The sequence below is a fragment of the Astatotilapia calliptera genome, chromosome 3 (genome assembly GCF_964374335.1).
Source record: "Astatotilapia calliptera chromosome 3, fAstCal68.1, whole genome shotgun sequence".
Classification (NCBI taxonomy): Eukaryota; Metazoa; Chordata; class Actinopteri; order Cichliformes; family Cichlidae; genus Astatotilapia; species Astatotilapia calliptera.
This window is the reverse complement of record NC_137424.1, coordinates 45,968,361-46,070,802: the sequence shown is the minus strand read 5'-3', so window position 1 is coordinate 46,070,802 and position 102,442 is coordinate 45,968,361. Positions and strand designations below refer to the sequence as shown.

At 39.8% G+C, this 102,442-nt stretch overlaps 3 protein-coding genes, 2 long non-coding RNA genes and 1 other non-coding gene across 6 annotated transcripts; 3 read left to right on the top strand and 3 right to left on the bottom strand.

Moving 5' to 3' along the window:
- Nucleotides 1-4,385: 4,385 nt before the first annotated feature.
- LOC113018950 (Fc receptor-like protein 5) lies at nt 4,386-24,343 on the bottom strand. The gene is made up of 13 exons (XM_080295386.1): nt 24,328-24,343; nt 23,987-24,226; nt 21,909-22,175; nt 20,629-20,901; nt 16,699-16,965; nt 10,874-11,140; nt 9,217-9,516; nt 8,572-8,829; nt 8,078-8,326; nt 7,811-7,930; nt 7,638-7,703; nt 7,428-7,478; nt 4,386-6,296 (listed from the first exon to the last, which is right to left on the bottom strand). Exons 1-13 carry the CDS (start codon nt 24,341-24,343, stop codon nt 6,214-6,216), a joined length of 2,457 nt encoding a protein of 818 aa, XP_080151512.1. The 3' UTR covers nt 4,386-6,213.
- Nucleotides 4,386-80,386, bottom strand: LOC113018964 (obscurin-like). Its single transcript, XM_080295383.1, has 24 exons — nt 80,260-80,386; nt 63,327-63,533; nt 62,534-62,800; nt 62,133-62,411; nt 60,461-60,760; nt 59,958-60,218; nt 59,458-59,706; nt 59,126-59,242; nt 58,953-59,003; nt 58,790-58,855; nt 58,587-58,658; nt 46,068-46,274; nt 45,286-45,552; nt 44,154-44,426; nt 43,690-43,956; nt 42,537-42,812; nt 42,035-42,334; nt 41,635-41,892; nt 41,165-41,413; nt 40,898-41,017; nt 40,725-40,790; nt 40,515-40,565; nt 39,165-39,388; nt 4,386-6,073 (listed from the first exon to the last, which is right to left on the bottom strand). Exons 1-23 carry the CDS (start codon nt 80,384-80,386, stop codon nt 39,306-39,308), a joined length of 4,413 nt encoding a protein of 1,470 aa, XP_080151509.1. The 3' UTR covers nt 4,386-6,073; nt 39,165-39,305.
- On the top strand, nt 51,872-53,302 carry LOC145425413 (uncharacterized). The gene is made up of 2 exons (XR_013906098.1): nt 51,872-52,264; nt 52,343-53,302. It is a non-coding gene; the product is annotated as an uncharacterized LOC145425413 (long non-coding RNA).
- Nucleotides 80,387-84,674: 4,288 nt separating the features above from the next.
- Nucleotides 84,675-85,629, top strand: LOC113017901 (uncharacterized). The gene is made up of 3 exons (XR_003271617.2): nt 84,675-85,041; nt 85,209-85,385; nt 85,575-85,629. It is a non-coding gene; the product is annotated as an uncharacterized LOC113017901 (long non-coding RNA).
- Nucleotides 85,630-91,171: 5,542 nt separating this feature from the next.
- On the bottom strand, nt 91,172-93,419 carry LOC145425411 (E3 SUMO-protein ligase ZBED1-like). The gene is made up of 2 exons (XM_080298437.1): nt 92,335-93,419; nt 91,172-92,139 (listed from the first exon to the last, which is right to left on the bottom strand). Exons 1-2 carry the CDS (start codon nt 93,405-93,407, stop codon nt 91,488-91,490), a joined length of 1,725 nt encoding a protein of 574 aa, XP_080154563.1. The 5' UTR covers nt 93,408-93,419; the 3' UTR covers nt 91,172-91,487.
- A 1,219-nt stretch (nt 93,420-94,638) lies between these two features.
- On the top strand, nt 94,639-94,712 carry trnan-guu (transfer RNA asparagine (anticodon GUU)). Its single transcript has one exon. It is a non-coding gene; the product is annotated as a tRNA-Asn (tRNA).
- Nucleotides 94,713-102,442: the final 7,730 nt, after the last annotated feature.

Genomic DNA, 102,442 nt, shown 5'->3' with positions numbered 1-102,442 from the left:
CATGCGGTGCGGTTGCGTTACTTTTTGTCAACAGACGGTTGAAGCTGTGTTCAGCTTACCACATCCTATATCAGTTGCACAGAAGTAGCTGTCTACGTAAGTCATCTGGGTGCTACGGCTTTAAGTAACTGCGCGTGCTCCTGCGGACGGCAATCACTTTCTGGAAGACGACCACTTTTTGGCACAACACCTGGAGCTAAGGGGGCAAAACAATCGCATGAGTGCTGCTGTTCGACTGAGGAAGAATAAAGTAGTCGTGGTAAGCCAATCACACGACTACTTCAAGATGACAAAGCAACAGGGTGATATATAACAGTTTTTAAATTGTGTTTATAGGCCAGAGTCATGATAAACAATATGTATGTGTGTTTTTTCCTGAATAGTTTCGTCACGTTTACTGTCTAAAAACAACACTAGCAAACAGTTTCAGACTGACACCCAGTGACTTACAAATAGAAGGACTGGTCCCCCATTTCCTCCCATGAGTCCTGGATCTGGTTCTTCAGTGCTGTGCTTTTGAGATGCTGGAGGTTGCTGAACTGCAATGTCTGTCCCTGAAAACCACTTTTTTTTGCTGGCCATAAAATCTGCCAGGTGGATTAATGAGCTCTGTCGGTACACAGGCAATGCTGCTGCTGGTTGCTGGACTGGAAAGTGGTGATCCTCCGGCCCAACAGTTACGAACATCTCCCACTCGGGACCTGGACAAGGTTGCAGGCCTGGTTGCCCTGTGCCATCTCTGTGCTTTGTCACAGCATGTCTTGCAAATCTGGTCGTTCAGGAAGACAGACCAGCTTTTTGTGAGCTTCCACTGTGGAATTCTGGGCAGACCCCTGTCTAAGTCACAATTGTTCCATAGGGTTGTGGAGGCCATTCAGCAGGCATATGCCTCTTCAGATGCTGATCTTGGTTCTTTGGACACAGTTACACCTACATTTACAACACACAGAGATTTATTTTTCTTCTGCAACATGTTGTGATGTAAATAATAGACTCTGAAGTCAAAGTCTTTTTCCTTTATCATCACAACTCTGGGAAATATTTAACACTCAGACAAGCAGACTAATGCATTGCAATAAAAAATAACTGAATTGCGCCCTCTGTTGAGTACCAGCTCTAAACACAACCCAGTGTTTATATTGGAGAGGTGTTTTTGTATGAGAAAGGGGGAGAATGACAAGGATCTGACTGTCTGAAGTTACACAAAGAAAAATATATTCAGATCTGGTTTTGTGGGTAGAGAGAGTGACAGATTCTCTTGAGATTTAATGCAAATATACATACACTGTTGCAGTGAAATGCTGCAAAGAGAATACACTCAGAGAATACACATATAACCAGGGACAGGGACCCTAGAAACAGTACAACAGTAAATTGTTGCATTTTTCTTTTTAACAGAAATTATTAACCTATGCCCATAAATGTAAAAGAGAGATCTATATGTGCATGCAGCTAAATTTGTGCAGGTCCACCACGACAAACAGTCACATGTTAGAAAGCACAGCAGTGAGAACCTTGTGCGCTGTCCATGGTGCTGAAATTTTAAGGTAAATAAATTTAATATTTCACTATTTCTAGACGTGTGTAATAATGCAAGATTTGATATTAATCTGATTTCAAGTAAAATACAAGACTGATACCAGTGCCAATACTTTTTAATAATTAAGCTCCATCATCAGATTGCTAATTCTGACTGAATTTTCATGACCTTTAAGTGTTTTCTTTTGTCCTTTGGATTATTAATTAGTTCAAACCTGGGACAGAAATAAAAACAATAATCTAGCACATCTAATAGTATTTTAACTACAGTAATCAGACAGTATCTTTTTCACATTTAGCACAACAGGGTAATTATATTGAATCAAATCTGAGTCATACTATGTTTGGTATATTTGTTTCAATTCCTGTAATTGTTTTCATTTAAATGTTTCAGTTAGATAAATGTATTATATCAAGGTTTTAGCATAATTGAGACTTTAGGAGTTGGCTAAAGTAAGAATGAGCCATTTCCACTATAAATTAAAGTAATAGAACTGAATTATCACTATTTTCACAGTTATCTACATAGATATTCTTTACTTACTGGGTTGCTGGATGGTCCTGGTTAGCTGAGCACGTTTGCTTACTTGTTTTACTGGCACTGCTGAGTCAGGTGACAGTAAAACATAAAACACAAGAGAGGAGAAGCAAACTGTGGCTGCTCTGTGACACCTGAAAGCAGCAGCATTTACACAGACAGCCAGGTTGCCTCTTTGATGAAACTGCAGCGGTGCACACAGGAGAACAGAAACTGAAGTATCAAGCTCATTACACTCGTATTGATCAACATTGATACAAATGCTGGTATCAAAATTATCAATATTTGAATCAATCTGCACATGATTACTATTTATTTGAGTCCAATAAAACTTTATTAATGAAACTGTATTTTTAAAGTTTGTTAATGTAAATGCTTTGATCACTATGACATCCATCCAGGGCCTGATTATTTCATGATAGGGTCCAAAGTCAATATCATCATTCCTCTGTTCTCTCTGTTCTTCAGTCATATCAACATCTTCTCATTCCTTACAATAAATTATAAATGGATTAATGTCTCCCTCTATTGGCCACCAGCTGTAAGCACAGTCCAGTGATTGGACTTGGAAGCTGTGTTCAGAGTTTGACATGGGAAATATGGGACAAGGAGCTATAACTTTATATCCACACTGACACTTAAAGCCCGTCACAGGACCGACCTTGAACACTGATGTCTCTCTGATGTGGAGAATAGATGACTTCAAATGTTCTATTAGAAAGATTTCGGGGAGCAATGAAGTGAAAACAGAATAACTAAATGAACATATGATAAATAATGATAAGAACAGCTAAGATAAGATAAGATAAGATAAGATAGAACTTTATTAATCCCTCGGGTGGGTTCCTCTGGGAAATTCGGTTTCCAAAAGCACAGCACCGACAGAAGTTACAGTTACAGAATATTATATATATAAACACACACACACATATAAACACAAAGACATATATAAATAAAATATACGAAGGGGATAAATAGAATAAATAGGAATAAAAATAAAAATACAAGTGAATTGCACATTTCAAGTATTGAGGTCTATTGCACCATTGACTATTAACAAAAGTATTGCACAAAAGGTATTGCACAGTGAGGTGAAGAGGCACTACAGCTTAATTGTTCCCCCCTCCTTTGTCCTCCTGTTTCCCCTCCCTCTCCCCTCCAGAGAGGAGTTAAACAGTCTGATGGCGTGTGGGACAAAGGAGTTTTTAAGTCTGTTAGTTCTTGTCTTGGGGAGAAGCAACCTGTCACTGAACAGACTCTTCTGGTTGTTAATGGCCGTGTGCAGAGGATGCCCAGCATTGTTCATAATGTCCAGCAGTTTTTTTAGTGTCCTTTTCTCTGCCACTGACACCAGAGTGTCCAGCTTCATGCCGACCACAGAGCCAGCCTTCCTGATCAGTTTCTCCAGCCTGGATGAGCTGTTAGGAAGCTGGAGTTCATGGAGGAAACCCACACAGATGCAAACTCCACACAGAATCACCTACACCTGTGATTCAAGAACAGTACAGCACATATGGAGCACACACAGAAAATGATATCATTAATATGAAAATGAATTTGCCTCTAAAAAGTAAAATATGAGAACTTAAATTAAACAATAAATTTGATGGTTCTTTCATAATAAATGAGCAGATCATAAATCAACAATCAGGAAAACAATTGCTCATGAAATTCCCGCTGTGCTCCTTGTCTGAACTCCTTGTTTCCTCTCTGCTGTGTGAAGTTTGATGAGAACATGAATCAATCATAAATCTGCTGAAAGGAAGACTTGTGGCTCAAACCACAGGCTGTGTTTCCTCTTCTCTATGTGGCTCCTTTAATTTCAGTGCATAAAAAAAATCATGAAGCAGAAGAGAAAGTTAGAAACTATATTTTAAGTAGTTTAAAAGCAATTTGATTTTTACCAGCTCACTTTATTAAACAGATAATAAAGAATCTACAGTGTAATAACATAGATAAAATAGAAATAGAAAATCAAGATTTATATGTCATACACAGAGTTTTCATGGCTTTGGTGAACATGAGACTGACACTGTCAAAATAAATTGGTAGTACATGAAAGTACGGGCCAGACCTCCCAGAGAAAACTGGAAAAACTGCTACACAGTAAAAAGGCTGCTGAGCATAACGTCACAGCAGTTGTTACTTCCCATCATGTTTATAGCTTTAGTTCATTTTGGAGGGTTTGAAGCTGTTTTAAATGACAATGAGTGCCTTTAAATAAAAGCTCTCTTTCAGTGGATTCATGCACAACACTGAACAGCTGTAACATGTACTCTCAGTCTGACACACAACAACAACAACACACTTTATTTATGTCACACTTTTATTAACAAAGTTGCAAAGTGCTTCACAGAAAGACATTTATAATATATTACAAATACAAGAAACAATTAAAAAGACAAAAACAGATCTGCAGTACATTAAAGTCCATTAAAGTTACTATCTAATGGGAGAGAAACAAGTGAAACACACTGAGCGAAGTGAGGAAATATAAACTCAGGCTATCAGGATCATTGCTTTGAATTCAAAACCTTCTCCTTGTCACTCAAAGCGACTTCAAGTATTTAAGAGACTTTAAACAGAAACAGAAAAAACAGCTAAAGAGCTGCTGTTAAGACTTTAGAGCTGTGGCTGAATTTGGATTTTGTCACAATCTGTAGCTGCAGACTCTTTGGCTCTTTGTAAGGACCCAAATGCAGACAAAATCAAAATTTTAACAAAAAAACGTTTTTCATGGCTGGAAACAAACATGAAGCAAATCAGGTTAACCAAAAATAAACAAAGAACTGACTGAGAAAAAACAAACAAACTGGGAAAGCTGAAACTTAAAGTAACAGGAAACCTGGAACACTGGGAATACCTTTGAAGGATTGAGAGAACATGGAGACATAAGGATTAGCAGATGCACTGACAACAGACACTATGGCTGTATCCCAGTTCAGGGTCTGCAGCCTTAAAGTACGCAGCCTCAACGATCCTCAAGGGCCGTGTACTCAAAGACCGCTAAGGCCGGAAGTGCGAGGCTTGTGTAATGGGACGTTCTAGCCTCCGTTGCGCTGATACTGTTGTTTGTCAATAAAGTTTAAAAAAAAAAAGCCTCCGTTGCGCTGCCCAGGTTGCCTAGCAACCACGATACTAACCACTGGAAACGTGTCACAGCTTTGTTTGACAGAAATGAAGGAGAAAATCTTTTGTTCATTTGTTTGTTTCTACATGAGCTTTGATCATTCTCTGTAAGATTAAGCTCAGCTATTGAACGGCGTATATTTTAAAGTAAAGGCTTTGAAACCAAGTTAGTACAAACGTCACTAATGTCACATAACTTTGCCGACATGTGGCCAACAGTAATGTTTAATGTTCTTCGTTATTAAACATTTGCAAATAAATAAGTGACATAATATTCAGTACTTAAAGTGTACTCTTCGGCCGCCCCTCATCCGCCGTTTTTTTCTGCAAATTTATCCACACCCATCACGCGCTATGCATTCTGGGATATGTTGGGCCACAAAGTCTACACTGCCACAGCCTTAAAATTCAGGGAAATGAAGGACGCATTTCAGGGCCGCATTTCGAGCAGCCTTTGAATTGGGACAGCCTTCGGCGCGCCGCTGTGACGTAATCGGCCTTGAAATGCGTACTTTAAGGCTGCAGACCCTGAATTGGGATACAGCCAATATATACACAAGAGGGTGATCAGTGGAAACACATTGGGAAAACAGCTCTGATGAATTAAATATAACGAGACAGGGAAGCCAAACCAAACACACTGAACACGGGATGAAATGCTGTCAAAATAAAACAGGAAGGACATGAACACATGAGCTTGATGCAGAAACAGGGATAAACAAACAGAGAGACAAAAGACGAAACACAAGGAGAAGACAAAACACATTGACACAACTAAGACACACGGAGGGCGAGTGAGCAGAGACATGGATGACACGACAGACTCTCACAAGCGACACAGGGATGAGACAAACACACAAGTGGAACCTCACAGACAACAAACCATAAACTGGAAATCAAGAAAACTCAGAAACATAGAAAGAACTAAACTCCTGCTTAAACTGTATAAACTTAAACTTAGACCATCTTCACACTTTCACAGAGAGACTCACAAAAGCAAAATAGCCTCAGAATCTTTGGTCAACGACCCAGCACCCTGACAGATTGACATTATTGTAGTCAGAGCTCTCCTCTGCGTCACCACGTTGCCCTGTTGAGGTGATCAAATGAAAGCATTTCAAAACAAACACCTTCTGTTCTCTGCTTAAATGCATTTATTATCAGTGAGAATAATTACCAATGTACATTTTGCATTTAAAATCTCACATTTTGTGCACTCACTTGTCTTGTTAATGACTTTGAGCTGAATCACAGATGCGACATTGGCAGCAATGAAATAATAATCTTACTGATGTTAATGTTCCCTTCCGTGAATCTCAACATTATTATGTTGGAGGGGTTTGTGTGTCCCATGGATCCCAGGGGCTGTGTTGTTGTTGGAGGGGGGGCCTCCTGGTAGGGTCTCCCATGGCAAATTTTATCCGGTCCCTCACCCAGGACCAGACAAAGAATAATAAAAAAAAAAAACCTGAATGAAAGGAACAGTTCACTCTGCCCTTGAAAGGGTTAATGGGGTCCCGCCATGAAGCAACGTCTGGGGAGGGTGCCTAAGAGCAAGCACCTGGTGGCCAGGCATTGGTCCATGGGGCCCAGCTGGGCATAGCCCAAAAAAAGGACATGGGTCCACCCTCCTATAGGCCCACCACTCGCAGGAGGAGAGGGGAGTAGATTGGTGCTACGTCCACTGTACCGGTACGTCAAGATGAAGAGAGAACTGACCGTAAAAGTGAAGCTCTCAGTTTACATCTCTACCCTCACTTATGGTCACAAGCTCTGGGTTAGTGACCCCAAAGAACGAGATCGTGGATATAAGCAGTGGAAATAAGCTTACTTCAAAGTTTGGCTTGCTTCTCCTTTAGAGATAGCATTAGGTGTTTGGCCATGTGGGAGGGGCTCAGAGTAGAACCACATTTGAGGTGGTTCAGGCATCTGACAAGGATGCCTCATGTGTGATGTTTTTCAGGCATGTCCCACTGTGAGGAGACCCTGGGGCAAAAAGAGGAAATGCTGAAGAGATTATATCTCTCGGCTGGTGTGGGGAAGCCTTGGTGTTCCCCCAGACAAGCTGGAGGATGTGGCCTCTCTGTTTAGGATGCTGCCCCCACGACCTGGTCCCAAGTGTAAGAAAATAGTTGGACGCATGGACTTCAATGTTAAACAAAGTTATTATATAATCATCCAGCGTCCACAAGCTCAATATTAATGAAAGTTTATACTTTACCATTTTCAGAGTTTTCAGACCTTCTGATTATCTCATAGCCACAATGATCACCTGCAGGTCAGAGAAAATCAGTCACCTCATGTCTGTGATGCTATTTTAAAAAACAAATATTATTGAAAATAATATTTATATTAAAAGCTGCAGCAGATTTAATAAGTACAGTCTTGTTGCAAACAGCAGCAAAATATTATAACTGGATGAAAAACTAACCAGCAAGAAGAGAGGAGTACACTTGCTGCTGATGGTGTTGATTAAACATCTGCTCATTAACAGCACCTTTATTAAAAATGTAGAATAAGACTTTTGCTTTTAAATGAACCTCATGATGGATTTGCGTCTTTGAAGGATAAAGAGTTTGTGTTAAGTAAAGGAAAAGGTCTCACTGTTGGTTGTTGTGCAGCGATACAACAAGAGCAGGAGAATAATAATGAGAGAGACTCCACAAACCAGTCGAACAATCAACCACACAGGAGATGAAGAGCTGTCAGCTCCTGACACAGTTACTGTGACAACAAACAATAAAGTTTAATTATACTTTATAATTCATAAAATCATTTTAGGAAAGTTCTCAGAAAATAAAGCGAGGTGACTTCAAGCCTTAAAACAAAACTCATTTATAAAAATCCATCAAATGTTTTGATCCTGCTCACCTTTAACTGACATCCAGCTCTGTGCTGACTCTCTTCCTGAGTACTGACACTTGTAGAAACCTTCATCAGACTTTGACACTGCAGAGATCTTCAGCTCCCCTCGGGGATCATTTTCAATAAGTTTGTCATTGTGATAGAAAAACACATTGGAAAGTATTTTTTGTGTTCTCAAACTGCAGCTCAGACTAACAGAAGCTCCCTCAGTCACAGGATGAACAGGACTCACCAGGATAGGACCATTACCATCATCTGTGACACAATCACACACAATTGTTTCAGTCACATCAGCTGGTGCACACTTTGAGAAAGAGCTGTCAAACAATAATAAGAACAGATTGTACAAATGTTCATCATGAAGATCTGATCTTGTGCACTTAAAAACTACGGTACAAATACTGTATGCCACAAAAAAAATAATGGGAGAAATACACATACACACATACATTTGATGTCTAAATGATTCAAATCCAAGAAGTAAATGTATAATAACATACTCTGTACAGTGATGTTGACTGCACTGCTGAACTCTCCTGATCCAGACTCACACCAGTACACTGCAGTATCTGACTCTGATGTGTTGATGTCACATGTGGATCCAGTCATTCTCCTACAGTCAGAGAGTCGGCCGTCCTCAGAGAACTTCCTCACTCTCCACTCAGTGAAGTTTCCCTCACAGGTCAGTGAGACAGAGTCAGAGGTGAAGTGTTGCACTCTGTCAGGACTCACTGTGAGAGACGCTGCTGAATGAACATCTGGAAACAACAAAGCTCACAGATGTTAGCATTCAAAATATCACAGTGAAAATATTCTTTGTTTATCAAAATCTTATGTAAAAAAATAACAAGCATAAATAATAAAATGAGTTTAAACATCCAAATTAAAAATACTTATTGCAAAGAGAAAACATTTAAAATGTAATATGCGCTGTTTTCATATTGTCACATTATGAAAGTGCAAAAATAATAAAAAGAAACAAAGAATTTCAGTTTGATCATAGAGAGATTTGGAAATATTCAATATACACAAACATTTAATTGTCATTATTGAATTTCAATGAGCTGAATTTTGGTGAAAAATTGGTGAACAAAAGTTAAGAAATAAAATTGGTTTATTGAGAGGATAAACCGAATCAAACTGACCTGCAGACCAGACAAACTTTGGTCGACTGTGATCAGTGTGATACTCTGGGTCTCCTCTTCCAGCTCTGCACACATATCCTGCTGTGTGTGTCTGTCCATGAATGATGTAGGAGTCCTGTGCAGTCCCACTGCCATCAGGTAGCAGCTCATAACTGGAGGATTTCTCTGATAGATCAGGAACAGCTTTATACCAGTAGAAGCTCCATCCTGCAGACGGATGTTCAACCTCACAGTTCAGAGTTACTGAGGCTCCAGGACTCAGCCATGATGGAGACACAGTGAGGACAGGACGGGGTTCATCTGTTCAACAAAGATTTTCTCTCAATCTTTCGTCTCTTAACTCTGAATTCAATGTCACTAAAATGTTGACTCACAAATATTTATGATGAACTTTCAGAGTGAGACTATCTAAACATGTCAAATATCTCAACATGTACTAATAAAAACATATTTTTACAAACTGTTTCTATTTCCAGGTTAAATGAACTATGACTCTACTTACTGTCAGAAACTGTCAGTGTGACTGAATCACTCCACTCTGTTGTTTCATGCTGTGAACTTTTCATTCTGCCCTTACAGCGATAGTTTCCACTGTTGGATGATGAAGCAGATCTAATCCTGTATTCATTTTGATTTGGAGCTTTTATCCTGCTGTTTGTTTCCCACTCATAATCCCACTCAGTGTCTCCTCCGTGGATCTCACATCTGACAGTGATCGTCTCTCCTCTGTATATCTCAGACCAGTTTGGATACAGAGTCACAACAGGCCAGTTTGAGGCTGTTACTGTTCAAGAAAGTACAATAAAAACACGTGAATGTCAAAAATGTTGAAGTTTTTTTTTTCTTCATCTTCCTCCTTAATCAGGAATTTATCTGACCTCATGTTAAACTGACCAGTTTTCCCAATCCTGACTGACTGGCTGTCCTCTGTGTAGTAAACTGGGTTTCCTCTTCCTCCTCTGCACCTGTAGAGTCCTTCCTGTGAGACACTGATTTGTCCATTTGAGTGGAAAACTGCATCTTGTGTGGTCAGGGCTTCAGAGGATTTCTCATCTCTGTACCAGTAGTATTTCCATCCAGATGATGATGATGGGCTCACAGAGCAGGTCAGGGTCACACTGCCCCCTACTGGAACAGCTGTGTTATCAGCTCTTAGTTTGGCCTTTGGTTTATCTGCAGTTCAGTTTAGAAAAAAGAACAAAAGTCAATGACTGAATCAAACCAGTTGAAATAACTTGGTGGAAATATGGAAATAATAAATATCACATAACTTTAATGGTGAAGCTGCAACAAACTGTACAACTGTCACACAAACACAACAGTAATCTTTCATATTTAATTTGCTGCATTTCTAAGTTAAAAACACACATGAGGAACAATCAGTGGATTTAATGTTTCTTAGTGGATGTGGTGGAGCAGCTGAGACAGATCCAGCATTTGTTCTGCATTTCATCTTTCATGTATTAGAGCTGCACAGCAGAGAAGTTACTCTCATATGTTTTGTTCTCTTCACTGTGAATAAAAAGCTGCTGTTCAGGTTTTTGTTGTTGGAATAAAAACTAAACATTTTACTGACCAACATGAAAGACAGTTATAAAGCTGTAAGAAAGAAGAAGTGCTTTTTCCTTATTTAGATACTCTGGATGAAAGATCTTACATGATACAGTCAGTGTGATGATATCACTCCACTCTGAGAAGAAATAGTCCCTTCTGCCCCGGCAGCTGTATCCTCCACTGTCAGACTCAGTAGCTCTGATGATTCTGTATTCATTGGATGTTGGAGGTGTGTTTAACTTGGCTGCTCTCCATTCATACGTCCACTGAGCTCCTTCACCTCCCTGAATCTCACATCTGACAGTGACTGTCTCACCGCTGTATATCTGAGTCCAGGATGGCTGCAGGGTCACAGTGGGCTTACTGGGAACTGTTCACAGGAAAATATCCAGTTAGAGACAAATAGAAACATAAAAATTCTGCTGTTTAAAACATGAGAGTAACGTGAGTGAAAAAAATAAACCTCCAACAGGCTACAGGGTTAAACCACACCTCGGGCCAGTCTGACCACTGATAACTGTTTTTGATCACGGCCACATCCCACTTTGTAAAATTGCTACAATCAGCACAAAGACAGTCAAAACCAGGCCACAGGCAGGACGGCTTCATCAGGATGCACTGAGATATTTTCAAACACCCTGACCTGTAGCTGGTTTTTGATAGCATACTGTGCTACATGAAGAACTGTATAGCACAGCTGCACAGTAGCACAGAGGAAATAGCTCCACAGGGTTATACAGGTCACCCAGAGGATAGTCGGCCATCCTTTGCCCTCACTTGAAGAACTGCACAGCTCCCGCAGTCTCAGGAACACGAAGAAAACCCTTCAGGATCCATCTCACCCAGGTCATGCACTGTGTGAACGTCTACCTTCAGGCAGACATTTCAGAGCCATAAAGACAAGAACTAACAAACTAAGGAACAGCTTTGATCCCTCAGCCATCACCATGCTGAACGCTGAACAATCAGATCCAACACAACTCTCATATACAGTGTTTACATTGTTACAGCACAGTCTCATGTTTACACCTGCAGGTACGGCTGGTATTTACATCAACACTGTAACACAGAAACATTTGTTTTGTTGTCTGTTATTAAAACAAAATCTGAAACTTTTCATTGCAAGGTCTCATTTTTCTTTGGAATTTGAACTTGTGTAGCTAAAACACATTTTTTAAAGGTCTGAATCGTTTTGTTGATGTTTTTTTGGAGAACACATTCTCTGTGAGGGTGAGTCCTTAGTCTCACAATTTTGGACTTAAATCAAGAACAAAACTAAATAAATGTTTCTATTTTCCCACATTTCCAAGTAATCTTAATGAACAGAAAATTCATCTAAGGGTTAATAAACTCACAGCTATATGACCTCTTAGTCTGGTAGAAATAAAATAATTAAACTCACGAGTTTCTGTAACTGTGACGTCACTGCTGTCCTCTGTGTAGTAAACTGGATCTCCTCTCCCTCCTCTGCAGTGGTACAGACCTCCTTGTGAGACACTAATAACTCTGTTTGCTTCATTTCCTCTCATGAGCTGAGCTTTAAAAGAGACTGAATCACGTCTGAACCAGTCAAACTTCCAGCCAGCAGAGCCCTCCACAGAGCAGCTCAGTGTCACACTGCCCCCTGCTGGTATGACTGAACTTTGTGCTCTCAGTGTGGCTCTGGGTTTATTTGCTGTTGAAGAAACAAAACCACAAAATTAAATCATCATAAAGAATACATTTCTTACAGCACTAATCACACTTTAAAGATTCACAGAGTAATTTATCTACAAACACAAAGATTAATTAGTTTCCCTGCATGTGACACATTAGACTGTTTAGTCCACTTGCTTATTAATCCTGTTTATTGGTTCTTGCACTCTCGCTACGATCAGCTGATTCCTGTTTGTGTCAAAGGAGTAAAATGGTGGTGCAGAAATTACTTTTATTGTTACTGCACAAAGGATGGGAACGATGGTAAAGTGGACACTGCTGCAGGACAGAAACAACTGCATTAACGTGATCAACTGTTAACACAACTTCAGCTCTTCACAGTACCTGCACGGACAGTACGCTAACACTAAGCTAGCCAATAACCCAGAGTGATGAATTTCAACAGGTAAGAAACTGATGAGCAGTCAGGCTGCAGCTCCGTTTCTACCTGTTCATGCCTCTACAGTAGAATCACCATGACGACCAATTTAAAGTCTCTTTGTGCTGGTTTTGTGTAAGAACTTTTTTGCTTTACTTTTTTTGAGAAATGATCCCAACACTGATTCCAACAAAGAGGGGAAATACCTCCAACATGCAAACATTTGACCTCACAGCCTCTAATTAATCTGCATGAATGTCTTTGATATTCTGCTTAGAGATGGTGGCGACTCTCAAACTGGAGCCAATGAGAATCAATAAATTCTTATCCATTCCCATCCCTACCTGCATGTGACACATTAGACTGTTTAACAAACTAAAGATTTCACTGATTTATCATTCTCTTATCAAACTGTCATCTCTGTACATTCCTCTTTAAATTGCTGATAATTTAAGAGCCTCCATGGTGTCTCTCCTTTCTGTTTGCACAGTGAGAAAAACTGTTGTCCTGAGCTGCCTGCAGACAGCTGGATCATTGTTGGAGTTTTCCTGTTAAGACAGATATAAACATGAAAACATTAAATGTCAGCATGAATCATGGTCCAACTCACATGAAACTGTCAGTCTGAAGGCATCACTCCATCCTGTTAAGAGATAGTCACTGCTACCCCGACATCTGTAGTCTCCACTGTGGGACACTGAAACTCTGCTGATCCTGTATTCACTGGATGTTGGAGGGCTGTTTGTGTTGGGTGCTGTCCATTCATATTTCCACACCTTTCCTTCACCTCCCTGAATCTCACATCTGAGAGTGATTGTGTCACCAGTGAATATCTGAGACCAGCTGTGCTGCAGTTTCACAGCAGCCCAAACTTTCCCTAACAAACAAATAAACACAAATATTAAACTGAAAAAAAAATCAACAAGGAATAAAAACAAAATCATATTTATAATGTGTTACTTTCATATAATCATTAATTTGTGTTATCTCACAACAAAATTTCACCCTCACCTTGTTCCTGAATTGTAACTGCAGCACTGTCCTCTGTGGAGAAAACTGGATCTCCTCTCCCTCCTCTGCAGTAATAGACGCCTCCTTCTGAAATACTGATCGTGTGCTCTGATGTTCCAGCTCCTATTTTCTGAGCTCCAGAAAACTCTGAATCACGTCTGAACCAGTCAAACTTCCAGCCAGCAGAGCCCTCCACAGAGCAGCTCAGTGTCACACTGCCCCCTGCTGGTATGACTGAACTTTGTGCTGTCAGTGTGGCTCTGGGTTTACTTGCTGTTGCGTTTACAGGAAAAAGTTTATCAGATTGTCACTTGCTTCAGGAAGAACTTTGTTATAGAAATGATCAGACTTTACACATTCACTCAGTCATTTAGCTTCTAGCACCAAACAAAAAGTATTTGCCTGCATGTGACACATTAGACCAGGGGTCGGCAACATGCGCCTCTTTAGTCTTACAGTGTGGCTCCGCGTGGTTTGGGAAAATAAATTAGAAGTATTTAGCTGAAGTGTAATTTATTTATTTAGTTCTTTTTTAACTTGTAGTTCTAAATTGGAAGATTATTGTGATCTTAAAATATAAAAATACAATTCTATTCTATTATTTTTTCATCGCTCAAAATAAGCGTCATACCCGCTGAAACGACATGCATTTATCGAGACTTTCAACCCCAGGTAGGCCAATTATGGATCTTCGGATCCACATTATGTCAGCAGCTGTTCTCCTCCGTGAACTATGTTAAAAACAAACACCGCTCACGCCTCACAGATGACAGCTTACAGTCCTGCGTAAAGATGAAAGTGACTTCGTACAGCCCCGATCTGCAGACGCTGTGCGCAGAGGTTCAGGAGCAGAAGTCCCATTGTAAACATACCACGGCAGACCCGACGATGTTTCCATGAACACGCTTTTCAGCATCTCTTTATTGACCACTTTTCACACACGGTTGCTGTACGCATACAGCCGGCTGTAGCTTTTCAGCTCACAGCCCGACACACACCAACAACAGCATAGAGAGCACAGACGTTAAGACTGCGAGGCGTGATTGCGGGTGCCGCTCAGGTGCGTCCGCCTCCCCTGCAGCAGCGCTTCAGACCACGCCCCGTCACACAGATTAACCAGGTAAAATACATATTTAGGCAGAATTTTGCAAATATCTATTTTTCATCTTTTAGCAGCAAAGTGCTTTTTTTCCAATTATTTTTTAAAAGTCAGGTCAAGGCTCCAAAAGCCCAAAGGTGATATAAGGCTGGCGGCTCACCACAGTTTCTGTTTGCTACACGGATCATTTTAGTTCAGCTGGGTGTCTTTCCTTTTGTTATATTTCTTTAAGAGTTCAAAATGTGTTCATTACATAAATAACATGTAAGTTTCTCTGTAGCACTTCATGGATTTCATAAGCAACACACCTTAGTTGTTCACACAAAGCATAAAGGTAAAAAAACAATATATACAGTGTTATCTTCATTTTAGATGTCAAAAAGTATTTGCGGCTCCCAGTGTTTTCTTTTTGCGTGGAAATTGCGTCCAAATGGCTCTTTGGGTGTAAAAGGTTGCTGACCCTGCATTAGACTGAGTGTCTTCATACAAAACTGCACTACAGCTTCACTATTCAAAGACGAATGCTGCACAAACAAATTACTTTTAGATGTTTTTTGTGCTCTCTGCATTTTCCTTTAATAACAGTCAAAAGTGACACTAAACTGAATGGTGTCTGTTATTGTGAGAGCACCGTGACCATCAGTCATCACTGACATGGTTCAAGTTTAGGTAGTTTTCTATAATCCTATAATTTAATTTCCAATGATGTAAACAACTGATCGACATAGAAAAACTAAAAAATCAGAGAGGCTGACAGACTCCAATAAAATGAGACCACGTGGGAGTCTGTTGAGTTTTATTCAACTAAAAAAAAAGATGGAGTCCAAATGTCAGTTTTGGAGGATCTTGTTTAGCGCTGCCTCTTGTCTAACATCTGATTGGTTACCATGCACAGTAAGTCAGGACAGATCGATATTAGAAAATCGCTGCTATGAACTGATGGTACTGTGGACGTGGGGCAGCCAGGTATCCCAGCATGAATTTCAACTCACAAGCAGCAATGTTAGTGCTCTACACTGTAAGTAAAGTTTTAAAATACCTTGTTTTTCTGTCTCCAAGTACGGAATTTTTTGGACTGTAAGGCACACTTAAAATCCTTTAATTTTCTCAAAAATCGACAGTGCACCTTATAATCCGGTGCGCTTTATTTATGAATTGTAGTTGTGCTTACTGACCTCGAACCGGTTTTATGTGGTACGTGGTGCTCATCAGTCAAAAAATGTTTTAGTACAACTTTTGTAAAAGCTACACCGCTTGATGGATTGTCGGAGCATCACGGCTACCACAGTCAGAATCCTCAGTAATCTGGATTAAAACTCAGCTTCAGGTCCCAAATTCAAAAGAACACATGTGGCATCACTGAGAGTTAAAAATGGTCTAAATTCTTTCATCCTTAATAAAATGATCAGTGTTGATGCTTTGCTTGCTGTTGCTGGCCAGCTAGCTTTGCTAATTGTTAGCGGAAGGAATGTTCTGAGCTCACGATGCTACAAAGTATCCAGTCAGACAGTTAAACATGCTGTTCGTGGACACTGAAGACTGCAGCCTGTCCACAAATGGTTAAATGATCAGTTTTGAAATATAAACAAAAACTGTCTGTTATCATGTTTGAAAGTCTACTAGAATAAAAAATAATTAACATCTGATTTGTGATTTTATTTAATAAGCAGACGACTGATTGTCCCAATTAAAGGTTAGATTAACACAATAAGTAATTTGAAATAATCTGGATGAAAGATCTTACATGATACAGTCAGTGTGATGATATCACTCCACTCTGAGAAGAAATAGTCCCTCCTGCCCCGGCAGCTGTATCCTCCACTGTCAGACTCAGTAGCTCTGATGATTCTGTATTCATTGGATGTTGGAGGTGTGTTTAACTTGGCTGCTCTCCATTCATACGTCCACTGAGCTCCTTCACCTCCCTGAATCTCACATCTGACAGTGACTGTCTCACCGCTGTATATCTGAGTCAAGGATGGCTGCAGGGTCACAGTGGGCTTACTGGGAACTGTTCACAGAAAAATATCCAGTTAGACACAAATAGAAACATGAAGTCATTTTGAAGCCTGATTTTGTTTTTGCTGTTGTTCAGAGGAGAAAGATTTACTGCATCCTGGTGACATTTTGACTGTAACTGAAGTTGGATTTAAAAATCAGTGTTTACGTTTATTTACCGTGTGGTACACGTGTGTGGTGGCCCACCGGTGTATCTGACTCACACAGCCTGTTCTCCACACACTCCACATTTATAAAGTGATCTACAAATCCTAACATTACAGCTAACAGCTGCATTTTCCCTTTGAAGAACCACTTACAGCTACAGAGACAGGGAGTGAAGGTGGACAGTATATCCTTGTTTTTATGGCAACAAATTTACCTTGAAAGTGGTGCAACTGTGTATAATATGATTCACAAGCAGAAAGTAAGATTTACAGATGTGTGCAGTGATTTGTGTGCAACTTTTCAGGTCTCCAGTTCACACAAACTATTGTACAAATGTGTCGACACAAACCTGAGTAACTGCTGATCATTGAGGCACAAATTTTAACGTCCAGATTGTTTTTCAGATTTCTTTCTTTAAAATTCATCGTCCATAATTCAGAGATGATAATAAATATACTTAATACAATACAAGATGTCTTAATAATAAGAAGAGCTTTTTTACCTTTTAAGAACTTTTTAAAGAGGAGAAAAACAGCACAGGCCTGTGCAGGCCTACTTTAAATAAAGCATCATTCTGCAGGTCTGTTTGAGTTCAGAATAAGTAAATAAAATGTAGCTGTGGTCCAATAATTGTAAAATAAGAAGAATAATCATGAAAACTATTTGTATATAATTATGTCTTCAGTCCGTTTCAATGAGCGATCATCTTCTGTTGTTTTCATGCAGCCACGGGCAGCCCTGAGTATAAAATACATCAGCTCAGGGTCGAAAACATAAAGATATTTATTGCACAATAACAGCATATCTGGTGATAATACACAGCTCACAACAGCTTAAATACATGTGGACGAATCACCTGACACGCACAGATCACGTCTCGTGCCCACGTGGGGTTTTGAGTCTAATTTAACTGCCAGCTTCACACAGATCTACAAATGTGAGCTGCTTTCAAGTCCCAGTGTGAAACAAATGTGTACAAATCATTGCTTGTTGATCATGTCGTGCACATTTGTAACACTTTCAAGAGATATTTGTTTCCTTGTGGAAAGCAGACTTTGTCGTGTTGACGTGAGTGTCAGAACGGCAGGTTTATCTCCAAATCCACGGCTCTGACCCACGGAGACCTCTGGCTGATGCTCAGTGTTCTGAGTTTGGCTCGTAGCTGCTAACTAGCTTTCTGCTCTGGGTCAACTTATGGCAAAGTGCAGAGATGGAGAGAGGCGTGGGAAGGTTACAGCAGCACACTTTCTTCCTCTGGAGGCGGTGAACACAGTGAACAGCTGGATACTAACATGTGGCTCACAGCTGGGCCTGTCAGACTCTCTCTGGCTGCAGTAGCTGCTGCTATAAACACACTTTTTTTTTTCTCACTCTGTAAACTTCCTCCTGCAGATGTTACTCTCACTCGCTGCTTCGCACATACGCAGAGAGAGGTGGTCCCTGTCTTCACCACAACATTCAACTAGGGGTGCAACGATACTCGTATCGATATTGAACCGTTCGATACAGTGCTTTCGGTTCGGTACGCATATGTATCGAACAATACAAAATTTTTAATTTATTTTATCAACTTTCCTTCTGACGATGCTGTCTGTGTTGAGCTTAGCTTCTGTCTTGCTAGCTTGCACTGCGCTCAGTGGATCTGCGCTCGACAGTGCAGCCTAGGCGGAGCAGTCGAACGCAGATTCACTGAGCGCAGGGCAAGCTAGCGAGACAGAAGTTAAGCGCTCGTTGCAACATGGCAAATTGAACCTCCCCCACCCTCATTCAGATCTGGCGTTTGGAACTATTTTGGTTTTCATGTGACGTATGACCCTGAAGGTAAGCGCGTCATGGACAAAAGTAAAACAGTATGTTGGATATGCCACGCAATGCTCAATTACATGGGTGGGAACTACTGCGTTAGCGCAGTTTGCTTGTTAACATGTTGGCCATCCAGCCCCACGCACGGGGCGATCCGCAGTGGCTCGTTAACGGAGATTTGCCGTGTTGTGGCGTTAACGTCATTTCAACGAGATTAACGCTGACAGCACTAGTGGGAACACAACGAATATGACTGCACATTTACTCCGACATCATCCTAGTGCAAAGACAAGTGGAAGCAGACAAAAACAACAAGCACGCATGCTACAAACTTTACCCGAGTCATTTAGACAGCCGTTAGCACATGATTCTCCTTATGGGGACCTGATATGTTTAATATGCTGCTGAGAATATAGCCCAGAAGAAGCGTATAGTATAGCTTTTATTTTGGAAAGAGCCATTTCTCTGTAATAAACTCTCTTTTCCAAAGATGAGTGATTCCTCAATCAGATATAGATATATATATATTTTTTGATTACTTTGTTGTTTCAGCAACATTAAATTTTAAATCTGTACTTCTGAGTTAAAATATATATTTATAATTTTAATAAATGACAAATTAAAAAGGCATGAACATTTTTTTGTATCGAAAAAATATCAAACCGTGAAACCAAAGTATCGAACCGAACCGTGAATTTTGTGTATCGTTGCACCCCTACATTCAACCTGTGGCACGGAATACACGGAATACATGACCCATCAGGCCACTTTCTTAAAGCAAGGTTGGACTTTTATTTTTATTTTTCATTTTTTCACCCAAAGCTTGTTTTTATGGCTCTGTGGCTTAATATTATGGACTGTATATTGAGAATGAGAAGTGAGAAACTGAGGTACACCTTATTCTCATATGGAGGGGATTAGCCAATCACAAAGTTACCACACCTTAAAGCATTCACTGCTCTGCTGTCCTTTTGGACTCTAATGTGGGTGGAGCCTATAGTAGCTTTCATTGTGTAAAAGATCACCTAGACAGGTTATGGAGAGACAGACAACCATTCATGTTCACATTCACACCTGCAGGCAATCATTGGAATCACCAGTTAACATAATAATATATGACTTTGGACTCTGGGGAGAAGTCAGATAAGTAGAGGGAGAAGATGCAAACTTCACACAAACAGTCCAGCTGGTGGATTCAAACCAACAACTTTCTTCTTGTGAGGCAACAGTATGAACCACAGTCATCCAGCTCATGGTGGTCTAAGAAGTTTGGAAGGAAAGTGACTAAACTTCTTTAACTTTCTTGAAGACGTGTCACCTCTCATCTAAGAGGCTCTTTGACTTCTAAAAATAAAACAGTAAAGAGTCTCAGGTATTTTAACCTCAGTGAGGGTTTTACATCTCTAACTGGAAGGTTGCCGGTTCGATCCCTGGGCTCTCTGTCCTGGTTGTTGTGTCCCTGGGCAAGACACTTTACCCTACCGCATAGGGGCCGATGGCAAGATATGACAGCCTCACTTCTGTCAGTCTGCCCCAGGGCAGCTGTGGCTACGACTGTAGCTTTCCTCCACCAGTGTGTGAGAGTGAATGAATATTGGAATTTTAAAGCGCTTTGGGTTCCTTGAAAAGCGCTATATAAATGCAATCTATTATTATTATTATGAAACACATGAGAAACTTAAATAACAGAAAGTTTAAAACTCACAAGTCTCCACAACAGTGACGTCACTGCTGTCCTCTGTGTAGTAAACTGGATCTCCTCTCCCTCCTCTGCAGTGGTACAGACCTCCTTGTGAGACACTAATAACTCTGTTTGCTTCATTTCCTCTCATGAGCTGAGCTTCAGAAGAGACTGAATCACGTCTGAACCAGTCAAACTTCCAGCCAGCAGAGCCCTCCACAGAGCAGCTCAGTGTCACACTGCCCCCTGCTGGTAGGATTGAACTTTGTGCTGTCAGTGTGGCTCTGGGTTTACTTGCTGTTGAAGAAACAAAACCATTGAAAAAATTAAATCATCATCAAGAATACATTTCTTACAGCACTAATCACACTTTAAACATTCACAGAGTAATTTATCTACAAACACAAAGATTAATTAGTTTCCCTGCATGTGACACATTAGACTGTTTAGTCCACTTGCTTATTAATCCTGTTTATTGGTTCTTGCACTGTCGCTACGATCAGCTGATTCCTGTTTGTATCAAAGGAGGAAAATGGTGGTTCAGAAATTACTTTTATTGTTACTGCACAAAGGATGGGAACGATGGTAAAGTGGAGACTGCTGCAGGACAGAAACAACAACGTGATCAACTGTTAACACAACTTCAGCTCTTCAAAGTACCTGCACAGACAGTACGCTAACACTAAGCTAGCCAATAACCCAGAGTGATGAATTTCAACAGGTAAGAAACTGATGAGCAGTCAGGCTGCAGCTCCGTTTCTACCTGTTCATGCCTCTACAGTAGAATCACCATGACGACCGATTTAAAGTCTCTTTGTGCTGGTTTTGTGTAAGAACTTTTTTGCTTTACTTTTTTTGAGAAATGATCCCAACACTGATTCCAACAAAGAGGGGAAATACCTCCAACATGCAAACATTTGACCTCACAGCCTCTAATTAATCTGCATGAATGTCTTTGATATTCTGCTTAGAGATGGTGGCGACTCTCAAAGTGGAGCCAATGAGAATCAATAAATTCTTATCCATTCCCATCCCTACCTGTATGTGACACATTAGACTGTTTAACAAACTAAAGATTTCACTGATTTATCATTCTCTTATCAAACTGTCATCTCTGTACATTCCTCTTTACATTGCTGATAATTTAAGAGCCTCCATGGTGTCTCTCCTTTCTGTTTGCACAGTGAGAAAAACTGTTGTCCTGAGCTGCCTGCAGACAGCTGGATCATTGTTGGAGTTTTCCTGTTAAGACAGATGTAAACATGAAAACATGAAATGTCAGCATGAATCATGGTCCAACTCACATGAAACTGTCAGTCTGAAGGCATCACTCCATCCTGTTAAGAGATAGTCACTGCTACCCCGACATCTGTAGTCTCCACTGTGGGACACTGAAACTCTGCTGATCCTGTATTCACTGGATGTTGGAGGGCTGTTTGTGTTGGGTGCTGTCCATTCATATTTCCACACCTTTCCTTCACCTCCCTGAATCTCACATCTGAGAGTGATTGTGTCACCAGTGAATATCTGAGACCAGCTGTGCTGCAGTTTCACAGCAGCCCAAACTTTCCCTAACAAACAAATAAACACAAATATTAAACTGAAAAAAAAATCAACAAGGAATAAGAAAAAAATCATATTTATAATGTGTTACTTTCATTTAATCATTAATTTGTGTTATCTCACCACAAAACTTAGCCCTCACCTTGTTTCTGAATTGTAACTGCAGCACTGTCCTCTGTGGAGAAAACTGGATCTCCTCTCCCTCCTCTGCAGTAATAGATGCCTCCTTCTGAAATACTGATCGTGTGCTCTGATGTTCCAGCTCCTATTTTCTGAGCTCCAGAAAACTGTGAATCACGTCTGAACCAGTCAAACTTCCAGCCAGCAGAGCCCTCCACAGAGCAGCTCAGTGTCACACTGCCCCCTGCTGGTATGACTGAACTTTGTGCTGTCAGTGTGGCTCTGGGTTTACTTGCTGTTGATGTTACAGGAAAGACAAACATCAGACTGTCAGTTGCTTCAGGAAAAACTTTGTTATATAACAAATAAAGATTTCAACATAAAAACTCAATAGTAATTTTAAAAAAAATCCAATTTATTTTTATTAATTTACAATTTATGTATTTTTTTAATTCAGTAAGTGCTTAATAGGTCACGACCCTGGATGATGGGTTAAGAAGGTGGATGGAGTTCAATAATAGATCTCAGGTTTCTCAGGTAGGTCGGTCCCTGATCTCAGTGTGATCATCACACTTGATGCAAACAGGCACCAACAGCACAAGAACAAAAAAGTGTCTTCAAAGCAAATTTGATGAGAATCAACAACTGGCAGCAGCACACATGAGGACAGCACAGGTATCTCAGCTAACTGTTAGCCAGCCAGAGAGCCAGGAGCTAACACTGGATGTATATAACATGATGAAAACTTTATCAGAGTGAATCAAGAATCAGGTGAGACTGTTTTTATGCTCAGCCATCAAATTGTACTCCTAAATGCAGAGACAGGTGAACTATACACTGTTAGCTGATCTGAGGCCAGTTGATTGTGGTCGCTCTTATTATCAGATTTTTTAATCTGTTTTTTATTTAAATGTTTGTTTTAAGGATCATGATCACATAAATATATATGCATAAAGATGCATAACCAGTGCACAGTCAGCAGCATTTATCAGTCATAATTTACACAGATGTTTTTCATACTGTAAATGGTAAATGGCCTGCATTTGTATAGCGCTTTTCTAGTCCATAGGACCCCAAAGCGCTTTACACTACAGTCAGTCATTCACCCATGCACACACACATTCACACACTGGTGATGACAAGCTACATTGTAGCCACAGCTGCCCTGGGGCGCACTGACAGAGGCGAGGCTGCCAGACACAGGCGCCACCGGGCCCTCTGACCACCACCAGTAGGCAAACACGGGGTTAGTATCTTGCCCAAGGATATTTGGCATGCAGCCAGGATGCAGCCTGGGATCGAACCACCGACTTTCTGATTAGTGGCTGACCTGCTCTGCCACCTGAGCTACAGCCACCCCTATATGCTATCCCCGACCCCAACCAGGGCTGTGATGTGATAACAGAACTCTTCTCTGTTGATGATCAGCCTTTTCTTTTTTCAGCATCTGTATTTCCATCGTCAGACAGCAGCTCTGCTCATTCTGTATTTATTGATCATGTTTGATCCACAACTTCAAATAAATTATAAAAACAAAATAATTGTGTCATAATTCTGAGCTGCAGTGGTGGAAACTACACATGTACTGAAGAAACTGAGATCATCACATCTGTGTTTAATGTTTGTCACGATTTTGTCTGATTTTGTTACTAAACTAAAACAAAGAACAATATGACTCAATGAAATGTGTCCAACTTACATGATACAGTCAGTGTGATGATGTCACTGCAGACTGAAAGACTCACGGTGCAGCAGCTGTATCCTCCACTGTCAGACTCAGTAGCTCTGCTGATTCTGTATTCAGATGTTCGAGGTCTGATTAACTTGTCTTCTCTCCATACAAACAGCGACTGACTTCCTTCACATCTGACAGTGACTGTCTCACTGCTGTGTATCTGAGGCCAGGATGGTTCGAGGATCACGGTGGGCTTATTGGGAACTGTTCACATAAACACATCAAGTTAGAGATTGATGGAAGCATAAAGTCATTTTGAAGCTGAGCTGATTTTTATTGCTGCTGTTAAGAGTCAAAAGATTTACTGCATCCTGGTGACATTTGGACTTGAAAATAATAAGATGTGTTTTCATGAAACAAATTAAAGCAGTTAATTAATATTCTGAGTAAAACCACAGAGTGACTGCACAGATCTGCAGGATTTAACTCACTCACTGTTTATAAACCCATTTAGTATCTTAAATAAAACGATGCACAAACAGAGGAACAGAATGTGATTTAAAATGGTGCATGAAATATCAGATTAAAATTATACATATTATATAAATGTGAAGAAAAGAAAATGAACCATTTCTCACCTTCAGCATTAACGTAGAAGAGAGAACCAAGCACTAAAGTAAAGATTAAACATCATCAGGATCAAACTGACAGAAAATCAAAATCAAAATGAACAAAAGTGTTTTTTAAAGATAAGTTTTCACATGACGCAGTTACTGCTCATCAAAATATTTCTGTGCATAAAACACTATTAATATATGAACTTGTACACAGCAATGAGTCAAGTGCAACAAGCAGCGATGTATCCAACACGATACTCAGACTAAACTGAACCAAGGAACCAGCCAACATTTGTCTGTAACTTTCATAAACATCACAAATATGCTTTGTTCAAACTCTCACATAAACACTTCAAACCAGTGATACACTCTAATTCTCACACATGAGAAACACTTTCATTAATCAGTGCCATTCAAACAATGTCACAAATGTACTTACACAATAACCCCGTCATGCAGAGCAAAGAGTGCCCCATCCTCACATCCAGCCCTGCTGCACTCTGATCCTCAGCTGATCTCAAACACTTTGACTTTACATCAATAATAAAAAGAGAAGCTGCATTTAATACAGATAAGACCAGAGTGTTTCTTCTGACTGTGGCCTCTCTGTGCTTCCTTTCCTTTTATACAAACCTCAAACAGCTCCTGTAGCTTTGACCACAGCAGTTGTGTGACGTGTTCACATTTCCTGTCCACTGCAAACATGCAGGCTTGCTTCTTGTGTTTGCTTCTTACCTCCTGTTGTTTCAGGTCAGGTGACATATTTTACCAGCTCATAATTATGTTTTATTCTCAGAGACTTTTATGTGATGTGTGCAGTGTGCTGTGGATCATCATAATGTTGGAATATTTTATCTTGAGTCATCTTATCAGCAAATGTTTCTGAACATCCACAGACATTTATTGTGCAATACATAAATGCTGTCTTCCCAAAATGTGTTGTTCTCAGTTTCTGGCCACCCCACTCACTCACTCTCCAGGATTATGCACAGACAATGATCTTAAAATAGTTATTTGGTTTCTTCTGTTCCAAATATCACTCATTTAAAGGTGCCAGTGTTCACATTTTGAACAGACAAGTATGATGGTTTGAAAGAGGCCGTCTCTACTGTGAATGACCATCATTAACCAGAGGTGGTGCCTTATGGCGTCAGCTGTCAGCCAACTACAATCCTGTTTTGAGATCTCTTCCCAGGCACATCAACCCCCACTAGTATCTTTCTTCAGGTGACCTCAATACATCACATGATGGGGTGAGGCAACCTCTCACAGCATTCTCACCCAAAATCTCCGGTGATAATTTCTGAACAAGCCAGAAGTTGGAATTGTTTTTTTTTTTTTGTGGAACACAACTCACATTTACCGCTTGGAAAGTCTGAGCAGACACACAGACTGTGAGTTAGCAATCCAAGATGGCAGCACTGAACCTAAAACAACAGTCAAACTGTAAACTTTTATTTGTACTGCCACTCTTTTGTATTTTTGACTCACTAAATATGTCATACATAGAGCACTGATTAGCTTTGATTCATTAATGTGTTTTTAAGTACAAAAAGCTCCATAACGGCTCGCACTTTTTGCCTGTCCCATTTGGATCTTTAGCCATCAGACTTGTTGTCTTAAGGCCAAGAAAGGTTTACTTTACCAAGTGGATCATCATGGCCTTGCCATATTGGTCCATTTGATTGACCTTTATTATAATTATGTATTTATTTTATTTTCGGTTGTTACAGACAGGACAGACATGATTAGGGGATAGGACAGGGAGAAAGAATGAAAGAAAGAGAGGGAGAGAAAGAAAAATAGAGGGGAGAAGAGACGGTGAGAAAGGGGGGAAGAAAGAAAAACAAAACACCTGGATCAACTATGTGGAGAAAAAAAAACAGAAGAGAAAACAAACAAAAAAGAGCAACATAATAAATACAACACCATCACACTGAACTAGGTAGCAGTAGATAATAAATAATAAATGTTATTGTGCAGCACGCAAGATCGACAGCGCACAATGTGCTTTGAGGTAGCAGCCAAGAAAGTTGTACAGGGAGTGCAGAATTATTAGGCAAATGAGTATTTTGTCCACATCATCCTCTTCATGCATGTTGTCTGACTCCAAGCTGTATAGGCTCGAAAGCCTACTACCAATTAAGCATATTAGGTGATGTGCATCTCTGTAATGAGAAGGGGTGTGGTCTAATGACATCAACACCCTATATCAGGTGTGCATAATTATTAGGCAACGTCCTTTCCTTTGGCAAAATGGGTCAAAAGAAGGACTTGACAGGCTCAGAAAAGTCAAAAATAGTGAGATATCTTGCAGAGGGATGCAGCAGTCTCAAAATTGCAAAGCTTCTGAAGCGTGATCATCGAACAATCAAGCGTTTCATTCAAAATAGTCAACAGGGTCGCAAGAAGCGTGTGGAAAAACCAAGGAGCAAAATAACTGCCCATGAACTGAGAAAAGTCAAGCGTGCAGCTGCCAAGATGCCACTTGCCACCAGTTTGGCCATATTTCAGAGCTGCAACATCACTGGAGTGCCCAAAAGCACAAGGTGTGCAATACTCAGAGACATGGCCAAGGTAAGAAAGGCTGAAAGACGACCACCACTGAACAAGACACACAAGCTGAAACGTCAAGACCGGGCCAAGAAATATCTCAAGACTGGTTTTTCTAAGGTTTTATGGACTGATGAAATGAGAGTGAGTCTTGATGGGCCAGATGGATGGGCCCGTGGCTGGATTGGTAAAGGGCAGAGAGCTCCAGTCCGACTCAGACGCCAGCAAGGTGGAGGTGGAGTACTGGTTTGGGCTGGTATCATCAAAGGTGAGCTTGTGGGGCCTTTTCGGGTTGAGGATGGAGTCAAGCTCAACTCCCAGTCCTACTGCCAGTTTCTGGAAGACACCTTCTTCAAGCAGTGGTACAGGAAGAAGTCTGCATCCTTCAAGAAAGACATGATTTTCATGCAGGACAATGCTCCTTCACACGCGTCCAAGTACTCCACAGCGTGGCTGGCAAGAAAGGGTATAAAAGAAGAAAAACTAATGACATGGCCTCCTTGTTCACCTGATCTGGACCCCATTGAGAACCTGTGGTCCATCATCAAATGTGAGATTTACAAGGAGGGAAAACAGTACACCTCTCTGAACAGTGTCTGGGAGGCTGTGGTTGCTGCTGCACGCAATGTTGATGGTGAACAGATCAAAACACTGACAGAATCCATGGATGGCAGGCTTTTGAGTGTCCTTGCAAAGAAAGGTGGCTATATTGGTCGCTGATTTGTTTTTGAATGTCAGAAATGTATATTTGTGAATGTGGAGATGTTATATTGGTTTCACTGGTAAAAAAAATATATAATTGAAATGGGTATAAATATATGTTTTTTGTTAAGTTGCCTAATAATTATGCACAGTAATAGTCACCTGCACACACAGATATCCCCCTAAAATAGCTCAAACTAAAAACAAACTAAAGACTACTTCCACAAACATTCAGCTTTGATATTAATGAGATTTTTGGTTCATTGAGAACATGGTTGTTGTTCAATAATGAAATTATTCCTCAAAAATACAACTTGCCTAATAATTCTGCACTCCCTGTAGTTTGTGTCTGTGCACACCTGTGTGGATCAGCACACTTGTATTCCAAAGGTTTCTCCATGTAACAATCTGCTAGGGAGTGTGGGGAGCCACAGCCCCGTCCCCCAGGGCATGAAGCAGGTATGGAGGAGATCCAGGCCCCAGACATCCAGAGGCCCCAGAGTACGAGGACCCAAGGAGGACCACCAAAGGGGGGCAACCTTCCCACCCTCCGGGGAAGAGCTGAGTAGAGTAGAGCCCCAAACAAGAGGTCACCCAGCAGCTACGGAGCAGAGGCCAGAGGGGGTTGCAGTGGCGTGCCCGTGGGCTCTGCCAGCAGCCAGCTGTGCCAGAGAGGACCGAGCCTCAGGCCCAGAGGCCAGAGGCCTGAGGGCACCCCACCCCCCGGAAGGGGCTCAGCCGGGCCACAGGCGCCAGGCCCCGCCAATCGGCCACCAGGAGTGAGCCGGTACATACATGAGCGCCCAGCCCCAGTCGACAAGAACCACCAACACACCAACGTCTGAGCCACTGGCAGGGAGTGTGGTGAGGGGAGATAGGCCTCCATACTTTGGAGGGCCTGAGATGAGAGGGAGGCAGCTGAGGAAAGGGAGGGGAAAGCGGCCCCTCCCCGGGGTCAGCTCCCCCGCTGACCCCAGTAGCCACCCCCACACTCTGGAACCCACCAGGGCAAGGGGGCCCAGGCCCATCCGGACGGGGGCTGTAAGGAAGAGGACTCCCTTACTGCATTTATTTATATTGTATTGTCTGTATAGCACTTTAGAGCACACCTTTCACTTTATTAAAAGCACCTTATCAAGCAATTTATGAGCATTGCACTTTAAGCATGGATTTGCACACAAGAAGTTTAAATATTTATTGACTATTTATTGGGAATTTTAAAATCAGTTGGTGGCCTTATTTCAGATCCTGCACAGCTGCTCCTCGTCAAGGAATGTGGTGGTTGTCTGTCAGGAGAGAAGAATGGTGATTGAGATTAAGGTTTACCAATAAGGAAAACTAATGCAAATGTGTGTGTGAAATCAAGGGATAAAAGTGGTGCAAATAAGTGTTTGTAAGTTAATGATTACTCACCTTTCTTGCTTGTGTCCTCTTCAAGGTGTTTGGGCAAATGTTTCCCCGGGGGTCCAGACACCATTTAAAGGTTCCGGGAGAGACCATGGGTAAAGAGTGTGGTGAATCTTTTTGTGCTTGGGTTTCTGGGTTTTTATAATATTGGGTTTGGTGTAACATTAAAGTGTGAAATATTTATTAATATGTAAATGTGAAAATGTATTTATGTATTTATTTATTCTTATTGATATATTGTATACTGTGGTGGAAGGTTGGGATTTAAGAATTTACCTGAGAGTGGAATAATGGTTAAGTCTGTGACAGCTGAACATATTTAAGGCTGCCAGTTGTCATTAGAGGGTGGATTTTTTTTGTGCTGTGAAGAAGCGCGACCATTTAATTGTTGTAAGGAGAGCCATATAGCAAATAAATACTTTGTTCCACTACACTTGCCTTGGTCTGTCTCACTGTGTTTCCAGCCGCTAAGGGCTGCCCTGTTACAGGGGCCCACAGCAGCAGCACCGCCCAGCCCCACAGAGTCCGGGGCAGCCCACCCGACCCAACCGCAGAGAAAACTGCACCCACCCCATCATCCAATCATCTCCCAAACGACACAAGACAATAGACACCCAGGTTGAGTTCATTCTCTACCTCTCCTATATCTCTCCCCCACCTGCAGAGTGAGCTGACAAACATGTTGATATCGAAGTGTTTTAGATTGTTGAACAGCAGGTGTGTTTTTCCTTCCCTCCACTTTTCTGTGGGAAAGGAAAAATACATTAAGATGTTACTTCATGTTTTTATGTTATTTACAGCTTATGTTAAGTAAGTGCAAAAATTTCAGTACATATCAATATGTCATGAGGTTGTAATGCCTCCAGACATGAAGTCTGAAAAGGCCTAAAAACTTGGGGACTCTGTGATGCTGCAGAGTCCAGCAGACAGTTTGGAGTCAAACACTGACGTCATCATCACAGGTGTAGGAACCATTTCTGTAACAGCAGCCAAACAGACACATTAGTATCAGTAGGTATAGATGATTTACTGGCTCCTCTGCTGGTTACAAAGCAGTGATTATACTTTGGAGTTTTGTGTTATACTGTGAGGAACTGACATGTTTGGAAGTTGCAGTAAGAAGAAAAACATACAGTGAGGAACATAAGTATTTGAACACCCTGCGACTTTGCAAGTTCTCCCACTTAGAAATCATGGAGGGGTCTGAAATTCACAATGTAGCTGCATTCCCACTGTGAGAGACAGGATTTTGAAAACAATTCAGGAAATCACATTGCATGATTTTTAAATGATTTATTTGTATCACTGTATCTGTATATGATGTTGTGGACAGAGAGAGTGATGGATGATTTTATTTATTTCAGAGATAAATGAACATTTACAGCACGTCCATGCAGAGACTCTTAAAGACATGAGCGTGAGAAACAAGCTTTTCACCGTTTCTCTTGATGCCCACATGCTTTATTTATCCTTTAGTCCAGCATGTGTCATCACCACAATAAAGCTACTTTTAACCTGTTTTCACACATTGTCATACCTGCACATTTCCACTGTGCTGTGTTGACTTTAAAGAAGACAAACGTTAGACTTCAGGCTGAAACCACAGGCTGCATTTCCTCTTTTCTTGGAGGCCCAGACAGAAATTTTGTGGTGTCTGATTTTCAGCAGATAAAAATAAACCAAACCTACAACAGTCTTTTCCACACATGCAGTCATCACAGTCTGCTCAGAGAAACAAAGAACAAGCAGGGAGGGGGTGACATGCACCACTAGACTCATATGTACTATCATCTACAGGTTGAGGAATCTGCAGTACTCTGAAACTTCCTTAATCCCACCCCAAACCCCTGATTTTTTTTTGATGAAACTGATAACTCTGTAGGATGAACAAGGATTGCATAAAAATGTGAGAAACTGAAGCATGTTTTAACACAGTCCCAACAGTGGTGGTCTCACAGGGGCTCGAGCTCTCCATCGGTGGAGGGTACTCAACCAGCCTGTTATTTTGCTTTCAAATAGTCCAGCTACACTCTGCTCATGATTCTAAATAAGTAGCACCTGTTTGAGGTCGTTAGCTGTCATAAAGACACCTGTGTCATCCTGGCACCAGCCAAGTCTAAGTAGCAACATAGGCAAAACCAAAGAGCTGTCAAAAGACGCAAGAGACAAAACTGTAGACCTCGCTGGAAAGGGCTACGGGTGCCACCTCTCTGGGGACATCTCAGGCCCTCAAAGGTTTGGAGGCCTATCTCCACCCACCACCACTTCCCCTGCCAGTGGCGGACTCCCTCAGGTGTCGGTGCGTTGGTGGTTCTTTGTGTCTGGGGGTGGGCGTCCGGGTACACACCGGCTCACTCCTTGGCGGCCGCTTATCGGGTCCTGGAGCCTGGGGCTCGCTCGGGCCACTTCGGAGGTGGGGTCCCCCCGGCCTCTCGGCCTGGGGCTCGGTCACTCAGGCACAGCTGGCTGCCGGCGGAGCTCACGGGCGCGTCACTGCAACTCCCCCTGGCTTCTGCTCCGCGGCTGCTGAATGACCCCTCATCTGGGACTCTCCTTAGCTCTTACTGGGACAGTGGCACGGCTGCCCCTCTGTTGGTCTTCCTTGGTCTCTTGTGTTCTGGGGGCATCTGGATGTCTGGAGTTTTGATCTCCTCCATACCTGCTTCATACCCTGGAGGACGGGGCTGTGGCTCCCCACACTCCCTAGCAGATCATTACATGGAGAAACCTTTGGAATGCAAGCATGCTGATCCACACAGGTATGCACACAAGTGTACACACGGGTGTTCACAGACGCGGACTACAGCTTTCTTGGCTGCTGCCTCAAAGCACATTGTGCGGTGTCTATCTTGCGTGCTGCACAATATCGTTTATTATTTAGTATCTACTGTTATCTACTGCTAGCTAGTTCATTGTGATGGTGCTTTTTATTTTTATTATGTTGCTCTTTGTTGTTTGCTTTCTCTTCTGTTTTTTTTCTCCATACAGGTGACCCAGGTGTTTTTTTGTTTTTTTTTCTTCCCCCCCTTCTCACCGTCTCTTCTCCCCTTTGGTTTTCTTTCTCTCCCTCTCTTTCTTTCATTCTTTCTCCCTGCCCTATCCCCAAGTCATGTCTGTCCCGTTTGTAGCAACTGAAAATAAAATAAATTCATAATTATAATAAAGGTCAATCAAATGGACCAATATGGCAAGGCCATGATGATCCACTTGGTAAAATAAATCCGCTTGGCATCTTTCTTGGCCTTAAGACAACAATTCTGATGGCTATAGATCCAAACGGGACACAAAAAAAAAAAAAGGAAAGGGCTACGGGGCAATTGCTAAGCAGCTTGGTGAAAAAAGAACAACTGTTGGAGCAATTGTCAGGAAATGGAAGAGGCTAACGATGACTGTCAATGTCCGTCGGCCCCACGGAAGATCTCTCCTCGTGGGGTTTCAGTGATGCCAAGAATGGTGAAGAATCAGCCCAGAACTACACGGGAGGAGCTGGTCGTTTCCAAGGCTACTATCAGTAATACACTAAGACATCATGGTTTAAAATCTTGCATCGCACAGAAGATTCTCCTGCTTAAGTCAGCCCATGTCCAGGCCTGTCTGAAGTTTGCCAGGGATCATCTGGATGATCCAGAGGAGTCATGGGAGGAAGTCCTGTGGTCAGATGAGCCCAAAGTAGAACTTTTTGGTCTTAACTCCATTCACCGTGTTTGGAGGGAGAAGAATGATGAGTATCATCCCAATAATACCATACGTACAGTGAAGCATGGGGCTGGAAGCATCATGCTCTGGGGGTGTTTTTCTGCATAGGGGACGACTGCACTGTATTAATGAGAGGATGAACGGGCCATGTATTGTGACATATTAGGCAAAAACCTCCTTCCCTCAGTTAGAGCATTAAAGATGGGTCGTGGCTGTGTCTTCCAACATGACAATGACCTAAAGCCCACAGCCAGGAAAACCAAGGAGTGGCTCCGTAAGGAGCATATTAAGGTTCTGGAGTGGCCTAGCCAGTCTCCAGACCTAAATCCAATAGAAAATCTTTGGCGGGAGCTGAAACTGTGTTGCTCAGCGACAACCCCGAAACCTGACAGATGTAGAGAAGATCTGTATGGAGGAGTGGGCCAAAATCCCTCCTGCAGTGTGTGCAAACCTGGTGAAGAACTACAGGAACCGTTTGACCTCTGTAATTGTTAACAAAGGCGTCTGTACCAAATATTAACATTTTTTGACTCAAGTTTGACTTATTTGACACAGTAATTCACAAATAAATTGTTCGAAAATCATACAATGTGATTTCTGGATTTTTCCTTTTAGATTCTGTCTCTCACTGTGTGAATGCACCTATGCTGAAAATTGTAGACCCCTTCATGATTTCTAAGTAAGAGAAAAAAAATCACAGGGTGATCAAATACTTACTGACCTCACTGTAAATGCTGGAGCTGCAAGCTGTCGTCCTGGCACTCAAGTAAGTTCTTTTGTGTCTGCAGGGGCACCTTGTCATTGTCATAACAGACAGGGCAGAAGACAACCTTTTTCTTTTTTTCCAGGGAGTCAACATTTTTCCATCTGTTTGTCTCCCTGCAGAACGATGTCCCTCCCCTTGTGTGTGACAACCTGGCAAACCCTTTTGCCTTCCCTCCATACTCCCTCCTCCAGTCATTCCTTTGCCAGGTCCAGACCAAAGAGGTGGGGTTGATCCTGGTGGCCCCGCTTTGGCCCCACATGGCCTGGTTTCCAACTGTCCCACCACTCAGAAAGGGACACCCTTTTCTGAAGGTCCTCCTGTCCCAGGTGAAGGGGGTCACTGTTCCACCTTTTCCCAGTCGGGCTCAGGCTGGCAGCCTGTTGTTAGGTGTAGCTATGGGTGGACTCAAGAGCAGAAAACACGGAAGTTCGGGGGTTGCAGTGAAGGAAGTTTATTTACAGTGAAAGGCTATATACAGGGAAGGAACGTATTTACAAGACAGGACTTGTATGGAAACACAGAGCCAGGACGTGCAGGGTGAACATGCACTGGTGGCGCTTATGATCTCAGGGGGGAGGGATAATAGTGTTAGTGGTGTTTTGCCGTAAACCGAAAAGAACACAAACGGGAAAATAAACGAGAACTGGAGAGCTTACTTGATCCAGTCTGACATATAGACACTGGGGAAGTTATTAGAAGCCAGACTTAAGAGGCACGGAGGGAGACTGAGAGGTGAGGTGCTGGGACATGAACTGAATCTCCGTATAGACTCGGAGAAGATGATCTCCACAAGCTCCGGTAGGCGGGCGAACAGTTACACAGACACCCCTGAAAAGGACAATACTCTGACACTAGACGACCATCGTGCAGCTCCTTAGGAACGCTTCTGATGAAAGCGTCTGACGAGTAGCAGGTGTGCCAGAGGCTCAGTGAATTGGTGCCCTGCCTACCTGTGCCATAAAAAAGGAGACAAAAAAAACAAAACAAAACACACAAAAATAATCCAGCTCCACAGTTGACATTATCCTGCAGTTTCTGTAGTCCCTGATCCAGCCTGATCCAGAAGTGAGAACACTACAGGAGTCTTTTACACCACCCACCAGGACTACTAATCCTTCTGCTGGTGGCTGTTGGCCTCCTGGTGTGGTCCACCAGCTGGACCCCCACAGTTGACATGATCCTGCAGTTTCTGCAGTCCCAGCTGGAGGTGATAAATGTGCAGTTACCCTGCGAGGCATGGTGGCAGCAATCAAGGCTGTTCTCTTGGGTCATTTAGCACTTAATGAGGCCGACTCCTCCTTAATTTCCCAGTTTCAGATGGACACCCAGTGACTTACAAGTAGAAGGACTGGAATATTTAACAGTCAGCCAAGCAGACTAATTCATTGCAATAAATAACTAAATTGCGCCCTCTGTTGAATACCAGCTCTAAACACAACCCAGTGTTTATATTGGAGAGGTGTTTTTGCATGAGAAAGGTGGAGAATGACAAGGATCTGACTGTCTGAAGTTACACAAAGATCTGGTTTTGTGGGCAGAGAGAGTGACAGATTCTCTTGAGATTTCTTATTTCAAATATAATTACACTGTTGCAGTGACATGATGTAACCCAGGGACAGGGACCCTAGAAACAGTACAACAGTAAATTATTTCATTTTTCTTTTTAATGAAAATTATTAACCTATGCCCATAAATGTGAAAGAGAGATCTATATGTGCATGCAGCTAAATTTGTGCAGGTCCACCACGACAAACAGTCACGTGTTAGAGAGCACAGATCATGCAGTGAGAACCTTGTGCGCTGTCCATGGTGCTGAAATTGTAACAGTTTAATAAATTTAATATTTCACTATTTCTGGACGTGTGCAATAAGATGTGTGTGCAAGATTTGATATTAATCTGATACCAAGTAAAATACAAGGCCTGTCTCACTGATACTGATACCAGTACCAATACTTTTTAATTATTAACTACATCATCAGATTGCTAATTCTGAATGAAGGAGTTTTCATGACCATTAAGTTTTTTCTTTTGTCCTTTGGATTATTAATTAGTTAAAACCTGGGACCGAAATAAAAACAATAATCTAGCACATCTAATTGTATTTTAACTACAGTAATCATACAGTATCCTTTTCAGATTTAGCACAACAGGGTAATTATATTGAATTAAATCTGAGTCATACTATGTTTGGTATATTTGTTTCAATTCCTGTAATTGTTTTCATTTAAATGTTTCAGTCAGATAAATGTATTATATCAATGTTTTAGCATAAATGACACTTTATGAGTAAGAATCAGTCAGTTCCACTTTGAAAATTAAAGTAATATAACTGAAATATTACTATTACCACAGTTATCTACATAGATATTCTCTGCTTACTGCGTTGCTGGATGGTCCTGGTTAGCTGAGCACGTTTGCTTACTTGTTTGCCTGGCACTGCTGAGTCAGTGACAGTAAAACATAAAACACAAGAGAGGAGAAGCAAACTGTGGCTGCTCTGTGACACCTGAAAGCAGCAGCATTTACACAGACAGCCAGGTTGCCTCTTTGATGAAACTGCAGCGGTGCACACAGGAGAACAGAAACTGAAGCATCAAGCTCATTACACTCGTATTGATCAACATTGATACAAATGCTGGTATCAAAATTATCAATATTTGGATCGATCCGCCCATGATTACTATTTATTTGAGTCCAATAAAACTTTATTAATGAAACTGTATTTTTAAAGTGTATTAATGTAAATGCTTTGATCACTATGACATCCATCCAGGGCCTGATTATTTTCATGATAGGGTCCAAAGTCAATATCATTCCTCTGTTCTGTCTGTTCTTCAGTCATATCAACTCTTCTCACTCCTTACAATAAATTATAAATGGATTAATGTCTCCCTCTATTGGCCACCAGCTGTAAGCACAGTCCAGTGATTGGACTTGGAAGCTGTGTTCAGAGTTTGACATGGGAAATATGGGACAAGGAGCTATAACTTTATATCCACACTGACACTTAAAGCCCATCACAGGACCGACCTTGAACACTGATGTCTCTCTGATGTGGAGAATAGATGACTTCAAATGTTCTGTTCCCAAGATTTTGGGTAGCAATGAAGTGAAAACAGAATAACTAAATGAACATATCATAAATAATGATAAGAACAGCTGTTAGGAAGCTGGAGTTCATGGAGGAAACCCACACAGATGCAAACTAAAATGAATGTGCATCTAAAAAGTAAAATATGAGAACTTACATTAAACAACGACTTGATGGTTCTTTGATAATAAATAAATAGCTTCAAATGTTCGAGTAACACATGTAGCAGTAAAGTGAACACAGAGGCACTAAATAAACAGATGAAACAGCTGCTCATGAAATTCCCGCTGTGCTCTTTGTCTGAACTCCTTGTTTCCTCTCTGCTGTGTGAAGTTTGATGAGAACATGAATCAATCATAAATCTGCTGAAAGGAAGACTTGTGGCTCAAACCACAGGCTGTGTTTCCTCTTCTCTATGTGGCTCAGTCAGAAATCATGAGCTCCTTTAATTTCAGTGCATAAAAAAGTCATGAAGCAGAAGAGAAAGTTAGAAACTATATTGTAAGTAGTTTAAAAGCGATTTGATTTTGATTTATGTGTCACACACAGAGTTATCATGGTCTTGCTGAACATGTGATTGACACTGTCAAAATGAATCTGTATTACATGAAAGTACAGGCCGGACCACCTCGAGAAAACTGGAAAAACTGCTACACAGTAAAAAGGCTGCTGAGCATCATCAGAGCAGTTGTTACTTCCCATCATGTTGATAGCTTTAGTTCATTTTGGAGGGTTTGAAGCTGTTTTAAATGACAATGAGTGCCTTTAAATAAAAGCTCTCTTTCAGTGGATTCATGCACAACACTGAACAGCTGTAACATGTACTCTCAGTCTGACACACAACAACAACACACTTTATTTATATCACACTTTTATTAACAAAGTTGTAAAGTGCTTCACAGAAAGACATTTATAATATATTACAAATAAAATAAATAATTAAAAAGATTTAAAAAAAGATCTACAGTACATTAAAGTAAATAAAAATTATTATCTAAGGGGAGAGAAACAAGTGAAACACACTAAACGATTCTTTCTGAAGGAAATATAAACTCAGGCATCAGGATCATTGCTTTGAATTCAAAACCTTCTTCTTTTCACTCAAAGTGACTTAAAGTATTTAAGAGACTTTAAAGAGAAAAAAACAGCTAAAGAGCTGCTGTTAAGACTTTAGAGCTGTGGCTGAATTTGGATTTTGTCACAATCTGTGGCTGCAGACTCTGTGGCTCTTTGTAAGGATCCAAATGCAGACAATGAGAGACAAAATCAAGATTTTAACAAAAAAACGTTTTTCATGGCCAACAAACATGAACCAAATCAGGTTAACCAAAAATAAATAAAGAAAAAAAAAACTAAGCTGGGAAAGCTAAAACTTAAACTAACAGAAAATGTGGAACACTGGGAATACCTTGAAACACCTTGGAAGGATTGAGAGATGATCAGTGAAGTGGAAACACATTGGAAAACAGCTCTGATGAATTGAATATAACGAGACAGGGAAGCCAAACCAAACACACTGAACACAGGATGAAATGCTGTCAAACTAAAACAGGAAGTGTCATGGTCCTGAGTCTGAGGACTCAGTGGTTTGTGTTTCCTTATGCTTTTGTTCATTCTGAGTATGTATTCTGTTGTGATTTTGCCATTTGTTGGGTTTCTGTTCTTTGCCTGCCTGCTCCCACTTCTCTGTGTTCCCTCTGTCTGTCCATGGTGTTATTGTGTCTACTTATGAGTCCGCCTGTCAAGTTCAGTGTCCTGTCTGGTTCTCTGTCTGTTAGTTTCCTGTTTTATTGTGAAGGTCTCTGTCTGATGTGAGTTTGTTCAGTTTACGTTTCCCCTGTCCCATCAGCTCTGATTCCTCCCAGCCGTGTTGCCCTCCTGTCTCTCATCCCCTGATTACTGGTGTGTGTATTTAAGCCCTGTGTGTTCTCCTGCCTGTTGCTGGTTCGTTTGTGTTACGCCGTGTCAGTCTGCGGTACCCTGTGGTCGGCGGTGTCCTGTTCCTCGTCTGTGGCGCATCCCGTTGTCGTATGCTCCCAGGTCTGTTATTTTTTAGTTCTTCCTGTTTAGGTGTCTTCAGTTATTTGTCATGCCCCACTGCTTGTTTGCCACTACAACTTTGTAAATAAACCTCACTAGCATTTCATCCACTGCCTGCATCTTGGGTCCTTCTTCCAAATCCACACTGCTTGCCTCGGCAGCCGTGACAGTAAGGACACGAACGCACGAGCTTGAAGCAGAAACGGGGATAAACAAACAGAGAGACAAAAGACGAAACACAAGGAGAAGACAAAACACACGGACACTACTAAGACACACGGAGGGCGAGTGAGCAGAGACATGGATGAGACAAACACACAAGTGGAACCTCGCAGACAACAAACCATAAACTGGAAATACAAGAAAACTCAGAAACATAGAAAGAAATAAACTACTGCTTAAACTGTATAAACTTAAACTTAAACCGTCTTCACACTTTCACAGAGAGACTCACAAAAGCAAAATAACCTCAGAATCTTTGGTCAACGACCCAGCACCCTGACAGATTGACATTATTGTAGTCAGAGCTCTCCTCTGCGTCACCACGTTGCCCTGTTGAGGTGATCAAATGAAAGCATTTCAAAACAAACACCTTCTGTTCTCTGCTTAAATGCATTTATTATCAGTGAGAATAATTACCAATGTACATTTTGCATTTCAAATCTCACATTTTGTGCACTCACTTGTCTTGTTAATGACTTTGAGCTGAATCACAGATGCGACATTGGCAGCAATGAAATAATAATCTTACTGATGTTAATGTTCCCTTCCGTGAATCTCTAAATTATTATCTTGGAGGGGTTTGTGTGTCCCATGGATCCCAGGGGCTGTGTTGTTGTTGGAGGGGGGGCCTCCTGGTAGGGTCTCCCATGGCAAATTTTATCCGGTCCCTCACCCAGGACCAGACAAAGAATAATAAAAAAAAAAACCTGAATGAAAGGAACAGTTCACTCTGCCCTTGAAAGGGTTAATGGGGTCCCATGAAGCAAGGCCTGGGGAGGGTGCCTAAGAGCAAGCACCTGGTGGCCAGGCATTGGTCCATGGGGCCCGGCTGGGCATAGCCCAAAAAAAGGACATGGGTCCACCCTCCTATAGGCCCACCACTCGCAGGAGGAGAGGGGAGTAGATTGGCGCTACGTCCACTGTACCGGTACGTCAAGATGAAGAGAGAACTGACCGTAAATGTGAAGCTCTCAGTTTACATCTCTACCCTCACTTATGGTCACAAGCTCTGGGTTAGTGACCCCAAAGAACGAGATCGTGGATATAAGCAGTGGAAATAAGCTTACTTCAAAGTTTGGCTTGCTTCTTCTTTAGAGATAGCGTTAGGTGTTTGGCCATGTGGGAGGGGCTCAGAGTAGAACCACATTTGAGGTGGTTCAGGCATCTGACAAGGATGCCTCATGTGTGATGTTTTTCAGGCATGTCCCACTGTGAGGAGACCCTGGGGCAAAACAAGGAAATGCTGAAGAGATTATATCTCTCGGCTGGTGTGGGAAGCCTTGGTGTTCCCCCAGACAAGCTGGAGGATGTGGCCTCTCTGTTTAGGATGCTGCCCCCACGACCTGGTCCCAAGTGTAAGAAAATAGTTGGACGCATGGACTTCAATGTTAAACACAGTTATTATATAATCATCCAGCGTCCACAAGCTCAATATTAATGAAAGTTTATACTTTACCATTTTCAGAGTTTTCAGACCTTCTGATTATCTCATAGCCACAATGATCACCTGCAGGTCAGAGAAAATCAGTCACCTCATGTCTGTGATGTTATTTTAAAAAACAAATATTATTGAAAATAATATTTATATTAAAAGCTGCAGCAGATGTAATAAGTACAGTCTTGTTGCAAACAGCAGCATAATATTATAACTAGATGAAAAACTAACCAGCAAGAAGAGAGGAGTACACTTGCTGCTGATGGTGTTGATTAAACGTCTGCTCATTAACAGCACCTTTATTAAAAATGTAGAATAAGACTTTTGCTTTTAAATGAACCTCATGATGCATTTGTGTCTTTGAAGGATAAAGAGTTTGTGTTAAGTAAAGGAAAAGGTCTCACTGTTGGTTGTTGTGCAGCGATACAACAAGAGCAGGAGAATAATAATGAGAGAGACTCCACAAACCAGTCGAACAATCAACCACACAGGAGACGAAGAGCTGTCAGCTCCTGACACAGTTACTGTGACAACAAACAATAAAGTTTAATTATACTTTATAATTCATAAAATCATTTTAGGAAACTTCTCAGAAAATAAAGCGAGGTGACTTCAAGCCTTAAAACAAAACTCATTTATAAAACTCGATCAAATGTTTTGATCCTGCTCACCTTTAACTGACATCCAGCTCTGTGCTGACTCTCTTCCTGAGTACTGACACTTGTAGAAACCTTCATCAGACTTTGACACTGCAGAGATCTTCAGCTCCCCTCGGGGATCATTTTCAATAAGTTTGTCATTGTGATAGAAAAACACATTGGAAAGTATTTTTTGTGTTCTCAAACTGCAGCTCAGACTAACAGAAGCTCCCTCAGTCACAGGATGAACAGGACTCACCAGGATAGGACCATCACCATCATCTGTGACACAATCACACACAATTGTTTCAGTCACATCAGCTGCTGCACACTTTGAGAAAAAGCTGACAAACAATAACAAGAACAAATTGTACAAATGTTCATCATGAAGATCTGATCTTGTATATTCAAACCTGTGTGTTTTTACCACATAATTACTGGGACAAATGTTCATGTGACGTCTAAATCATTAACATCCAAGTAGTAAATGTATAATAACATACTCTGTACAGTGATGTTGACTGCACTGCTGAACTCTCCTGATCCAGACTCACACCAGTACACTGCAGTATCTGACTCTGATGTGTTGATGTCACATGTGGATCCAGTCATTCTGCTACAGTCAGAGAGTCGGCCGTCCTCAGAGAACTTCCTCACTCTCCACTCAGTGAAGTTTCCCTCACAGGTCAGTGAGACAGAGTCAGAGGTGAAGTGTTGCACTCTGTCAGGACTCACTGTGAGAGACGCTGCTGAATGAACATCTGGAAACGACATGCAGTGAAGAGACAAAGCTCACAGATGTTAGGATTCAAAATATCAAATTAATATTAGAAAAAAAAATGATGAGCTGAATCTTGGTGGTTTACAGTGATGACACAACTTATTAAACAGAAACAAACTGACCTGCAGACCAGACAAACTTTGGTTGACTGTGATCAGTGTGATACTCTGGGTCTCCTCTTCCAGCTCTGCACACATATCCTGCTGTGTGTGTCTGTCCATGAATGATGTAGGAGTCCTGTGCAGTCCCACTGCCATCAGGTAGCAGCTCATAACTGGAGGATTTCTCTGATAGATCAGGAACAGCTTTAAACCAGTAGAAGCTCCATCCTGCAGACGGATGTTCAACCTCACAGTTCAGAGTTACTGAGGCTCCAGGACTCAGCCATGATGGAGACACAGTGAGGACAGGACGGGGTTCATCTGTTCAACAAAGATTTTCTCTCAATCTTTCGTCTCTTAACTCTGAATTCAATGTCACTAAAATGTTGACTCACAAATATTTATGATGAACTTTAAGAGTGAGACTATCTAAACATGTCAAATATCTCAACATGTACTAATAAAAACACATTTTTACAAACTGTTTCTATTTCCAGGTTAAATGAACTATGACTCTACTTACTGTCAGAAACTGTCAGTGTGACTGAATCACTCCACTCTGTTGTTTCATGCTGTGAACTTTTCATTCTGCCCTTACAGCGATAGTTTCCACTGTTGGATGATGAAGCAGATCTAATCCTGTATTCATTTTGATTTGGAGCTTTTATCATGCTGTTTGTTTCCCACTCATAATCCCACTCAGTGTCTCCTCCATGGATCTCACATCTGACAGTGATCGTCTCTCCTCTGTGTATCTCAGACCAGTTTGGATACAGAGTCACAACAGGCCTGTTTGAGGCTGTTACTGTTCAAGAAAGTACAATAAAAACACATGAATGTCAAAAATGTTAATGCCTTTTGTTCTTCATCTTCCTCCTTAATCAGGAATTTATCTGACTTCATGTTAAACTGACCAGTTTTCCCAATCCTGACTGACTGGCTGTCCTCTGTGTAGTAAACTGGGTTTCCTCTTCCTCCTCTGCACCTGTAGAGTCCTTCCTGTGAGACACTGATTTGTCCATTTGAGTGGAAAACTGCATCTTGTGTGGTCAGGGCTTCAGAGGATTTCTCATCTCTGTACCAGTAGTATTTCCATCCAGATGATGATGATGGGTTCACAGAGCAGGTCAGGGTCACACTGCCCCCTACTGGAACAGTTGTGTTATCAGCTCTCAGTTTGGCCTTTGGTTTATCTGCAGTTCAGTTTAGAAAAAGAACAAAAGTCAATGACTGAATCAAACCAGTTGAAATAACTTGGTGGAAATATGGAAATAATAAATATCACATAACTTTAATGGTGAAGCTGCAACAAACTGTACAACTATCACACAAACACAACAGTAATCTTTCATATTTAATTTGCTGCATTTCTAAGTTAAAAACACACATGAGGAACAATCAGTGGATTTAATGTTTCTTAGTGGATGTGGTGGAGCAGCTGAGACAGATTCAGCATTTGTTCTGCATTTCATCTTTCATGTATTAGAGCTGCACAGCAGAGAAGTTACTCTCATATGTTTTGTTCTCTTCACTGTGAATAAAAAGCTGCTGTTCAGGTTTTTGTTGTTGGAATAAAAACTAAACATTTTACTGACCAACATGAAAGACAGTTATAAAGCTGTAAGAAAGAAGAAGTGCTTTTTCCTTATTTAGATACTCTGGATGAAAGATCTTACATGATACAGTCAGTGTGATGATATCACTCCACTCTGAGAAGAAATAGTCCCTTCTGCCCCGGCAGCTGTATCCTCCACTGTCAGACTCAGTAGCTCTGATGATTCTGTATTCATTGGATGTTGGAGGTGTGTTTAACTTGGCTGCTCTCCATTCATACGTCCACTGAGCTCCTTCACCTCCCTGAATCTCACATCTGACAGTGACTGTCTCACCGCTGTATATCTGAGTCCAGGATGGCTGCAGGGTCACAGTGGGCTTACTGGGAACTGTTCACAGAAAAATATCCAGTTAGACACAAATAGAAACATGAAGATAAAAAAATAAGACGGAATAAATTCTTCTATTTGTCAGGAGGTGTCTCTCATTTCAGGGTTAATAAACTCACAGTTGTTGAATGAAATTGTTAGCACAGAACACAAAATGACATCTCTCAGTTTGGCAGAAATACAATTATTAAACTCACGAGTTTCTATAACTGTGACGTCACTGCTGTCCTCTGTGTAGTAAACTGGATCTCCTCTCCCTCCTCTGCAGTGGTACAGACCTCCTTGTGAGACACTAATAACTCTGTTTGCTTCATTTCCTCTCATGAGCTGAGCTTTAGAAGAGACTGAATCACGTCTGAACCAGTCAAACTTCCAGCCAGCAGAGCCCTCCACAGAGCAGCTCAGTGTCACACTGCCCCCTGCTGGTATGACTGAACTTTGTGCTGTCATTGTGGCTCTGGGTTTACTTGCTGTATAAGATACAGAAAAAGTTAATCATTAAATTGTTGGTTGTCTAAGAAGGAAATTTCTTACAGCACTGATTATGTGTTAAACATTGACCAATTTAGGAAACAACGTGTAATTTTTCTGCATGTGAGACTTCGACTGCCTAGAAAAGTTTTTTGTTTTTTTTTCAAATCAAAAATAGTTTGAATGCCTCATCTCTGTTTTCTGTTCATTACTGCTTTAATAGTTACAGTGCCGTGAACAACTTCTTTACTTTCTGTCGGAGTGGGAGGAGAGTGTTTGAAAGAGAAGTATGTGTGTGTTTTTAAAGTCGTCTTACTACAAATATTATTAAAAAGTTATTTGAAAAAATCAAGTTCACACACAAAAGCTGACTGGAAGTTATTTTCTATCATTTAACATTTCATTTTAAATGTTGTACACAGCTACTACAACAGCAAAACAAAATGTTAAGCTGATGTTCATCACTTTCATGTATTTGTACAATTTTTAAAATTATAACACATTATTTGTTTTAATTCTTTTAATTATGCAGAGATGGGTGAACTGTTAGCTGTTAGTGATCTGAGCCCAGCAGTAAAACTGGGACATCTGAGCTTCTGTTGTTTACCTGTGTTTGTTTGTTTTGTTTTGTTTTTAAATAAAGCGAGTGTAAAACAGCTGAATCACAATCAGAAACTTATTTTTTAAGAATCAACATAAACACACTTTTCTCCACAAAGTCGTTATCTGTACAAATGAGACTTTTTCAGGAAGAAGTTGGAATGAGTCTGATTTGCTTTCATAAAATCACTTTGAGGCTAACATGCAAATCAATGAGTTCAATAGAAATAAAATCAAAAACCTTTCTATCAAACCCACAGGTTATCTCAATGGTGACATCATCACTTCTGTAAGTGTAGTAAACTGGGTTTCCTCTTGTTCCTATGCAGCTGTAGATTCCTCCTTGAGATACTCTGATATCTCTGTTTTGTTGATCTCTGATTTGACCTTCATATGTTCTTTGGGTTCCTCTGAACCACTCATATTTCCATCCATCAGAGCTCTGCACAGAGCAGGTCAGTGTCACACTGCCCCCTACTGGTATGATTGTTGTTCCTGCTGTCAGTGTGGCCCTGGGTTTATCTGCTGTTATGAAAAAGAAGAGAACAAAATGCACACCTGATACAATATAAATGTAGAAAAGGTTTAAAAAAAATCCTTTTTTTAAATCGCCCCCAATGAAATCTACAAATGTCTTCATTATATATATTTTTTCCTACAGTTTAAGTCACTTTAAATTTCTCTGATTTCTGTCTCAACATGGTGACAGAGCTGCAATAATTCAGGTTGTAGATCTCTAAATAAGCACAGTATGAATGTTTGTCCATTCTCAGGCCTGAAGAAGTCACACTGAATGTAAACTAATGCAGTTCACTGTTGAAGGAAACCCAAAGTTAGGTAAAATGCAAGGATCTTTGCTAAAGTTCCAACACATAAGAAATACAATACTTTCAATGAAACATTTATTAAACACACATTTTTTATAATTCAGATGAGTATTTTAACAGGAATCATCACAGCATTAATCACTGAGGACTTACCTAATACAGTTATAAAGACAGTATTACTGTTCTTTGTATAACGTGACCCCTTCCAATTACCAGAGCACTGATATTCACCACTGTGGCCTGTCGAGCTAATTTTGAATGTGTAGTCTTTGTGTGAACTGTAGGGGACATAGTCTCGACCATCCTTGTTGATTGTGTAATACCAGTCAGTGTCTCTTCCGTCATTCATGTCACACTTGAAGGTAACAGACTCTCCAATGAAATAACTGGACCAGTTGGGTTCAATAGTTAGCACAGCACCTAGAATCCAACACAAACAGACAATCAGACAACAGACAATCTGAAACACTTTATGCTCAATGTTGATTGATTATTAATACTTTATTTATGTAGAGTCATACAGGTTGAGAATAATCTTTGCTAAATAAAAAGGAAGAAATAGAAAAAGTGAAAACTGTTCAGTCACCTTGAGCGTGTCCACTGCAGACGAGCGTACAGAGCACTACAATAAAGACAGAAACTTCAGACATTATCAAACTAAAGACACTCAAATCATGTGAGTGTTTTGTTGATGTTAGATTTGAAATGTAACATAAATAAAACACTGTTGGTAATGATGTGTCTCATTTCTTGATCAATGGTGAGTTAATGACCTTCTTAAGGAACAATCCCACCAGGGTTTAAAGTGCAGTCGCTTTCTTACCAAGCGCCTTAAAACACTTGGAGATTTACATCTACTATGATCTGAGTCAGTGCACTAAAATAGAATCCAGTCTACAAACAAACATGGTGATAACAAAACATTAGTGTCCTAAAAATGGTACAGTCCATCCTCTTTGGGCAACAGATGAACGACTGGCTTCCAACAGGGAAATGATCTCCCCAGTATTTCCTTTATGTATTTGACTTTTCAGTACTTATCTCAAAATGTATTTTTGAGATCAATGACATCTCAAAAATTGATATCATTGACAAATTGCAATGGGTCACTTCTCTCAACAAGAATTTCTCTAGAAGGTGATATATAATATAAGGTGGACATAATTCACTTGTCTTCAACAGCAAACACCATTAAGCTGAAGTTAAACCTGCCTACTGGGAGTTTAAAAAAAATCTCTATTTATGGCTGGATGAGCTCTAATCTTCCTTTAGGAAGCAAGTTTCATTTAGTAAGGAGTAGGGTCAGTGTAGTACTCTTTTATACCTTGACTAAGGAAGCAGTTTACTGTTAGTCTGCATTAAAAGGCTGTTTAAATCTAGCACTGGCTTTAATCACTGCTGTTATATGTTTAATCAGTGTCTTCTATGATTGGTTACATTTTATATTAGGATGTCAAAAGCATCAAATTATCACTGATGGAGAAACAAACCTTTGTTAGATAAACTAAAGCAGCTCCACTCTGATCTGAGTCAGTGCACTAAAATCTAATCCAGGCTACAAACAACCATGTTGGTAACAAACATGAGAGTCCTCTGATCACATGACCTGCAATGGTACAAATGACTGATGCTCTGTTCTTCTTGCTAAAACATGTTTATGGATCAGTATGAATCAAACAATAGGAGTCAGTGATGTACTCACAGAATAGGCCCAGCTCACAGAGCAAAGTGGCTCCCATCCTCACATCCAGCAGTGACACGACTGAAAACTTCTACAACTTTCTGTAAAGAGAGAGAGTGAAGCAGCAGCACAGCAGATACCAAAGAGCTGAGAAGGAAACAAAGAGGTTTTAAAACTTCTCTCTGCTTCCTTCCTTTTACACAGAAATAACAACTTAACAAGATCTGACCCGATTTTTATGAAAAAGGCCTTTAATAAAAAGACTAAACTGACCAATAACAGACAGATTCTGTATATTTTCATATATTTTATTTTATTATTTTTTACTATTTAATTTGTAAAAATGTGTATACACACACACACACACACACACACACACACACACACACACTATTATATATTGTACATATATTTATTAGTTTCAGGTTGGCCATTCTTGTATTTTGCTCGTTTGTGTTGTTGTGTTTTGCACATCTCTGTTGCTTGTGGGGCTCGCACACAAGAATTTCACTCACATGTGCTGTGCCAGTGTGCCTGCACATGTGATGTGACAATAAAAGTGATTTGATTTGATTTGAGACAGTAAGTTTCATTTCACATATGTGAGCTGACTGAAGGTTAAAGAGGAAATGAGGAGAACACAAGTCCAAGACTTGTTTTAAGTGTGAAAAACATTTATTTTATTTAAATATTGTTAACATAAAATAATAATACTAATAATTCTCATAATTTTTTTTCAGTGAGAACATCTGCAGTAAAAACAGATGATAATAACTCATTTGGAAGGTTAAATATTTGGATACAGCACAGCCACAAACACAGCAGTTATATGAATGTTGTAAGTGGTGAAACAGGAAGAATGTAGTTTTAACATTTGTGCTTTAAACCATGTTTAGTTTAGTTTAGTTTAGTTTAGTTTAGTTTAGTTTAGTTTAGTTTAGTTTAGTTTAGTTTAGTTTAGTTTAGTTTAGTTTAGTTTAGTTTCCTGATCTATGTCTGTTTTAAGATTTAACACTGCAGCAAAGTTTTACAGAGAATAGTCACAAGAGAAAATAACCAGTGAGCAGCAGTTCACTGGGTGAAAATAACTCAATGTTAGAGGAGAATGGCCAGACCGCTCATTGCAACCGAGATATGCAGAACAGTGTCTTTGAATGCACAACATGAAGTAAATGTCATATAGCAGCAGATGACCACACCAGCTGCCATGCCTGTCAGCTAAGAACAGGAAACTGAGGCTATAATTCAAAACCAAAACCTGACAACATGAGTTTGTAAAAACATTGTCTGATCTGATGAGTCTCAGTTTTTGCTGCAACATTCAGATGGTAGGGTGAGAATTTGGCATAACATCATGAAAGCATGGATCCATTGTATCACAAATTAGGCTGACTGATACTAAGTGTCTTTTACAGAGAACAGATGCAAGAGTGTCTGATCATGTAAATCAAATTTATTTCACTTTCATCTGCAAATAAAGTTATGTTCATGTTTCCTTGTTTAGGCTGTGGGACTGTAACCTTTAAAGTTTAAATTGATCCAGTTTAAAGTTTCAGAGCCTCAGAAATCAACAGCTGCACTGAGAGCGCACTCAACAATAAAACAATTAATGGGAATAAAAATGTTTCATTCATCGCTCTGTGCTCTACATCTTCAGGTTAATGAGTTTCTACAGCATTCATATCTTATGTTTGATATCATTTACAGATTTTTAACCACTATTTAACAATATCTCTGCAGCAGGTGGCACTATGTGTCCCTCCAAACTATCAAAGCGCAGCTGATTCACAGAAGCAGGATTCAGCTTCGAGAGCAGAGTCCTGCAAATGTGTCGACTGTGTAGACTTTTCATTGGGACAGAGAGGGGGAGGGACTTTCACCCACCCAACACATGCTTCGTGCATCCTCTAAGGTCCTGACTGCACACTGTTTGAAGTTGATGATGTCAGCGTCTGCTGAATGTTCATTGGTTGGCAAGTGTAGCGAAATACAGCAGGAAAGGAAGAAGCACAAAAAACACTTCAAAGGTCAACAATGCACACATGAGATAGCGTAAATCTGACATGCGATGTGCCTCAGCTGGAGGAAGCCAAGACAACACTATGGATATCAACACTGATGCAAATGAGTATCTTCATTCTGTTTTAGTAATGATTAACAACACAGGGTAGATATCTAACCCTACTCTAGACTCTAGTCTCTATGATAATAAAACTACTCTGATATTTTCTGTCTCTGACATTTCACTGCAGATGTTTGAATTTCTAAAATCTGATTGTCTTTTGTTAACATTAAAAAGTAAAAATAAAAGTCTAATTATTTATTGAGCATCAAAAAGGAGAGAAAAATAACCATGTCTCAGCATCAGCATTAACGTAGAAGAGAGTAATGAAGTAAAGATCAAACATCATTAGGATCAAACTGACAGAAAATCAAACAAAACAAACTAAATTAGGAGATTAGTTTTAAGAGTTTAAGAGTATTTTTCTGTCTCTGTGCATAAAAAGTATGTTTGAGACATGAGAAAACATTTTTAAACTTATAGTTATAAAAGTTTAATTTAAAATGTATTAATATATGACCTTAAAGACAATAGCAATGAGTCAAGTGCAACAAGCAGCGATGTATCCAACACGATACTCAGACTAAACTGAACCAAGGAACCAGCCAACATTTGTCTGTAACTTTCATAAACATCACAAATATGCTTTGTTCAAACTCTCACATAAACACTTCAAACCAGTGATACACTCTAATTCTCACACATGAGAAACACTTTCATTAATCAGTGCCATTCAAACAATGTCACAAATGTACTTACACAATAACCCCGTCATGCAGAGCAAAGAGTGCCCCATCCTCACATCCAGCCCTGCTGCACTCTGATCCTCAGCTGATCTCAAACACTTTGACTTTACATCAATAATAAAAAGAGAAGCTGCATTTAATACAGATAAGACCAGAGTGTTTCTTCTGACTGTGGCCTCTCTGTGCTTCCTTTCCTTTTATACAAACCTCAAACAGCTCCTGTAGCTTTGACCACAGCAGTTGTGTGACGTGTTCACATTTCCTGTCCACTGCAAACATGCAGGCTTGCTTCTTGTGTTTGCTTCTTACCTTCTGTTGTTTCAGGTCAGGTGACATATTTTACCAGCTCATAATTATGCTTTATTCTCAGAGACTTTTATGTGATTTGTGCAGTGTCCTGTCATATGTACATGCAGTGAGGTGTTGGACCTCTACACTTCATAAACACACTAAATAACACAGAAGATCTCTCTGTCCCTCGCTCTGCATCCTGTTATGTCATTTTTTCCCAAACTCCCGTTTCTGCTTCCATGTCTGTTTCTTCCCTGGTCTGAGTCTCAGGTCTGTGTTTCTTAGTCTGCACGTTTCCTGTTTTATTTTGACAGTATCACGTTCTGTGTTTAGTTTTGCTTCCAGCTGTGTTTCCACTTCCCTCGTCACCCTCGTGTGGTGTGAGTTTTCATTTGTTCATTGGCAGGTCATCTTTTCACCGTGGGCCATGTTTCTGTTCATCACGAGTCACATCTCAGGCATTCATGTCATTCATGTTGGTGACATTTAAGTTTCATGTTCACTGTCTCTAGTGTTAGTTCTCTCCAGTTTAATTTACTGTTAACATCGTTCTAGTTTCCTTGCGTTCTTCATTTATATTGTTGGTCCAACCTAAAGTAAACGTCTCAGTTTTTGTTCATTCCTGTCTCGAACATCTGCTCTTGCTCTTACACCACGCACCGGCCACCTGACAAAAAACTTTACACTGTTGTGTATTTTTAACTCCTTGAATGAGCCATGATTATGTTTGAACACTGATTAGTCACAACAACAAGCATCATACTGCACTACTATCATACCTGCATTGCTCTAACTTGCCAAGAACCAACACAAATCCTGTGTTTCCTGTCTTTTTCTGCAACTCGGGAGTGATGCCACGCCCGATTTCCAACTTCCAAGTTCGGAGGTATCTGGAATGCAGCACAATGACCCACTTTTCACACCTTGTCTCATGTCATGACACACATAATTAATAGTGGATTCATGACCTTCTTAAGGGACAACTCCAACTCTGGTTGTCTGTCTGGGTTCTCTCCGGGTACTCTGGCTTCCTCTCACAGTCCAAAGTCATATATTATTATGTTAACTGGTGATTCAGGTTGTTGCCTGCAGGTGTGAATGTGAACATGAATGGTTGTCTGTCTCTCCATAACCTGTTATCTTTCATATTATGACAGCTACTATAGGCTCCACCCACATTGAGTCCAAAAGGACAGAACAGTGAATACTTTAAAGTGCGGTTACGTTGTGATTGGTAGGGATGGGTATCGAAAACCGGTTCTTGTTGAGAACCGGTTCCCACTGTTTCAATTCCTTGGAATCGTTTGCCATTTTTGCAAACGATTCCCTTATCGATTCCAGTCGCCCCGAATGACGTCACCACGTTGCGGAGCGTCATTTACCTGGCAGGAAACATGGCGCCTAAGCGGCTCAAACGCTCAAAAGTTTGATTATACTTTATGAGAACCGATGACAACAGGGCAACTTGCAAAGTAGATATTTCATTTAAGGGAGGAAACACTACGAATATGCAAAAGCATTTGCTCACAAAACACGCGATGACACGCGTTTTTAATTCCGCTCCGGACTCGTGACTCTCAACCCAGCAGCAGCGCTAACGTTTGCACGTCCTCTCCCGTTAATGCGGCAGGTAAATAATCAACTAACAGTGCATATTATGTTAGCGCAATCTGCCTTATTACAAGACCTGCCATTACTGTACATGTAGGTGACCATGATGAGAGAGACAGACAGAGTCTGGCTGGCGCTCGCTGGCAGTTCTCGCTGCAGTCTACCGGTAGCGTCTCCTTTCAGGCCAGGATAGACTAATGTCACCGAGCAGTGTCTAAGTTTGTGGTCAAAGGCTTGCACCCATTTGCCACAGCAGATGCCCCCGATTTTTGGTAAGTGAATGTGTTTAATTGTAGGCAGGGACATTACTGGATATTCTTGTGTAATTGCCACAGAACAATTTATGTTATACTTTGTTATTGCTACAGAAGAATGTTGCAGCTTTAAGGCAGGGATGACTCCTGGAGTTGCTTTCTCACTGCATATGCTTTATTTCACAATCAGATCGATTCGATAACAAAAACATACAGCAGCTCCTCTCCTACTCCTAGCCCTTCGCTGCGGTGGAAAAAAGAACGACTTCAATCCCCTTCAAGGAACATACGTACAAAATAGTTTTCCTGATACACCAATGGGGCGTTCAATGCCATCTTGTAAATATGAGTACTCTGGCAGAGTAACAGTTCAAATGAAAAATACACCAGAACAAACAAGCAAACAAAAAAAGAAGTGTGGGGTACCTTTGAACCAATGAACAAAGTATAACAATTTATACTTTTTAACATAACCCGACCCCGTCAATATGTGATATGTCTCACAAGAATATTTATTTTATTATTTTACATTTACAATTTTTTTTTTTCCTGGGGACCCTGTGACACCCCATTGAAGAGCCGTAGGCTGGATCTCTCAAGATCTCACTGTTGGGTTTGTAAGGCCATGTTACTCCTAAATTTCTATCTTGTTCAAAGAGAAGATATAAAACAAAGCTCTGAGCTAATCGACCTTAGTGTTCTCCTTTTTAAAAAAAAAAAAAAGAATCGATAAGAGAATCGATAAAGAATCGAATCGTTAAACAGAATCGAAAATGGAATCGGAATCGTTAAAATCTTATCAATACCCATCCCTAGTGATTGGCTAGTCCCTCCACACGAGCATGTAGTGTGTCTCAGTTTGTCACTCAGGCTATTGTATTAATCATAGTAAAAGCATGAAAACTCAGCCACCATCCTTCATTCTTTCAAACACTTTCTTACAAAGGTTATGATTAAGGTTTGTTGCAGTATCATCTACACAAACTCACCAACATGTTCATGACCAAGTCTTTTAGATTCTTTCACAGCAGGTGTGTTTTTTTCATCCCACCACTTTTCTTTTAGAAAGATAAAATATATTAAGATGTAACTTCCTGTTTTTAGCTTATTTTCAGGTTATATGTAAAAGTTAAGTGCAGAAGTTTCAGTACTTATCAATATTTTAATATTGTAATGCTTCAAGATATAAAGTCTAAAAAGGCCTAAAAACGTGTGGACTCTGTGATACTGCAGAGTCCAGCAGACAGTTTGGAGTCAAACACTGACGTCATCATCACAGGTGTAGGAACCATTTCTGTAACAGCAGCCAAACAGACACATTAGTATCAGTAAGTATAGATGATTTACTGGCTCCTCTGCTGGTTACAAAGCAGTGATTATACTTTGGAGTTTTGTGTTATACTGTGAGGAACTGGCCTGTTTGGAAGTTGCAGTAAGAAGAAAACATGTCTGTATATGATGTTGTGGACAGAGAGAGTGATGGATGATTTTATTTATTTCAGAGATAAATGAACATTTACAGCACGTCCATGCAGAGACTCTTAAAGACATGAGCGTGAGAAATAAGCTTTTCACCGTTTCTCTTGATGCCCACATGCTTTATTTATTCTTTAGTCCAGCATGTGTCATCACCACAATAAAGCTACTTTTAACCTGTTTTCACACATTGTCATACCTGCACATTTCCACTGTGCTGTGTTGACTTTAAATAAAACAAACCACAGGCTGCATTTCCTCTTATAAGGGTATCTGACTTTCAGTGGACAAAAATAAACCTGTTAAAGAAAAGACTAAACCAACAACAGTCTTTACACACATGTAGGCATCACAGTCTGTTCAGAGGAACAAAGATGTTATTCTGTATTGTCTTATTTACCGATTAATCTTGTATTTTTACTGCTCATTGCTTCTTAAATAAAACAGATCACTGTATATATTTCAAGGTTTGGTAAAAAGTTTTGCATCTATCAAAAAAAAATCTACAGTTTTCTCCACCTGGAGGCAAAAACAAAGACAATGTATGATGTCCAAACCACCAAGTTAACCAGCAGATTAGGAGGAGGAAGCAGAGGGGCGGGGATCAGGAAGGCCAGGTGGTTATCAGCAGAATAGGAAAGAGCAAAAGAATTAAGTGTGGTGTTTATTTTTCCATTAAAAAAAGATTTGTCCACAAGAAAAAGTCTCAACACAACATAAGATAATATCAGACATGTTGTGTCACAATATTAGAAATTATGAATCACTTTCAGCCAATTATCAAGAAACGTTTCACCCTTTAGCCACACAACAACAGAACGAGGATAATTAATATAAATCCACAAACAACAAATCTCTGAGTTCATGTTGTTTCTGACTCAGTCGATGTCACAGCTGCTCATTGATCCTGTTCTGTTGCTTCAGGTTTTCCATGTTTGCATGTTGTCAGCTGATCTCAGATCAGCAACATGACACTGAATATTAATGGTGTGTGAGTGTGTGGTTTAGGGCCTCCACCCTGTGATAATAACCAGGTGTTGAGATGAGGACTCACTGAAATCAATTTATTTCACATACAGTTAGCAAAATGCAAAATTTCTGCACATAGTGTTATATATATCCACACAACACATGACAGACACTGTGGATTCAAGAGCACTGAGCATATTCAGCAAATAACCACAGATGCATGATGGGATATGATTTAATTTTGTGTAAACTTCTGAACAAGAAACGAGCTGATATGTTTGAGGTGGACAGCTGACTGTAGTTTGTAGCTGCTGAGCTCAGTTCAAAAGAGTTAATGGGAAGGAAACACAGAGTCTCCAGTAATGATCACCCCACTGCCTCCTACTGACCATTCTTGTTATTACACCATTTTAAGAAAAAGTTGCCATATTAATGTTCATTTGTGAGCCCTGAATTTCTCACAGACATCAAAAACATGTTTTACCTCCTCTAATACACTCGCCTTCATTTTATGCTCATGGCCACCTTTTAATGTCACAGAGGGGTCGATGCTTTCTCTTGATAAATCAAACTGCTGTGAAGAGGTACAAACAAACTGCACAGTGATGTTGGTGCTCACACAGTCCAATCATAACCATTCTGTAAGGATTCACTGATACTCTGTCAAAATGTGACACTCTGTACTCCTTCACTTAATAGACTCTTAATAGATTCTTAATAGACTCTTAATAGACTCTGGACTTCCAGACCAGCAGGTTTAGGGAAGTTACACACATACACACACATACTTACACAACGCACAGATAAGGTGCTCTTTGTTTGTATGCATACGTCATATGTTAATGAACCTATGCATACTCATGTAACCTCAATAAAGAGCAGTGTTACGGGGGGAGTGGACGAGAGCGACTGGGGTCAAGCGAAGTAACGGCGTTTGTCCAGTTCTCTCCCGTGCACGAGAAACATAAAGAACTTTGCCTGCTTGGTGTTCAATGCTTTTCGCTGTGTGGTTGAATTGTCTTGAACGTTCCAGCGAATAGGTTTATGCTACAAACCTATCAACCTGACACTTTTTATGCCTTCAACTAAGGAAATACTTTATATTTATATTTGACCATTACAGCATGTAGTTGTCAAGTTATTTACTGAACAAAACATGTTTCTCTTCTCTCCACTTTTCTGGGGCTCAGATACAAATCATGAGCCATTTTCAGATGATTAATAAACAGCATATTGCAGTTAGAAATGACATTTTAATACACATGTAAGCATCACAGTTTACTTAGAGGAACAAAGAAGTGTTGTGTGATATTATTTCATAGAAAATGTTGCATTGTCTGTGTCTATATGTCAGGTTGGGTGTCAGACGCCACCTCTCTGGGGACACCTCAGGCCCTCCAAGGTTTGGAGGCCTATCTCCACCCACCACCACTTCCCCTGCCGGTGGCGGACTCCCTCAGGTGTCGGTGTGTTGGTGGTTCTTTGTGTCTGGGGGTGGGCGTCCGGGTGCACACCGGCTCACTCCTTGGCAGCCGCTTGTCGGGGCCTGGGGCCTGGGGCTCGCTCGGGCCCCTTTGGAGGTGGGGTGCCCCCGGCCTCTCGGCCTGGGGCTCGGTCACTCAGGCACAGCTGGGGGCCGGCGGAGCTCACGGGCGCGTCACTGCAACTCCCCCTGACTTCTGCTCCGCGGCTGCTGGGCGAGCCCTCATCTGGGACTCTCCTCAGCTCTTACTGGAACAGTGGCGCGGCTGCCCCTCTGTTGGTCTTCCATGGCCTCTTGTCTTCTGGGGGCCTCTGGATATCTGGAGTTTTGATCTCCTCCATACCCGCTTCACACCCTGGAGGACGGGGCTGTGGCCCCCCTACACTCCCTAGCAGATCATTACATGGAGAAACCTTTGGAATGCAAGCATGCTGATCCACACAGGTATGCACACATGGGTATTCACAGACGCGGACTAAAGCTTTCTTGGCTGCTGCCTCAAAGCACATTGTGCGCTGTCTATCTTGCGTGCTGCACAATATCGTTTATTATTTAGTAAATATTGATATCTATGGCTAGCTAGTTTATTGTGATGGTGCTTTGTTTTCTCTATTATTATGTTGCTCTTTGTTGTTTGCTGTCTCCTCTGTTTGTTTTTCTTGTTTGTTTGTTTTTTTTCTCCATACAGGTGACCCAGGAGTTCTTTTTTTTTTTTTCTCTCTCTTCCCCCCCCCTTCTCACCGTCTCTTCTCCCCTTTGGTTTTCTTTCTTTCTCTCCCCCTCTTTCTCTCATTCATTCCCCCTGTCCTATTTATTAAAAAAAAAAAAAAAAAAAATGACAAAGGATGAACTGAAGCTCTGCCATCACGTAATGTCGCATACTGCTGTTTCTGATGTCATTTAAAGAAAAAAAAAAAAAAGAAAGAAAATGTTGCATTTTTAAAAGCACCACAATTATTTGATGCACTTTAAACTGTAAGCGTCATAAAAGACACAAACATCACCTACAGAAAACAAACCTGCTCTGGTGTGCAACTGCTCTGATAAAACACTCTTCAGATGAGTTTGTTGCTGCTGATGTGACCAAACAGTGTGAACAGTGACACATGATGGAAGTGCTGCCATGAAATGTAAGAGGACCACATGAAGACTGCAAACGTAGCACAAAAGCAGCACAAGTCACAGAAAAACATGAAGCACATTCATCCATTTCTGTAACAATGTCTCCAGTTTAGGGTCACAGAAGGACAGTGGACACTGGGAGGAAGCTGGAGTTCATGGAGGAAACACACACAGATGCAAACTCCACACAGAATCACCTCCACCTGTGATTCAATTTAGTTAGTAAAAAGGCTGCTGAGCATAACGTCAGAGCAGTTGTTACTTCTCATTATGTTGATAGATCATGTTGGAGGGTTTGAAGCTGTTTGAAATGACAATGAGTGTCTTTAAATAAAAGCTCTCTTTCAGTGGATTCACAACACTGAACAGCTGTAACATGTACTCTCAGTCTGACACACAACAACAACAACACACTTTATTTATATCACTTTTATTAACAAAGTTACAAAGTGCTTCCAGAAAGACTTTATAATATATATTACAAATAAAAGAAACAGTTAAAAAAAACAGACCTACAGAACATTAAAGTCCATTAAAATTATTTTCTAAAGGGAGAGAAACAAGCAAAACACACTGAGTGATTCTTTCTGAAGACAATATAAACTCAGACTATCAGGATCATTGCTTTGAATTCAAAATCTTCTCTTTTTCACTCAAAGTGGTTTCAAGTATTTAAATGGTAATGGCCTGTCTTTATATAGCGCTTTACTAGTCCCTAAGGACCCCAAAGCGCTTTACACATTCAGTCATCCACCCATTCACACACCGGTGATGGCAAGCTACGTTGTAGCCACAGCCACCCTGGGGCGCACTGACAGAGGCGAGGCTGCCGAACACTGGTGCCACCGGGCCCTCTGACCACCACCAGTAGGCAACGGGTGAAGTGTCTCGCGCAAGGACACAACGACCGAGATTGTCCAAGCCGGGGCTCGAACCGGCAACCTTCCAATTACAAGGCGAACTCCCAACTCTTGAGCCACAATCGCCCACATTTAAGAAACTTTAAAGAGAAAAACAGCTAAAGAGCTGCTGTTAAGATTTTACAGCTGTGGCTGAATTTGGATTGACATCATTGTAGTCAGAGCTCTCCTCTGGGTCACCACGTTGCCCTGTTAAGGTGATCAAATGAAAGCATTTCAAAACAAACTCCCTCTGTTTTGTCCACAAATGCATTTATTATCAGAGAGAATAATTACCAATGTATATTTTGCATTTCAAATCTCACATTTTGTGCACTCACTTGTCTTGTTAATGACTTTCAGCTGAATCTCAGATGTGACATTGTTGTAATCACCTTCTGCTGGACCTGAAATAATAATCTGATTGACTTTCATGTTAAACACAGTTATTGTATCATCATCCAGCTTCCACAAGCTCTATATTAATGAAAGTGTAAACTTTACCATTTTCAGTGTTTTCACATCTTCTGACTGTCTCATAGACACAACGATCACCTGCAGGTCAGAGAAAATCAGTCACCTCATGTCTGTGATACTAACTTGTTTCCACTTTATTTATGATCTGTGTCTTTAAAGATATATATATATGAAGAAGAAGAAAAAAATATAGTTCTGACCTTTGGACCATCTGCAGCCAAACAAAATGAGTGGAAGGAAAATAAATATGAATCCAAGAATTAATCTAAAGATCATCAGAAGAGAAAATGAAGAGCTCTCAGGTGTGGACACAGCAGCTGTAAATAAGAACATTTCATTTTTAATAAATGATTTAGCTTAAAAAATTAAGCTGAACTAAATTCACAAAGTACTTAATTAAAAAATTAATAAAACAGCAATGTTGAACATTATTGATGAAAAAACTAAATCCTTAAACAAACGTACACATTTGCAGCACACGGGGAAGAATTCATCTACAATAAATCACATCAGATGTTTTGATCCTGCTCACCTTTAACTGACATCCAGCTCTGTGCTGACTCTCTTCCTGAGTACTGACACTTGTAGAAACCTTCATCAGACTTTGACACTGCAGAGATCTTCAGCTCCCCTCGGGGATCATTTTGAATAAGTTTGTCATTGTGATAGAAAAACACATTGGAAAGTATTTTTTGTGTTCTCAAACTGCAGCTCAGACTAACAGAAGCTCCCTCAGTCACAGGATGAACAGGACTCACCAGGATAGGACCATTACCATCATCTGTGACACAATCACACACAATTGTTTCAGTCACATCAGCTGCTGCACACTTTGAGAAAAAGCTGACAAACAATAATAAGAACAGATTGTACAAATGTTCATCATGAAGATCTGATCTTGTGTATTTAAAAACTGCTGTATGTGTTTTATTTTTCCCACATGAAATGACTTCACATACAGCAAAGCTGGAACAAATGTTCATGTGACGTCTAAATCATCCAAATCCAAGTAGTAAATGTATAATAACATACTCTGTACAGTGATGTTGACTGCACTGCTGAACTCTCCTGATCCAGACTCACACCAGTACACTGCAGTATCTGACTTTGATGTGTTGATGTCACATGTGGATCCAGTCATTCTCCTACAGTCAGAGTACAGTCGGCCGTCCTCAGAGAACTTCCTCACTCTCCACTCAGTGAAGTTTCCCTCACAGGTCAGTGAGACAGAGTCAGAGGTGAAGTGTTGCACTCTGTCAGGACTCACTGTGAGAGACGCTGCTGAATGAACATCTGGAAACAACATGCAGTGAAGAGACAAAGCTCACAGATGTTAGGATTCAAATTATCAGAGTGAACATATTCTTTTGCTTTAATGTTTAAAGGTCAGTGCTAAAAGACGCAATGTTCGTGTAATTCTCACCTTCAATGCTACCCCCCCCCCCCCCCCCCCCCAAGAAAAAAAACAAAATCATCAATTTATATTTTTTTGCTGTTGCATTACTTGGAAAAAAGATAGACAGAATCAAGCTGACCTGCAGACCAGACAAACTTTGGTTGACTGTGATCAGTGTGATACTCTGGGTCTCCTCTTCCAGCTCTGCACACATATCCTGCTGTGTGTGTCTGTCCATGAATGATGTAGGAGTCCTGTGCAGTCCCACTGCCATCAGGTAGCAGCTCATAACTGGAGGATTTCTCTGATAGATCAGGAACAGCTTTATACCAGTAGAAGCTCCATCCTGCAGACGGATGTTCAACCTCACAGTTCAGAGTTACTGAGGCTCCAGGACTCAGCCATGATTGAGACATAGTGAGGACAGGACGGGGTTCATCTGTTCAACAAAGATTTTCTCTCAATCTTTCGTCTCTTAACTCTGAATTCAATGTCACTAAAATGTTGACTCACAAATATTTATGATGAACTTTAAGAGTGAGACTATCTAAACATGTCAAATATCTCAACATGTACTAATAAAAACACATTTTTACAAACTGTTTCTATTTCCAGGTTAAATGAACTATGACTCTACTTACTAAACATTGACCAATTTAGAAAACAATGTGTAATTTTTCTGCATGTGAGACTTCGACTGCCTAGAAAAGTTTTTTTTTTTCAAATCAAAAATAGTTTGAATGCCTCATCTCTGTTTTCTGTTCATTACTGTTTTAATAGTTACAGTGCCGTGAACAACTTCTTTACTTTCTGTCGGAGTGGGAGGAGAGTGTTTGAAAGAGAAGTATGTGTGTGTTTTTAAAGTCGTCTTACTACAAATATTATTAAAAAGTTATTTGAAAAAATCAAGTTCACACACAAAAGCTGACTGGAAGTTATTTTCTATCATTTAACATTTCATTTTAAATGTTGTACACAGCTACTACAACAGCAAAACAAAATGTTAAGCTGATGTTCATCACTTTCATGTATTTGTACAATTTTTAAAATTATAACACATTATTTGTTTTAATTCTTTTATTTATGCAGAGATGGGTGAACTGTTAACTGTTAGTGATCTGAGCCCAGCAGTAAAACTGGGACATCTGAGCTTCTGTTGTTTACCTGTGTTTGTTTGTTTGTTTGTTTGTTTGTTTGTTTGTTTGTTTTATTTTCAAATAAAGTGAGTGTAAAACAGCTGAATCACAGACAGAAACTTATTTTTAAAGAATGAACATAAACACACTTTTCTCCACAAAGTCGTTATCTGTACATATGAGACTTTTTCAGGAAGAAGTTGGAATGAGTTTGATTTGCTTTCATAAAATCACTTTGAGGCTAACATGCAAATCAATGAGTTCAATAGAAATAAAATCAAAAACCTTTCTATCAAACCCACTCGTGTGTGTTTGCTTCAGATTAATTTTAATCTACGCCAGTATTTGATGAGATGATTGAATTACTTTTATTATTTTTTTAAAGAAGTTTCATATTTGTTTTCATTTGTTGAGGGAGTTTGAAGAACTATATTTGTATCCTGTTTCTGTCATTCTTGTCCTCAGGTGATGGAGCAGCAGGTCAGCATTGGCGTCTCTATACCAGCTGAAAGTTCGTGACACAAAGTGGTGACAAACTGTCTACAATGAGGCTACTATCAGCTGCAGCTCTTTGTCTGACTAACAATGTAACATGCTTTGTAGACCATTGAATTCATCCTGTGCTGACCATGATGACATTTGTCAAATGGAGATCACACAACAAACATGACTTACTTGATGCTGACAATGTGAAGGCTTCACTCCACTCTGTTGAAGAATATGAGTCATCTCTGCGTCGACTCTTACACATGTAGTCTTCACTGCTGGACTCAGAAACTCTGAATGTCACATCATTATTGTGTGTCCACTGTGTGGGTGTCCTGGGTCCTCTCCATTCATACTCCCACTCAGTGGTTTCACCTCCTTCCTGCACCTCACATGTCAGAGTGATCGTCTCACCTCTGAATATCTGAGGCCAGTTGGGTTGTTGTTTTACAACAACTTTATTGGAAACTGTTCACACATATTAACAGTTCAGATAAAAACAGAAACATGAAATCAACACAGAAAACTTCACATTGTATGTTTGATAATCATGAGTGAATGTATATTTCAAACTAAATGACTGAACTCACTGGTTTTCTCAATGGTGACATCATCACGTCTATCAGTGTAGTAAACTGGGTTTCCTCTTGTTCCTCTGCAGCTGTAGATTCCTCCTTGAGATACTCTGATATCTCTGTTTTGTTGATCTCTGATTTTACCTTCAGAGGTTGTTTGGGTTCGTCTGAACCACTCATATTTCCATCCATCAGAGCTCTGCACAGAGCAGGTCAGTGTCACACTGCCCCCTGCTGGTATGATTGTTGTTCCTGCTGTCAGTGTGGCCCTGGGTCTATATGCTGTTATGAAAAAGAAGAGAACATAATGCACACCTGATACAATATAAATGTATAAAAGGTTTAAAAAAATCATTTTTTTAAATCACCCCCCCCCCCCCAAATAAAATCTACAAATGTCTTCATTATATATATTTTTTTTTTCTACAGTTTAAGTCACTTTAAATTTTTCTGATTTCTGTCTCAACATGGTGACAGAGCTGCAATAATTCAGGTTGTAGATCTCTAAATAAGCACAGTATGAATGTTTGTCCATTCTCAGGCCTGAAGAAGTCACACTGAATGTAAACTAATGCAGTTCACTGTTGAAGGAAACCCAAAGTTAGGTAAAATGCAAGGATCTTTGCTAAAGTTCCAACACATAAGAAATACAATACTTTCAATGAAACATTTATTAAACACACATTTTTTATAATTCAGATGAGTATTTTAACAGGAATCATCACAGTATTAATCACTGAGGACTTACCTAATACAGTTATAAAGACAGTATTACTGTTCTTTGTATAACGTGACCCCTTCCAATTACCAGAGCACTGATATTCACCACTGTGGCCTGTCGAGCTAATTTTGAATGTGTAGTCTTTGTGTGAACTGTAGGGGACATAGTCTCGACCATCCTTGTTGATTGTGTAATACCAGTCAGTGTCTCTTCCGTCATTCATGTCACACTTGAAGGTAACAGACTCTCCAATGAAATAACTGGACCAGTTGGGTTCAATAGTTAGCACAGCAACTAGAATCCAACACAAACAGACAATCAGACAACAGACAATCTGAAACACTTTATGCTCAATGTTGATTGATTATTAATACTTTATTTATGTAGAGTCATACAGGTTGAGAATAATCTTTGCTAAATAAAAAGGAAGAAATAGAAAAAGTGAAAACTGTTCAGTCACCTTGAGCGTGTCCACTGCAGACGAGCGTACAGAGCACTACAATAAAGACAGAAACTTCAGACATTATCAAACTAAAGACACTCAAATCATGTGAGTGTTTTGTTGATGTTAGATTTGAAATGTAACATAAATAAAACACTGTTGGTAATGATGTGTCTCATTTCTTGATCAATGATGAGTTAATGACCTTCTTAAGGAACAATCCCACCAGGGTTTAAAGTGCAGTCGCTTTCTTACCAAGCGCCTTAAAACACTTGGAGATTTACATCTACTATGATCTGAGTCAGTGCACTAAAATAGAATCCAGTCTACAAACAGACATGGTGATGACAAAACATTAGTGTCCTAAAAACGGTACAGTCCATCCTCTTTGGGCAACAGATGAACGACTGGCTTCCAACAGGGAAATGATCTCCCCAGTATTTCCTTTATGTATTTGACTTTTCAGTACTTATCTCAAAATGTATTTTTGAGATCAATGACATCTCAAAAATTTATGTCATTGACAAATTGCAATGGGTCACTTCTCTCAACAAGAATTTCTCTAGAAGGTGATATATAATATAAGGTGGAAATAATGTACGTGTCTTCAATAGCAAACACCATTAAGCTGAAGTTAAACCTGCCTACTGGGAGTTTAAAAAAAATCTGTATTTATGGCTGGACGAGCTCTAATCTTCCTTTAGGAAGCAATTTTCATTTAGTAAGGAGTAGGATCAGTGTAGTACTCTTTTATACCTTGACTAAGGAAGCACTTTAGTGTTAGTCTGCATTAAAAGGCTGTTTAAATCTAGCACTGGCTTTAATCACTGCCGTTATATGTTTAATCAGTGTCTTCTATGATTGGTTACATTTTATATTAGGATGTCAAAAGCATCAAATTATCACTGATGGAGAAACAAACCTTTGTTAGATAAACTAAACCAGTTCCACTCTGATCTGAGTCAGTGCACTAAAATCTAATCCAGTCTACAAACAACCACGTTGGTAACAAACATGAGTCCTCTGATCACATGACCTGAAATGGTCAAATGACTGATGCTCTGTTCTTCTTACTAAAACATGTTTATGGATCAGTATGAATCAAACAATAGGAGTCAGTGATGTACTCACAGAATAGGCCCAGCTCACAGAGCAAAGTGGCTCCCATCCTCACATCCAGCAGTGACACGTCTGAAAACTTCTACAACTTTCTGTAAAGAGAGAGAGTGAAGCAGCAGCACAGCAGATACCAAAGAGCTGAGAAGGAAACAAAGAGGTTTTAAACTTCTCTCTGCTTCCTTCTTTTTACACAGAAATAACAACTTAACACAGTCTGACCAGATTTTTATGAAAAGGCCTTTAATAAAAAAGACTAAACTGACCAATAACAGACAGACATTAAGTTTCATTACACATATGTGAGCTGACTGAGGGTTAAAGAGGAAATAAGGAAAACAAAAGTCCAAGACTTGTTTTAAGTGTGAAAAACAATTATTTTATTTTAAATGGATCCAGTCTAAAGTTTCAGAGCCTCAGAAATCAACAGCAGCACTGAGACTGGACTCAATGATAAAATAGTTAACGGGAATAAAAATGTTTAATTTACTGCTCTGTGTGCTACATCATCAGGTTAATGAGTTTCTACAGCATTCATATCTTGTCCTTTTTTACAACAGTGTTACATTTTAATGTTTTAAGTTTGATATTATTTAAAGATTTTTAGTCACTATTTAATAATATCTCTGCAGCAGGTGGCACTATGTGTCCCTCCAAACTATCAAAGCGCAGCTGATTCACAGAAGCAGGATTCAGCTTTGAGAGCAGAGTCCTGCAAATGTGTCGACTGTGTAGACTTTTCATTGGGACAAAGAGGGGGAGGGACTTTCACCCACCCAACACATGCTTTCATGCATCCTCTAAGGTCCTGACTGCACGCTGTTTGAAGTTGATGATGTCAGCGTCTGCTGAATGTTCATTGGTTGGCAAGTGTAGCGAAATACAGCAGGAAAGGAAGAAGCACAAAAAACACTTCAAAGGTCAACAATGCACACATGCGAGAGCGTAAATCTGGCGTGCGATGGCTCCTTTATGCATCAAATTGTGCCTCAGGAAGCCAAGACAACACTATGGATATCAACATTGATGCAAATGAGTATCTTCATTCTGTTTTAGTAATGATTAACAACACAGTGTAGATATCTAACCCTACTCTAGACTCTAGTCTCTATATAATAACACTACTCTGATATTTTCTGTCTCTGACATTTCACTGCAGATGTTTGAATTTCTAAAATCTGATTGTCTTTTCTTAGCATTAAAAAGTAAAAATAAAAGTCTAATTATTTATTGAGCATCAAAAAGGAGAGAAAAATAAACATGTCTCACCATCAGCATTAACGTAGAAGAGAGTAATGAAGTAAAGATAAAACATCATTAGGATCAAACTGACAGAAAATCAAACAAAACAAACTAAATTAGGACATTAGTTTTAAGAGTTTAAGAGTATTTTTCTGTCTCTGTGCATAAAAAGTACGTTTGAGACATGAGAAAACATTTTTAAACTTATAGTTATTAAAGTTTAATTTAAAATTTATTAATATGTGACCTTAAAGACAACAACAATGAGTCAAGTGCAACAAGCAGCGATGTATCCAACATGATACTCAGACTAAACTGAACCAAGGAACCAGCCAACATTTGTCTGTAACTTTCATAAACATCACAAATATGCTTTGTTCAAACTCTCACATAAACACTTCAAACCAGTGATACACTCTAATTCTCACACATGAGAAACACTTTCATTAATCAGTGCCATTCAAACAATGTCACAAATGTACTTACACAATAACCCCGTCATGCAGAGCAAAGAGTGCCCCATCCTCACATCCAGCCCTGCTGCACTCTGATCCTCAGCTGATCTCAAACACTTTGACTTTACATCAATAATAAAAAGAGAAGCTGCATTTAATACAGATAAGACCAGAGTGTTTCTTCTGACTGTGGCCTCTCTGTGCTTCCTTTCCTTTTATACAAACCTCAAACAGCTCCTGTAGCTTTGACCACAGCAGTTGTGTGACGTGTTCACATTTCCTGTCCACTGCAAACATGCAGGCTTGCTTCTTGTGTTTGCTTCTTACCTTCTGTTGTTTCAGGTCAGGTGACATATTTTACCAGCTCATAATTGTGTTTTATTCTCAGAGACGTTTATGTGATTTGTGCAGTGTGTTGTCATGACATATGCAGCGAGGTGTTGGACCTCTACACTTCATAAACGCACTAAATAACACAGAAGATCTCTCTGTCCCTCGCTCTGCATCCAGTTATGTCATTTTTCCCAAACTCCCGTTTCTGCTTCCATGTCTGTTTCTTCCCTGGTCTGAGTCTCAGGTCTGTGTTTCTTAGTCTGCATGTTTCCTGTTTTATTTTGACAGTATCACGTTCTGTGTTTAGTTTTGCTTCCAGCTGTGTTTCCACTTCCCTCGTCACCCTTGTGTGATGTGAGTTTTCATTCGTTCATTGGCAGGTCATCTTTTCACCATGGGCCATGTTTCTGCTCATCACGAGTCACATCTCAGGTATTCATGTCATTCATGTTGGTGACGTTTAAGTTTCATGTTCACTGTCTCTAGTGTTAATTCTGTCCAGTTTAATTTACTGTTAACATCGTCCTAGTTTCCTTGCGTTCTTCATTTATATTGTTGGTCCAACCTAAAGTAAACGTCTCAGTTTTTGTTCATTCCTGTCTCGAACATCTGCTCTTGCTCTTACACCACGCACCGGCCACCTGACAAAAAACTTTACACTGTTGTGTATTTTTAACTCCTTGAATGAGCCATGATTATGTTTGAACACTGATTAGTCACAACAACAAGCATCATACTGCACTACTATCATACCTGCATTGCTCTAACTTGCCAAGAACCAACACAAATCCTGTGTTTCCTGTCTTTTTCTGCAACTCAGGAGTGATGCCACGCCCGATTTCCAACTTCCAAGTTCGGAGGTATCTGGAATGCAGCACAATGACCCACTTTTCACACCTTGTCTCATGTCATGACACACATAATTAATAGTGGATTCATGACCCACTTAAGGGACAACTCCCACTATGGTTGTCTGTCTGGGTTCTCTCTGGGTACTCTGGCTTCCTCTCACAGTCCAAAGTCATATATTATTATGTTAACTGGTGATTCAGGTTGTTGCCTGCAGGTGTGAATGTGAACATGAATGGTTGTCTGTCTCTCTATAACCTGTCTAGGTTATCTTTCATATTATGACAGCTACTATAGGCTCCACCCACATTGAGTCCAAAAGGACAGAACAGTGAATACTTTAAAGTGCGGTTACGTTGTGATTGGCTAGTCCCTCCACATGAGCATGTAGTGTGTCTCAGTTTGTCACTCAGGCTATTGTATTAATCATAGTAAAAGCATGAAAACTCAGCCACCATCCTTCATTCTGGTTATGATTAAGGTTTGTTGCAGTATCATCTACACACACTCACCAACATGTTCATGACCAAGTGTTTTAGATTCTTTCACAGCAGGTGTGTTTTTTTCATCGCACCACTTTTCTTTTAGAAAGATAAAATATATTAAGATGTAACTTCCTGTTTTTAGCTTATTTTCAGGTTATATGTAAAAGTTAAGTGCAGAAGTTTCAGTACTTATCAATATTTTAATATTGTAATGCTTCAAGATATGAAAACTAAAAATATCTAAAAACTTGGGGACTCTGTGATACTGCAGAGTCCAGCAGACAGTTTGGAGTCAAACACTGACGTCATCATCACAGGTGTAGGAACCATTTCTGTAACAGCAGCCAAACAGACACATTAGTATCAGTAAGTATAGATGATTTACTGGCTCCTCTGCTGGTTACAAAGCAGTGATTATACTTTGGAGTTTTGTGTTATACTGTGAGGAACTGGCCTGTTTGGAAGTTGCAGTAAGAAGAAAAACATGTCTGTATATGATGTTGTGGACAGAGAGAGTGATGGATGATTTTATTTATTTCAGAGATAAATGAACATTTACAGCACGTCCATGCAGAGACTCTTAAAGACATGAGCGTGAGAAACAAGCTTTTCACCGTTTCTCTTGATGCCCACATGCTTTATTTATTCTTTAGTCCAGCATGTGTCATCACCACAATAAAGCTACTTTTAACCTGTTTTCACACATTGTCATACCTGCACATTTCCACTCTGCTGTGTTGACTTTAAAGAAACAAACCACAGGCTGCATTTCCTCTTATAAGAGTATCTGACTTTCAGCAGATAAAAATAAACCTGTTGGAGAAAAGACTTAACCAACAACTATCTCTTACACACGTAGGCATCACAGTCTGTTCAGAGGAACAAAGATGTTATTCTGTATTGTCTTATTTATGGTTTAATCTTGTATTTTTACTGCTCATTGCTTCTTAAATAAAACAGATCACTGTATATATTTTCAGGTCACGCAAAAGTTTTGCATTTATCAAAAAAAATCTACATTTTTCTCCACCTGGAGGCAAAAACAAAGACAATGTATGGTGTCCAAACCACCAAGTTAACCAGCAGATTAGGAGGAGGAAGCAGAGGGGCGGGGATCAGGAAGGCCAGGTGGTTATCAGCAGAATAGGAAAGAGCAAAAGAATTAAGTGTGGTGTTTATTTTTCCATTAAAAAAAGATTTGTCCACAAGAAAAAGTCTCCACACAACATAAGATAATATCACACATGTTGTGTCACAATATTAGAAATTATGAATCACTTTCAGCCAATTATCAAGAAACGTTTCACCCTTCACAACAACAGAACCAGGATAATAATATAAATCTACAAACAACAAATCTCTGAGTTCATGTTGTTTCTGACTCAGTCGATGTCACAGCTGCTCATTGATCCTGTTCTGTTGCTTCAGGTTTTCCATGTTTGCATGTTGTCAGCTGATCTCAGAACAGCAAACATGACACTGAATATTAATGGTGTGTGAGTGTGTGGTTTAGGGCCTCCACCCTGTGATAATAACTAGGTGTTGAGGTGAGGACTCACTGAAATCAATTTATTTCACATACAGTTAGCAAAATGCAAAATTTCTGCACATAGTGTTATATATATCCACACAACACATGACAGACACTGTGGATTCAAGAGCACTGAGCATATTCAGCAAATAACCACAGATGCATGATGGGATATGATTTTATTTTGTGTAAACTTCTGAACAAGAAACGAGCTGATATGTTTGAGGTGGACAGCTGACTGTAGTTTGTAGCTGCTGAGCTCAGTTCAAAATAGTTAATGGGAAGGAAACACAGAGGCTCCAGTAATGATCAACCCACTGCCTCCTACTGGCCATTCTTGTTATTACACCATTTTAAGAAAAAGTTGCCATATTAATGTTCATTTGTGAGCCCTGAATTTCTCACAGACACACTCGCCTTCATTTTATGCTCATGGCCACCTTTTAATGTCACAGAGGGGTCGATGCTTTCTCTTGATCAATCAAACTGCTGTGAAGAGGTACAAACAAACTGCACAGTGATGTTGGTGCTGACACAGTCCAATCATAACCATTCTGTAAGGATTCACTGATACTCTGTCAAAATGTGACACTCTGTCCTCCTTCACTTAATAGACTCTTAATAGACTCTGGACTTCCAGACCAGCAGGTTTAGGGAAGTCGTTTATGGGGTCACATCTTGACACCCCCCACCACCACACACATACTTACACAACACACAGACAAGGTGCTCTTTGTTTGTATGCATACGTCATATGTTAATGAACCTATGCATACTCATGTAACCTCAATAAAGAGCAGTGTTACGGGGGGAGTGGACGAGAGCGACTGGGATCAAGCGAAGTAACGGCGTTTGTCCAGTTCTCTCCCGTGCACGAGAAACATAAAGAACTTTGCCTGCTTGGTGTTCAATGCTTTTCGCTGTGTGGTTGAATTGTCTTGAACGTTCCAGCAAATAGGTTTATGCTACAAACCTATCAACCTGACACTTTTTATGCCTTCAACTAAGGAAATACTTTATATTTATATTTGACCATTACAGCATGTAGTTGTCAAGTTATTTACTGAACAAAACATTTTTCTCTTCTCTCCACATTTCTGGGGCTCAGATACAAATCATGAGTCATGATTAATCATGATTAATAAACAGCATATTGCAGTTAGAAATGACATTTTAATACACATGTAAGCATCACAGTTTACTTAGAGGAACAAAGAAGTGTTGTGTGATATTATTTCGTAGAAAATGTTGCATTTTTAAAAGCACCACAATTATTTGATGCACATTAAACTGTAAGCGTCATAAAAGACACAAACATCACCTACAGAAAACTCTCTGGTGTGCATCTGCTCTAATAAAACACTCTTCAGCTGAGTTTGTTGCTGCTGATGTGACCAAACAGTGTGAACAGTGACACATGATGGAAGTGCTGCGATGAAATGTAAGAGGACCACATGAAGACTGCAAAAGTAGCACAAGTCACAGAAAAACATGAAACACATTTATCCATTTCTGTAACAATGTCTCCAGTTTAGGGTCACAGAGGGACAGTGGACACTGGGAGGAAGCTGGAGTTCATGGAGGAAACACACACAGATGCAAACTCCACACAGAATCACCTCCACCTGTGATTCAATTAAGTTAGTAAAAAGGCTGCTGAGCATAACGTCAGAGCAGTTGTTACTTCTCATTATGTTGATAACTTTAGTTCATGTTGGAGGGTTTGAAGCTGTTTGAAATGACAATGAGTGTCTTTAAATAAAAGCTCTCTTTCAGTGGATTCACAACACTGAACAGCTGTAACATGTACTCTCAGTCTGACACACAACAACACACTTTATTTAAATCACATTTTTATTAGCAAAGTTACAAAGTGCTTCTCAGAAAGACTTTATAATATATATTACAAATAAAAGAAACAGTTAAAAAAAGCAGACCTACAGAACATTAAAGTCCATTAAAATTATTTTCTAATGGGAGAGAAACAAGCAAAACACACTGAGTGATTCTTTCTGAAGACAATATAAACTCAGGCTATCAGGATCATTGCTTTGAATTCAAAATCTTCTTTTTTTCACTCAAAGTGGTTTCAAGTATTTAATGTATGTTTGCATATCTGTCAGTAACTCACTGCTCCTATTTCCCTTATCCCTAGCAAACTACAAAGAAATGAAGGGTGACTCAAGACTTTTGCACAGTATTGCATAGCTGAATACTGTCGAAAAACAAACAGGACATGACGTACACCTCTGATCTTCAGTGGTTACCATTGTGAGTATTTAACAAAGAAAGAAAAAAAAAAAAAAAAAAAAAAAAAACACTGACCACTTTTAAACCATTTGGAGGAAGACACGTGGTGAGCGATGTTGGTTTCATGGTTTCTGCCACTGAAAGATACTTAACACTGGCATATTATTTTTTACCACATTATATGAGCTGTATCGTTATTTGGTCTTTATCAATATCAACATCAAATTTAGATCTATAGCACATTTATTTAAAAGAAATAAAGTTGACCAAAGTGCTTTACAAATAATTAAGAACAAGAGAAAACAATAGAAAAACAAATACAGATAAATGAGATGAGGTCTTTATGTATGTTAAACGGTTGCCTTTGGTAAAGAAGAGTTTTGTAGTTTGTGACATCAGAAAATGTTGTAATTGTTCCAATGTTGTTTCAGTGATGTAATTGTGATTGCTTACACTTATTGTGATCTTTGATTTGAGACACCTTGATAAGAGACAATGCTTCTAAAAGTGTCTGAATGGAGACTCAGTGTAAGCACATGCTTCACCATGTAAGAGATATTCCTCTAAAGTCTATTAGGGTGCATGCAAAATGGTATAGAACAGATGAAATTGCTTCACCACTCTAGTTGTGGCACCTTCCTTTATTATGATAAACATATTTAAATATTCATTAGTGCACCAAATGCATCACTGGAAATTGTTTTCCAATCTGTATCTCGTGATAGATGTTAAACAAGAGTACTAAGCTGTTTTGTTTGTTGGACATTTAATAATGTAAATGTACGGTATATAAGTGGGTTTTTATTGTTGTCACAAATCCCTTTGAAATGAGTGCTAAAGACTTGGTGCTAAAGGAGAGAGCGATGGTCTTTTCACATCAACACCCAATATTGTATTGCCAGCCACCTGTCATAATGAGAAATTGGTACTTTGTAGATTCATCACAACTAACTCTGCAAAACAAATTACTTAAGAAAATAAAAGATGCATAATGGTTATAGCACATCCAAAGGAGTCTTTGTTACAGTATTTTTATCTCTTTTCTTCTGTTTTGTTTTCAAAATTATACAGTCAAGCACTGATGAAACACTGTGAAGCTTAGAGCATGCCACAGCTGCGAATAAACATTTCTGCTGTGCTGGCAGCAGGCCACCCGAGGCAGATTTGGTACAATGTAGACTTTCTTTAGATACAATAGAATGATTTGAACAAAGAAAATAAAGAAGCAGGATTATAATATGTACATGCACAAACAGTCCAAATCAAGAGTGATTCAAGCACTTGTCTCAATTTCTGTCTGTCCCTTGTATCGTTTTGTGTATGTTTATATCACACATAAGAGGCAGGTGGAAGCCATACATATGATTGCTAACAACAACCAGAACCATGTCTGCAGATGCACTGACAAGATCCAAACCAATCTTTTTAATGTGCAAAAATATGAATATTACTTTGAATGAAATAAATACATAAAATACCCTTGAGTGCATGAGACTGGACTCAACAGATCGGCCTCCTTGAACTACTGTAGAAAACGGTCAGATGATTGTTGTTCATCTGAAGTGACAGACTGCATTCACTGAACAGATGCTGCCCTGGGTTATTACAGGGGACTGTAACACTGTCCTTGCTTTACAGAGCATCTGAAGAATCCACAGCTCTGTATGAGATGTCTTTCTGTTTACATGTGTTAACAAAGCCTGCTAAACGCAAGTAAATCTTCAATAACCCGGGCTCTGTTCTGCACAATGAAAATCAGAACATCTAATCTTTAACTTAATGGATATACCTGGCCAGAAGGAGGGCTTAGTGCCTACCGGTTGAGGAAAATTACACTTGGAATCCAAGAAATAACTAAAAGATAAAAAAGATACCAAAGCAATCAGGCAGAGATTTGATCCGGCCTCATACCATATAGACATTTGGCGTGAATGAGGCTTAATTGCTTACCAAAGATGCGAAAATCGCTCTTAATCTGTGTCCCAGAAACTGTTCCCAAAAGGTCTTTATCTTTATAATCATTCCATGATCTGAACTTGACCACTAATGTAAGTCTGCCCCTTGCATATAAAACAACTGCATCTTTTGGAATACTTGCTAAATATATATTGGGCTGTTTTTTGTTTTGTTTTTAATGCAGAAAACAGGACATTTAAGGAAAATATTGTGAAGATTGGCGTGAAGATTTTTACTGTTTTCTTCAGCAGAGGCTTGAAGGAGCCATGAAGTGTTTTCTTCAGCATTTCCAAAATAACAGAAAGACTTTTCTTCTTTTCTCTCAATACAACATTGCACAACGAAATTTGTGACTCACTCAACCATGTGTCCTCCATCCCCAGCAATGACACTGTTTCAGCTTAAGTCTGCAGGCAGGCGAGAGTAACACATTCCCTCTGCCAGACTCAGATACGAAAAACACTACACACACTGCAGGCAGCAGCATTAATTATAAAATAATACATGAAGTGTTGTGCCTTTGCAAAGATGTAGAAACACCAATGTGCAACATTTCAACACAAGTATAAAAAAGGCATTATTATATAAAACCATTATAATTTTTACTGTCACGTTATCGTCAGCAACATCACCTTCGTTAACTTTCCCAGCAGTTACCTTGTTTTGGAGTTGGAGTTCCACATTGTAAAAAGAAGTCTCTTATGAAGACCCCTCTCACTGACAACACTGAAAACAAAGAAAGGAAACTAGGTCAAGTACTTTCTAAATTGAGACAGTGTGTTTATGCAGACAAATGGTGGAAAGGTAATGTTGAGACACAATTTACACATCAGTCTTTTAAATATTTCAACTTGAGCCAAAAATGTGCCGCTTATCCTGGGGCCTGATCTTGCTTCAACACAGCAAAGAGACAAACGGGAAAAGGAGAGCGAGCGGATTGAACGGAAAAAAAGAAATCGGGGGGTCCACTGTGACTTCAGATGCACTCCTGATTAGTGTGTGTGTTGCTAGCTGCCTTCTGAAAATGTCTATACAGTTGCTGTTAGGCAATATAGCCTTGACGTTATATTACAATAATTTTTCAAGAAACTCTGCATTAGTGACATTTCTGACAATAAAGATAAAAAACTGTACATTTTACCAGTGATTGCAGCTGGCAGGCAGCAGTATTTATTAGTGCAACAAAAATGAAAGGGCATTTTTCATTCTTCTTTCCCAATGAGGTTGTGCCATTGATGATAGACTGCCTAATTCAAAATGTGAATCGACTGCCACAAGGTGCCAGAAGCTTCAGCATTGTAGTGCAAAAGTAGATACACAGCAAAGTCAAATGTAAGCACAAAAGTAGCCTAGGCTGTATTTTCCCTGGAAATCTTAAGTGAAATTATAAAATACCTGCTTATGTCTCTGTTTAAGAAACACTAAAAATTAGGTTCACGTTGCAACTCGTTATGAGCTGCACAATATTTTCATGTAATAAAACACGTTTTTCTGCCTGCCGAGTTTGACTATTTTAACCAGTTGCTTGATGCTCTTCTTTCCCTGTGGGAAAGAAGAGCATCAAGAGTAGTAATTTCCATCCACCGTTTGCTCTTCACATGTCATGCAACTAGCAAGCGCTCCAGTGATGCTTCACTGAGTCATTTGTTTAATTTTGGATCACACATCACCAGCTGCTAGCATTTCTTCTTTGTGTATCTCCACTGCACAATGGTGTGAATTTGCCTCGCGTGGTTTCCACCTCTAGTGGCAACAGTTTCCTTGCATATTTTGCAAAGCACTGCGCTTTGTTATAGGTCCCTTTTTAGCTGTGGTCACGGGGGTGCTGACTGCTTTGGCTCTCAGACATGTCTTGGGTTGTCTAGCTGTTGTGCATCCGATAGAGTAAGCATTAGTGCTGTGCAACACTGCATATTTTGCTCGATTTCACTGATTCCAATACTTTCAACCTATAATAGAAGTTCATGTAGGGGCAAGCAGTTTCTCATGATCTGTACATTCGGAACACCTTTTAATGACCAGCAACTCACCGTGATTTTTACATCCACAATACTAAGTTTCTTCCTTTTATTTCTCAGGTTTTCTTATGTTCTTAAATTCTGTCATCTTGTCTTAAGTTTTTATCTCATTTGATTATTTTATATGTAAAGCAGCCCAACCTTACAACAGTTTATTATATCTCATATGTATCTTGACGTGTTGCTCAACACAAGTTTCAAAACAGTATTTTGTTTCCCTTTTTTCTCATGTGCTCTTAATAAAAAGCAAGAGAAAGTCCACCTCTGGCTCACTAATGGCTCACTAATGTTACTGAATCCACAGATTCAGTAACATTAGCAAGAGGTGGAGGCCAGCAGGTGGATGAAGGAAAAGGGAGGTAAGAGGAGAGACCCGAAGCGGCCGCTGGTCCGAGAGTGTCAGGTGAACTGAACTTCAGGTAAGAAGTTATAACCTGCAGTCCATCTGGGTCAGATATGAACCAAGTTTAGGTGGAGTTTATTTTCGTTATGCTGACTTTTTCGTACTGCGTGCTAGCTAGCATGACGGAGTTTCTATACAGCTGGGTGGGTGCTATGATGATGTTGAACTTTATTTTGTTCATAAGGTTAATTATTAGAGTTGCCAACCGTCCCGTAAAAAACGGAATCATCTCGTAATCAGAAAAAATATTACGCGTTTCGTATTCAGGTGAAAAGGAACAGTTTGTCCCGGACTTCAGCTACAATGAAAAAGACACAAAGCTGGAGTTACTCTGTGTTTACGCTGCACAGCTGCCGCTTCTTCTCTCATTCTCTCCCTCTCCTGTTTCTACTTCAATCATGAAACTGATCAATGATCAGCTGAACTGCTTTTCTCTCTTGTTTGTTTATCTCCCACTTTGCGCCAGAAAGAGGAAACCAGCGGATGTCGCGGTAAACAACAGCATCACTTTTAAGCTTGATCAGCTGTTGTTAGAATTTATTTAATATTAATTTCTAGTATCAGCTGATGTTTGCTGGAGCCACAGCTGTAAAGCTGCTGGTTATGATATCGGTTTGAATATGTGGTGAGAGGGAAACATGAAGATGAAACCAGAAGATGTCCTCACTGAATCATCAGAGCTGTGATGGAGAAACAGGTTTACCTTTTAGTTAACATGAATGAGTTGAAGGGAAGTTATGAACTGTTTCTGAGAGACAAAAAACACCAGGATCCTTTTCTAAGTAGCTGACAGCTGGTAACTGTGCAGGGGCGGGTCTAGCAAAGTGCTGCCAGGGGGTCCATGTAGGGCATTAACAGGGAGAGGGGGGCACAAGGAAATACTTTCTTATTCTCATTTAAAATGTCTCACTTTTAAAAAAAAGAATTATCTTAGTCTTACAACAAACAATTGATTGATACATATATACCATCAGAACAGTGTACATCACTGTCACAACAGTGTTTATTTTCATTCAAAGGCTTTATGATTTTTCCTATAATGGTGGGCAAAATGCCCGGGACGATTTATTTGTCCCAGTCCAGCCCTGTATGCAGCTCATCTGCAGTCTGGTGTTACCTACATCTTCCTATTCAGAAGGCAGAATTTCCGAGTTCTGAGTACAATCGAAAGCGCCACGACTGTAGTTTTTGTGTTGGATGTAAAAAGCAGGCTAGGATAGAATCAGGCGTGGGATTTCTCTCATGGAAATGTGCACATTATTTTTTCCTTTCTATTGGTAGGTGGCATAGTGCACTGTGGCAAGTAAGCAAGCTAGAAGACTGGTAATCTTGCTGGGTATCCAGTTACGGAAGCAACACATTAACAAGAGAATTCTGAGTAAAACCCGAGTTACTAATTTAAAGTAACTTACCCAACACTGCATCATGTTTGGACAAAAAGAACATGATGTTTGGACAAAAAGAACATGATGTTTGGCATGAATGTTTATAACAGTATTAATACAAACAGTATGATATGGCACAGCCCTAGTCACTGTCAGGGCAACATCAGAGACTGCAGCCTATCACATTAATGCAAATGATGCAAGATGAGCAACTGGATAAAGTCTTACAAGTAAAAGGTTCGTAAGAAGATGGGGGTTCCTACAGCGGGGTCTTCTGTCTTTCTAAGGGATCAGAATCTGGAAACAAGCCAACCTGAGGAGAAGAGGGGGAAAAAAAAAAAAAAAAAAAAAAAAAACAGTACTAACTACTGTCTTAGAGTTTCCACAATGGCTTTTTTCATCATTCTGTTCTGTAGCACATACCTTAACATAAGAGTCACATGGCTCCTGGTGTCACGGCGGGGTGCGCCGATGTGTGATGAAACAGGACCCAAAAGCAGATGAGGACAATGAGTTGTAAGTTTGAACAGAAAAGTGATCCTTTAATGATAACGGCAAGGGAAAACCAGGAAACCAAAGCAAACTGTCAAAACACTAAGAAACAAAACACTAAGCGGTACTAAGACCAAAAACTATAACTATAACTGTGGTGGAAAATAACAGGCAAAGACTATGACTAATGTAGAACTTAAATAGGGCTTAAATACATACATGAGGTGATCAGGGGAAGTGGAGACACATGGGGGAACAGCTGACTGACATAAACCTAATGACAGGACCAGGAGAGGAAAGCTAAATACAATGAACAAAGAACACATGACACTGTCAGAATAAAACAGGAAACACTAAAACTAGACATGACAACACAAACTTAACAAACCTAATGCGTGATGAATAATACAAGAACCCAAAATGTAGAAAACAAGAGGAACAATAAACAATAACTGCCCAAACTAAAGACAGATAGGAAATGACACAAAAACTAATCACATAACAAAATGAGACAAATACAAACATGAACTCAGAGCGCTGGGTCAGAGACCCAGCCTGTGACACCTGGCTCTCATTCAGCACGTCTCTCGCCTCCAAAACTGTCAATAAGTACAAATACCACATAATACATTTTAATGACTTTCTGGTCACATTAATAAAGAACATCAATGCTCTGTTCATGTTCCAAAAATGTACAAAAAAAAGGTTTGTTCACATTTAGCACGTGTGTGCGTGTGCTTCTGCACCACAGGGTAGAAAATATAAAAGCATATGTACTAGGCAAGCTCTTTTTGTCACGGTCCTGGGTCTCCTGACCCAGCGTTTTTAGTTCTTTGTGGTTTTTGTATTATTGTACTTATGTGTGTGATTTATTCTATGGTTTCTAGTTTCGATCCCTTGCCCTTCATGTTTCTCTGTGTCCCCTCTGTTCTGTGTAAGTCTGTGTCTGCATGTTTGAGTTCCCCTCTGTGTCCCCTCTGTTCTTAGAGTCCTCTGCCTTATGGTTTATGTCTCTGTGTTTCTTAGTTGCTGTCTCCACTGTGTCAAGTTCGCGTCTCTGTGTGATCCTTCCTGTTTTACTTTGAAGGTCCGTGTCTTATGTAAATGTGTCCTCCTTTGCTTGTCTCGTCAGTCCTGATTTCTCCCAGCTGTGCCCTCCTTCTGTGTCTCATTCCCCTCGTTACTTCCCAGTGTATTTAAACCCTGTGTTTCTCTGAGTCAGTGTCGCGTCGTCCCTCATGCTGTGTGTGATTCTCCCCTTGTCGTCTGGTATGTGTTACAATTAGCGCTTCCTAGTTTAGTTTTGTATTGCTTTGTATCTCTGTTATCGTTTGTCACCTGTCAGCAATAAAGCTGCATTTTGAGTTCAGTTCTGTTTTCCTGTGAGTTTGTGTTTGGGTCCTATTTCCTGCCTGCCACACACCGATACATGACACTTTTTTTCTTTGTAAATAACAAAGGGCTGCCATGTTTAGCTTGTCGGATTCTTATTAACTCACCCTTGAGTTTTTGCTTCTCATTGGAGCATGTGAAAAACGAATAAGAGGCTGTCTGACGTGTGAAATAACAAGCTGTGAAAATGATTTGCAGGAAACCATAAAGTATTTCCAGTGGCTGAGAACTGAAAAAGGAAATCGGCATGCTTTCTAGAAACGGCTGTAATTCCTGTGAGTAAATCACACTTTAATGAACTGTTCTCAGACCTTACCATTTCCAGCAAAGGCATTTTATTGTCGTGGTACAGCACTAAATCAGAATTCATTCTTGTGTTTGCCTGGCTAAAAAAAGTAGCTTCTCTGTGGCTCAAACTCCTTTACCTGTAGTCATCATATAATCTACAAGTGTACACTTTTTGCTAGTTATATTACTAGTCATATCAACTAATATCATATCATGGTGTGTGAAGAACAGGTTACAATTTCCAGCAAAGAAATGTTAAATGAGCATCTATTGTGTTGTAAATGAATGGATATTTTGTTGATAAGAATGACTTGTACTTAAGTAAACATGAGTCAATGACTTAAAAATTTAAGACAGTACATCCTTCCATCCATTTTCTAAACCTTGCACAGATTCAGGTTGCAGAGGCAGCAGCTTGAGCAGAGAAGCCCAGACTTCCCTCATCCTGGTCACCTCTTCCAGCTCATCAAGGTCCTGGGTCTGCCCTGGGGCTTTCTCCTGGTAGGACATTCCCAGAATATATTCCCTGGGAGTCATCCAAGGGGCACAGTCAGATGCCCGAAACACCCCAACCAGCTCCTTTTAATGTTGAGGAGCAACATTAAAGCTCCCTCTCGAATGACCAAGCTCCTCACCCCAGAGAGAGTGAGGAACCCTATCTCTAAAGGAGAGCCCAGCAAGGAATCGTATTTCTGCTGCTTGTATCTACAACCTTATTCTTTCGGTCACTACCCACAGCTTGTGACCATGGGTAAGGGTAGGAATGTAAATTCCGCTCAACTCTCTCTTCATCACAACAGATCTCGAACCGCCACCTTATGAAGGTTGAGGTGTTTGTGCGCTCCAGTGATCCTGGGAACTAAGTTGTCAGGAGCAATCTGCCCCTGGTAGCGTCACCCGTGCAGATCCTGGGTGAGGGGCCAGACAAAGTGATTCAGGCAACCTCTATGCAACATAATAAATCACAGGTCCAGCGTACCACGCCTGGGGCATGGTTAATTGGGTCCTACTCTGGAGTCAGGCTGGGTAGTACAGTTGGTGGCTGAACCTTAACCCATGGGGTCCATATTGTTCAGTGGTCTGTGGATCAGGTACCAGTCAGAGCTGGCGGTCCTGGTGCTCCGATCTAAAATTGCTTAAGTAATATAATAAAAATAAGACAAATCTATAAAACACTAAATATATTTAGTATAAATCTAAAGTGGCCTGCATCTGGGTGCATGTAGTAACATTTTTTGATGACCTTCAACTCTTCTTAAGCAACACTTTATTCGTGCAGTGCAAAACCAAAAGATCATATCAAGTCTCAATCCTATACTGCATGACCAATTATAGATGACAGAGACATAACAGGGATGCAAAATATGTCTGGAAGGCTGCTTGGGTTTGGTTGGTATGACTCCAAAATAAACAACGTCCCCAAATGGCTGCTCTCCGGTGCTTTAAGTGGTAGTGGCCTGTATTTATATAGCACTTTACTAGTCCCTAAGGACCCCAAAGCGCTTTACATATCCAGTCATCCACCAATTCACACACTGGTGATGGCAAGCTACATTGTAGCCACAGCCACCCTGGGGCGCACTGACAGAGGCGAGGCTGCCGGACACTGGTGCCACCGGGCCCTCTGACCACCACCAGTAGGCAACGGGTGAAGTGTCTTGCCCAAGGACACAACGACCAAGACTGTCCAAGCCGGGGTTCGAACCGGCAACCTTCCAATTACAAGGCGAACTCCCAACTCTTGAGCCACAATCGCCCACATTTAAAAAACTTTAAAGAGAAAAACAGCTGAAGAGCTGCTGTTAAGATTTTAGAGCTGTGGCTGAATTTGGATTGACATCATTGTAGTCAGAGCTCTCCTCTGGGTCACCACGTTGCCCTGTTGAGGTGATCAAATGAAAGCATTTCAAAACAAACTCCCTCTGTTTTGTCCACAAATGCATTTATTATCAGTGAGAATAATTACCAATGTATATTTTGCATTTCAAATATCACATTTTGTGCACTCACTTGTCTTGTTAATGACTTTGAGCTGAATCACAGGTGTGACATTGGTGTAATCACCTTCTGCTGGACCTGAAATAATAATCTGATTGACTTTCATGTTAAACACAGTTATTGTATAATCATCCAGCTTCCACAAGCTCTATATTAATGAAAGTGTAAACTTTACCATTTTCATGGTTTTCACATCTTCTGACTGTCTCATAGACACAACGATCACCAGAGAAAATCAGTCACCTCATGTCTGTGATACTAACTTGTTTCCACTTTATTTATGATCTGTGTCTTTATATATATATATATATATATATATAAGGGGTGCAACGATATTCGTATCGATATTGAACCGTTCGATACAGTGCTTTCGGTTCGGTACGCATATGTATCGAACAATACAACATTTGTAATTTATTTTACCAATTTTCCTTCTGACGATGCTGTCTGTGTTGAGCGCTCAGTGAATCTGTGTTCGACTACTCCGCCTAGGCTGCACTGTCGAGCGCAGATCCACTGAGCGCTCCACACAGACAGCATAGTCAGAAGGAAGAGCGCAGGGCAAGCTAGCAAGACAGAAGTTAAGCTCTCCTTGCAACAGGCAAATTGAACCTCATTCAGATCTGGCGTTTGGAATTATTTTGGTTTTCATGTGACGTATGACCCTGAAGGTAAGCGAGTCATGGACTAAAGTAAAACAGTATGTTGGATGTGCCATGCAATGCTCAATTACATTGGTGTGAACTAGTGTGTTAGCGCAGTTAGCTCGTTAACGTGTTGGCCATCTAGCCCCATGCACGGGGCGATCGGCGGTAGCTCGTTAACGGAGATTTGCCGTGTTGTGGCGTTAAGGTCATTTCAACGAGATTAACCTGAAAGCACTAGTGGGAACACAACGAATATGACTGCACATTTACGCCGACATCATCCTAGTGCAAAGACAAGTGGAGGCAGACAAAAAAAAGCAAGCATGCTACTAACTTTAGCCGAGTCATTTAGACAGCTGTTAGCACATGATTCTCCTTATGCTGCTGAGAATATAGCCCAGAAGAAGCGGATAGTATAGCTTTTATTTTGGAAAGAGCCATTTCTCTGTAATAAACTCTCTTTTCCAAAGATGAGTGATTCCTCAATCAGATACAGGGCTTGCAATATCGCTAGCCCGACGTCCCGGAGCTAGCGATTTTTAAGTCGGGCTACCAAAATCTATCTCTTCCCTGCCCGTCGGGCTATTGTAGGAAAAATATATGTCAATGCTTTTGCATTCTTTCAGAAATGTAGCTGGGTAATTATGTCATTGGCATCGGTGAGCCACTGTCAATATGTGACATATTGAAGTCGCGTTTGAATTTGCGCTTGTTTTTTTGCTTTCACTTTGCAATCGTGCGAACTGTGTATAGAGAGCGACAGCACTGATCTGTGAGTGATGATAATTTGTGCACCAATTCCTCTGACATCGTCTTATTAATCGTTAGCTTACTATGCAAACATGACAAGTGAAATCTCCCGCAGCAAGCTTAAACATGTGAGAGGTTGATCGCGCAGAGAATCGCTGAGCTTATGTGAGTGCGTGTGTAAAAGCATTTCAGTTCTGCTGAGCCAAATAAGACAGGTCAGGGTGAAGAAGTGACAGCCAAAGAAAAGCTTACCACAAAACGGAGAAGTTATGACAAATCAGACTATAAGGAAAAAAGAAAGTGCAGCTTTATGGTTTCATGGACAAAAGAATTTCTGTGGCTGCAATATGACGAGCTAAATAACCAGGGCTGCACATAAGTGGTCCGCAGGTGCGCATTCGCTGTCAAAATAAAAAACACGCACAAGGGTTAGGGTTAAATTTAAAAACTGTACTTTTGAGTTAAAATATATATTTATAATTTTAATAAATGACAAATTAAAAATGCATGAAGATTTTTTTTGTATCGAAAAAATATCGAACCGTGACACCAAAGTATCGAACCGAACCGTGAATTTTGTGTATCGTTGCACCCCTAATAAATAAATAAATAAATAAATATATATATATATATATATATATATATATATATATATATAATAAACCTATATTAATTCTGATTGTAAGGCTGTTACATTACTAGTTCAAGTTGGAGTTATGATCTTATGAACTATGAAATTGAATCAATCAAGTTAGACCTGGCTGAACTGAATTTGGAACCAGATCTCTTTAGGAATGAACTAGCACAACACTTAAAGTTAACTGACTAAAATCTTTTAATCAACACAATGACAATAAGGGAACTTCACTGGGATTGATAAATTATCTAATGTTTATTTGAAGACTGTAAAATAAAAACAATGTTCATGGAACAAGTCTAGTTTCATACTTGTAAGGGATGATAGCTGACTTCGGAGAAAATTTCTCTCTCCTTCCAGTTCTTCAATTCTCTTCTTTTGCCACTCCAGTTTCTCCTTAAGAAAAGTCAGTTTCTCTCGCTCCTTGTTAAGAAGGGCAGTTGCAGTAGGGGCAGGATTAGAAGAAGAATCTAAAGAACAAACAATTATTAAATTACAATACTAAAATAATTTATTTCTAAAACAAGGCAAATAATTCTTATGTGTACTGCCTTACCAGGGTGTTTAATATAAATTGAATGATGCACATAAACAAAAATAAAAATATACAACTAAGATACATAAATCGTTTGGAATAACCAATAGTAATAGAGCTATTCACATGTTATGTGATGTTAGTTAGCCACTGTAGCTAGCAGCCAAATGGCTCGGTAGATAGCTAGCTAGCATTATACTCACCTTCATGTCTAACTGCTGACATCGTTGGCTTAGTGCAATCTAGATCATCCAGTCTCTGCTTTTTGTATCTCTTCGAACGTGTGCTAACTGTGTAAGTCGCAGACGCACACAAATTTTTATCTTCTGCTCCATCCATGGCGCAGCAACTTGAACGAGCGCCTTCAGTGTGTCTGTTCGTGCCCCTTTGGCTTGACCTTCCAGAGCGCTCCACTGCCTGTCGCGCTCTGAGAGGAGGGGCTTTCCTTAATAAAGTTAACTGTGATTGGATGGTTGTATAAGCTCCTCTGCGTTTAAATTAAATTTGTTTTCCCTCCCTTTGGCGGCAGAACATATTTCTTTAGCATGAATCCAGCGGGTTAGATCTACATAACAAAGTCGGAGATACATTATAACAGGTGAGACAATCCTCTTTTTTGCGTGGGACTATTTTTGATTATAGGGCTTGTTTTATATAGCATGTGAAGTTCTTTAACTCTGAACTGATTTGCACTAGACTCCCATAGAGTATTTTTACGGTGTTTCGAGGTGATAATAAAATAAATTACTCATTTTTTTCCACCAGAATGTCTCTGGGAATGAGATTGCGCGCCAGAATAGAAGGAAAACAAACTAAATATAAGGCACTAAGGCTCATTAAATGGCTGCAGAAGAAACACCTGCTAAAAAAGAAGCTTAGATGTCCTGTTTGTCACCATAAGATGAAAATGATTTCCGTGGTGAAGAAAGACCAATATATGTGGTATGTATAATGCATGATAATGTAGTGCATGTAGTAAATATAACAAAGTATTTCGGTTATCAATGCGAGAGGGAGCATTAACCTCTTTTCATTATTATTTTCTTCATACTTAATTTTGTGATTATCTTTTCAATTAATGCTCTTGTTTAAGGGTCCATTTCTTTACTTAACTCATTGGTATGTTCTCAGGTGCTGCAAAAGAGCAAGTCATAGGAAAGTTTCCAGAACAATTAGAACTGGCTCCTTCTTTGAGAAATCAAAAACATCTCTTTTCAGTTGGATGAAGTTCATTTACAGGTATATGTAGATGTAGACATTAATAGCAATGCACCTTTCATAATTGAACACCAATACGAGACTTGTGAAATAAAATTAGGGCCTCAGTAAGTAATAATTGCCTCAATTTCTATCACAGATTTTCACAAGGGCTCAGGCTCAGACAATTAGATATGATGGATGATGAAGTGGCTGGCAGCTCCAGAACACTAAGTAGCATGGCAAGACACATTCGACATGTTTGTATACGTGCAATTAAAAGACACAGAATAAACAATGGACACCGTCTTGGTGGTGACAGAGAATTTGTGGTTATAGATGAAAGCTGTCTCCGTCATCAGCGAAAGGTTGGTAAACTCTCAGACAGGTTTGTTAGAATCGATGCAGATCTGAATGTGTCCTCTAAACATGGAAACCTTTACCATAAGTAAAAAAAATTAGTAGAAGCAACCATCTTTTTGAATGTTTCTTTGTAGATATTCTGTTTAATTTTATTCTTTTTGTTTTCAGTATGCACGTGGACGCTTTGGAAATGCATGGAAAAGGAAGAAATGGGTATTTGGAATGATGGGAATTAAAGACAAAAGGCGAAGGCTCGTGTTAAAACTTGTTGAAAAACGATCAAGGCGCCACCTTGTTCCTCTGATCAGACAGCATGTTAAGTTGGGTAGTGCCATTATCAGTGATGAGTGGAGAGCCTACAAGAATGTTTTGACAAACATAGGGTACAGACATTACACTGTAAATCACAGCAGGTGGTTTGTAGATCCTCAATCTGGCAGTCATACACAGCATATCGAAAGGGCTTGGATGACCATCAAAGGACATGTCCGTAGACTAAGAAGTTGCTGGAGGAACACCTGATGGTTCTTGAGTGGTCATCTTGGCTTGGTTCGCGACACCCTGATGGACCACTGGGACGCTTATTTAAGGACATACAAAAAATATTTCCAGTTTGAACCAGTCTGGCATGAACCTTTTTTGGAGTGGGTGACTGTTTGGTCTTTTAAAAAACACATTTAATGTTACATGTGTTACTCTTACAATACATTCCCATTTTTGACAGTAGTTATATGTTATTTCAATCACTGATTGTAATTTAGGTCTAAGTGTTATAAATGGTGACATTATACACAGTGTTGGGAAGGTTACTTTTAAAATGTATTCCATTACAGAATACAGAATACATGCCCCAAAATGTATTCTGTAACGTATTCCGTTACGTTACTCAACAACCTGAATGTACTGTTGCTGTGTGATTTATTACTATTACTGAAGGTCCGCGACTCCGAACTGTAGTAAAGGGACCTCTGACTAATACGGCGGGGTCCCTGTCAGCTCGTAGCCGAAAAATAGCTTTACTTTGTTGTGTGGGTCAACTTTTCTTGCGAGAGACAGAGAGAGGCGTTGAAAGACTGCTCCAACGGAACTTATTGTTTTCGGAGGAAAACACGAGCACGGTGTACAGTCGAGTCTTAATAGCTTACTTACAACTGGGCTCGTCAGGCTCTCTTCTTGGCTGAAGTGGTTATTATTATATTTAAATGCTTCCAGCTCCCGTTTTTCCTCGATGACAACTCGTACCTTTCCACTCCCCTTTTTCTCCCTCCTCGCGCTCACAGACCCATAACGTGTATGGCAGTCCATTCTCCCTGCAGCACGGACTACACTGCCCATGATGCTACATTCTTTAGAGCTATGCTTGTAGCATTCTGCCTGTTAGCTTAGCACAACAACAACAACAACGAAAAGGCGCTCTCTCACCCAGGAAACACACAGTCGCAGAGAGAGAGAGAGAGAGAGAGAGAGAGCGTCACCCTGTAACCATGGCAACCGTAACGCTGCCGCCTGGAACAACAGAACGTAGCTGTCGAACAAAACCCAAACAGTCCTGACCCGCGACAAAATGAAACAGGAAAGTACCGCAGTGTAATCCATTTATTTCAACAAAGTAACTGTATTCTGAATACCACCTTTTTAAACGGTAACTGTAACGGAATACATTTACTCATATTTTGTATTTTAAATACCTAACGGCGGTACATGTATTCCGTTACTCCCCAACACTGATTATACATTTAAGACTCACTTTTGGCAATTAAATGTTTATTAGTGATTAATAAAGGGTGTTATGCTTTACACTTTACAATAAGGCTCCCATTTGGCATTTATAAATGTTTATTTGTCATTAATAAATGGTTTTATGCTTTACACTTTACAATAAGGCTCCCATTTGGCATTTATAAATGTTTATTTGTCATTAATAAATGGTTTTATGCTTTACACTTTACAATAAGTCTCCCATTTGGCATTTATAAATGTTTATTTGTCATTAATAAATGGTGTTATGCTTTACACTTTACAATAACGCTCCCATTTGGCATTTATAAATGTTTATTTGTCATTAATAAATGGTTTTATGCTTTACACTTTACAATAAGGCTCCCATTTGGCATTTATAAATATTTATTAGTCATTAATAAATGGTTTTATGCTTTACACTTTACAATAAGGCTCCCATGTGGCATTTATAAATATTTATTATTCATTAAAAAATGGTGTTATGCTTTACACTTTACAATAAGTCTCCCATGTGGTATTTATAAATATTTATTATTCATTAATAAATTGTTTTATGCTTTACACTTTACAACAAAGCTCCGATTGATAGTTGTGGATATTTATAATACATTTATGAAGTAAGTAAGTAAGTAAGTAAGTAAAATTTATTTATATAGCGCTTTTCACAGATAAAAATCACAAAGTGCTTTACAACACAGAAAATGGGAATATAAAACAATATAACAGTAAATAAAACAATGTAAAACAATAAAACTATAAAAACAGCATAAGAAGAAATTAATCAAATGCTTTTCTAAATAAAAATGTCTTCAGCTGTTTCTTAAAACAATCAATGGAGTCCGTGCAGCGAAGAGACAGTGGGAGAGAATTCCACAACCGTGGTGCCACAGTCTGAAAGGCCCGATCACCACGAGTTTTAAAACGAGTGCGTGGTACCACCAACAGTCTCTGATCTAATGACCTTAAAGCCCGAGAAGATGTATGTGATTTCAGCAGGTCAGATAAATATTGAGGAGCCTGACCATGCAGGGCCCTAAAGGTTAGAACTAAAATTTTAAACTGAAACCTAAAATTTACAGGCAACCAGTGAAGGGAGGCCAAGACTGGAGTGATATGCGATCTTCTCTTGGTGCCTGTTAAGAGACGTGCTGCAGCATTCTGCACAGTCTGAAGACGATTTAAGGCTGATTTGTTAAAACAAGTAAAAAGGCCATTACAATAGTCTAAACGAGAAGAAATAAAAGCATGAATAATCATCTCAAGTTCAAGCTTTGATACCATTAGTCTGAGTTTAGAAATATTCCGTAAATGATAAAAACAGTTTCGGACTAGCTGCTTAGAATGCTGCTCGAGCGACATCGAGCTGTCAAATAAGACACCGAGATTTCTAAGGCTTGATTTTACGTAAGGGTCTAAGAAGCTGATATGCTGTCTAATTTCTGGGACCATATGGTCTGGAGCAATAATTAGAGTTTCTGTTTTATCAGAGTAAGTACAATTTTATATGATAAAAAATATGTTTACAAATGCTGATTGTGCTTACAGGATAGTAACTTAGTCTGAAATGTTTAATATAGCAACTCTAGATGAAATATATAGGTGAACACATTTGGCTCACTATTTGGCAAGAAACCGGTCAGTTTTTTTTCTTTTTCTCACCCTTAACTAATGCATAATAAACCATTAATAATGGTTTATAAAGCATTTACAGATTAATTAATAATATAGCTATAAACTATTTATTAGCATCTATAAGGGGAGACTTATTGTAAAGTGGTACCCAACCATGTTATAACCAACCATGTTACAACCATGTTATAACCAACCATGTTACAACCATGTTATAACAAACCATGTTACAACCATGTTATAACCAACCATGTTATAACAACCATGTTATAACCATGTTATAACCAACCATGTTACAACCATGTTATAACCAACCATGTTATAACCATGTTATAACCATGTTATAACCAACCATGTTATAACCAGTGTTGGGTAAGTTACTTTAAATTTTTAACTTCGTTATATTACTAGTTACTTCTATCAAAAGTAACTCAGTTACTTCAAGTTACTCGTTACTTTCAGAGTAACTAGTTACTAGGGAAAGTAACTTTGGTTTTACTCAGAATTTTCTTGTTAGGTGGTTCAAGGTTGGTGGTTCAAGCCCACAAAGGGACGATATCACTGTTATTGCCAGGTGCTGCACAAACGTGCAGTGCAACTGTTATGTTGGTTATAACCAAGCATGTAATAACCATGTTATAATCAACCATGCTATAACCAATCATGTCATAACCAACCATGTCATAACCAACCATCTTATAACCATCTTATAACCAGTCATGTCATAACCAACCATGTTATAACCAACCATGTTATAACCAACCATGTTTGAACCAATCATGTTATAACCAACCATGTTATAACAAACCATGTTACCACCATGTTATAACCAACCATATAACCATGTTATAACCAACAATGTTACCACCATGTTATAACCAACCATGTTATAACCATGTTATAACCAACAATGTTATAACCAACCATGTTATAACCAGGACGGCCGTTTGATGAATGCAGTCAACCGTTTTATTAAGGGTGATATGCATCTTTGGGGTTGTGTTGTTCTTCAGCAACTGCATACTTACTGCCAAGTTCATTACCTACAAGTCACATATTTTAATTAATCAAGGCAGTATGGAGAGGAAGTACCAGAGCACCTCAATCCAGCCACCCGGTCCTCTGTCGACGCCCCTGCTCTGCTTTACTCAGTCTCTGTTGCACAATCATTTACCCCACAACCAAAAAGACCGTAACACCCTCCCCCAGTCCCCCGTCCAGTCTCGACACCTGTGGGTGTTACTTTAAAATTTTAACTTAGTTACATTACTAGTTACTTCTATCAAAAGTAACTCAGTTACTTCAAGTTACTCGTTACTTTCAGAGTAACTAGTTACTAGGGAAAGTAACTTTGGTTTTACTCAGAATTCTCTTGTTAGGTGGTTCAAGGTTGGTGGTTCAAGCCCACCCAGGGACGATATCACTGTTATTGCCAGGTAATGCAGAATGCTGCACAAACGTGCAGTGCAAGTGTTATGTTGGTTATAACTAGGGCTGTCAAATGATTACAATTTTTAATCAGATTAATCACAGCCTAAAAATTAATTAATCATGAATAATCGCAACTCGAAATATGACCAAAATGTGTGCAAACATACGGACAGATAGCGGATTTTTACACACTTGTTAGTGTTATTTAATGCTAAGACCACGCTGAGTGGCCTGCTTTCACTCAGCGTGGTCTGACGTAGGCTGGGTGTTGTGCTGGAAGCGAATTAATCACAGCCTAAAAATTGATTAATCGCAACTCGAAATATATGTGTATATGTGTATATATGTGTAAAAATCGGGACAGATAGTGGTTTTTAACACACTTGTTTGTTTTATTTATTATTAATTGTGAGTACAAGCAGTACAAGCAGAACAGGGCTTCAAATAATTGTGAGGGATTTTTACTGAATGTTTTCCACCCGTTTAAATCTAGCACATTGTTTTATCCATATACATCTTCAAGTTCACAGAACATAGGCCTAATTCAACAGGCAAAATAGAAAAAAATTCCAATCATCCTTTTGGGTAAGGTAGATTAGTGCAAAAAAATATGAACAACAGTGAAAAGTATTGTTTAAATCACATTCAACCATAGAACAAGCTCTAAACACACGGTCCTCTGGTCTACTCATCCTTCAGCCAGTTGCTGAGACAAACCAACTTGTCCACGTTCTCTGAGTGCAGAGCAGACCTCTTCTTGTTCACAATGTGCCCTGCTACAGAGAACAGCCTCTCACAGGGCACTGTGGAGGCAGGAGTGGCCAGGTATCTGCGAGCAAGGCGGGCCAGCTGGCTGTGGGCTCCTGCATGAGCTGCCCACCACTGTAAGGGACAGTCCTCTAAGGCAGTGCAGGGCTCTGCTCTGTAGCGCTGTATGGCTCTGTCATGCTGTACCTCCTCCTCTGACTCAGAGTCAGAGTCCATCTGCAGCAGGCTCAGCCTCTTCTTGGCTGGACCTTCTTCTGCAGTGCGTGATCTTCTAGGAGAGTCTTCATGCAGCATGCCTGCCAGTGTGGTCCACACTGCTTCTCTGTCAGTCTTGGGCACACTGCGTAGGTCTTTAAAACGTGGGTCCAGTGCAGCTGCGATCTGGAGCCATGCATAGTTGGTATGTTCCTGGCGGGAAGCAAGGTCTTCCTTAAACTTCTCTTTAAACCTCATCACATATGCAGGGTCCTCATCAGTTACTTCCATGACACGGCGCAGGTGGCAGAAGGCTGGTAGAACTACAGAGCAGGAGACGTAGGCCTCTCCTCCCAGCAGTTCAGTCACATATCTGCAGTGGAATACACACACACACAGATAAGACAGCAAAATAAAAAAAGCTTTTTAATACTAGGTAATATTAATAAAATATTTGATTTCATTAATTTTTTAAATAAGACATTTTCATAATAACAAAACTGATTTAAGATGTATGTTTGATACATTTAATCTAAACCTACAATTATGGTCACAATGACAGGCTCACCTGCAGGGCTCTAGAAGTGTCTCCAGTCTCTGGAGTTTGTCCCACTCTGGAGGCGTCAGGAGGACAAGTTTATGCTTTTGTTTATCCAGAGTCGCGGTTACTGCAGTTTGGTTGCGGATCAAGCGCTTCACCATCTCCAGCGTGGAGTTCCAGTGCGTAGGCACGTCCTGGGCCAACGGCTCCTGCTTGCGCCCCAGTGACACCTGCTCTGCGTTCAGCTCTGCTGTGTTTGCTGGGCTGTGCTTAAAATGGCCAACAATTTTGCGGCATTTGGCCAGCGCAGTGACAAAGCCACTGTCTGCGAGACTCACTGTGATGCATCTCTGTAGAATGTGCGCGGTACACGGCATGTGATTGAATGGCATGATGCGAGCCGCGGCGATCATATTGCGCGCACTGTCCGTGCCTACTGTTGTCACCTTCTCCTCAATTCTCCACCTGCGAGCAACAGTCTGGAACTGCTCTGCACAAGCCTCCGCAAAGTGCCGCTCTTCCGTTTTCATTATAGTCAGCGCAAAGGATGTCAGACCCCAGGCTTCAGTGATTAAATGCGCAGTAACTCCCAGGTAATTGTCATTACTCAATGATGTCCAGTGGTCTCCTGTCAGAGCCACGCATTCTGTGTGAACTAAAGCCTCTTCTTTTTTCTTTTTCTCCGTTTCATACAGTTCGTGGATTCGAATTGTTATTGTGCTTCTCGCTGGGGGCTTGTAGGACGCGTCCTGAGATGCAACCTTTAAAACATCCGCAAAGCCCTTGTCCTCCACAATGCTTAGCGGTCTACAGTCCTTTGCTATCCATTTGGCTATATCGTCGGTCAGTTTGTCCAAAGAAGACTTACCGAGTGGCCTGCGTTCACTAAGAGTGGTCTGACGCAGGCCGGGTGAAGCTGCTGCCCCGACAAACGCGTGTTTGGCATTAAGGTGGTATTTTAAGGTTGAATTTGAACGGTGAAATTGAAACTCTTTACTACAGTGAGTGCAAATTACAACGCGTTTGTTTATTGTCCCATCTATGTTCTTCTTGTATTTAAATTCCCCATCCAGAAGGCCATCCTGTTCCTGCTTCTCCATTTTCAGTGGCGCGGTAAACAAATCAAGTGGAATTATGGGAGAAACTTATCTAAGTGTTGCGCTAAATAGTTAAATATTCTAACGTAATTAATTCCAAAATTTAATTATCGCAATTAACGCGTTAATTTCGACAGCTATAGTTATAACCAAGCATGTAATAACCATTTTATAATCAACCATGTTATAACCATCTTATAACCATTCATGTCATAACCAACCACGTTATAACCATCTTATAACCAGTCATATCATAACCAACCATGTTATAACCAACCATGTTATAACCAACCATGTTTTAACCAACCATGTTATAACCATGTTATAACCAACCATGCTATAACCAACCATGTTATAACCATGTTATAACCAACAATGATACCAACATGTTATAACCAACCATGTTATAACCATGTTATAACCAACCATGTTATAACCAATCATGTTATAACCAACCATCTTATAACCAACCATGTTATAAGCATGTTATAACTATGTTATAACCAACCATGTTATAACCATGTCATAACCCTGATATAACCAACCATGTTATAACAATGTTATAACCAACCATGTTATAACCATTATATAACCGACCATGTTATAACCATGTTATAACCAACCATGTTATAACCAACAATGTTATAACCATGTTATAACCAACTATGTTATAGCCGTGTTATAACCAACCATGTTATAGGCATGTTATAACCAACTATATAACCATGTTATAACCAACCATGTTACAACCAAGTTATAACCATGTTATAACCAACCATATAACCATGTTATAACCAACAATGTTACCACCATGTTATAACCAACCATGTTATAACCATGTTATAACCAACCATGTTATAACCAACCATGTTATAACCATGTTATAACCAACCATGTTATAACAAACCATGTTATAACCAACCATGTTATAACCATGTTATAACCAATCATATAACCATGTTATAACCAACAATGTTACCACCATGTTATAACCATCCATGTTATAACCATGTTATAACCAGGACGGCCGTTTGATGAACGCAGTAAACTGTTTTATCAAGGGTGATATGCATCTTTGGGGTGGTGTTGTTCGTCGGCAACTGCATACTTGCTGCCAAGTTCATTACCTACAATCACATATTTTAAACAATCAAGGCGGTATGGAGAGGAAGTACCAGAGCACCTCCATCCAGCCACCCGGTCCTCTGTCAACGCCCCTGCTTGGCTTTACTCAGTCTCTGTGGCGCAATCGGTTAGCGCGTTCGGCTGTTAACCGAAAGGTTGGTGGTTCAAGCCCACCCAGGGACGATATCACTGTTATTGCCAGGTATTTCAGAACGCTGCACAAACGTGCAGTGCAACTATTATGACTGCTATGTTGGTTATACCATGTTATAACCAACCATGTTATTGCCAACCACGTTATTGCCAAACATGTTATAACCATGATATAACCAACCATGCTACAACCAACTATGTTATAGCCAACCATGGTATAGCCAACCATGTTATAACCAACCATGTTATAACATGTTATAACCAACCATGTTATAACATGTTATAACCAACCATGTTACAACATGTTATAACCAACCATGTTACAAACATGTTATAACCAACCATGTTATAAACATGTTATAACCAACCATGTTATAACCATATTATAACCAACCATGTTACAACAGGTTATAATCAACCATGTTACAACATGTTATAACCAACCATGTTACAATCATGTTATAACCAACCATGTTAGAACCACTGTTGGGTAAGTTACTTTAAAAATTTGACTTAGTTACATTACTAGTTACTTCTATCAAAAGTAACTCAGTTACTTCAAGTTACTTGTTACTTTCAGAGTAACTAGTTACTAGGGAAAGTAACTTTGGTTTTACTCAGAATTCTCTTGTTAGGTGGTTCAAGGTTGGTGGTTCAAGCCCACCCAGGGACAATATCACTGTTATTGCCAGGTAATGCAAAATGCTGCATAAACGTGCAGTGCAACTGTTATGTTGGTTATAACCAAGCATGTAATAACCTTGTTATAATCAACCATGTTATAACCATCTTATAACCCAATCATGTCATGACCAACCATATTATAACCATCTTATAACCAATCATGTCATAACCAACCATGTTATAACCAACCATGTTTTAACCAACCATGTTATAACCAACCATGTTATAACCAACAATGCTATAACCAACAATGTTATAACCAACCATGTTATAACCAACCATGTTATAACCAATAATGTTATAACCAATCATGTTATAACCAATAATGTTATAACCAATCATGTTATAACCAACAATGTTATAACCCTGTTATAACCAATCATGTTATAACCATGTTATAACCAACCATGTTATAACCATGTTATAACCAACCATGTTATAATCAGGTTACAACCATGTTATAACCAATCATGTTACAACCAAGTTATAACCAACCATGTTACAACCATGTTATTACCAACCACATTATAACCATGATATAACCAACCATGCAATAACCAACCATGTTATATCCAACCATGTCATAACCAACCATGTTATAACCAACCATGTTACAACCAACTATGTTATACCCATTTGTTATACCCATGTTATAACCAACCATGTTATTGACATTTTATAACCAACCATGTTATAACCATTATATAACCAACCATGTTATAACCACGTTATAACCATGATATATCCAACCATGTCATAACCAACCATGTTATAACCAACCATGTTACAACCAACTATGTTATACCCATGTTATAACCAACCATGTTATAGCCATGTTATAACCAACCATGTTATAGCCATGTTATAACCAACCATGTTAATTAATATATCCATAAGTGACGGTGTAACATTCTGCATTCAAGTATAAGTTGTTCTAACTCACATATATTTGATATTTGTATACGGTATGTAGCTTGCCATCACCAGTGCGTGAATTATGTGTGAATGGATGGATGAGTGAATGTGTAAAGCGCTTTGGGGTCCTTAGGGACTAGTTAAAGCGCTGTACAAATATAGGCCATTTACCATTTATACCATGTAAAATGTGAAATTCCAAGATTTTCGAACTTGCCTTGTAATAGTGGCCTCACAGAGTCTCTGGAATCTACAGAAAAACAAATCACAACAAGATGACATTCAGGAGTATAAACTGGTGTTTTGAAGATAAGAGTACAATGACATTGTGATTCAGCTTTAAAAGTATTTTAAAAGCATACTGTCTACAGGGAAGTCCTCGACATCAGACTCTGCATGCTGGGGAGATCGCAAAGCTGTGTCGGTTTGCGTGTTGTGCCGTGGTGGCGAAAGGTGCCGGAAGGGGTTGGTTGGGTGGGGCATTATGATGCCTGCTGTCAGTGGGCTGGGGGGAAGACTGCGGAGTGGTGAGGGCTGTTTAGAAAAAGATAATTTTTTTTTAATTATTTAAGAATACAGACAACTTGTCAAAAAAGTTTCCTTGTGTCACACACAGATATGTACAAAGACACTAGACAGTATTTTATTACCTGGTATTTTCACTCGAGGGGCCTGGGGAAACCGTTTTTTTGTGGGCTGCTCATCCTCTGAGTCACTATATGTGTACACGGGATTTGGTCTAAAGAAAAAAAGTTGAAAACGGTCATAGGTAATTATAAATGTGCGTTTGGAATATTTTTTCCTAAAGTTACAGTTTGATTTCTAACAACACACACATGAAACGGAGATGTGCAAGAAAGTACAGTATACAAGGAATTTTTGAAGTGCACAAGTGTACACGGCTTCGCGTTTTTAAAAAGTTTACAAGCTTCCACTTTTTTGGACTATATTATGTGGTGATATTGCAGTATGCAAGCACCACAGATAAGTATAAAAGACAAGATCATAAATTCTTAGCAATCACAGATATGTTTGTGAAATAAAATTTTTTTTACTTGTGCTTTCTTTTATGACTGGTCGGAGTTTCAGCTTCGGACTGAAGGTCAGACGTATCACAGTGTTCACTTAGATATTTCTGAAGACTGCGTTCTGCTTCGTGAAATGTGTCTGGAAGTACAAAACACAATGTATGGGCAGACATAAATTAGGACACGAAAAACTTGTTATTGTTGCAGTTATACAACACCAATCCAGTTGATACCCACCATGGCTTATTAGAAGTCGGACTGGTGCATAGGTGAGCCATGTTGCACCAGGATGAACTCTCCTCTTTACTGCGGCATGGATCCTGAATGTGTCTCGCGGAGGATATGGAGGCCATGACAATTTCTCCCCATTTATCCATGTACTAGGGACTATTTCTGTACCACCAGTGCTGAACTGCACAATGCACCAGTCTTTCATTTTTATCTTTTTTTTTTGGAGTCCTTTTTGCCCTGTCTAGTATAAACAGGAAACAGATAATTATAATATATTTTTCATAGTCACTACAAAACTTGATCTATTGACTGAACTAAATAATAAATAATAGCTTAAAATGTATATAGGCAACTATTACAAGCACACACGATAAAACAAACTTTTTTTTTTATTGACTATGCATGATTGGCAATGCAATGAAAGCTGTGTTGTCTGGACAAAGAAAATATTTGGCAGTAATATTATTGAGCTTTGTAATGCCAGGTCTGCTGTTCAGCTGCGACACTCTGTAGCATCCAATTCTGGATGACGGTAAGGGGTACTGAAAGTAAGACTCTTTGTGACAAAACTTTTGGAAAATAACAAATGTGTCACCATCTACTTTCACAATGTTGCGGATTAAAGCAATGTCATCGACTACCTGCACACAGTTGTCCCCATCCCCAACAGACAAGATGTACTTTTCTGTCACTACTTTCTTGTACTGCTCTGAATGGTGTATCGGAGCCACAAGTGGACCATCATAATGCTGATGCATTAACTTTTGTGCTTTTCTTTGTGGTGCTGGCTTCACATCCGGTTTTTCAGAAAGTCTTTTTACAATTTGTTGTAAAGGCAAGTGAGGCTTTCGCAAGAGATGTTTAATCTGGCCTAAGTAATTTTCATAGGGGAAAGCAGCAATGTTATCTAACGGGCCAAAGAGTCGATATTCTTCTGACAGGTGTGTCAGCTGGTGTACGTTGTATGTGATTTCATCCCTACCATACAATTCGCCGAAGTGAGAAACAAATGACACCAGGAATTCTTTGGCACAATCGACCATTTCATTAGACATAGAGGGGGATAACAGCAGATGCATTGCTACAGAAAACAACATAAAGTTATCATAGAACTCAACTGGAATGCTATTCCTAAGCACTACGGGCCCTGTGTACAACATAAAATTTCGCAACTCTGTTGCTTTCCATCTATCAATTTCAGACAATTCCCTTGGCTTGCGGTTAAACTCATTTGGTGTATAAGGTCGCAGAGCTTTCAACTTTTCTGAAATTTCACCTACTGTTCGACTGGACAGCCTTGTTGCAAGTACTTTGCCCTTTATCCACAAGTATATAAGTTTTCTTGTGACTCCAAGACAACATAGATGCATATAATCCAAGGGAAACATTGTTATCATCTTAACCATACCAGCTAAAGGAGACAATGTTTGATTCAAGTGGTGGTCTTCATCAATCATCAACTGAAAATCTGCATCCGTTCTAAGCTTTGCATTAACTTCTGGGTACGTCATTTTGTTCTTCCATTCACCTGCTTGAACACATTTATCACAACCAGAATAACCATTATGAGCCTTTATGTTTTTAATGAAAGCTCTTGCAGGTGCATCACACACAAATGAACATACTTTAACTGTTATCTGGCAGCTATTGTAGATAATACCATACTTCAAAATGTGCATGAGGTCCTTCACAAATGGGTCCAAGAACTGAACTACACTTTTTGGCTTACCCAGACCACAGTAGAGACCAACAAGGAATGGTGATTTTGTGTAGTCAACATTTGCAATTGCAAGAATTGGCCAGAACTGAAGTTTACTGCTTTTGAAAAGGGGTAAACCATCTATATTAAACTGCAATTTTAAGTCGTTCAACTTGGCAGGCAAGATCAAGCATTTGAGTCGAGAGACCAACCCTTTAGCCAAACCAAAATGATGGTATTCCCCACCATCCATTTTTATTGTGTTTATTTGACCTTGCGTTCTGAGAACTGTCCTGGCATCTTTTGGTAGGTCTGGGTGAGATACACACAAAATTCCCAAGAGTGCTGTTACTGCCACCAACGAGACTGAAAATGTAGAAGCCCAGTATCTTAAACTGGTTATTAAGAATTCAGTATTTGGCGCTTTGTCATCAGCTTCAGCATCACTATTATCAGAATCAAACGGTGGAGCATGGCAACCAAAGCTGTCAAAACTAAAGTCACAGTCATTATCCTTGTTGGGTGATACATAGGTCTCACATACTTCTGAAATCTGCTCATAGTGACTGGTAAATACTTGACTATCTATACCTGGGTGACAACAGTGGGACACACCAGACTCTTCTGCAACCTGCGGTCGCTTAACTTCGACTTGTGCATTGCTGTTTTGTTTGTGTTTTTCAGCAACCATCTCTTTAAAGTGCCTGAGTATATCGGACTCTGCTGCCTCAACCATTTTCCGTAATTTGCGCCTCCTTGACCAGCGTGATGTCATTGTCAGTGTATATCAGATTAAACAAATAGTGCTATATTTGGAAATAGCCAAAATAAGCAAATTGTTTAACACTAGGAATTTGAGGACGTGAGCTTCTTACTTATCGATGGGTGGATGGTAGTTACCAAATCAGATCTGTAAAAAAGAGGGGAAAAGGGAACAATGTCAATAAAGAGGGAAAACTAGATACAAAGACGGCTCAGAGAAGCTATTTTCTAAAACTCCGTTTTTTGCATTTACGTGTGGACGAGAAAAACAGAAAAAACGCAGCGTCAAAGGTGTGCGCCTTTTTTGATGTCACACTGTGCGCCACGTTATTGTTTCAGTGAAATGAATTTCTACAATACTGTTACTGTTAATTGTTCTCTCTGCAGTGTTTACATGCTTACATATACACACACAGTTACTGTCCGTCCACACATACAACTCGGTTCTGCTTCTATGCCCCATCTTTGTTTACCATTTCCCACCGAGGCCTCTAGACTTCTGATTGGCCAACATTTCTACACGGTTAGGAATATAGCGCCACCTGTTGCTTTGGCATGTTCCTAGCAGCGTTTTCCTTCATTTCTGCATTTACGTGTGGACGGGATTATTTTTTAAAACGAAAACGGAAAATCTCAGTTTTCAAAAAGTTTTCAGCGTGGAACGTAAAGTCTGAATTGAGTGCGAATCGAAGCGGGTGCTCACCAATCATTAAAAGTAACAAAGTCATTGAACACATTTATACAGTACCTTTACGTTTATCACAGATTTACAATTTTTTTGTAGTACTATGCTAAAAAGCAACTACAGAGTGAAAGTCTGGGTCAAGCGCCGAGGCGACGGCAAGAACAAAGGAACCCTCGAAGCGTTAAAGCTAGTTTTGTAAGGGAATATAACGGAAAAGTATGAAACGAAAATGTTTTCTTTGTTGATAGACTTTGTTCGCAGTGCAATTTATTTGTTGCCGGATTGTAAGATGAAAGTAGACACAATTTCGGGCTTCCACATTTTATCCGAAACTTTACATTAACAAGTTTGTTTTGTTTTTTTTTACTGTTATTCAAATGCAACCGTGGAAATAACGAATAGAACAAAAGTCATTCATTCTTACCTTATAATCGTGGTGCAGGCCAGTGCAGTGCATGAACTGATACCTTCTCCGGTCAATTCCGCTGAGAGTAAATCTAATGTCCCGCTCTACTGTACAAGACAATGGTTACCTGGAGGGATGTACCAATGTGATAGGGGTGCTGCGGAATAGTCCAAGTGGTTGCAGCTTTAATTTCCCGCTCAACCATAAATCGATGGTTTTTCAACGTGATTGTTGTCACCTTGTCAACTATAAATAGATCAACAATCAACGATGACAGAACAACAGTGAATCAATGTTATTTCAATATCAGTGTCAGGTTTCATCAGTATTTCAATGTTGTTTCAACATTGGTTTTGTGTTGACATTTCAATCCTGACGATTCTGATGGTTCAGATGGAAAATCAACATCTGTTCAATGTCTCCTTGCTATCTGGGATGTTATAACCAACCATGTTTTAACAATGTTATAACCATGTTAAAACCAAACATGTTATAACCATGTTATAACCAACCATGTTATAACCATGTTGAATCCTAACATGTTATAACCAACCATGTTATAACCATGTTATAACCAACCATGTTACAACATACAGTATAACCATGTTATAACCAAATATATAACATGTTACAACCAACCATGTTACAACCATGTTACAACCATGGTATAACCAACCATGTTATAACCAACCATGTTATAACATGTTATAACCAACCATGTTATAACATGTTATAACCAACCATGTTACAACATGTTATTACCAACCACGTTATAACCATGATATAACGAACCATGCTATAACCAACCATGTTATAAACAACAGTATAACCATGTTATAACCAACTATATAACCATGTTTAAACCAACCATGTTACAACCATGTTACAACCATGTTATAACCAACCATGTTATAACCATTATATAACCGACCATGTTATAACCAACCATGTTATAACCAACCATGTTATAACCAAATATTGTTATAACCAACCATGTTATAACCAACCATGTTATAGCCAACCATGTTATAACCATGTTATAACCAACTATGTTATAGCCGTGTTATAACCAACCATGTTATTGCCATGTTATAAAAAACCATGTTATAACCATTATATAACCAACCATGTTTTAACAATGTTATAACCATGTTAAAACCAAACATGTTATAACCATGTCATAACCAACCATGTTATAACCATCTTATAACCAATCATGTTATAACCAACCATGTTATAACCAACAATGCTATAACCAACCATGTTATAACCAACCATGTTATAACCAACAATGTTACCACCATGTTATAACCAATCATGATATAACCATGTTATAACCAATCATGTTAT

Bases quoted from the DNA above. Each gene is read 5' to 3' on its own strand.
- LOC113018950 (XM_080295386.1), bottom strand. The intron at 20,902-21,908 runs GTGAGTTGGACC...TTTCTTCAACAG, and splicing joins CTTCAGACTGACAGTTTCAT to CAAGTAAACCCAGAGCCACA. The intron at 16,966-20,628 runs GTGAGTTTTAAA...TTCTGTGAACAG, and splicing joins CGTCACTGTTGTGGAGACTT to TTCCCAGTAAGCCCACTGTG.
- LOC145425411 (XM_080298437.1), bottom strand. From the start codon at position 93,407: ATGGAGAAGCAGGAACAGGATGGCCTTCTGGATGGGGAATTTAAATAC. The intron at 92,140-92,334 runs GTGAGCCTGTCA...ATTCCACTGCAG, and splicing joins ACACTTCTAGAGCCCTGCAG to ATATGTGACTGAACTGCTGG.
- LOC113018964 (XM_080295383.1), bottom strand. From the start codon at position 80,386: ATGTCCTACCAGGAGAAAGCCCCAGGGCAGACCCAGGACCTTGATGAG. The intron at 62,801-63,326 runs GTAATTGGAAGG...TTTTCATAACAG, and splicing joins TGGTGAATATCAGTGCTCTG to CATATAGACCCAGGGCCACA. The intron at 41,018-41,164 runs GTGAGCAGGATC...TTGTTGTCACAG, and splicing joins GAGCTGGATGTCAGTTAAAG to TAACTGTGTCAGGAGCTGAC.